General features: G+C 31.8%; 4 protein-coding genes across 32 annotated transcripts; 1 reads left to right on the forward strand and 3 right to left on the reverse strand.

Moving 5' to 3' along the window:
• Nucleotides 1–10,421: 10,421 nt before the first annotated feature.
• Nucleotides 10,422–39,896, reverse strand: LOC139482388 (troponin T, skeletal muscle-like). Of its 27 annotated transcripts, none has more exons than XM_071266254.1 (15): nucleotides 39,774–39,793; nucleotides 30,001–30,051; nucleotides 29,426–29,443; nucleotides 28,484–28,501; nucleotides 26,073–26,103; nucleotides 25,433–25,549; nucleotides 24,072–24,158; nucleotides 22,309–22,455; nucleotides 21,665–21,676; nucleotides 18,129–18,341; nucleotides 14,825–14,868; nucleotides 14,448–14,486; nucleotides 12,662–12,698; nucleotides 11,929–12,148; nucleotides 10,422–11,001 (listed from the first exon to the last, which is right to left on the reverse strand). In XM_071266254.1, exons 2-14 carry the CDS (start codon nucleotides 30,027–30,029, stop codon nucleotides 11,969–11,971), a joined length of 972 nt encoding a protein of 323 aa, XP_071122355.1. In that variant the 5' UTR covers nucleotides 30,030–30,051; nucleotides 39,774–39,793; the 3' UTR covers nucleotides 10,422–11,001; nucleotides 11,929–11,968. The 27 variants fall into 27 exon arrangements, with proteins under 27 accessions (XP_071122355.1, XP_071122353.1, XP_071122354.1 ...); XM_071266252.1 differs by lacking the exon at nucleotides 39,774–39,793 and adding an exon at nucleotides 39,458–39,581; XM_071266253.1 differs by lacking the exon at nucleotides 39,774–39,793 and adding an exon at nucleotides 39,462–39,538.
• Nucleotides 39,897–49,117: 9,221 nt separating this feature from the next.
• On the forward strand, nucleotides 49,118–96,996 carry LOC139482387 (putative leucine-rich repeat-containing protein DDB_G0290503). Of its 3 annotated transcripts, none has more exons than XM_071266249.1 (15): nucleotides 49,118–49,216; nucleotides 64,016–64,355; nucleotides 68,569–68,644; nucleotides 69,010–69,254; nucleotides 74,766–76,444; nucleotides 77,199–77,305; nucleotides 79,754–79,829; nucleotides 83,367–83,471; nucleotides 84,881–87,755; nucleotides 88,270–88,376; nucleotides 90,724–90,881; nucleotides 91,647–91,782; nucleotides 93,095–93,292; nucleotides 95,034–95,126; nucleotides 96,011–96,996. In XM_071266249.1, exons 2-15 carry the CDS (start codon nucleotides 64,058–64,060, stop codon nucleotides 96,104–96,106), a joined length of 6,249 nt encoding a protein of 2,082 aa, XP_071122350.1. In that variant the 5' UTR covers nucleotides 49,118–49,216; nucleotides 64,016–64,057; the 3' UTR covers nucleotides 96,107–96,996. The 3 variants fall into 3 exon arrangements, with proteins under 3 accessions (XP_071122350.1, XP_071122351.1, XP_071122352.1); XM_071266250.1 differs by having other exon boundaries at nucleotides 69,010–69,182; XM_071266251.1 differs by lacking the exons at nucleotides 91,647–91,782; nucleotides 93,095–93,292; nucleotides 95,034–95,126; nucleotides 96,011–96,996 and adding an exon at nucleotides 89,387–89,403 and having other exon boundaries at nucleotides 90,724–90,863.
• Nucleotides 51,741–55,597, reverse strand: LOC139482371 (uncharacterized). Its single transcript, XM_071266233.1, has 4 exons — nucleotides 53,554–55,597; nucleotides 53,178–53,238; nucleotides 52,172–52,334; nucleotides 51,741–51,815 (listed from the first exon to the last, which is right to left on the reverse strand). Exons 1-4 carry the CDS (start codon nucleotides 55,371–55,373, stop codon nucleotides 51,778–51,780), a joined length of 2,082 nt encoding a protein of 693 aa, XP_071122334.1. The 5' UTR covers nucleotides 55,374–55,597; the 3' UTR covers nucleotides 51,741–51,777.
• On the reverse strand, nucleotides 55,597–60,223 carry LOC139482370 (uncharacterized). The gene is made up of 2 exons (XM_071266232.1): nucleotides 59,549–60,223; nucleotides 55,597–58,313 (listed from the first exon to the last, which is right to left on the reverse strand). Exons 1-2 carry the CDS (start codon nucleotides 59,591–59,593, stop codon nucleotides 55,602–55,604), a joined length of 2,757 nt encoding a protein of 918 aa, XP_071122333.1. The 5' UTR covers nucleotides 59,594–60,223; the 3' UTR covers nucleotides 55,597–55,601.
• Nucleotides 96,997–106,846: the final 9,850 nt, after the last annotated feature.

Genomic DNA, 106,846 nt, shown 5'->3' on the forward strand with positions numbered 1-106,846 from the left:
AATTGCAAATATTTTTATACTATTGACAGAACGTCTAGATGCCTGTGGATGAACTAATTTCTTCTAAAACTGTACATGCATTATTTCTGTATTATTTTGTAACCGGAGAGCACAAATTTCATTACAAAATTGCTTGTTTCCACCGGGACTCGAACCCAGGAAATCTGTGTTACGAGGCAGCGCGCTAACCGACTGAGCTAAAGAAGACAAGTACTTCCTTAGCCCAACCGCTTACGGCTGACTAAGTATCTACTAAGTTTTTCTAAGGGAAACAATCCCGTCACACTTCCCCCACCTCAAGAGTCATTATACTCTATAATGATGATATTTTTTTTATATTTATATTTTAACCTGGCTAGGTAATTCTTCTTACCGTGGGTTATTATTGTTGGGCGCCAATGTAACCGGAGAGCACGAATTTCATTACAAAATTGCTTGTCTCCATCGGGACTCGAACCCGGGACCTATGTGTTACGAGGCAGAGCGCTAACCGACTGAGCTAAAGAAGTACTTCGTTAATAGCTCAACCGCTTACGGCTGACTAAGTATCTACTAAGTTTTTCTAAGGGAAGCAATCCCGTCACACCACATTCACGATGCATGTTTGCATGATAATTGGTTCTGTATGATTGATGATGGTGTAGTGAATTGCAAGATCGATGGAAATTGTGACGTCAGTGCGTGAGCACGTGACATTATTATTTGTAAACAAACCGGCTCATGTAACACATGTCTGAAGTATATATTCAAAGTGCAATCAATCTTTCAATCACTATTTTATGATATTTTTGGGTCTGTTTTTAGGTTTGCATATCAGTAGTCGAAGTAAATTAGACATAGTGTCATATTGTTCCTGTTCTGAGTTGTGATTTTTTTTTATATATAATTAGAAGGTAGGTCTAAAAAGTGATTATTTAAGAGGGTGGGTCGGAGGCGTCTTGATCCCGAAGTCCCCGGCTTAAAAACATGAAATCTTGAGGTCCCAAATTAAAAAATATCAAAACCTGACATCCCGAAATTTGAAGAAAGTGATCCCTGACCCTGAAAGTGTCAATCCCGAAATCCCAAACTTAAAAACACCCGATCCAGATGTCCCAAAAATGGTCCTGCCCCCTCTCTTTTAACTTGCGTCTAAAAAGATGACTCAACTTTAAAATTGCTCTCTTATTAGCTCCCCTTGAACTCTATTTGGCCCCACCCTGTCATTTTTTTCCTTTACATTTGTTTAAAAGTCATATACTCTTTAGTCCATTTACAGTAACAGCTGTTTTATGATTTTGATTAGGTTTCCATGTATTTGTGTCTTATATGGAGGAGGTTTTAGATCATGTTTTCCTAAACATCGTACGTATTGCTATGTGTCTGCCATGACGGGACATCACCCGAGGTTCCTGTAAAATTTTGACTTCACAATACAAATGTTATATATACATATGACATCAATAGTTAAAGTGGGACAGATTACCTGGTCAGTCGACAATAGTAAGTGATATTAGATGACTTGAATCTAAGGGTCATTTGCTTAAATCAGTTCCAATAATGCATTGGACATACACAAAATGCAAGCTTTTTCTGTTGGTCAAGTGACAATTTTTATACAACAGCAAAAACATTTGCGTCGTATATATGATTTTGTTGTCGTCTCTTCGTCTGAAGATACATTTAGTTTCAGTGAATGGATTTTTATAAATTTAAACAGAAGGTTCAATACCACTAAAGGAAGGTTGGGATTGATTTTGGGGGCGTGGTCCCAATAGTTTAGGAAATACGGGCTAAAAAAGGGCCCGAATAAGCATTTTTCTTGGTTTTCGCACAATAAGAATAAGTGAATAGAAATCAATGAAATTTAAACACAAGGTTAATGACCACAATAGGAAGGTTAGGATTAATTTTTGGAGTTTTGGTCCGAACAGTTAAGGAATTAAGGGCCTTAAAACTAAAAGGGCCCAAATAAGCATTTTTCTTGGTTTTCGCACAATGTGAATAGAAATCAATGACAATTAAACACAACATTAATAACCTCAAAAGTAAGGTTTGGATTGATTTTGGGAGTTTTGGTCCCAACACTTTAGGAAGGTTCAAAATTAAACTTTGTATGATTTCATCAAAAATTGAATTATTGGAGTTCCTTGAAATGCTGAATCTAACCGTGTAGTTAGAATCTTGACATTTATTTTTTTGTAAATTTGTCAGCGCCATATAAGTCTAAAGGGTTTAAAACTGAACTTTATTAGATTTCTTAAAAAAATGAATTCTTGGGGTTCCCCAACTGTTCCGGGTTCGATCTCGCTGCAGTCATATAAAGCTGCACCCTGCTGAGCTTCTGGTTGTAATATGTACAACAATCAAACATCAACCCACACCAAACTGAATATAATTAAAAGACATCTAGAGGTCAATATACCGTCTCGAACAGAAGACAAACAAAAAAGAGAAAAATATAGCAAATTTTGGAAAAATTATATTATTACATGTACATGCATTTGAAATATTTAATATATATTGTTTCAAATTTTTTACTTTTAGGTTCCACCTAGCTAACATTTTAGAAAACTGGGATTTCAATACTAGTATAATAGAGGGATATTTGATTTTCACTGGTTGTACATGTAGATATGGAATCTTATTTTATCGTGAAGTCAGATTTGAAAATGACTTGGGGAATAAAGTTTTCAGTAAAGACTGAATGTCAGTTTTAGTCTTATATAAGTACTTTAAAATTTTAGTCTTACATGTATATAATTATGTGTACATATATAAAAAAGAAGATGTGGTATGATTGCCAATGAGACAACTATCCACAAAAGACCAAAATGACACACACATTAACAACTATAGGTCACTGCACGGCCTTCAACAATGAGCAAAGCCCACACCGCATAGTCAGATATAAAAGGCCCAGATAAGACAATGTAAAAAAATTCAAACGAGAGAAAAAAATAACGAAAAACAAATATGTAACACATAAACAAACGACAACCACTGAATTACAGGCTCCTGACTGGGGACAGGCACATACATAAATAATGTGTGGGGGGGGGGGGTTAAATATCACTGATTCAGTGGCAATGGTAAATAGACACTGACAAGTCTTGGATAACATTTGATAGTCTTGAATGTTTGTTTATCAGTTTACTAAAATAAGGTGGAGGTGTGTTCTTATTTCCAACAGAGGGACACTCAACCTATATCAATTTGTGCATGACAGCAAATTGGTAGTTGCTAGATACTGAATGATTATACCACAAAAAGTTTTTACCTGTGCATATATACTTACTATACGATAAAAAAAAATCCTGTCTTTTTTCAGGACTTTTTATCCAACCATGTAGTATGGCATGCTATTGAGATATGGTTTGGGTCGATGGATGTTCATGAAGGACCTGTAGTACAAAGTATATCACTGGATTTAGCTCTTTGTCTAAGTGTATTATTAAGTACTTTGCTTTGAGCTCAGTTCATTGTTATGCAATTCATTCTTTGTGAAATAAAGATTTGACAGACAACTCTCATGTACATGGATTTGTCAAAGAAGTACTGTATTACCTCTATGTACAATGTAAGTAATAGGGAGATAAAAGCATTCTATTTCGATTTGAACCAAACATTATACAAATGTATGTCCATTGACCAAATTTACCGGACAATGCTACTCCCGCTACTAGCAATATGATGCTAGGTTGTTTTAATACATCTGTTCTGCCTACTGATGACTCGGTCCTGAGTGTAAATGGTCCTTCAATTTAATGTATAAAAAAAATTATAAGGACTATCACGCCTAATCGATTTCTAAAACTATATTTCATTGTACATGTTCAACATTTTTCATTCATTTGTTTATTTCTTAATTTGTGTGAATTAGCGTTGTTACAGTAAATGATAATTACTACACTTTCATACCACAACAAATACTGTATTGGTACATGTATCCCTTATATTTGTATCCATATAACCATAGAAAATGAAAGGAGAATAATTTTGTATAACCTTTTGAATACTATGACTTTTTAGATATTTAGACATATTAAGACTAATTAAGTAGCTGTTGATAATATTGGCTTGACATGCTTGAAATTCTGTCAGATTACTTTTGGAGCAGTTATGAGTCTTTGAAGCATGCTCACAAAGGTTCTTTTGGTGAAATCCTTGTCATATTGGTCCAAAATTCTCTTTGTTTCGACCGGATTTGGAGGAGACATTATCAAAGAATTGATAAAAATCAGCACAAAGGTTTACCAGAGAATGCCTGTACCAAGTCAGGAATATGACAGTTGTTATCCATTCGTTTGATGTGTTTGGACTTAAAGTCTTTTGATATTGCCTTTTGATTTTGGATTTTCCTTTTTGAATTTTCCTCGGAGTGCCAGTATTTTTGTGTTTTTACTTTTTACTTCCTAGATCATCTAGCCACAAGCATCATGTCAGACATTGTCATTACTAAAAACCAATAAATGTATTCTAATCTGAGGAACATTTTAACAAAATATTTTACTAATGATACTGATGATCCACCACAAAATAATATAAATAGAACCATACAAATAGTAAGCAAATACATATAAAAAAGATGTGGTATGATTGCCAATGAGACAATTCTCCACAAGAGACCAAAATGACACAGAAATTAACAACTACAGGTCACCATATGGCCATCAACAATGAGCAAAGCCAATACCCCATTATCAGCTGTAAAAGGCCCTGAAATGACAATGTAAAACAATTCAAACGAGAAAACTAACGGCCTTATTTATGCACAAAAAATAAACGAAAAGTTAATATGTAACACACAAACAAACGACAACCATAGAATTACAGGCTTCTTATATCATGTTATCAAATCTATATATCATCTCCCATCTAGAAAAAAACACATGAAAAAATAAACCTATAATGTGTTGCTCTCCTATCTACAAAATGTATCAAAAACGAATCAAAGATGTGGAACATATTCTATCATAATCATTTGGCAACTAATGTTATTACTGTCTCTTCCATGCCCGTCTTGAACATAAAAAATAAATATTAAATAAACGATACTCCTAATGCTCAGGTTGGTTGTCATCGTGCAACACAGTATGATTACACCATATAGGAAAACATAGAACTCCCTTTTGTCATAAGACACTGCCAAACATCCAGACATACTATCCACACTCATCTGTGTCCACGCCTGTTCTCTATTTATAAAAAAAATAAATATTTCTAGAGTTATTGATTTTTCTTTTTGTCTTAAGAAATTTATATACATGTTTTATTGACAAAAATCTATATTACAGAAAGACCAAATATGTAACTTAGAAAAGGGTGAGGGTTTATATTCGAGGACAACGAGAAATTACGACAGCTTGAAGAAGTCATTTAACGATTTCATACGTATCTTATTAGTCCTTGTAACTATGAAAATCATGCTTTTAATGTTATCAAGTATTTAATTTTCCTATAAATTTTGAATATCGAACCGACTGCTAGCCGGCAGCCGGTTGGATATTGAATATCGAATAACGAATAACGAACCGGCTGCTAACTTCACATACATACTATACACTACTCCAGTTATTTTAAGAGTGTGTCTTCAAGAAACTCAGTACGAGTCGGAGATCGCTACACTTTTTACTTGCCTTTGTATTCTTTATATAAGGTTATATAAGCTTTGATATACACTGCAAACCAATGATAAAGCAGCTATGAAAGTGAGTCGCACATTCACAAAATTTGGATAACCATCCATCGAAGATGGATTTTGGTTATTTGCCATTTAGGTTGCTGTCTCATTGGGAAATTGACGTATACCACGTGATTAATATTTGATTTATTATTCATCTCATTGGATGAAACTTTGATCTACACTTCATAACTGACACGTCTTGTCAAATAAAAGTAATACGCATTTCAAAGTGAAGCAATCTAATTAAAATTAAATCTCTCACTCGCTCATTTTTTAATGCTTGGTCGCTGCCACGATTGGTCGCTGCGTGGCAGCTACCAAGCATTAAAAAATGAGCGAGTGAGAGATTTAATTTTTATTAGATTGAAAGTGAAGAGGTTTATAAATTATCAATTTTATTTGCAAAATATCACAAAAAGGATAAGAAACAAGTTAGTTCTACGTAGATCTTCTTCTCCAAAGATACAATATTAATCGTTAGAATTTCATAGCATGCAATATGCCGAAATATCAAATGTTTATTACAGTGAAACCTGGGTAAACCGAACCCTGATAAAACCGAATTTCAGTTTAAACCGAATAATTTTCAAAGTCCCACAAAATTTCCCTATCAATTACTGTTAATCTAACCTGAGAAAACCGAACCCTGTCAACACCGAATTCCGAACGCTTTTTGAAGGCTCGTTAGTAAATTTGTATGTAAAAATTACCTGTCAAAATCGATCAATACCAATCAAAACAATAAAATATTATTAATTATTTGCATGATTTAATTAAACAAACACAAGATGACAGAGTATTCCCGAAGGTATTTGAGGTTTAATGAACTTGTGAGTTGTTATTACAAACTAATTAGCATGTGTGTGTCCATGTATAAAGTGATTTCTTTGAAAAAAAACGTTAAACTGGTCAGCTACCCCCATCGCCGATAATGACAAGAAAGGAACTTTCCCTCAGATCAATTAAATGCACCTTACTCAAATAATTACGGCCACAAAATCGAAACTACCATTCTGTAGCTAAACTGTTTAATTAAATAATTGTTTTAAAGCCTTTCACCGGATTAAAAAGTCGTGCAACACAACAAGGTCAATGGATTTCGATTGCTGGATTCCCTTTAGAGGAATGCTCCCGATGACTTCCGTTAGCTATTTAGCAACGATAAAGTCCGAGAATAAACTGGACCCCTGCTGTTGTTTCACTGTTATCGTGTGCCGAAGTATCAATCAGCGGGTGACCAGTTTAGTCGGGTAACTCGTATGTTGAATGACGTTCCCGATTCGACTACGGAATCGTCATTTGACAGTGACTGTGAATCTGAATTGGTCAGTGAATTAACGGATGAGAAAATAATCATAAAAAGCAAAATCGCTCCACGTAGGACATCTTCCAACGACGAGCGTGATTGAAGAAGTGGCGTTTGATTTATAAACAAAAATGTAGCAAAACGTCTATCTTCATCTTCTTTTATTTTTACATTTACATCTAAATCAACCCAAAAATAAACTGTCGTCTGTTGTGTCACCTATTATCCCTTGTCAGTAAATTTTATTTTGGTGTCCGTTTACCTCTACAATCCGAACACCTGTGAAAACCGAACAAAACGTAAAGTCCCGTGGGTGTTCGGTTTGGACAGGTTTCACTGTATATTGTATCGAACTTTCAATACTAAAAAAATTCTTACAAGATGACACAAGTTGAGAGAAAAAATGCTAACATTTTTGGTCGGCACTAATGGAGCAACAACTGCTTATTCTTCTCATCTCCGAGGCCCTCATGGGGGGGGGGGGGTCCTAGTAATCACATAATCACCATTTTTTTGCCAATATAATCACATAATCATTAAATATTTGCTTATCTTTAGTAATCAAATAATCACAAACTAAAAATACAGTCCTAGGTAATCAAATAATCATGAAATATTTGGCTTAATAATCAAATAATCATTAAAAAAACGGCCAAGTAATCACATAATCAAAAACCCCATGAGGGCCCTCATCTCTAGAGTGCTTAAACTTGGAGATTGGTGATGTGTCAGTATTGTTACTAAATGCGTATGTCTGTCTCAAGCCAGAGTCCATTAATTCGGAATTTCTGTCTTTTTTTTATGAATCAAAAGTTCGTTATTTTGTCATTTGAATTGTATCACATTTTTCATGTTAGGCCTTTTATTGTTAATCTCCATCAATGTTTTCAACAACGAACTTCAACAACTTTGATTATATGTTCATATTCTTATGTTTCTATGTCTACTTGAGAATAAGAATTTAATATTTTAAAGATTACAAGATCTGGAATTTTTTGACACCGACGAGACAAGCAGTTTTAAATATCCTGACAACTGTTTTAACCTTGCCTGTCCCAAATAAAGCCACTAGTAATATACCGGTGTTCAAAAGTCATTATATATCGATTGGGAGAAAACAAATCGGGGTTACAAACTAAAACTGAGGGAATTCAAACACAATTAATGTTTGTTTGTTTTTGTTGGTTCATGGGAGCATAACGTTTTCGTGGAAGCTGCTAATATATGTGACACCCTTTCAGTTTACTCAATTATCCGCTGGTGTGGACCACAGTTGGAAAAGTTGACATGCAATAGAAGACATACTATCGAAAATCACTTCTGCACGGAAAATAAAGAAAAAAATAGCTTTCTCATTTAATTGCTTATTTTCTTATGGTCTTTACCAAATATCTTTTTTCGGTAGTCACAAGGCCTTTCTGTGAAGGTCTGAAATTGGAAAACGAAATTTTCAAACGTATTTTAAGACGTGTTGTATTGATATAACATGATCTGACATAATAAATCAAAAGCTGAAATTTAGGACAATAAAACAGTTTTACCTGTTATCCTTTAATGTTAAGTTTAAAGATATTATATCCATAAATAAACTCTTATACTGTTGTATTTATAGTTATGATGAAAATTAACCTAGATATTATGTCAGGGATTTAATGCATCCACAGATAGCTTTCCCCTATTAAAATAAAGATTTTTTTGTATATTGAATATGATTCTTTGTTTTAGATAATTGACATTTGTTTAAGGCATTCCTTTGTTAATTTGTTATCATTTAATTAATTTCCTTTTAAAATCTGAAAAAGACAGATTTAAAAAAACAAAATTTTATGATTATTATTGAGGGGGGATAGGAGGGGTCCTGATTCCGAAATCCTGTGGTTCTGAATTTAAATAAAGTAAATCCCAACATCCCGAAATCCGAAAAAAAGGATTCCCGGATTCCAAAACTGAAAAGGGTCAATCCCGATATCCCGAGCGTAAAACAGCTGATCCCGGTAAAGGTCCTATCCCCCCTCATTTTAATACTTGGATATATATTATAAAGTTAATTCAATGTATTAGTCCGAGGTTAATATTGTGTTATCTTTAGCGTTTTTGTAATAATTTGCAAATAACTTGTATGTAATATTGGATGTGAAAAGAAAAACAACTAGTTAATCAAGTAACCCCGGTCAGAATAAGCAACACCAAGGAAGTGTTCCGCGCACCCCAGTACTTAATAAAGATTTAGCAATCGTCCTAAATATATGCATGAAATAATTGCCACTGAACGTTAAACACAAAACAATCAAAATCAAATCAGTTATATATAATAGTATGTCTTCAAGAAACTCGCTACTAGAAAAGATGTCTTTCTGCAGTCTTTGCTTTTGGTTATTTGTTTTGCTGTCTTTTTGTTTATTTGGGCTGCTGTCTCATCGAAATGCACTCCTCAACACCTTTTATTTATCTTAAAAATAATGAGAATGATGAACAATACCAGTAGTGGTTGGGTGAGATACATCTGTTTTGTTCTAATGGAAATGCTTTGTTTGAATTTTGTTTGTGCTTAAATGCCACTTTCACAACTGGCTATATAGTTGCTGCCAATTTCTATTGGTTGAAAATGAAAGCATTGCCAGGAAGAAGAACGGGCGAAAAGGGGGGGGATATGAGAATCAATGAAGCAAGACCAGAATGGCCCTTCTTTATGAAAATTTCAGAATCCACCACTGAAAACCACAACCTTTGGTGGAAAAAATGATTAAGATCCGTGTTTAAAGCCACTCACTAAAAGTGGGCTTAACTCTACAGGTTAGAACTCTACTTCAGAATTGACCAGCTAGTAAGACCTTTAAATGGAGGATATAATCAGTAAACAAGGAGAGCAATATCTAAACTGTGAAATCATTATTATTCATGGAATACCAATTTTTATGGATTTTGAAGGTTAACAATGATTTTAAATGTTCAACAAACACTAATTTTCAATAAGTTTGTATGACTTTGGCAAAAACATGAAAATTTGTACCCAAGGTAAAAAATCATCCACAGTAATCTCTACTTGTGCCCAGATTTCTCAACCTATTTTTTTCACTGTTGGTCATTGAAGAAAATCTGCTTGTCTTCACTGTTATTTTTTTTGCAAAAAACAAAATTCAGTCCTGGTAGTTAAATCCTTTGAACCACCGCTTGTCGAAATTTCTGTCAGCCATTCATAAAGCATGAAAAATGAGGCTCCCGCAGGGTACCCCCCTCAGGTCACAAGGTCTCTTTTAAATTCGTCGAGAGGTCGTTTTTAAGGGAAATGTACAGGTAGCAGGTCGTTTTTCCCCAACACAGAGGACGGGAGTCGGTCTGAGGTCGTTTTTAGAAGGCCCTCAGGTTGGAAGTCGCCTCTAAAGAGCCCAGAGGTCGCAGGTCGTTTTCGACCCTGCAGGAGCCTCAAAAATAAAGACTACAAAGACAAACTCAAGGATAGTCAAAGCTTTTTATTATGAATATTTCTCTAACTTAAGACTATCCCAGATGTATCACACAAAATAAGGACATTGAAATAGGTGTTGCGACAGGCCTGCCAAAACACATTTTACGATGACATAAATGATCACAATTGGTTTAATGGACTTCTTTTAATAACATTTCTCCATCGAAAAGAAAATAGATAAGAAACATTATAAATTTTCTATTGCACAAAGTTTCAATTTTAACAAATTTATTTTAAATTAGGAAATAATAAAAAAGAATATTGACAAAGCTATTTACAAGAAAGTGCCTAGGGTAAAAGTTGTTCTAATAAAATACATTAGATTAAATAAGTTAATTCCTTTAAAAGGATATCATTTTTAATAAATATTGAAAATTAACGAAACTCTAGCAATGAATTTTAGTGCTTACTTGTAACAACTACAGTGTCATATAAATAAATAAATAAAAGTTTGCAATAAATATTCAATGCTAGAAAAAGATTCTAAAGTCATAATAAATTGTCTTTTATCCCCAATTCTGTCTTTAATAGCCGTTCCAAGGAATCTATGGGAAATGAATATATCTGAAATAGAAGAAAATATCACTTTTATGTATGATTAAAAAGTTGAATAAATGATTGCGTAAAATGTTTTTAGTTTTAAATCATATTATCACATACAAAGGGGAATAACTCTGAGTATTTTGTAAATCATTGGTGAATTGCATTTGTTTGATTTTACCATTCAACCAATTAATATCTAATTTTAGAATTGTATACACAGTATACAAAATGCAATGATATCAATGAATATTATCTCATTTTTTTTAATTAATCGTTTTCCTAAAATTCTTTTCCTTGTTAAATATGTAAGGTTTTTTCATACAATGCAAGTACCTATTTAAAATAACATTTAGGATAGATCTACCACACTGCATGCTCTGTACAATTGATTGTAATTGTTAAGAATCACCTTAAAAAAAGAGAGAAAAGTCTTCAAAAATTCAAAGACCAAACAATGCAGCAAACAACCACAAGATACAATACAATAAAATACAAGCATCTTTCAAAGACATTTTTTTTTAAGGGAGTTCGCTTCTCAGTTTCAAAGTAATTAACTTTTCAAAACCCTAGTGTATGTTGATAGGGAATTAATAAAGGAATCCAGAGAGCAAAAAAAAAATATATAGGTCACCGTACTTGTTTTCGAGATATGAGCCATTGAAATTTTGGCGGGAAAATATTCTCTCTTAACTTTTCATAGCTTTATCATTGACAAGTTGAAGTTCTCAAAAACTGTTAAAAAGTAATTAAATTTTTTTAAGACTTTTACAGATGGCTTATCATTATGCAAGTAAAAGATTTTCAAAAAGAAAAATGGGGGTCACCGGTGCAAATTTTTTCAAGGCATTCAAATAAATAAAACCAGAGGATTCCGAAAATCTTACAAAAATTCCAAAACATGACAAGCCAGCTTCCTTAAATATTGAAAAATTTATAAGGACCTCTCACCTTTGACCCTAGGCTGAGGTCATGGACATAACAATTAATTCTACTCCTCCTCTTCTCCTCCTTCCTCCCCATCTTCAGCACCTGACGTGCCACCTTTCCCGTGTCGAATGATTTCTGGTGGGGGTTTGGGTTTTGAAAATTCTTCAAACAGTTGCATTCTGTCCCCATAACTTCTATTATCTGTATGTCGTTCATATTTACTACAAATCTGTATTTTTGGCTGTGAAAAAAAATTAATGAAAAATTATAAATGGGATATTTAATATTAAAAAGGTTAATCATCTAACAAATCAGAATTTACAACATGTTAATATGATATCTATAAGGACTGAAGAAATATGCTATAAACAAAGTTTTAGTGTATTCTATATAAATTATAGGTAAAAATGGTTACTTTAGATTCATTAACTATTTTGAAGTTTTTATTAATGTATCTCAGTTTTCTTCTCGCAATTGTGCTGTGTGGTGGCCTAAGTTGAAAGAGAGGCTTCGTAGTAAAGCCATAAGGTTACTGCATACTGGAAAATATATGCGACTTAGTGTATCTAAAGACAATAATTCAATTATCATCCCCTTCCAACAGACTTTCATTGGTTCTCAAGACCATACTCGCAAATGGTGTCAGATATTTTCTCCCCAGAACGGGATCAAACCAGGAACCTTTGTGCCTACCATTACACCATGACTTTTTTTTTTAAATTTAAAGTTTGATATGACTTTTGACTATACTTACTGGAGCATTAATAAATTTATCTGCAAGTCTGTCAAATCTACAAAATACAAATAATAAATTTTATGTTTGATGCAAAAATGTGCAATAAAACATCTAGAGGTCGATATTGTAAGCCAACTTATTTACGAGAGACATTTATTTTCACGATTTTTATGAAAAAGAAAAATTACGTGTATATGAATCGTTGTAAAATTTTAAAACTTAGGTAGATCTTTTCTGGTCTTATTAATATGTGAAAATCGCAAACTTAAATCTCCACAAATTGAACAAGAAAAGTCAAAATGAGAAATAAAGTTTCTACAAAAATAAGCTTGTTTACAATAAATGGTTTGATTGTTTTCAGTTACGTGAAATAAGTCAGCAAAATGCACCATTTAATTATTTTCCACACATTTAAATTTTCTAAATGAAGAAAGTAGCTTTCTGACTCACAATATTTTCTAATATGTTTTGCTATTCTGTTTTTGCAGTAAGAAATTTGTAACATGCCAGATAATAGCAGTATTCTGTATACATTTATTTGTGTACATGTATTTATATCTGTAATAAAAAATAGTAACTAAAAGGAATAAATTCATTCAGATCTAGTTTCTTTTTCAAAGCACATCCATATTTCCAGGCCTCTACAATAACTTTTTTTTCAACTTGTCCAGTAGGACAAGTACATACCAAAACTTACTTGTCCGAATGAAATTGTAACTTGTCCAAAAAAATTCTTAATAATAACCTTTTTTGCATTTGAAGTTGATTCAAGGAACAAAATGAATTAAAAAAAAATTGAACAGAATTTGATTTATATTTTTTGAAATACTTTTAAAAGATATGAGCCATGAACAACTGAATTTAGTTGTGTCACAGGACTTACTAGGTTCTAGTTTTTATCAATGCTAAAGTCTCATCATACTTTGCACATGAGACACCATCTGACTGGCCTTTAAATGTACACTCATTGGATTTTTATCCTATTTTTTTAAAAGTTGAAAAAAGTTTATTCAAATGCAATCAACAAAAAGAATATGAGGTATGATTGTCAATGAGACAAAAGACCAAAATGACATAGAAATTAACAACTATAGGTCACTGCATTGCAAGTATTGTTTTTTCTACATAAAGATCAAACATGATTTGATGATTTTTATGGTAAATAATTTCCTCATTCTTATTTAAAAAATACGGTATGGACATTGGTATTAATTATTATAAAGCAACAAAATAAGGTAGGAAAAGAGGTTCTGATTTGTCTTGGTCCAGAAACTACTGCCTTGCCAACTGTCTACTAATCATGTCTATGAAATATATCTCCTACGGTGCCCAACTGTCTATTAAACTTGGAGCCGAATCATTTCCGAGCTGGTGACGAACTATCTTTTAAAGTTACCTTAACTATAAAGCGCATGGTTGAATGGGATCGGTAAGACTGGTTTCCGAGAAAAGTGCGCTTTTTACCTGTTAAAAGTACTTGACATAGAACCAGTTTTAAATTATCGATTACAAGTCTGAGGGGTCTTGAGAAATAAAAAGCTTCAATTAGTTTCAGTTTAAAAAGGAAAGATGTCAAACAAATCTTCTTTTCTTGTTTTTTTTTGTTAATAATTATACTTTGTTCATCAAAGTTGAATTAAAATTTATTTTCTGCAGAATGATTCTACTTGTCCCATCGGACAAGCTTGGTATAGCTTTTACTTGTCCGACCTTTTTCACCTCTGGTACCGGACAATCGGACAAGCGTTATTGTCGAGGCCTGATTTCCACCACCTTTTAATTCAATATATGAGTAAAAACTTACGATTCATCTATCTTAACTCCCATTGTACTTCTGTTTCCTCTAAAAAAAGACAAAATATGACTATGAAGACAGAAACCTTTCTTACAAAGGTGTAGCATAAACAAAATATTCCCATGCCTGAAGGTACATGTATTACATTATGAATGAGGCTTCATATGAAATATTCAGAGTGCTATTATGATACAAATTTGATTAAAACTAATAATCTTAATCACAGTATTGTGTAATGGAGATGCAAATTCTAGAAATCTGTTTGAAAAATTTCACAGTCAAAAAGTTGTATATCTTGGAATCTAGTAAAAAATTTGGGGTCTTCATAAGAAAGTTGCAAAAAAACATTTTTTTTACAGCAAGAGTTATTTCCCTTTACCACTCACCTTCCTTTGTTCATTGATCTAGCTCTCTCAGTTAATTCTATCATCTGAAAAAAATTAATTGTTTTATAAAATAGCATATTCTTCAGATTTAAGGTTGCACAATAAAAAACAAATGTTTATCTAAACTTAACTTTCAACATTTTTGAAAAGTTATTCACAGAAAAATATAAAAAGATGTGGTAGGAGTGCCAATGAGACAACTCTCCATCCATATACTTGACCTATAGAAGATATTATATACATGTCAACAGCTTGATTAACTTTTAATGAATATTGAAGTTAATTAGTTTTGTAAACAAACACACAGGTTGTCGTTGACCAAAAGTAAAAAACATTGTTGTACAATGACCTATAATTGTTAATTTTTGTGTCATTTGGTCTCTTGTGAAGCGTAGTCTCATTGGCAATCATACCACATCTTTTAAAAAAAACCATGTGGATAGTCCTTATAACTGTTTCTCGAATTTTTCATTAATTTAACTCGAGTGTGTCTTCCTTTGTCCATATTCATGAAAAGAAAAGATAGATGTATATGTGATGCACTACTTTCTATTAGTGTGACTTTTGAAATTTGAAAAAATAAAATGTTTTTTCTGCAAAAGTTCCCCACCAAAAATATGTACAGTAAAAGGCATCCACCAATATTCATTCTCAGTGACTGTCTGTGGTACTGTAAATTCAGAAACCATTGTGAGGTTTTTATTATTGGGAAAAAATGCGACAAAGTTGTAAACGCAATAATTTAAACTTGCACTTTGAACTATTTGATATGAATTAAACAGGATTTTTCTCAACATCGTAAACATTTAAAATCACATTTAAGTCTAAAATAACAAAATCGCAATAATAAGTACACACAATAAGTTCTGAATTTACAGTAATCCCATTTTTTTTCAAACTGCAAGTGTGAAGATCAATATTCAGACATAAAACAAAGTTTTAAATTTTTTACTACTAACTATGGATTCATTTATTTTTTGGGGTATCATATTTTCAAGGATTGAGGAAATTTCTATTTTTGTGGATTGATACCATGGGTTTGCCAATGTACAAGGTAATTGAAAATTAGTAGTTCGTTGAACAATGAAATTCTTGCTTCACCTATACCCAAGAAACACACGAAAATTGGTATCGCAATGAATAACCAGATGCTCCGCAGGGCGTAGCTTTATACGACCGCAGAGGTTGAACCCTGAACAGTTGGGGCAAGTATGGACACAACATTCAAGCTGGATTCAGCTCTAAATTTGGATTGTGATTAAATAGTTGACACAGCATAGGTTTCTGACACAGAATGAATGTGTTCTAATGAACTTAAAATTTTTGTTTTCTCTTAGAGCAATTCACTATGTTGTTGAATATTAATCCTCTCAAAAAAATGTTTGAAGAAATTTTCTTTTTTATTTATGAAATTTCAAATGAGAAAAATTGAACCCAATTTTTTTAATCACATTCCCCTTTCCCTTATTCCAAAACTAATCTCAATTAAAATTTCTAATGGAGTTTGCAACAATAACTACTCATTTAAATACATCATAAAATATTAAGATGTAAAAAAACTGATTGTTATCACTGAATGGTAAAGATTATTTTAATTTATCAGTTGGTAGTAAAAAGTGAATATACATTGTATATTGTATATAACAAAGATTTAAGTTGATTCTGGACAAAGAAAGATAACTCCAATTAAAAAAAAATCTTGCTATTGCACAATATTTTGCAATTAGATATTTCTTGCTTAGTATTCTGGACAAAGAAAGATAACTCTAATTAAAAAAAAATTTGCTATTTCACAATATTGTGCAATTAGATATTTCTTGCCATTGTGCAATACTGTGCAATTGAAAAGACTTGCTATTGCACAATACTTAATATTATAATTTTGAATCCTGATTTGGACCAACTTGAAAACTGGGCCCATAATAAAAAATCTAAGTACATTTTTGGATTCAGCATATCAAAGAACCCCAAGATTTCAATTTTTGTTAAAATCAGACTAAGTTTAATTTTGGACCCTTTGGACTTTAGTGTAGACCAATTTGAAAACAGGACCAAAATTGAAGAATCTACATACACAGTTAGATTTGGTATATCAAAGAACCCCATTTATTCAATTTTTGATGAAATCAAACAAAGTTTAATTTTGGACCCCGATTTGGACCAACTTGAAAACTGGGCCAATAATCAAGAATCTAAGTACATTTTTAGATTCAGCATATCAAAGAACCTAACTGATTCATTTTTTGTCAAAATCAAACTAAGTTTAATTTTGGACCCTTTGGACCTTAATGTAGACCAATTTGAAAAGGGGACCAAAGGTTAAGAATCTACATACACAGTCATGACAGTTAGATTCGGCATATCAAAGAACCCCAATTATTCAATTTTGATGAAATCAAACAAAGTTTAATTTTGGACCCTTTGGGCCCCTTATTCTGTTGGGACCAAAACTCCCAAAATCAATACCAACCTTCCTTTTATGGTCATAAACTTTGTGTTTAAATTTCATAGATTTCTATTTACTTATACTAACGTTATGGTGCGAAAACCAAGAAAAATGCTTATTTGGGTCCCTTTTTGGCCCCTAATTCCTAAACTGTTGGGACCTAAACTCCCAAAATCAATACCAACCTTCCTTTTGTAGTCATTAACATTGTGTTTAAATTTCATTGATTTCTATTTACTTAAACTAAAGTTATTGTGCGAAAACCAAGAATAATGCTTATTTTGGCCCTTTTTTGGCCCCTAATTCCTAAACTGTTGAAACCAAAACTCCCAAAATCAATCCCAACCGTTCTTTTGTGGTCATAAACCTTGTGTCAAAATTTCATAGATTTCTATTAACTTTAACTAAAGTTATAGTGCGAAAACCAAGAAAATGCTTATTTGGGCCCTTTTTGGCCCCTAATTCCTAAAATGTTGGAACCAAAACTCCCAAAATCAATACCAACCTTCCTTTTGTGGTCATAAACCTTGTGTTAAAATTTCATAGATTTCCATTCACTTTTACTAAAGTTAGAGTGCGAAAACTAAAAGTATTCGGACGCAGGACGACGACGACGACGACGACGCAGACGCCAACGTGATAGCAATATACGACGAAAATTTTTTCAAATTTTGCGGTCGTATAAAAATGAAACCAATGTAGTCTAAATGAAATTTTACTAGACTGGGGCATCAGACTAACGATGCAAACTGCCCTTGTCAGGTAAATGACACAAAATAAAAGTATAACTCTGCACTGACTGATATGAATCAAAAATCAAATCATTAAGGCTCCAGAAGACTGTAACTCATAACTTACATCATATTGTTGACGTTTGAATTTATCTTCTAAGTCGTATTGTTCACCCATTAATTTGTGAAGTTTTTCATGAAGATCCTTAGCTTTTTGAATCAAGCCATCAGATTTGAGTCCATCAAGTTTTAATTCCTGAATTCTTTGAGCTAAAATGGCACGTTTTTCTTCTTCTAGTTGTTCCTTAGATTTCTGTAAGTCCTCTGCCTTCTGTTCAGCCTGCAAACAAAAAAGTGTTGATTGATAAAAACAGTAAAATATTGTGACTGGGTACCAGTATGACTGATAAAAAACAGTAAAAAATCATGACTGGCTACCACTAACTGGTAAGAACATTTTCCTCACTTCAAAATGCAAATTTAACAAAATTCAAACTGCTTAAAATTAAATAAACATAATGGAATATTTTAAAGATGTACCTGCAAAATAGGATTATTAACATATGTGTTACATATTCATGATGTAGGTAATTGACAGATTTATATGAGAAGTATATTGATGTTCAGACTTGGTAGAAGAATATAAAGTATATTTCAGAAAAACAACAAACTTTGATGGGTAAGGCCAGATAAAATTGGTTCTTGAATTTTCATTTACACCTCCCCTTGCAATAAGGCCATGTCACAGGGCATGTAGCAAAATTTTTATGAGCAATTGAACAATATAAGGGTACATCTTTGGATAATGAATTTTTACTTTGCTATAAGACCATGTTAATAGAATAAGTTTAGTTTTTCTTTTTATTGTAATTTAAACATGTAAAAGAAACACTTGATCAGAACAACAAGCATAGAACAAGAGGTTATTTCAAAAATTAATGTGTAGTCCTGCTAATTTAGAAAGCTCAAAAGATTTTTTTCAAAGGGTTCTTCAGAAAAAGTTCTGAAAGTTTCATGGACTATTTTAATTGAAAATATTAAAATTTTCTTAATTTTAAATTTCAAATTTTGATGAGTCTAAAAATATCAAATACATTTTGTACAATGCTAATGTAAATCTTAATCATAAACAAATACATTCATTGCACCAAGTTGAGTTTCACTAGAAAGGAAATATTATCCCATGGAATGACTTTGTTGCTATTTCATAATTCAGAAATTACAAATACTGTAAATTCAGAAATTATTGCGATTTTGTCATTTTAGTCTAAATTGCGATTTTAATTTTTGCGTTATATAGAAAATCCTGTTTAATTGATATACAAAATTTCAAAATGCGAGTTTGAATTATTGTGATTATAACCTTGTTGCATTTTTCGCAATAATAAAAACATCGCAATAATTTCTGAATTTACAGTACATTTGAACAATTTATTTCTCTTGTCGCCATCAGAAGTGACATAAATGTTGTCAATAAGAAAATACACGAAAAAGAGAAAGCCACTTAACCTAAAATCATCATTTGTGAAATAACCCTGACTAGCCTTTTCTAATTCTACTGTAAATTCAATATTCAAATTTTAGAAAAACTGCTTCACAAATGCAAGAAAACTTCATATAGAAAGCTCTGGTTAATAACTTATTCTTAACAATTCTGATTTAAGGGACAAGTTTTACTCTTCCTTTTAAGATCACTATTCATACTATCCTCACATTACACCTCATTTGTTTATTCTACTGACATGGTGAAAGATAATTTAAGAAATATCCACTTGCAAATACTCTTTAAAGTAGTGTGTGGATGTCATTTTTGTCTGCCACATTGGGTAGAGTATGGCAGGAAATGGTCAAATTAGATTTATAAAGAAAAAGGCCAATTTTGAAACAGAAATGCAATTAATTTCAGACTTTATCAGACGATCATACGTGAATCTTATTATTATTTTGACTATTTTTGAAAAGATTGAAAAGGTTTGATGGATTCCAAATTTTGTTGAAAATTATTTGTGTAAGGGGAGATAACTCAGATAATTTACTTTACAAAACATAAGAAAAATATGGTGACCCCATTTCTTAATTCTGATTTCTTGCATTTTAGAAATATAAAAAAGATATGGTATAGGTGCCAATGATACAACTATCCATTCAATAAGTAGACCTACTTTATTTCAAAATTCATCATAAAAAAATAAGGAGATTATTTTATCATATTCCCTAAAAAAAAATCCTTGTAAATATTTTAACAAAATGTGTTATTTTTTAACAACCTAAAGTTTGTTAACTATCAAGATAAGTAAAAGCATCAACTGAAGCTAATTTTGTATGAATTATTGAAGCTCTTCATACTACATCAGTTTTAAAACCCATGTGATTGATTTTATGATTGGTTTTTGTTTAAAACCTCCGTACAAAAAGGTCATATTGTAGCCATGTGATGGTTGTCAGCCAATCAAAATTATTGAATCTTGTCAATTAGGTGAGCATTTGTGATGTCCTTTACCAGATAGAGGGGGTCGCCTGTATCCCTGCACTATCAACTTTCATCAAGCGTCTAAGTGATCGTCATTGTGCAGGATATACTAGAATAAATTTTGTTTCGTAGGTACTTAAGCACAATTCCCTAATGACAGCATTATTATTCATTAGAGTGCAGAAAGGAAAATGACAGAAATTAAACAAGAGTCAAATATCCTTCAAAAGATGTTTGCATGTATGGAAGAATATGATTGGTAGGAAATAGCCAATGAAAACTGATAGCAAATGCTAAGGGTTCAAGAATCATAGCACACAGGAGTGCATTTTATTTAGACAGAAGTGCATATTTGACTTGGATAAAACCTAGGTGCATTTGAAGTGCATTTTTTTTACCTAAGATATTTGGATGAAATAAGTTTATATCATTTGTTCAGATATTTGTAAACTGGAATTTCAGCAATTTTTTCAGATTATAATAAAAAAAATTCAGATACAATTTTGTTTTAATTCCAATTTACAAAAAAATGGTATAAAAATTTTAAAACTGTAAACTGCAGACTGAAAAAAACTCCGACCAAAATAAATAAAATTTGTCATTTTTTTTCTTTATTTCTTTAAATACTTTTTTTCTTGAAATAATTGTGTTTTGTTAGTCACAGGTTTCTGTAAACTGATATACTAGATTTTGCTAGACTAACAAGTATTTAGAGACTAATTTATAAAGCACCTTAATATAAATACAATAGCATGAAATATGTACAATCATATGAAAAAGCCGAAAAATGACAATTTATTTATTTTAATCTTATTAAAGGCCATACAAAAATCATTTCATTTCTTACACTTTTTGTAGCAGTTGCTATATTTGAATTTTCTTTTATAACAACCATTTTTGTTTAAATAATTTAAATTCAAGATACTGTAATTTAGACTTTCTTGTGCATGTGCATTAATCAGCTAAATTAAATTACTATTTCTTTTTTTTGAAAGATGAAAATAATTCTAAAAATAAAACTTGCCGATAAATTTACAATAAAAAACAATAGGCATGAGAAATGAAATTTTTCTTGCACAGCCTGATGCAAAAAAAATTAATGAATGAACTTCTGTTTATCTGTGAGGATTAAAACTTGCAAACAATGGGAAAAGGGCAATTGGAATTCAAAATTTGCAAAGCAGAAACCATACCTTTTTTCTTCTCTGAAAATCAATAGATAATAAACATATGTTTATTTACAGAACGAGGTACATTAACACTTAACTACAATAACAATGTGCAAGTGACTTAAAATAATAATTTAAATAATTGATGGTCTAAGCTACATAAATATATACATGCATCAATTAATATTTGTCAACCTGATGTTTTGTGAAGAATAAGTACATGTATGTGTGCAGTGTTAAATATTTTGATGATTAAGCTTTTGTTACATTGACTGTCTTTCTTTCAGAGGCCATACCTCTGTTCCCCTTTATTATCCCACAATTCATCTTTATGTAATACATATAATTTCTTATCATACATCTTCACCCCTATCCAAAAATTCATCTGTTCGTAATAAGTTCCCATCATGCATTTCATTATTGTCCCACAATTTATCTGTATGTAATAATTTCTCATCATGACTCTTATTATTATCCCACAATTCAGCTGTATGTGATAATTTCCCAGCATGCCTCTCATTACTATCCCACAATTCATCTGTATGTAAAAATTTCTTATCATACAACTCATTATTACCCCACAATATATCTGTATGTTATAATTTCCCATCATGCAACTCATTACTATCCCACAATGCATCTGTATTTAATTATATATCCAATCATACCTCTTCTTCTCCACCATCAGCTTTCTTTGTGATTACAAAATTTGGCCTTCTACATAATTTCAATCTATCTTCTTGTTCTTTCCTTCTTCTTTCTCGCTCTTCTTTTCTTTTCTGTTCTTCTTCCAACTTCCTTGCTTGTCTTTCTCTCTAAAATGGAATAAATAAATAACAAAGATACTCAAACCATTATTTCAAAAATGTTTCAAAGCTTGTAGTTTCTATCAAACTAATTTAGCAGAAAAATATCAATGAAAATTGCTAATTTCAAAGACACTGCACCATGACCTAGAGGACACAGGGCCTTGCAATATTTGTGAAAATGATATACACTGATAGTAATTGAACTTTATATTTTTAATATCATTCATTTATAGATCACAACTGGTTTCTGTCAAAACTAACTTAAGCGAAAAATTAACAATTTTCAACAGCAACATCAGAAAAGCAGCAAGACAAAAACTCAAATTATTCAATTAAGTTATTCATTTTGTCAGGCGCGTAGCTCCCTATACGCCAACACGCAGTTGCGTGCACATCATATCGGCATGCAAAAAAAAATGCAAAATAAAAATTTATAAATTAAAAATTTGAAGGATCGATACACATATGAGTATATGCTGTCGCTTTTTCAAATGATGTAATGTCATTAAATAGCGGCATTTGGTTTTAAAATTAAAGTTTTATTAAACTCTTGTAGTTTCGGAGAACATTTTACAGAGTACGGTTTATCTGTTTGGAATGCGATGTACCAATCGGCCATTAGAAGTTTAAAAAAAAGTCTTTTTCACGGGATATATCAGTTTGTTTTGGGGGTATAATGGGTTTTTTTTGTATTTCTCGGGAAATCGTGGTACCGGAAAATGGTTTGTTTTTCGGATTTTGCCCATTGGACGGTTAATTGGAAATTCAGAAAAATCACTGCTTTGCGCATATCTGCTTCCTCGTGTTGTAGGAAACACAACAAACGACAAATCTCAGCATTGTTTGAAACATACGAAACTGACTTGTCATGTAATTTTGACAAATTCAATCGGGAGGTCGCTCGATGGCGAACACGCTGGATTACATCTCGCGGGTGTTACCGCAGAGAGATCTGTTGAAAACATTAACAACAAACAGCGACGGTTTAGCATCGCTAGCATTGCTGCATATTCCTCTGGAATTTTGTGTGAATATTGACAAAGTAATAAAGAAGATCGTTTCTGCTAAGACCCGAAGGGCAGATTTTTGACAATTTTTATTAAATTCCATAACACAAAAATGTGTTGTTTATGTATTCAATTAACCATGCTTTATTCTATTTAGATGTTCTATTAGAAGATTTTTAAATAGTTTTGCATTCATGAATTATGAATAAGTCCTATGTACATGTAACTTCTCAATTAACCGTCCTATGGCCAAAACCCGAAAAACAAACCATTTTCTGCATAAAAGAGTCTCATATATATGCTTGCACATCGTTTCATTCTAGCTACGCCCCTGTTTGTGGTGTTCTTATATCAACTCTGACAATCAATCTAAGAATTATTGCATCAGAAGTAAAAAAAGTTGATACAATCTATTTATATTTTGTTAAAAAGGTCCTTCTTGTCCAAGTTCAATGAGATAAAGATTGGATTTAAATTAAGACATAAAATCAGATACAAAAAAATATGAAATTTTGATTTTTAATAATTAATTTTGAAAGATTTATACAGCTCAAATGGACTTCACCTTATATTCACAAATAAGAAAAGGAAGAAAAGAAGAGAAAAAAGACTTACTTCTTCCTGTCTCCTTCTAATATCTTCTTCCACTCTAAGTTTAGTTAATCTTTCTTCTTCTTCTGCTCGCTCTACTTTTCTTTGTTCCTACAATTTAAAAACATAGTACTTAGTTTAAACATATTTATTTATAGTGGATTGGAAAACAAGTTATTGCAATTTATATTAATCTCTTTCCACTTTGCCGATGCAAGTGCTGCCTTGTACTATCTATTATGAACACACATAATAAGAACACTTCCAAAGAAAACTAAAACAAATATATTGTTACTGATATGGACTAAGAACAGCTTCCCTTTGACATATCTATAGAGTTTAACTGGTTCTTGTTTTTATGTAACGAGTTCATACAAGAAGTTACACCTAAAAACTGAGTATACCTTAACTTGTTTCATTGACAAAACTTTCCATGCAAAGTGGGTATTATAAATCAAAGTATCATCAAAGTGGGTCTCATTGGGATAGAAGCATGATGCTGGATTGACCAATTTTTTCTAAGTCTATGAATTGAAAAGTCAAATAATTTTGTGTGAAAACAGGAAGCAAAGTCAGACAGTATACATAAAATTATAAGTGCTATAAACGTGATACAGGATTCTGGCAAAACAATAAGTGGGACCGAGATCATGGCAATGAGATCCCCCATCAAACTGGAATTAAATGACGTCAAGATCAGTAAAATCAATCGTTTGGCTTTATAACTATTTTGATCTGAGTGTCACTGATGAGTCTTGTGTAGACGAAACGCTTGTCTGGCGTATTAAATTATAATCCTGGTACCTTTCATAACTATTTTTACCACTGGGTTGATGCCACTGCTGGTGGAGATTTCATTCCGGAGGGTATCACCAGCCCAGTAGTCAGCACTTCAGTATTGACATGAATATCAAGTATATGGTCATTTTTATAAATTTCCTGTTTACAAAACTTTGAATTTAAAAAAAAAAAACTAAGGATTTTCTTATCCCAGGAATAGATTACCTTAACCTATTTGGCACAACTTTTTGGAATTTTGGGTACTCAATGCTCTTAAATTTGGACTTGTTTGGCTTTATGAATATTTTGATCTGAGCGTCACTGATGAGTCTTATGTAGACGAAATGCCTGTCTGGCATATTGAATTATGATCCTGGACCCTTTGATAACTATTTTCACCACTGGGTCGTGATGAGTCTTACGTAGACGAATCGTGCATCTGGCATATTAAATTATTACAATCCTAGTACCTTTGATAACTATTACAAGGTGTAAAGTTAAAAACATAAAATTATTCCATAAAACACAAGCTGTGTAATATATGTACCAAAGCTAAATATGGACAATTATGAATCAAAGGATCTTTAAAATAAAGAGTTATCTACCCTTCTTTCACGTAATTGTTGTAATTCTTCCTCTTCCTTTGCTTTTTCTTCTTTTCTTTGTTCTTCAAATTCTGCGATTTCCTGTTGGATTCTTTCAGCTTTCCTGACCTTTGCTTCCTATAAACGAAAATATTGGTATTTCTTATGATTTCACTGCTATGATATCGCAACAGTTGGTTGAACTTTTTTTTACAATGCTCAATAATAAAACAACATGGGTAAAACTGTCTTGTTAAAAAAAACCTTCAATTTCAGGTGACATGATTTGTAACGTATTCATAAGATCATCACAATTTCGGTGGCATTGATAGCTTTAGCATCATTTTTGTTTTACTTGGACTTATACAGTTCTGATGTTCTGAACCTGATGTTCTGTGGTTGTCGTTTGTTGATGTGGTTCATAAGTACTTCTATTTTCTTATATAGATTTGTTTTCCTGTTTGATTTGTTTTAAACTAGTATTTTTTGGGGCCCTTTAGTGCTTGCTGTTCTGTGTGAGCCAAGGCTCTGTGTTGAAGGCTGAACATGACCTATAATGGTTTACTTTTATAAATTGTGACATGAATGAAGAGTTGCCTCATTGGCACTCATACCACATCTTCTTATATATATTTATAGGTATGAAGCTGTCACAACTTACCTCCATAGCTAGCTTAGCTTCATTTTCAGGTCTGTAAAATAAGTCAAGCATAAAATTATTTCAAATACAAAATTCTGAACTCTGACATAAAAGTTTTATGAATGAAGAAAGAAAAAAAATGTTGTAAAAAAATACTTAATAATAATATTATGTCATGTATGTAAGAAATGATAACAAAATGCTAGTAAAACTATAAATAAGCTAAGAGTGTTTCTAAGCAACTGTCTATTTAACTGTCAAAGCAATTATTTGCTACAGTTTTGCCTATCAATTATTGCAAATTTCTAGCAACTATTTTTTAGCTAATAATAAGCAAACAGAAAGTGATATTACATATAAGCTACCTTTTTGCTAATTTCAGTCAATAAAGAGTGAATTTTGACAACAGCATAATTTTAAAATTACAAAAAAAATGTATAGCAAAATGCGCAAAACATTATTTATGCAAATAGCATGTATAATTGAACAAATGCAAATATCACATAAAAGCCCCGAAATCATGCAGCTATAGAGAAAGATTAAGAAGAAATTTATAAGCAAGAAAGTGCTCATAATGATTCATTGAAACAGTTGTTACGAATACTGCAGATATTTTTAAATTTTTTTCTTCTTCAAATTTTCTATATGATTAGGAAATGTGTAGGCTTTAATCAGTAGTGTGTCAGTCATTGATGAAATTTTTTTTTTTCCTAAACTTAAAAAAAAATGTTGTCCTTTAAGAACCTCTATCTATGTTTTATTTTCATCTTAAGAAATATATATTAACTATTGAACAGAGCAGTTGATCTCAAACACTCACTACCTCCTTTAACACAGAGACACACATTTTTTTTCTTCATCTCATGCTTTTTTAAAAACTTTTCAACCAATACGCAGTAAACAATATATGCATTTAGGGAGCTACCATTTGATTTTTATGGGGGGGGCTAGGATGAAAAATTTTGTCCTGCATTTTTTTTTAGCTGTAATCTCTGTCCTGCCTTTTTATTTTTCACTCTGTTCGGTCCTGCCTTTTTTTTTTAGTTTATCCTGACTTTTTTTTACCTAAATTGTCGTCCTGACTTTTTTTATTTGCAAGTGTCTCATCCTGCCTTTTTTTTTTACTCAAAACTCTTGTCCTGCCTATCTTTTTCAAATTTCATCCTAGCCCCCCCATAAAAATCAAATGGTAGCTCCCTTATATTAAGCAAAAAGCGCATGTATACCTCTGAAGCCATCCAAAATTCTCAACAAATTTTTCTCTCACAAAGTCCCAAAAAAATACTATGAAAAATTATAATCCTTTCTGAACATTCAGCAGAAAAAGTAAGACAAAGTGTCCAGATTTGAAAAAGTGTCTATGATAGAAACAAATTGGATATATTTCAGTTTCAAGAACACTTATTTTGTTTCTGGAATATTCACTCAGATTTATTCAAGTCCATCTTTGTAAAGAGGTTGAGAATGAAGGTTGGCCTCAGCAATTATTCAAACTTATCCCAATACTCTTATCAATATAAACACTTCAATTTCTACCTACTTCAGACACAAGCAATTAATTCATGGTCTGACCCATTTTTTTTTTTCACAAATCAGATGCATGAATATAAAATTCAAAATCTGTCAAAACTTTGACACTGATTTAGTTAAAATTCTTGTATTTATAGAGCTCCTAAATATTTAAAGACTTCAATAATTTAATTTCAGGATCTCCATAATAAGAATTAGGGACATCCTGAATTCTTTCAGGACTTCCACAATTCAATTTCCAGATATCATGAAATCAATTTCAAAATATCCACAATTCGAATTATGGAGGTCTTGAAATATTCCAGGATATATTCAATCGAAGCATGGAGGTCCTGTATTATCAAAGGCGGTCCTCAAAGACTAAATTCAAATTATAAAGGTCTTGAAATATTTGAAGAGGTCATTAAATACAATAATCTTAACTAAATTTGTGCCTCATACAAAACTGCATAATGCATTTCAGATATTGCATTTCAAACTTTTAAATGCTAGAATAAAATACTATTGGCAAACCGCTCTAATTTCATGATTTGACTGGGGAGAGATAATAATATAAATATCAAACTTTATGAAAAAAGGCACTGATTAAAATATTGGATTATAAGCCATACTGAATATGTAAATTAGTAGATTTTTTGTTCAATTCAATATTTTAAAAGAAATTATATAGGACAGTAGATCAAAACCTTGTTTGACCTTTTGTTGGTATTGAAAAATTAAAAAAGGTAAATAATAAAACAGGTTTTTAATATATAAAGAAGGGACGGTCCACCAAAAATTGTATTTCTTTGTTTGCAGAGGAAAAATTTAAATAACCAACATTAAATTTATTGTAAGAAAGAGTTGTGGGGCAGTTTGCCAACAATATCTGATGATATATATGTCAACTTCAATAGACTTACGGGGCTCTGCGAGTCTCACTAAAAGTTAGTACATTACATTTATTAGTATATATACCTAGCAAAATATTGGACTACATTTAAAGCTAAACTATAATGACTAAGAGTTATCTCCACTTTGACCAAACAACACAATTATTCTATTACAATGTATTTCTAAAATATATCAAGTAAATATTATATATCTAGAAAATAGATAAATATTTTCAGTTGATTAAAATGAAAATGTAATAAATTAAAGTGTGAGTTACCAATTTACTCATTTGTAAAAGATTCAGCAGTATCATATATAACAATAGAAATATATATATCTGCTCTATGGTCAGGTTGTTGTCTCTTTGACACATTCCCCATTCCCATTCTCAATTTTATCGAGTTTTTTCAAAGTGCCTGCTCCAGTATAAGACGGATTTTAGACTTTGTGTCAAACTGTTTACCAAGTGAATGACCGTATAACTAGTTTTTTGTTGTAACCTAATACTTTGGCAGCAAGCATCAAAGCTCTGAATCTACAATAACCAAGCAGTATAATTTCTAGAATTGACTGGTTTATCTGGTAACCTACAACACCCAAGCAGTATTCTAGAATTGACTGGTTTATCTGGTAACCTACAACACTCAAACAGTATTCAAGAAACGACTGAAATGCAAGGTATGGATAAGATAAGGTTTGACTCAGAAGAAATATTTAGCTTTAAAATGAGTAAGGGAAGAGTAATGCATGATATGGAAATGAATAAAGGAAAGAGATCTCTTTACCATTTTAGGAATAATAGCTTCAATAGATAGAAGATAGATTCAATGAATATAATAGGGAAAGCATCGATGATAAGTTTTGGCCTAAAAATGGATAAGGGATAGATTCAATGCATGATCAGAAGATGAATAAAGGAAAAGATTTCTAAATAGGAAGATTTTGGAGCACACTGACATTTGGTCACTTACACTTCTTGAGTTTCTTCACTGTACAAGGAAAACACAAAAAGGAGGATTATATATTAAATATATTATACATACATGACAGACATAAATGCAAAAGAAAAACATCTAATATAAATATATATTAATATATGCATGTTGAATATAACGTGTAAAATGAAATTTTAAGCGAATCCAGCATTTATTGAAAATCAAACCTTGAAGATTATGTTTTCCAAATAGGAAGTTATAATTCATTGTTTGTTATCTCCCCTTAGTTCCAAGATCTGTTTACTTGCATTAATACATCTCACAAAATGCTCTGTATAAGCATATATAAATCTTTTCTTAATTTTTCATTTTAGAAAATAGTCCTTTTTAACCATGTTAATAATGATTAATTAAAGATATTTTTTTTGAAAACAGACAGTCCTTTTTAATCATGTTAATAATGATTAATTCAAGATTTCTGAAAGTAGACAAACAATGTCCGTTTCATTCCCATAAATTCCTGCAAATTACACCAAAAAATTATGAACCTTTTCCCATCCATTAATATGAGAAAGTTTTCTCAGTAAATATTTTTTTAGAACAGTACTTACTGTGTGGGGGCTTCTTCTGTGTCAGACATTTTGATGGTTTAATGTACAAGCCTAAAAATAAACAATAGATGAAGTTAATAAATAACAAACACTCTTCCCTGTAATACAGTTGCATATATTATGTAGTGACCACATAATGCATTCTTCTGATGCAGTTTCCCTGAAATTAATGCACATATATTGGTCCCCTTGATGACCTTTGCATTGTTGTGATGTGTCCCTCACTGCTGTGCACTGGTCATGAGGAGAACTACTGCAGAATGAGATACTATATTCCTGGTTCTATTTTTACTTTTTGTTTCCGTATTAATAAACTTTATATCATATTCTTTTAATATTAAATCGACCTCATTGCACTCAATGCCTCTTACCTTAATTATATCCTACATTGCTCATATTATCAATTTATTATTTGTGTATTACTTATAATATTGTGTATTTCACTAATGTTTATATAATCATTGTATGATGTTTTTGTATCTTGCCCGACAAGGGCCCATGATTGGTTTAATAAAATAATGTCTAATGTCTAATGTCTATATTTGGTTCTTTGGTTTTTGGCATACAAAGCCAGAAATTTTCTGAACTATTTCTATACCCTTTTTTCATTTCACATATTGATTATTGGGAGGAGAATGAGAGCTTTATATTTTATGCTTCAAGTCACCAATCTCGTCAGTAGTTGTCTCTTCAAACATTCATTTTCGTTTTTTTTTTATTTTTGAGGAATTTAGACGCAAATCACAGTTTATTTTATAGTCTTTGATAAAATATTCACGGCTTTAATATCATGAATATATACTAGGTTTTTTAAGGTTGACTTTTTGAGGTTGACTTTTTGAAAAATGTTGAATCACTCTGTTTAATGAAGTCTTCCATATCTCCTTGTCATCATGTGTAAGAAAAGCTTATACAACTAGAAATTTTCATAAGTGGGGGCCCGCTCCAGTCACGCTTCAGTGATTCCCTATATAAGCAACCAATTTTTTTCCCAAAAAGAGGGGCCCCCCCTCTAAATCCGCCTCTGATCTCCTACAGTCAAAAAGACATCAAGAAGTTTAAACTTAATCACTGTTTTGTGTATAAATGCATTTTATATCCTGAATGAAATGATGCAAAAAAGTTCACAAACTCTGCAAGTGATTTCTATTATATGATTATTTCCATAAAATATGATGCCCCTGTAAAAATGCATTTGTTTTATTTATAGAAGCACAATGTTATTTAAAGAAGAAAGATATATATATAATGTTGTTATAAGTGTTAATGAGTTTTTGTAAGCGCTGGTTGATTGACAGTAATATATTTTCTTAAGTAATCTGGCAAAAAATGAGGAAAAATCCTGACACATTTTTGTCAAGTCTACCTTTTTCAAAAACACTGGCATGTAATACCTTTCAATCATTGTTATTTTACAGAAAGACTTCGACAAGTATTACCATTCTCTAGAGAGTTCCAGAAGTGAAAATGTTGGAAATTACAATGTATTTTGATTGAAGCTTTAGGAAAAATCTGCTGCATTCTATTGAATAATTGCTGACTAGATGTTCGTTATAACATTTGTACTTGGTATCTACACGTATGATATAATCATGTTGATAATTGTTCACACCTGTTGTTTTTACCAATAGAGCATATTGCAATGATTTTTTACTTGAAATGAAGAATAAGCTATCTTTGACAGCTTACGCTGAAGAGCTAATTTATGTAATTGCTTATATCCAGGTCATTTGAACTCTGGACGTCTGGTGGATAGTAAGATATCACATCTCTTTATTTTTGCATTCAGGAAAATTTTAGTATGGTATTTCTTCTTCATAGTTTTACAGTTAAGATATAAGATTACTAAAATATTCATTTTAGTCAAGTTTTAAATATTTACAATGAAAAAATAACTAGGAAATTTATCTTTATATAAATATATACAATGTATGATTGTGCAATATCAAGTTAAAGGTGGTGGGGGGTCCAATATTGATCACATATATATACATTACTTCTAGACATATGATACATAACTTCCAGTTCTAATGATATCTTCATTTTGACTATCACTTTTCTGAAACATTCAACTGACTATCTCGTTTCTCAAGATTTTTTAATCGCTATCATAGGACCGAGATGTGAAATAACAAACTACACACACAATAGACAATACAACAGCAATAATATTCATATTATACACTTTATGAATCATCATCTTGGCTTGAATCACTAGTGAAATTTTAAGTGCGATCAAGGATTTGTATAGTAAACTATACAAATCCTTGGTGCAATTCTATTACTGCTATAAAGTGAAAGATGTTAAATTTGACAAACAGCAGAAATATGAAAACTTTTACATTTTCACAGCCTTAATTACTGTATAAAGGCACATCAAAGTTATGATAGATTTTTTCTTATATAGTTTTTTATTTGAATGTGGTTTCTCCCATTAGCTTTACTGCCTTCACCATCCCCTTTTGCCTAATGTAATAAATCTCAAAGTCAAGTTATATAACATTTGAACATGGAAGTATTGTAGTCAAAATAATACTACTATCATTGAACCTGAAAAGACTTCTCATCAATATTGTATAATAATAAAAAGTAAAATAATGAAAATATAAGTTTTCCAGAGTAGACAAGATTCCAATACTCTTGTCTCCATGTCTTATTAGAAAACTTTAAACCTTCCACTGAAGCAACATGAACAAACCAAGAATATGCAAATTTTTGGAAATTCTAAACCTTCGCTAATTTCTTTTCCACTTGATGAAAGAAAGCGTAATAGACCTTCCTCCCACACTAAGATATATAAATAAACAATTCAACATTCTTGTAAGTATGATGCTAATTAACCAACTGTCAAACTACTGATCTCCGCAGTGAACACATATTATGTAATATATGTATAATAAGGTATCCTTTTTCTTTGAATTATCTCTAATCACCGTAATCGGGATATGGATGGGGGTCTACAAATATGATTCATTTAGGTTAATTGTTATCCTATTGTTTTAATTTGTTCCTGTAACATTCTCTATATTAGTTATATTTCAGCATCAAAGCATTTCTTCTTAATTTTTTGGGGCAATTTTTCTCTTTTTTCAATTCTTAGAAATATATATAAGAAGATGTGGTATGAGTGCAAATGAGACAATTTTCCATTGGTCATATTTGTAAAATTGAACCATTATAGGTCAAAGTTAGCCTGTTTTTGCTCTATTCTCTTAACACCATATGCATCTAGAGCCTTATCAATAGGAAAATTTCTTGATTGATTCAAATAAAACAGAAACAACATATGTACCATATGAACTAAAAAAGTATTATAGGATAAAATCTTTACCAATTCAATCTACTGTTGAATCAGTTATATATATATGCAGGTGTCAATTTTACGGCTATTGCTTTATATAAAATATTTTTTTATCCTATTTAAGGGATTTAATAAAATTGAGAATGGAAATGGGGAATGTGTCAGAAGAGACAACTTCAAGCCGAACAAAGAGAAGACAACAGCTGAAGTCCACGAATCGGTCTTCAATGCAGCGAGAAACTACTGAGGTGTCCTTCAGCTGGCCCCTAAACAAAATGTATACTGGTTCAGTGATAATGGACATCATACTAAACTCCCATAGGCAGATCCAGGCCCCCCTTTCGTTGGAAAGATTTGGTAAGCAATCTTCCAAAATTGGTACTTCATTTAACATCAATGAACCTGCGGTATTTTAATTAAATTAATTTCTGATTTACCAAAACTTAGTACATGTATAGCAACTTCAAGTACCACAAAATCCATAAGTTAGCATGAAAAGTTATCTTAATTACACTGTAACCAGTTACCAGTAACACATTGAGCAGTGATGTAGTGGTTACGTAGTGCATCAGACTACTAGCACAAAGGTTCTTGGTTCGATGTCCGTTCAGCAAAGAAAAATTACAGGGACTGAATTTTCAGCTCTCCCTTGACATATTTGCGAGTATATATGAAGGGGATCATAAATGGCTGACCTGTGTTCAGAGAGAGAAATATTTCTTGCATGATGTATAAGACACCCTTGTAGATTTCAAAAAAAGAGCTATGAGGCCCATGAGAATACAAGGCACCACTCACAACCACAAAGTGGAAACTCCCAAAGGAATTAATATTAGTTGCAATTACTTGTTTCCCAATCCACTATGCATAAATATGTTAAAACTAACACAATGAAAGTTATCCAGACTGCACTGTAACCAGTAAAACAAGGAAAGTTATCCAGATTGCATTGTAACTAGTAAAACAAAGGAAAGTTATCCAGAATACACTGTAACCAGTAAAACAAGAAAAGTTATCCAGATTGCACTGTAACCAATTGAAAGTGGAGAATTATCCAGATTGCACTGTAACCAATAAATCTACACTGTTAGGTATTGGCATCACCTACACATGTATCAAATATATAGAGAAAGACAGCTAATTAATAACATACCATAAGACTTGATACATGTCTAGAATCTTTCAAGTACTAAGTACTGTGTAATATATTGCAGAAATTCAGCCAAGTACAATACTATTAATAATATGTAAATTATTTTAGTAAGACTGGTATTTATTAAATCAAGCCTCAAAGTACTTATTTTGCAATTAATCACCCCTGCAATTTTCACTAAAACAAAATTAATGAAAATAGTCAACACAGTTTAAAATAATAATCAACCATGTCAGATTTTAAAAGAAATTTAGTGTAACTAGTAGTTTTTATATATATATAGGGCAAGTAATTTCAACTGAAGTCAAATATTTGCCATTTAATTCCAGTATCTTATTGATGTCCCTTATTTGTGTCAAGACTGTCCTCAATTAGTGCATAATATTCAAAATATATCATCCGACATCCTCTCATTTTGATTTTTTAACATGCTTTTAAATATAACCTCTCCAGCATATGAAAAATAGTTCAAAGCCTAAAAAAGCTTCTGAAATAAATATTATAAATTTCAATCTTTCATTCTTTTTAAAACCTTTATGCATACTTTTTTCTATTTAATTATTATAAAAATTACTGTTAAAACTTTTGATTTCACAACACATTATACATATAAATATTAATAACTCACCCAAATAGCAACTGAGATGAAAATGTGTAGAAGGAAAATCGAAAAATGGACAGATAAGCAGATTAGACCCCCAAAGTGTCTAACATCTGGTTCCCGTTTACTGGTGAGATAATGGATTAGCATGGGGTAACAGATTGGTAAACAATAGCAAAACCATCACTCCATAATCTGTCTACACTGTTTGATGAGGATTTTATGTAATTTATTCATATTTTCTTAATTATTAACAAATTTTTCAAATGCATGTTTGTTTGTAATTAAATAATCAGGGGAAAATTAAGAAAAAATGTTAGATAATTAAGTATCAATGAGACATCTGATTTTAATCCAATGACAAAAATAATTCAAAGACATCTAGGATCTTTGTACATGCAATGCAGTAAAGTTTTTTTTTTAAATAAAATATTATGGCAATATTTCTGGGTCATAAACATATATCTTGGGTATTTCAAAGCACCATTCTTTTTTTAATTTGAAGTTTCTATAGACATGATAGAATTTTTAGAAACTTGAGGTTACATGGTTTCTAAAGCTTGTACACTGGATAAAAAAAAGTGCAAAAGATTAGTTAACTTCCAGTTGTGATAATTATCTGCAATGAAATGTTGTGTGAAATTTTGACTGTTGTACTGAACAGGATAAAACTTACTCATGCCAAATATTTCTTATTTGAGTTAAAATATAAATTTTTGCATAATTTTTCCAAAACTGAAATTTAACAAATACTAAAAGGGGAAAACAACCAAAAACTGTTGAGAGGGAACTGAGGTATTGAAATATGCATAAAACAAGCTATTTCACCTGATTATATTGATTTTAATTACTAACAATTTAACCCGAATAATTCAGTCGTTATATTCCGCTGATCTACGAAGGCTACATTAACGCCTGAACGTCTTCCTCGATCAAGACCGTCAACCGGAAAATTCACACCGCTTTGCAATATGGGAATTTGATTTAAATTGGCAGCTAAAGCAGGAGGAGTTCTGGATGTTAATTGATGATAAATGATGTAAACTGATGTTAATTGATGTTAATTAATTATTATCGGATTTGTGTTAATTGAACACACGTGTGTGGTAAGGCAATTTCAAGAGAGTTGCGCAGACTCATATCCTGATCGCCGCTGATTGGCTCTCTCTCACAGAGAGCAGGCGACGCGGCCAATGATCACAAAGAGTTCAAGCCCTCGTGTGGGAGAAAACCGGACACGGAAAGGGCTTGAATTATTCGAGTTACTAACAATTAGGTATTGTATATCTAGATTATGTTAAATATACAATTCCTTGAGGTTCATAAATAGCTTTAGGTTAAATTCAAATTGACCAGTTTAATGAAAATAAAACATTATATATATGTACCATGTTATAAAATTAGGATAATTTTGTTTATACTGTACTCTTTTCATCCCTTACTATGAGTATTGATTTTTTTCCTTGGTAACAATTTTCTTGGATTTAGGAAAACTTGCATTTTCATGGATATTTGATTTCCAGTGTAGGTACCAGTCTTGTATTACAACTCCAGTTTCCGGTGCATGTCAAAACACGGAGGGAAACAAAATAGTGCATTTTTTTCTGAATTTTTTTCTGAACTCAATTTTTTCTGTTTGAATATAGGTTTATGCTGAATTGAAACATATATATAGACTTTAAAAAAATCTTGCATCTTTTGGAGGATATCAATCCAGGAAAGTGGAAGGATATCATGTTTACTGGAAGTGGTGCGGCCTAGTAAAAATAGCAAACAGAAAGTAGAAAAAAAATGTTTTGACTTCAGGATTACGTAACTTTTTATTCTTCGTGGCAAGACCCTCTTTTTCTTGGATTAAATCACAATTTCACATTAGCACATACATGATATGAACATGAAAAAATTTTCTATGTAGCATTTTTTATTTTCAAAGATCAGCTGTTTTGCATGTAATCCTATGGAGCAGTCAATTACAAGACTGCAACCTGTACTATTCAACTTGGTAGCCAAGGGAAGTAATTCAAGCTGAGTTAACTCATAGTTAAAGGATACAACCTCACCCTGCATTACTAATTTTCTATCAGTATACTACAATGGTAAATTCAATTATCTCCCTTTAAAATGTTGAAATGGGACTATATTGTGTAAAGTTGCCTGAATACAGTTCTAGCTTTTGCACAAGTTTACAAGACACATGGACAGACAAACTTGCTCTTTATATATTTAATTTTAATTTTTGGAAATAAGTGTACTAAGGATTTTCTACACAAGGAATACGTTGTAATTGACAAAACTTCATTTGGCCTTTTTAACTTTTGGATTCGGAGGTCATGCACTAAGTCTTTTCTAGACGAAACATGTGTCTGCCGTAAAAAAATTTGAATCCTGGTATCAATGATAAATTTATTTTTCAATGGAAATAATAGGAACCAACACATGTCTTTATTGGAAGATTCTTGTGATTTTTCTTAAAAAGTTACCCCTACATGTGCCTAATCGACATATATTTGTTATATCAAGTTTCCGCTAGAAAGTCAAGTAACTAATGTAAGTTTTGCTTTACTTGAAAATCAGAGCATGATATACTACATTTGGGATTTCTTTATAGATTATTGTGTGTATTCTTTTAAAATTTAAGGAGGCTCGCAGGTACAATATTTTCATAAAAAAATTAAACATTTGTTTTTTCATAACAAATTTTATTTATAACACTATTAGTTATTACTTTATGATATGATAAAAAAATTAACCAAAAAAATTGATTCGGTTTGGCCCCAGACATTTTTGCCAGATGATTTTTAAAATGTTTAATTCATTGAAAAAGCTCCAAATTATCTCCCTTTGATGCAAAAATGTATGCCTCTTTCCAAGGCAGATTGTGAGCGTAAATGATTGGTGACCCCCTCTTTCTTATTTTATTTTAAAATTAGTATCAGATAAAGTTCATTTATAGAAAAAAATAGCGAAATCTTATATTAAATTAAAAAAAATGATCTGGACCTGCGAGCCCCCTTAAATATAACTTGTGTGATTTTTTTTTTTATAGAAAATATGATGTTAAATTGCAAATTTTAAAACTTGTTTTCTTGCTAACATTTCACATGTGTCAAGACTATTTATAATCTTGTTTTAAATTATATCATATCTTTGTTTGAGTGCTTAAATTAAACTGCCACCCAAGTCTGGTGAAAGCCTGAAGTAGGATTTCAAGGGTCAGGTCAGCACCGCTCATAGCAGAAATCTAATTGATCCCCCAATTAATTAAGAAGTTTGACCGGTCTGTGCCAAGAAGTGATATGTAAATTAATTGATAACACATACATGTTTTTCATGTGCGACTAACTGTTATGCAAAATAAATAGATTTTTTATGACTATCCATGCATATAGGCTGACCGTGCAAGGGCTGTATAGCCAGTCAAGGTCACTCAAAACTTTCATTTGTTGTCCATTCATAGTCATGACAGACAGGTCCAACACCACCAAACAAGAACATTTATCTCTGTATGACCTTGCTCTGATGTCTAACAACTTTATTTTAGGACCAGCATGGACTGGACCATTAGATATCGTCAAAAAGATGCCATCTATAGCATGTATAGAAAACACAGAAATTGTGCCATAGTTCGATTCAGTGCCCAAAATAGTTGTCAAACTTCAGAAAATTTTTGCATGTTGTCTTTTAGATCTGTATATAAACTGTAACTTGCTATAACTCTGTATTGTATTTGACTTTCTAAATTTCATGTAATGCTATGAGTTCAGATGCAAATCATTAAAGATTTAAAAAAAGGGAGAGACTCCTGGGAAGCCAGCATCTTTTAGAGTGATACCGGTCTGTTAAACTTGTATATATATTATCATATATGAAGCATCATAAAAAGGGGGGAGACCCAAAACTTTACATCGGCTTCTAGCGTTTAAGAATAGACAATGAGTGAACTCAACTGAACAGGTTTTTACAGAGTCTTTCGTGTCACTGAGGCAAACTTCTAGGATAATATCTCATTTGCCCAATGTCTTTTCACTTTTTAAGGCTACAGATTTCATGTTATGCCATTATAGATAAAGGGCAGACATTTTGAGGGGAAAAGTATAAAACAATAATGATAATGACCTCATCTTTAAGGATGATGACTGCTGTTTCCAAATATCCAGTAGCCGTGATAAAAAAGGGGGAATATCATCATAATTTGTTTCATAGTATAATGTTACACTCCCTCTCCCCCTTCTAAGACATCACTGTTTTACAGAAACTCATGGAAAAACCAGGAAAATCACACAGGAAATGGTATTAGTATACATATGTGGGCACAAGAATGGGATAGGATAAAAACTGTCACAAAACTTTGGAAATTTTTGAAGTTTCCATCATGTTAAATGTAAACAAAGTTTTAGCCTACCTACTAGTCTCGAAAACAAAATGGCTGCCAGGAAAATCACTTCTGTGAAAAGCTGGAATGTTCAAGAAGAGGAGTTGCCTTGTAAACACAGAACAGCAGAAGATTCATACATCACAGAAGTGTCTATTTATACTTTCCCAAATTTAAGGGGGTTTCAGATTTCCATAGAAACAAACATATTAAAAATCAATTTATAAAACTGTACAAAAATTAATAACTTGATATTTTTCTTCAAACAAAACTTACAATTATTTTCAAATACTTAGGAAATATATTAAAGAAACTACAGAGCAAAATATAAATTAGATAAGTTTACCTTGCACGTATATCCACCACCCTGCAACTGAAATGGAATGTTCCAACACATGCATAGGTATCTTCTGATGGGGCATTCCATATAAAGATCTGGATGAAACATGAGAGGGGTTATCACAGCTGGTCTTACTACAAACAGATAGAGATCAAGCTAATCATCTGCATAATCTAATAATCAAACATTATTCAGGAATTAATTAGTGTCTAATCATTTTTATAAATATTACTATATGAACATCTTAATTCATTTTTTAAAATAATTACAAGTAATGTTGGCCAACATTGTTTTAGTAGACAAAATACTCATTAAAAAAAAATGATATTCCAATTTTAACAAATTTGTTATATTGTTTATTTTAAAACTATATCAATTTTTACATAAAATATTGTTTCAATTGTAATATTATATATATCTATACCAGATGTGGATCAAGGATTTTGAACATACAACTTTAGGAGTGTGACTTGTTAAAAGTCTATGGAAGTACCAATGTTATTATGTAACCATTATAAAATGTAGCTTCTTACAGGTTTTTTTCTTCTCTTAAATTGCTCCAAATTGTGACATTCTTAAAAATTCTGAATATCAATTAAGCGAGCAATGACTAATGTCAATTCATTTATATTTTCTCAAGTATCAATTTTCAAGGATTTAGAAAAACTAATGCATCTTCGTGAATATTCCATTTCATGGTTTTAAATTGTTATTTGGATGGAGAGTTGTCTCATTGGCACTCACACCATATCTTCCTATATCTATTTTGTAAAAAGTCTGAATATATATTCCATACAGAACATTTCTAATTTGATGAACTGTACCAAATAAGTCTATGATAATTGTTATTCAACAAATAATTATGAATTAACAGTACACATGTTTTAGCCTCTGTATTAGATCCTTGATAAAGAAATGTTAATGGATTTATAGAATTTCATACCATTATGATATAACTTTACATTTGTTTATATTAAAATGACAGAATAAGCATGAAAAGTTAAAAAAAAACTAACAAAAACAGGATTTTATTTACCTAGAAGTGCAAGTGAAATAGAGACTTTACAGCAAGCATAAGTACTTTGATTTGTTCTGATCCAAAAAACTGATTCTAAATTAAATGGGAGATAACTCAAATATTTAATTCCATATATCATAGAGTAAAAGATTGTCATTAAATTTACTTTTTGGTCTGTTATGTAGCAGAAATCTCCTAATTAATCTAATATTTTAGTCCATTATTCAACATTCTTAATAATAAGATGTAATATATACAAAAAATTTCCAATTCACAGTAGGTGAGGGATTGGAAGGGGTTTATAAAATAGAGAAGAATGGGGCAAATCAACAGAAAATGTACTAAATTTACAGAAACGAAGGATCCGCTATCCAAATCCATATGGGTAATTTCTTGCTCCTGGCAGAAAAAAACCTAGTAGGTAAATAATCTCATTTTGAGAAAATTGAAATATATATTCTGGACTTCAAAAGTGCTTAATAACCAAAACTGGGACTATTACATAGTTAGTTTAATAGACCAAAGATGTAAGATCAATGTTCCAAAGTTAGCATGAGATTTTAGGTAGGGAAATGAGGCAGGAAACAGATATTCAACTTTGTTATGACTTATACATGACATCATTTTCTAAGTGAGTGCACTTGTCAGCAGGTTTTTGTACCCTAGTTTACCCCATGGATTATAAAGCGGCGTTTTACGTTTCCGCAAATTGGCATTACTTTTCCGGAAAAAAAAAGATGACGTTTCCGGAAAAAAAAGTTTACGTTTCCGCAAATAAATATCTTACTTTTCCGGAAAAAAAGTAACTATTCCAGAAAAAATAAATTATTACTTTTCCGCAAATAATTAAGGAATACCTATTGATTGAAAGCAAAGCCATTATAAAAAATAAATATTTATTGAGTTAAAGGTCATCATAACATGCAAGTAAAATTCATTATTAAAATGTATGAAAACGTATGTTCAAAAGTCAGCACTAATTTGATATATCCTGATATGAGTTCATAAGTCAGTTCTTGTAGAACATTTGTAGCCAACACGTCGGACAAAGTCCATAGTAGTACATTCACTGTTAACAAGTTTTGTATTTTGTTCAAGAAGGAAGTCTTTCTTCTCCTTTTCATATTTCCGAACGGGTGTTTTTACAGTTAGAGTTTTTGCATTTGGATGTAAGATGTTGTTTGTAGTTTCAATAACACATCGACAAAGACAAAAATGTTAGGATGGCTAGCGTTTAACTGCTCGTTCAGGTGGGCACGAAAAGACTCGGCACCATTCGTTGTTCACTTTTCCTCGGTGCCAGGAAGTGATGCCCAAATGGTTGGTGCCATCTATATATACAATTCCAACATATAATCGGCAAACTTCATGCTTTTATCGTCAGATGGAGCATCGACTATTAATTCAACAAAGCATTCTTCAACCATGTCAGTTGGCAAGTAAGCCAAACCAAAGATTTCTCAATGAAGTTTGATTTATCCTTACCAGAGTGTAGATATAAGATCAGAACCTCTTCTTTATTAAAAAGATAAAATAAATGATTTATCTAATATATATTGAAATACTTACATTGTATTATTACCAGGTAAATTTCTGGAAAAGTAATAAATACAAATTGCTGAAACGTATACTCTAAATTTGCGGAAACGTAGTATTGGGACTTTGAAAAATTAGCGGAAATGCAATATGCCCTTATAAAGACATTTATAATCTTATTTAATGATACATTTATGATTTATATGGTATAATTTAGCAGTATAAACCAATTAATTTTGAAACAAGTCACACCACTAATAAACCCACATGTGACACATTTGTGAATATAACCTAATGATATTGACATACACCCAGGTATTATTCATGCTGGGTCCTTTAATAAAAAAAAAATCTTTTTTCATGGTAATAAAGTTGATCTCATTTATAATGTTGTAAATGCTACACATATGAATCTATCTAATTTCAAAAGTCAATGAACCAGGTACGATCATAGAAGAGAAATCAATATTTCATATTTAACATATTTTTAGGTAAGTTTTTGAATTTAATATCATTATAACAATTACAATTACTAGATCTATTATAAAATAGATATTTTGTCAACTTAATTTAAAATGTAAAAATTTAATTTTTAGTAATGCAACAAAAATTGCAGCTGTTTGTCAAAAATTATCATCAAAGAGTGGTCACTCCCCTTTTTTAACGATCAATGCATTTAAATGGGGACATATACTTGGAACCCTCCATACTTTTAGAAAGGGCTGGATCCAGCCCTTTTAAAATTAGCAATTCATTATAATAAAAATGATACAAAGTGCAGTTGGGCTTCTTTTTTTTTTACTTTGTAAACTTTTTTGAAAACAGTCCTGCATGAATATTTTTCCTCAGAAGGCAAAGCTCCATGTTCTCTCTTTGTTAATTTAGAAAAAAAAAGTTTTATTCCTTCAAGTGTTCAAAATTGTTAATATATAAATAAGAATCAAACTTATTTTTTAAAAACACATTTATTCTGGATGGTGTTTCGATGGTAGAGAATATTTAAACCAACTAGAGACTCACAAGAGCCTGTGTCGCTCACCTCGCTCTATGTGCATATCAAACAAAGGAAACTCTCCAACATTATTTCTAGACGAGAATAGACCATGACAAAAATCTGTATTTTTTAAAATCTTGTATTAATTTTTTTTAAAATTTAGTTTGTTTAGTTTCTTTGAATTTTTAACAGATCTTGCCTTGCTGATCATTTTTGTGATTTAGAATGTGTATTTACCTATCATAATGAATCATAACAACAAAAAAATTCTCTCTAAAATTAAGTTTTCATGGTAAAAGGCAAAAATGAAAAAATTAAATTTGTCATTTACAGGCAACAACTCTTGTAAGAATTTGTCTAACAGTACCAACGTATGTGGACAATTGGTAGAGCTCATTATTCTGAACATGTTTTTTTCTTTTCAGATTTTCTTTATTTATAATAACATGTGACGAGTGAACCAACACCTTCTAACGGAAAAGCTATCACCTTGCGGTAACCCAGATGTTGTTGTCTCTACATATTATATTTCCATGAGGTTTTAAGACAACCGCAGCATTCTTGGTTACTCTACCAGCTTTTCCGTTAGAAGGTGTTGGTTCACTCGTCACAAATTATTTATTTTTCTGTGAACCCCTGCATCCGCACACGATCCACCTTAGCCGTCCTGCGTTGTAGTTACAACCGTCAGCCTCATGTCTACCGACCAGTTCCATTCTACCACCAACCTCACTGAAGAAACAGCCCATACCTCGAAGAAAAGAAAAACCCGCGACGAAGATATGGAAGATAATACAACTGCACCCGCAACCGCACCCGCTCCTACTACGATAACCATCCAAGAGAAAAACTTAGCCCACTTTAGAACCTTACGGAAATTGAACATTAAATTCATCCGCAGCATACCTAAGTACACAAAGTCAAAGTAATTCGGAATACCAGGCATTTTACTTAAAAAAAAAAAAAAAAAAAAGGGAAGGAACCAGAACCAGGATGAACCACATAAACCACAAACCTAATTTACAAAGAAAAGCCTGATCCACGGACATTTTATTATCAAAGTTAATTTTTATGAACATATCTACCAAGATTTACAATTCCCAAAATTGCGGCAATCATACACTTCACCCTTTACTACCTCAATGGAAGCAGTACCTCCCTCGGAGCGAAGCCATTTGAATTGGTACGGGATGGCCAATGGGGTGTTGTCCTATTTGGAAATGAACTGACCTTTTATAAACCACTATGAGGACCTCTACACAGACGTGCAAGAATAGCAGCTAACCACATCGTTAATAACTTTATTGACTAACTTTCACTTTTAACTATACTAGATTCTTATTTTAATTTCACTTTCACTTTCTATTTATATATGAACCTCAATCACAGTGACTACGGTACATACCAGTCAAGATAAACATTTGTTTTTATTTCTATTTTTAACTTTTATTCTTGCTACATTATGAACACTATTTTACATTTTCACTTTCACTTTTATTCTTTTACGTCATAATTAATACAACCGCATTATATACACTTTATGAACATGTAAACTCTGTAATATTGTCCTGATGATGCCGCATTAGCGGCGAAACATGTCGACTCAATAAAACTATCACCTTGCGGTAACCCAGATGTTGTTGTCTCTACATATTATATTTATAATAACAGTTCAAAAAAATAAGACAAAACTTGCTTTTTACCCCTATGTTCGATTTTAAGGGATGTCAACCATGTTGGTTGGTAGGCAGGGCTCTCTGACATTTCTATTTTATCTAGACACCTTAATGATGAGTGTGGCCCTAGTTTGGTTAAACATGTCTCATTTATAGTTTCAGAAGATTTTTTTTTCAAAGATTACCAAAAAATTGTCAAAAATTTACTATGCAGGGCAATAACTCCTAAAAGGGGTCAATTGACCATTGTGGTAATGTTGACATATTTTTAGATGTTAATTGCTGAACATTTTGCGGTTAACAGTTTATCTTTATCTAATATAAATATTCAAGATAATAACAAAAGACTAAATTTTCCATAAAATTACTAATTCTGAGGCAGCAACCATTCCAGGTTGTCTGATGCCTCTGAAAAATTAACAGCAAATAAGGTCTAAGGAGTCTTGACTTGATACATATTTTTGTCAAATTTGCTTTAAATGCTTTAGTTTATACAGTGATATAAGCCAAGAACTGCATTTTTAACCCTCATGCTTTATTTTTAGCCATGGCACTCATCTTGGTCGATAGGCGGGTTCATGTAATAATTTTTAACTACATATAATATAATACCCTAAGAATGATTTAGGCCAAGTTTGGCTCAGTTTGGCCCCATTAAAGTTTCAGAGGAGAAGATTTTGTAAAAACTTACAAAAATATCTACGAAAATTTACTTAAAAGGGCAAGGCTCTTTATGAGGTCAATTGACCATTTTGGTCATGTTGACTTATTTGTAGATCCAACTTTTTTGAACAATTTTGCTAGATAAACGTTTATTTCTTTATATTTCAATATTCAAGATAATAACCAAACACTGTAAAATTTCCTTAAAAATACCAATTCAAACAAGTTGTCTGATAATTTCAGGGCAGAAAGATCTTAACCTGATATTAAACCCACTTAACCCCCTCCCCCCGTCTGATTTGCTCTAATGCATTAGTTTTAGAGCTACTGGCCAAAAACTGCCATGGTGGCCATCTTGGTTGATGGACGAGTTATATAAAAGTAAAGTAAAGTAAAGTAATCTTTATTTAAAGTCAGGTTTCATATATACATAATAACAAAAAACATGAGCTCTTAAGAGCTCTTTAACCGACTGATATTAATAAACAAAACATACATGTAATAACATCAGATACACATACAACACAAACATACAGACATCACATATATATATATTAATACATAGATAGCACATGCAGAATAAAAGCTAAGCAAGATGTCTAATATCAGCACATATATAGTAGCACATAGTATTTATATAAAAGTAGCACATGCAAACTTAAACACTTTAAGCACAAACAAAAGACTGCATGCAGCTATAGCAAAGGTAATGCATAAGCAAAAGAAATAAATGGCTAAATAAAAAATAAAAATAACTGCAAAAAGATAAAACATAAAAAAAAAAAACAAAAAAAACAGCAGGCTTCGAGATCAAGTTATGGGGCAGCAAGTAAGTACATTATTTTCAAGAACTGCATGTACATTTTTCTGAAAAACACCAGGTGGAGATAAAATTTTTGAACTGGCCAAAAGTTGATAAGCTCCTTGCCTCATTTGGCAAGGAGTTCCAGAGTTTTGCTGCCTCATAACTAAAGCTTTTCTTACCATACCTTGTTGTTTTTGGCCGTGGCATATCTGCTATGCCTTTGTACCTGAAGTTATATGAATTTTCTTTAATATTTACTAAATTATGTAGGAATTCTGGACTTGATTTATTTATTATTTTATAATAATTTTATTTGCAAAAATACACCCATATGGGTCAAGCAAACACAAATACAACATTTAATACAGACAGTGAAGAATTACAAATATAAACATAAAAAAAAAAAACATAGTAATAAATGGTAATTAATGTAGCCTTTGATGAACATGGACCTCATTTTCGCAATTCTAATGATTGCTTTATAAAGTCACCAATTTCTGTCAAAAGCTCAGATTTAGGATTTAAAAGTTGTTTTAGCTTTAAAAGTGGTTGATAATTTGTAAAATCAGGATTTAAATTATTAATCTTTAAAAATAAGCAATCTCTTAAAGTTGAGTTTAGTTTGCAGTATAGTAAAAAATGGTATTCATCATCAATTTTATTACAAAGTTTACATAACCTTTGATCTCTGGGTACATTTTTATATCTTCCCATTTCAACTTCTAGGTTATGGTCACTAACCCTTAATTTAGAAATTAATTGTCTGGTTTTAAAATTTGATTCTTTTAATAAATAATTTTCAATTTTTATCTCAGTTTTTATTTGACCATATAGAAATAATTTCGAACTGTCTGTTATAGAAGAAAGTTTATTCAAGACTTTTTTTGTATAAAATTCATGTGATACCTGTTTAAACTTCATCTTTAAGGAATATTTAATTTTATTGTATGGTTTATCACAAGTTTCAAAATCTTTAGCATTTAATCCAGGCTCTTTAAAAATATTTAGAGCAAATGTATACCAACTATGAAAACCATCATTATGCAGGGACTTATTTAATTCATAGGCTTCTTTTAACAGAGGATTAATATCATTGGTATGAAATCTACAGAAATATAGCATAACTTGTGGTTTAATAAATGAAGCCATAGAAAATCTGCCCAGTTCTGTTTTGGCTGAAATATTACATGCAGTTTTTCTAAGTCCTAGGACAGATTTACAGTACATGTATTTATTATGAATCATTTCATAGCAAAATTTATCTTCTAACGACAAAGTATCACAAACAGAACCATGTTGTTCTGAACGTTTCAAAGATTTAAACATGGATAAATAATCTTCCATAAACCATACCTCACTATTATATAATAAAACAGGTCTTATTAAGACATCAAAAAGTTTGCATTCATGATAAATTAACAGGGATGGATTGAAAGTTAGAAAATCTACTTTTTAAAGCAAATAGGACCTTCAATCCCTTTTTTTGATAACTCTTGGATAGCATTTTTAAAATTACCCTTATAGTTAATAATGTTTCCTAAAAAATTGTATTCTTTAGTCTCATTTAATTGGATGTTTTTATAGCATACCACAGGGGTGGGAGAAAATTTATTCTGAAACGTCATAACTTTAGTTTTTTTAGTATTAACTGTTAATTGCCAGTCATAGCAGTACTTCTCTAGTTTATTTATTGCATTCTGCAGTCCTATATGTGAACTTGACATTATTACCAAATCGTCTGCAAAACTTTTATATGTCTCTAATGCCATGGTTCTCAATCTTCTGATTTTTAGTGCTGGTAGCTTAGATTGTTCAAGAAGTGTATTGTAAGAATTTGTGTAGTCGTCATAAATAAATCTGAGTGCTCTTTCTTGTATATAGGATACATCATTTTTAAACTAAATACCCTATTAACTAAAGCAAGGATTTGTATAGTAAGAAGGATTGGAATCTAGGAAGAAGGCTTCTTACTATACAAATCCTTGACTAAAGGATGTTTTAGGTCAAGATTGGTTTTATTTGGCCTAGAATTTTCTCAGAAGGAATTTTTTTAAAGTTAACGGACAACAACCACAAATAGTGAGAAAAGCTCACTTGGCCCTGGCTTTGGGCCAGGCTAGCTTAAAAAAAGAAGGGGGAAATGACTAAAAAATAAGAACAGAGGAACAAAAGACTTAACAAGTTTAATAGAGAAAAGAGAATGGGCAAAAACATAAATAGAAAAAAATGACCATAAATAATAATATTAAAGAATTTAATGAATGAAGGACCCGGATCCAGACCAAATACCCATTTTAGCGTTTGCTGAATTTCTGACCTTTTTTCATTTTTACTCTTCTTTTTATAAAGTATGCGGGCTTACAACAAAATTTTGTTTAATAAGTTGGTGTCTTTAGTTGCCTTATTTCACCAGTATTTAGTTAACTGTACCATGGTACAGCAGAGGGGTGGGTAAGGATTTCAGTTTTCGTAAGCAAAGGTGATCAAAAGTTGCAGCTGTTGAAAGATGGCGGGAATATCGGACTTACTTTCCATTTTCATACGCGATATTTGTTTGACTTTTAATTTCTATTTTCATATTTATCAATTATTAGTATAACTTGTTTTCAAATATATATTTAAAGTGTAAATTAGTTATTTCATCTGACCTTACCAAAACGAAAAAATGGTTAAGTTTTTATAGGAATTATTTTCGGATCGTAGCTATTTCCATGATTGTGATGCGACCAAAAGAAAAACAACATGCAACAGTTTATAGTAAGATTGGGAAATGTTCTTATCTCATGACTGTTAAACATATTAAACTTACTTTAATAGAGAACAAATCTTTAGAAAAGAATTTGAATGAACAGTGTTTGCAAAGAATTATGTGGTTACGCACAAGTGTCACATTTTGTAAAAGTAAAACTGATGTAATAAAAAAAAATATTCATGAAACATGAGGGGGACCTGTTTAGCTTAGTTCACAAATAAATATGACGTCTTGCAATGCTATTTTTTTTCTGAGACGTCCTCCTGAGGGTGTTAATGGGGCTACCATCAAGATGAACTGTGTTAAAAATTCTTATCAAATCAATGAGTCTTTTTGACGTTTATATGCACTTTCTTATATAGTCCAAATAATTATGACGTCTTGAAAGGCTATTATAATTTTTTTCTTTGACGCCTTACATCGACGTAAGGCGTCAAAGAAAAAAATTATATTAGCCTTTCAAGACGTCATAATTATTTGGACTATTTCTTTTAGACCTTAAAAAAAATAAAAGATTTAGACAGTCAAGTTATTTTTTTTTTCCAAAAAAAAAGAACGTGAATGATAATATTTTGAAACCTCTGACGATTCATGAGAAGGATATTTTGACTAATCTCGGTGAATAACTTTTAATCAATTTGACGCTAACAAAAGCAGAAAATTACATATACAGTTTGACGCCTGACAGTAGGTAGGGCAGATTTTTCAGTATTGTGTTTTGTCACCTACTTTCAAAATAAAAAAATAAAGTAGACATTTCATGGAAACAAATTATATTTTTTGAAAATTTATGATCAGTAGGGCTTAAATCTTCCAACACATAGTAAATAATGTACCAGATTATTGAATAATTTCCAATGAAACAGGGTTGCCCACATTTTCTCCTTTTCCACCCTTGTCCAAAATTGCATAAATTTTGGTTTAAACCCTTTTCCCTGAGTTAAAACTAAAACACATTCTGAAAGTAAATTGGTTTTGGAAGATAATTAGCATCTAACACATTACTATTTCCAATATATTAGTGGAAATAAATAATGTATAACTTGTTGGACATGTAACGGACATAAAATGTGACGTAAAGTTTTCATTTTGCTAGGAAATTGACCTCTTCTTCACAGTATTTTTTTTTTAATCAGTTAAGATTTTCATGTGTTACATATATTAACATTATACAAGTTGAATTTATGCCAGATTCTTTAAAAAAAACATGTTTTTAATTACTGCTGTTGCTAATGTGACAGAGACAAAAATTAGTAACGTTAGCAACATTTGGACATGTCACATTAGCAACAACATCTTTAAAAGTTAAAATGTATGCATACAGTAATGTTTATCTTTGCCTGTAGTTATACTATTATATATATTCTGGTTAATAGTTTCTTAATATACAGAATGTAATTGTCTTAATATCAAATGTCAAACTAGAAACCAATTCACAGTACCCCGGTTGTAACATTAGCAACACCTTCTTCAGTTATACTTTAAGAAAATTCCCGTTCTTGTTGATATCTTTTTCAGTTACCCAGATAATCATGTCAAAATGATTAGAGTACCAAAAAGAACCCTTCCTTGTAGTAGATGAACCAACCAACCAGATTTAATGGATGCATTAATATTAATTATTGCATAAATTCCATTAGAAGCCAAGTGCATATATGGACTAGAACAAGTTAAATATTATTAAACTGACCCAGACATACTATACTAACTGTTTTGCCTATATTTTTGAGCCGACCTTTGCTCTTATTAATAGATGCTGTATGCTTGGAGGACAAGAGGCACAGTATACACATTTTAATGTCTATTGTTTTATCCGAAATTGGAGTAAACCTGAAACCAAAAGCACTAAATACTAGTTACTAAAAGGCAGGATATTGATTCTTTTTGAAGTATTAAAGCTATGTTTCCCATGTCAAGAGGCAAATACCAATTTTAAATAAACCTGCAACCAAAAACACAAAATACTAGTAGCTAAAATGCCAGATATTGATTCTTTATGAAGTATAAACTAAGTTATCCATGTCAAGAGGCAAATACCAATTTTAATTAAACCTGCAACCAAAAGCACTAAATACTAGTAGCTAAAAGGCCAGATATTGATTCTAGATGAAGTATAAACTAAGTTATCCATGTCAAGAGGCAAATACCAATTTTAATTAAACCTGCAACCAAAAGCACTAAATACTAGTAGCTAAAAGGCCAGATATTGATTCTAGATGAAGTATAAACTGTTATCCATGTCAAGAGGCAAATACCAATTTTAATTAAACCTGCAACCAAAAGCACTAAATACTAGTAGCTAAAAGGCCAGATATTGATTCTAGATGAAGTATTACTGAGATTTGCCATGTCATGTCTGGCCAGAAAAATCAAACAAGAAATTAATAAACAATTTCAAATCAGTTTGCACATATATAGTGAGTACTGATATGCAATAGTGATCAATGCCTCAACACCTTGTTTTGTCAATTAAATCATGATCCGATGATAGATGCATCAGCATCTTGCATTCAAAATCTCAAATACTGCTGAAGCTTAAAATTAATTTAATGTTTTAATTTAACAGTCATTTTCTGTCTCCCGGTTTCTTCTGGAGGACTTCATCTGAAAGAAAATAAATTGAAAATATTACTGCTTATAATATATATGATTATGAAAAAAAAAATGTTTTACTATTATTTTAGGACTTTTCTTCAAATTTACATCACTCTTAATGGGATTTTTTCTGAATGCTTGAAGTATGGTTTTAAAAATTTTGTTGTCATTATTAGTTTTAGCTGAAACGGTAACCATGTTTTTTTACTGATTACCCTAGATAATGCTAAGGTACACTTGAAAATCAAATTGACAATTTCTTGGTAATTATTTCTGTGAACAATGACTTTTATGCCAACTAGATATATATATATGGTAGCTTAAATGTGATATAAAGCCCTTCAAAGAAACAGATTATAAATTACCTTTGAATATATATAAAAGTAAACGCCCCTCCATTATTATCTCTGGTGGTTTAAGTTTTTGTATAATATCATGTTCAGCTATGATGTACTTTAATGTTCCCTCCTTCCACCTTCTATTACATCTAGTAGATGCATAATAAAAAATCCATGGCCATTCAGACACCTGAAACAAGATTTAAAAATAATGACAAGTGACTTCTCAATACACAAATGATACATGTAGATGAAATCAATGAAATAACAGAACACTGTAAATATTATTTTTTAATTGTAGCTTGATTAATGTGTTTTTTTTTTCATGTATTCTGACATTTAACAAAGAATATCTTGTGTCATTAAGTATAAATCTAAATTTTCGTACAATGAACATATCTTTCTTAGTTTAAAGATAACACATATTTTATTAATAAATTGTTGATATAAATCAAGAAATGTATGTACATATCTTCACAAACAAAAAATTAAACATAACTTGACCTAAACTTCAAAATGATAGCTTTAAAAATAATGACCGATTTTTTTTTCTTCAAATGTACCAATCAAGCAGTCATTGAAAATTGAAAAGCATTTAAAGATTTTCCAAGTTAAGACCCTGTTTTTTCAATAAATATATCCCATTTCTATTTGTTCTTGATCTATATAGCATTTCACTGGAGAAATCTAAGTCAGGTTAGATAAAGAATGAAAAATCCAAGAAAATAAAACAAGAGGCTCTCAAGAGCCTGAATCGCTCACCTTCAATTTTTTTATGAAATGGTATATAAAACACAAACTTTATTCTAGATACCCTAGGGATCATTCAGCTTAAGTTTGGTTGGAATTAGTTCAGTAGTTTCAGAGGAGAAGATCTTTGAAATAGTTTACACCGGACAGACAGACGGACGACGACGACGACGGACGACGACGGACGACGACGGACGCCAAGTGATGGTAAAAGCTCACATTTCCTTTTAGGAAAGGTGAGCTAAAAAATAACATCAACAATTTGATGAAATTGATAACTTACAACTGCTGGGTATACATTATTTCCAAATCTGACAGCCAGATAATCCCCAGTTTTAAAAGTTCTGTTTTAAATAACATTTACCTTGTTTATAAATTATTAACCATAAACATGATAAACTATTTGATAAATTATTGTCATATTGTATTGGCTGTTTTTTAAAATTCTTCTTCATTTAAAGCAATGTAATAATTAGAAATTACAAGTTATAAATCTATATATTTTTAAATATAGATTCTGGTGATAATAATCTTTAAGTTAAAAAAAGTATCCAAAACGTTATCATAATTATTTAAGTACAAATGTAGTAATTGTGAGGGGAAAAAACGCTTTGACTAGAAAAATTAATAATTTAACATCAAATGTAATTCACTTATACCTTGATTTCTCTGCTACAGTTGTCTCTAATGCACTATTATCCATAACATCTACATCAGACTTGACTTCATCATCTGATTTGACTTCTGACTTTTCATCACCTATGTTTGCTTGGCTACATAAAACTTCAGACTTGACTGGCACCACCTTGACTTCATCATCTGATTTGACTTCTGACTTTTCATCACCTATGTTTGCTTGGCTACTTAAAACTTCAAACTTGACTGGCACCGACTTGACTACATCATCTGATTTGACTACTGACTTTTCATCACCTATGTTTGCTTGGCTACTTAAAACTTCAAACTTGACTGGCACTGACTTGACTACATCATCTGATTTGACTTCTGACTTTTCATCACCTATGTTTGCTTGGCTACTTAAAACTTCAAACTTGACTGGCACCGACTTGACTACATCATCTGATTTGACTACTGACTTTTCATCACCTATGTTTGCTTGGCTACTTAAAACTTCAAACTTGACTGGCACCGACTTGACTACATCATCTGATTTGACTACTGACTTTTCATCACCTATGTTTGCTTGGCTACTTAAAACTTCAAACTTGACTGGCACTGACTTGACTACATCATCTGATTTGACTTCTGACTTTTCATCACCTATGTTTGCTTGGCTACTTAAAACTTCAAACTTGACTGGCACCGACTTGACTACATCATCTGATTTGACTTCTGACTTTTCATTAACTATGTTTGCTTGGCTACTTAAAACTTCAAACTTGACTGGCACTGACTTGACTACATCATCTGATTTGACTGCTGACTTTTCATCACCTATGTTTGCTTGGCTACTTAAAACTTCAAACTTGACTGGCACCGACTTGACTACATCATCTGATTTGACTTTTGACTTTTCATCACCTATGTTTGCTTGGCTACTTAAAACTTCAAACTTGACTGGCACCGACTTGACTACATCATCTGATTTGACTTCTGACTTTTCATCACCTATGTTTGCTTGGCTACTTAAAACTTCAAACTTGACTGGCACCGACTTGACTACATCATCTGATTTGACTTCTGACTTTTCATCACCTATGTTTGCTTGGCTACTTAAAACTTCAAACTTGACTACATCATCTGATTTGACTTCTGACTTTTCGTCACCTATGTTTGCTTGTCTACATACAACTTCAAACTCGATCGGCATTGACTTGACTACATCATCTGATTTGACTTCTGACTTTTCATCAACTATGTTTGCTTGGCTACTTAAAACTTCAGACATGACATCAATGTCACTATTATCAATGTTCATAAAAACATCATTTTCAAGAAAAGTTTTAATAAAACTGTCATCTTCATTTAAACTAGTATCTGAATCATCAAAGCAAATCAAGGGTTCAGTATTAACTGAGTGTGATTCTTGTCTATGAAGTGGTAAGAGCGGGACAAAATGATTGATGAATCCATCATTTCTAGTTGATGACCACATTACAGCAGCAGAGATAGAATATAAACCTTCTTGTTCTTTCAAGGGAAGAATTCGCCTGTGGAGTACAGTTCTTGGAACAACATCAGTGTGTACATCTGGATAAACAGACATTATTTCACATTTTAATACTGATGAAACTGCGAGAAGTTCCCAAATACCCATCCAGGATCCATTTTTACACGAGTTTAATACCTCTTCTTCGTAAAGTCTTCTTATAACATTTCTTGTAAGTCTATCTCCAGGTGTATATTGCTCCAGGAACATTATATATGTATTTAATAGATAAGAAGCATCCTTCTTGGGGAAACTGTTTCCCTTGATAAGATTTTCATTTTTGAGGTATAATTCTGCATTTATGCACATCTCTACTGTTATTCTTGCTCTAATTTCCTTAAAATTATTTTCATTCCCAAAGACAAGAGTGCTGATGCTTCTGGGAAGACAATTCCCATCCCCGTACACCACCACTGGCAAATAGTTCACAAACTTTGTTGTCTGTAGTCTAAGTTTGGGGAATAAATTTGATGCATCACGGTCAACTACTAAATTATTTGAGACAATATTAGTATCTTCATTTATCACAATTTCAATTTATTTGAATTCTTCATCTAACTGTGTACATAATGCCAGTAAGATATCATAGTCTGCACACCTTTGCAATTCCTGAAGTTTTAAATCAAAATATTGTTTCCTGTCTATTGCTGTGTGCTCATTTGGTGGTTGTTGTTGTTCTGCTGTCCTCAATGGCACACTTTGTTTTACTACCTTTGGTTTTGAAGATACTGTTTCATTCTTTTTCCTTATTGATGTTTTCTTTTCTTGTGGAACAACAGGTACCTTTGGTTTTGATGATGCTGTTTCCTTCTTTTTCTTAATTGCTGTTTTCTTTTCTTGTGGAACAACAGGTACTTTTGGTTTTGATGATGCTGTTTCCTTCTTTTTCTTAATTGTTGTTTTCTTTTCCTTGACTTTCAATTTTGCATTTTCTTTGTTTTCACTGTTTTTATTTCCCTGTATAATTGTCTTCCTCTTTGATTCTTTAACATCTTTACCTTCATTTTGGATCTTTATTCTTTCAATATCTGTATAGTCAGAATTTATACATCTTTCATAGTCCCGTTTTAAACATTGTTCACAAAAACATGACACCTTCTTAATGTTAAGTGCACCTTGTGTTTGAGGATCATTGTTAACTTGATGTATCTGTCTTATTCCTTTAATGGGTTTAACAGTGTCTTCTTTAGAATGTTCGATAATGTTTTTATCAACTAGGAAAAAATCTCTCTTCGATCCTGGTTCATCAAAAACAATATGCTCACAGCACCAATTATACATGTCTGTAGCATTTGTTATAATTGCTCGTCTTCCTATTACAACTGAGTCCACTGCTTTATTAACAGCAGCAACCTCTCCATCAGATTCACTTTTGCCGTGTTCACTCCCAAAATAATGACGCTGTATAACAACATTTTCTTGTGCTAATTTGGCAAAAGTGTGCCTACTTTTATACTGTCCAGCACAACCATCAGAAAAAATTATCAATTCCTTGTAGGGTATAGATTTTTCATCCAAAAATTCAAGAGTTTTGTTTTGAAAATACTCGACTGCTTTTGAGTCGTGTGTAATATCATCACTCAGAAATACTAAAGAATGTCTTACAATCAGTTCTGGCACATCATTGGAGTGATAAAATAAAACTATAGGATGTATTGTAATCTGAGCTGCAGCAAAATATGCTGATTTAATTTCATCTTGATATCTCACTACTCTATTTCTTCCGAAATCCATTACCATTAAAATATTATCTTTAGGAAGATTATCTTTTATCGTGTTAAACTGGAACTGTTGCCAATCAGCAGTAAATACATGTTTAACAAGGGATGTTCCTTGTGTTGGTTTTTCAACGTCTTCCTGCAATTCCTCTAGACATTGATGAACATTTCCTTCTTTCTGTACCAAACATTTCCTTATTTTACCATCACTTCCCATTTTTCTCTCCCAATGGTTCCAGGACAGCTTACGTATTTGTTCTTGATCTGTATTTAAATCACGATAATGTTGTACAATATTACAATGTTTCTCGTGTGAACTACACATTTCACAAATGCCATAAATGCATTTACTTTGGTGAAATCTCCTTGCATCAGGTTTTCTACATAATAAAAAGTTGACTAGCTCTTTTTCATTTCTTGGACTTTTGTGATGAGAGAAAGCTCTGTTTAGGCATGTAAGTTTGTATTTAATGTTAAAACATGTAGGACAAACACACACATTCCACTGAGTTTTTGTCAATAGTCGGACACATTTTGGCTTTAATGATATAAATTTAGAAAAGCTCAATTTAATAGTAGGATTCTCATCTCTGAAGGTTTTAAATGCAGCTGTTAATGTCATTTGTAGAGAATAACCAGGCCCATATTTTGTAGTATATCTCTTCTGTGGTAGAACTCTGGCTGTTCTTAGGAAAAATGACTTCACCAAGTTTTCTTTTGTTTTCGAAAATTTATCCTTCCTTGTTTTTCTAGGTTGTATCTTCAGGTTCTTCAATGCTTTTCTGACTATGTTTTTTCTATCATAACTTTTCAGATATCTGAGAGTATTTCTATCTAAAAGATCCTTAGTAAATGCCATGTTTCTACGCATAAATATGCTTGCATACTTTTTTTCTTTCTGTATCAGTTGTTCGTATATTGCATCCTTTTTCCTTGGTGTTGTGTTTTTAATGATGTGTGTTAAAAGATCTACAAACTTTCTTGGTGTAGTTGGCAACTGTTGTCTTACTGAGGACGCCTTATTCCACAAGGACTGCTTTGTTTTGTATCCTATCATGTCATGACTTTTTTCAGTTTTCTGTTTCAATTTTGGCAATTGCATCTTTTTCTCATCATCTTTTGTTGTTTTTTTACGATTTTTATCCTTTTCCTTAACCCATCTTTTTTTATAATTTGAGGTGTTTGCTCTGTATTTTGCCTTTGCCACTCTCCATTTCTCTCTCTTTGTTTGCACATTTTTTCTTGTTGATGGTTTACTTTTTGTATTTTTGTTTGATCCAATCTTAACTTTAATTGGTGTTTCAGTTTTTTCTTTCTTTCTTTGTCTTAGTTTAGCTTGCCTCATTCTCAGATTTTCTAGGATATTTTTGCATACTTGCTCTTCTTCTGGTGTTTTGTTCTTTTTCAATCTTATTGACTTCAATTTTTGTCTATTTGTTTTGGAGTGTTCTTTTTGTTTTTCTAAATATTGTTTATACTTTTGAGGATTATTCTTTTTAAGCTGTTCTCTCCAAATGGTGCTGCGATGCTTCTAGAAAAGAAAAAAAAATATAAGTGTTTGTGACAGACAGGCTGGCTGTACAACCTCATACAAAAGTTTTTTTCAGTAAAAAAATACAGAAATCCAGTTAAAAACAAGAGTATCTGTGAGCTACTGCTCACTTATGAAACCACACTAAAAGTATACAGTAAACAGGAAATTAACCATTTAGCCACTGTGGGATGGATTGATGAATAATTCTTGAAACCAAGTTTTAGAAATGCTTATATTTTAATATAATGTAGTTGTTCTGAGAAAAAAATGTAACAATTTAAAGCGGGCATATATCATGTATATCATGTATATAATATTACTTGAAATAAAATTATCAGAATGGTTTTTTTTGTATTTTTTTATTTGTCCCTGTACCTTCAAATAAAATTGAATGCTAACCCTGGTTCTTTATTATTTATCATATGATTTTAACCTTCTTGCTGCCAGATTAAATTTTTTTACCATGTTACTCACACCACAATAGTGTATGACGGTCTCAGTATTTTGTTACGTTTTAAAATTCAAAATTCTGTGTGATGTTTTTAGAATTGCAATAGATGCAATTTAGTCTCACTTGTAGCATTAGCAACTTTAACAAATGTCTTTTCGTAACATATGCAACATAGTATATCTGTTCCATCTCATAGCATCATAGATGTAAAAATCCTTCTTTAAATTTATTCAAAATTATTTGAAAATACTAAATTTACAGAAATTAGTAGTTTTTTCACCCATATTTCAACTGTTTCTACAAATATTTTTTTTGGAAAATTTATGAATTTATTGTCGTAATTTGTGTCCAACATGAAACATTAGCAACATAATTGAACATTACTTCCTTCTTTTTTGTCCATAAGTAACGTTCCCAACACCTATTCAAGTCTTCAGGGAACATTCGCAACGACTGTACTTGTCTCACTAGACTCAGATCGACATTCGCAACATTGAATTTATGTCCGAAAGTAACAATCGCTACATAAAAATGTGTCCAACTTATACCGTTCACAACAACTTATCAAGAATAATGTATATTATATGTTCCAAGATGAACGGGATGACTCAAATGTTCGTAAAATACGATCAAATCTCGATTGACGATGAAAAAACACAACAAAAGCTTCTTAATTTGATATTATCATGAAATTACTTGATTCGACTATTTGTTGCGAACTTCCTTATGATGGACGGAATATATTCAAGTTCCTCATGCAGTGAAATTACATACAACTTACCTTTTGTTTCCTCCCATCCTGTGAATCAACCGATTCAGCTTCCATTTCTACTCAGGGCGAGATCGTAACTTCTATACAGGAGAGCTACAGATCTAAATATAATGTTCCTCACGTGACCCTGATAAGGACGGAAACGTAGATCAGTAACATTCGCAAAAATAGAACAGCCAATGATATTGATTCCTCTAGTCCGTTGACCCCCTTAAGGTCATCAAAATGTAAATAATTGGTATTTTCAATGATTCATAAATCCGAAGATAAAAATAACTACAATGGACTGTCTGAGAACCAAAATAAAAGTTGCGATCGCGACATACCACACCGGACGGAAAATATGTAACATTCGCAATTTTTTATTAAAATGCACTTTTTTAACCTTTACTAATAAAAATCTGCCTTTAAATTGTGATAAACACCCAAAAGGAGACTTTTTATTAAAATATAAGCCCATGATATAATGCCCAACATATGATTTATACTTTAAAATTCAACTCAAAATAAGTTAGATTTTGGGCAAGTAGGATACCATGTCTCTGCAATGTCTAACATTTTGAAATTAAAAACTCTCTACATCTGACAGAAAACACAAATACAAATTAATTTTTATTTTTATTTACTCAGAAATACACATTTAATAGAATAACATTCTGCATTACTACATTTCACAGTCTGTTTCACAGTTTCAGCAATTCCTTTTTTGATTGATAAAAAAAAAAAAATATCCTGGTTATTGTAAAATCTGCCGTAAGGAAGGCTTTACAGAAAAATTTAATTAGCCTTGAAAGAGATCATAATTATATGGACTAGGGGTACCTGTACCAATAAATGGGCTATAAATAGGTGGTTCTAAATAAAATTTGTACTTTGAATTTGTTTAAGATAAGATAAGAATGTAAGATAAGATAAGATAATTTTATTAACCAATCATGGTGCCCAAAATTTGAGCTATACAATCAAATATCAATAGAAGTAAAGTAAAACGTGTGACATGCACTTCTTGTTTATGATAAGATTAGCTGCAATTCTTTTCTTTTGAAAATTTAAAACTCACCTCAGGCTCAGGGGTCACCTGACATTCATCTTGTTGAAATGCAAAAGGTCTAAGACCCACCACGCAAGTACTAATTAAGTCATTCAATATGGTGCTCGTTTTAAAAAAACCTATTTACATGTGAAATTAAGATTTAGTGAATGGACACCACACTTAAGAAATGCGACTTTTCCCTGGCAGCCAAACAGGGAGAGGTGAAGAACCAGCACGGCAACAAGGAGATCATAACTGCATGGAAAATTTTAAGAATCACATAAATATATTTAAATTTTACCTAGATACATGTACATTAGTAACATTTTTGTTTGCAATGGATGTCTACATGTATATTGTCAAATTATCAGATTTCCAATGGGGACTAACTGTGCACCTCTAACTGCAGACCTGTTTCTGTATTGTTTTGAGAACTAATTTACGTTTTCTGACTAAAATCTACAAAGAACCATATGCATCGATATACAATGTACATATGTATATTATCTAAATACATTTGATACAAAACTTTGAAAACACTTTTAGATATTTGATTCTGATTTCACAGATTTGGATGATATATATTGGCTCTCAATAATGACTACTTCAGGGTTTTTGGGGAAAGCTGGCTTCAAGCCGTCAATTCCCTAATGGGGTTGGCCAGAGTATCATTCCCTCACGTCAATCATTTTGTTTTGATAGTTTGGAAACCCCCTCAAAATGTCATACTGAAATTGATGACAAGGAGAACAGATTGACTTTAAATACATTTTTTACACAATTCCCTTCTGTTTCTCATGAAATTATCGTATATTGAGCTTTCCCTTACACTATATACGTTTCTTTTACAGTCCGGAAAAATCAGTATTACGAAATATTCTAAATATATCTAACCTAGTGACGTCATTGATGGAATGCCACACTACACAGTCACAGGGATATCCTTTATTCAGAATCATTATAAAAATCATTCACAGTATACTTGTATACTAATTTAAAATCCGTATTTGTTAAATATAAACCTAATGATGTTTGCTGTAGTGTAGATGATTCACACACCAACATGAAATGCTTGAATCTGAGGCTATAATCAGATAATATGTAGGTCAACTTTCGCGGTAAACAATGTCAATGGGGATACATGAGATTGGGGAGAGAAACGGCAGTTTTCATTGTTTCTGTAAAGCTCTGTTTTTAGAATCTTCCTCCAATTCAGGAGCACCTCAATTGATGAGTAATTTTACACTAAAATCAAAGTAAATGTTTCTGAACATTTAAAATGTGACATTTAGTATATGATAAGTAGTCTTCTATTGCTTTTTGTAGTTTAAAGCTTTTTATTCATGAATTTTACAGATATATCAAAATGTGGGATCTGGAAACAAACTTCACACAGCTTTTATATCAATCATATTTGATTTTATAAGTACATGTATCCCTGTGACGAGAGTTGTAACTGGGAACTTTATCAATGGAAAATTAAAACTGAATAGATTTTTCAGTCCTCACTTTCTTGAGAATATTGTCACAAAAAATTGAGAATATTCTTAGCCTGCTGTTCAGTTGTACATAATTAAAATTTTAAAATATAATGTAGTATAGTTGTTAAATTCAATTGAATTTTAGATAATTAACTCCCAACTTAAATCAAATGTTTTGATTTAGAAGGTACAGATCTCATTGGTCCAAATTGTCTCTATGATGAATTATTGACTAAGGAAATGAAATAACAATAAACAACAATTAGTTTCATTATTGTCCAGCCTTTCTATATGTTCTAGCTGTTCTTTTGCTCATTCTTTGTATGTAGACTATCAAAAGATACCCCCTAAAAATTGGAACAATGGCCGTCTTTTCCCTTCAGAACTCTTCAGCTCTTTGATTGATACATTGTATAACAAACTTGTCAAAATTATTTTCTAAATTTTATCATTGGTACACAGACATCATTTAATAGTAAATATATATCAATGTGCAAACATCTTACGCATTCAGTTTTTTCACAACAAATCTTTTATGGCATGTATGGCAATATTCTATTTAAAGTACAAAAATGTTGTCATTCACCTCAAGAATTAATTATATAACCATGATATAAACCAAACCTTATTCGCAGACTTCAGTGGCGGATCCAGAACTTTTCCTAAGGGGGGCCCGCTGACTGACCTAAGGGGGGCCCACTCCAGCCATGCTTCAATGATTCCCTATATAATCAACCAAATTTTTCGCACGAAAGGGGGGCCCGGGCCCCCCAGGCCCCCCCTTGATCCGCCTATGGACTTATTCAATAGGGATATAGTTCCGATACTGTTGTTAAGTCACTAAAGATGGCATTTTTGGAATCAATTTTTATTTCACCCGTAGGGTCTCTGCATCAGAAATAGACATTTATTCCCAAACCAGTTGTTTGCATGATTCAAGTTATGTTCTTCTCATATTTCTTATGATGGTGTGTTACTAAATTCCTAACGGGAAGGATAATGTCACTGTGCTTGATTTTCATATGATGAAGACAATCTTTCTGAATTCAATCAGTATTATTGCTTTCTAACGCTGGCATGTCAGTACATGTACCTACTTGTAGTCCTTAGTTAAAAAGTTAATTAGTCCCCTACTGACAAAATCGAAGCGGAATTTAGATTTACACTTTGTCAGTCTGTCTGTCGGTCAGGTTGGCAAATCAATTTTCCACACTTTTTTCCTCATGATCATGATGATTAGATAAAAAAATGATATTTAGAATTGTGTGCAGAGTAAGGGTACTTAGACTTTGAAAACACACTCAAAAAATCAGTTTTTCATGCTTGAAAATATTGATTTGATAATTGGTATATGTATTATTTACATTGTAGTTTTATCATGACAAGTTGCAGATCAATTTCAAATTTTGTTTCCTTCTCATGATTTTGTGTTATAAAACTTACAAACAATGCTTATAACCACCAAAACACAGACCAAGAATGAATTTGGGTGGGGTCATCTTAATTGTTCACAAGTTATGCCCCTTTAGAAACTTTAAAATGGCGGATTTTTTCATTTCCTGTTTGCTTACTTAAGTTTGCCTCAACCAAATACTATGAAACTTATACTTGATGCTTATAATTACAAAATGGTATTAATGAACCATGCATATATATGTAAAAAATGTATGTGGAAGTTACAAATGTAACACATGCATATTTACTTTTGTATTGGGGGGATCTGTGGCCCATTTACGCATTCTACATTTATTTTTCAAATTTACTGAAGAAAGTCTTAAAGATTTCTTACAGTATTACACGTATTAGGGAAAATAATATTTGTTGTATATTTACTGAATAAACTTTTATGATATTATTAAAACACCAAATTATTTATAGTCTTGTTATATCTTTATCTTTAAACATGTTAAAGGAACTGCAAGAGTAATCTTTTATTTTCACATTTATATTGTTAATTTTCAGATCACAACATTGGTGAAACATTAAATTGTACCAATAACCTAAATGAATCCCAACATTTACTCGGTGAGGCCAGGATATGGACAAGGTGTTTTTATGCCTGGATTTAATCCATCATCACAAATGCAGCAACCGCCACCTAGTGGACGATTTGTCTACCAGACACCTCAAGCCATGCCATTTCAGTTTCAGGGACAAAGCATGCAATATCAGCAACAATTGAATACACAGTATCAGCAACCAACAAGTACGCAGTTTCAACAACCAATGAATACGCAGTTCCAGCAACCATTGAATACACAGTTTCAGCAACCAATGAATACGCAGTTTCAGACCCCAATTAGTGAGTTCAATGCACAAGAGTTCCTAATCAACATTAAAAAAATCATTATTCATGAGATACCAATGTTATAAGCGTTTATGGCACGTAATAATACATCTATGGTATACTGTTGTTGAAGTCGTAAACATTAACTCAAAAAACACTTTAAAGGGAAACTTCGCAAAAAAATCAAAAATTGATATTATGTTCAGTCTGTATAAAAATGCTCAAATTCATAGATATTAAAGTTTTATTCCCCTAGATAAGAGATCACCATCGATTTTAAATTTAGAGTATCAATTCTCTGCGTTTGGCCATTTTGTCTGCTTTCCCGATTAATAACAACGATATGTCTATAAACCACAAAGGAACAAAACTACAGTAACCGATGTAGTCGTAATTGCGTGTCGATATCTTGTCAATCGTACGGTTGTTTTATAACTAACTTGATACGGAAAATATTCTTATTTTTTTTTAAATTACCATGCATGGTGTGTTATTTTTAAACTGTTAATATTGGAATTAGTGAAAAAGTCAAAGTTCAAATCATAAATATATGTTCCGTGAAAATTGTTTTCGAACATCTAATTTGTTCATAATTCTTTAAAGTAATAAACTTTATTCAAATAAATTCTGATCTTCCCTCATCTGATAACCAGCATGGCTAAAGGTATTACTCCCAAAGGTATTGTGAGGTGTGTGAGGTGACACGTCCAGGTATTCAACCGATTTCCTGTCGGGCTTGCAAGTTCATGCAAAGTTTCACTTCTGTAGGTATTGATCAGTGTACACGGCCGATAACTTATAACTTTCCATTTTGAACTATCAGGTGTATAATATACATCTCTGTCTTGCGTGTCCGAAAGTGATATAATATACTAGTCATAACTTAACTCATACGCTTGTTTATAAATAACATTTCTGGTGTAAAATATAAATAATACCAAAAAAAAAAGATTTGAAGAAATAAAAATCTATTTACATATTTTTTCCAAGGGTTAATTTGGGAAAATGTAATATATACTCGTTGTCAATAGTAAAGGACAGATTGGAACATACCAGAAATATTGATTTAAATAATTGTATGCACTTGTCGACGATTCGTTTATACGCCTGGATAGAAAGTTACGGAACTATAGCTCAATTTAAGATATATACATGCAGAGACATATATAATACAATTGTATTATATGTCTCTGATACATGTATACGTTGAACATAAGAAAGAAACATACATTTTGTGTAAATTGGGGTAAAAGTTTTGTAAATAGACTAGTCCACGTATGCCAACAGTATGTAATCAACGAATTCGATAGACTATTGTATACCAAAAGAAGAAGAAGAAGAAGAGAACCAATTTGATTTTAATACAGGTCGATATATAACTTGCTTTGGTTCATCGAAGTTATGAACATAGTAAAATCACAGATTTATATATCAATTAGATTGTTCTCGAATAAAGGAAGAAATTCGTCATCATCACAATTGTTCCGACATTCATGTAATATTATATGCAACTGGACGTACACTATTAATCCCCAAGGGATGTGAATATTTTCTAGGAAAACTATTGAGTATTAAAGTTTTAAATCAATTTCGGGATTTATTTTCTTTCTTGATATTCAATGACAGCAATTTAAAGAATAAACTCTTGTCCGCTTTAGGGGTATTCTTGCCAGTTGAACAGACTTATAATTACATTCAAAAATAGGGAAAGATGACATTAAATTCGTTTTCTTTTGTTTTTAAACATCGTTGGTCAAATAGCTAAAGAATAATACGTTGTGAGACGAAGACTATTTTATTAAGGACGTTCCCGATTATGAATAAATTTTGTTGACGTTTTTCAAATTTGAAAAGAATATCTATTCGTAATTTTTCGATTCCATTCCAAGAAGATCCTTAAATTTCCTGTCAATTTTTTAAAACATCTTTTTTTTTCAAATAGTGAAGTATTCATGCGTTGTGAGATTTAAAATATTTTGATGAGAACATTAATTCCTAAATAGGTAAATAAAGATCGCTTTGGATGGACTAAATTATATAATTGCAATTGTTAATGATCTGTTTGAAATATTAAAGGTTGCCGATTCTAATTTAAAAAGTACAATTTTTAGTTCATACAGACATACACTCGTGTTTAGAAGGCTATTTTTATTTATAAATTTATTGAATTAAAATAATTCAGTATTTTATCGTTACAAAAGTAATCAGAAGTCATAATTCATTTAAAAGTGAACTTATGCAAAATATATAAAAATATTTCATATGATGAAATCATAATCTTTCAGTCAGTTTAATTGAAGTCTGGAGCTGGCATGTCAGTTAACTGCTAGTAGTCTGTTGTTATTTATGTATTATTGTCATTTTCTTTATTTTCTTTGGTTACATCTTCTGACATCAGACTCGGACTTCTCTTGAACTTAATTTTAATGTGCGTATTGTTATGCGTTTACTTTTCTACATTGGCTAGAGGTATAGGGGGAGGGTTGAGATCTCACAAACATGTTTAACCCCGCCGCATTTTTGCGCCTGTCCCAATTTAAGTCAGGAGCCTCTGGCCTTTGTTAGTCTTGTATTATTTTAATTTTAGTTTCTTGTGTACAATTTGGAAATTAGTATTGCGTTCATTATCACTGAACTAGTATATATTTGTTTCGGGGCCAGCTGAAGGACGCCTCCGGGTGCGGGAATTTCTCGCTACATTGAAGACCTGTTGGTGACCTTCTGCTGTTGTTTTTTTCTATAGTCGGGTTGTTGTCTCTTTGGCACATTCCCCATTTCCATTCTCAATTTTATAACATCTATCCAGTTATTGTGCGACCTTATTACTCCCGTAAATTAATTTTAATTCTTTTTCTTACATTTCTGTGTCTAAAACTATAACTGACTCCCGTATATCATTCATACGAAATGTTGTTCACACCTGAAATGGTGAACCATGACGACTAGATGTCACTGAATGAAGATCAAAAGATTAGAATTACATAATGCTAATCTTTTAATTACCTTGAGTTTAACTACGCATTCAACATTCACTAAGTGTCACAAATTAATACACATTTTATTTCCACAGTACAAGCAAGTAAAAATGTTTGCTGGAATGAAGCAAAAAGTTCAGAATACAAACATGAATTTTTTAATACACTATCGATCATGTCAGTTTCATATGTTTGTTTAAAGTATTTGTAGAAAAAAATCATAAAAATGTTCTATTGTATTATTTACTTTAATTACTAAAATTTGTATAAAAAAATCCACATATAAATCCTACACTCTAATTTTAAAAGTTGTATGGCTATCCTTACTTTTCGTTGGTTAATAGCTACACCAAAAGTCGTCGATGCGCTTTAAATAGCGTTATTAGATGGTTAACGAACAAGACTTAAATGAGATTAATTTCACTCCCGGCATGCAAAAAGACTTAAACTACGTCACATAAGTCAGTAAGTTTGAAGAAATAAAATTATTAATTCCCAATTTTCTTCTTTATTACTTTTCGTATCAAAATAAAACTTGGGGAATATGTTTTTTATGGTATTATGAACATAATAAGATGAAAAGTAAAAAATCGCGAATTATCTCTTTAACTAATTTGAATAAAACTTGGGGGAAATATTCATATCTATTGATGTGTGGCCCCTTTCGTTTTTTATAAATTTTAGATTTTACGTTTCTAAGTTATTGGGTTTTTACTTTTATTCATTAAAAAAAGGGGATGTTTCAGTTTTCAGACATTAACTCAAAAAGGCTTCCTTCAATTTGCAAAAAAAAATAGTGAATTGTTTATATCTATTGACATGAGCTCCCTTTCAATTATTATAAATTTTAGATTGTATGGAAACTTCCAAGTTGAGGAGTTTTATTAATAAAAAAAAAAGGAGGGGATTTTCCAGTTTTCTGATAAGAACTCAAAAATGCTTTCTGCAGTTCTCATAAAATGTTGGTGAATAGATTATATCTATTGAGGTAAGCTCCTTTTCGATTTTTATAAATTTGACATTTAACATTTTCTAGTAATGGGGTTTTATTCATTAAAAAAAGGGGGTATTTTCCAGTTTTCGGACAATAACTTGGGAAATGATAAAAACCATGTGTATTGTTTGAAGTAACTTGGTCCAAATATTTTGTATAATAATGAAAATGTTGAAGAAATATCTAAACTTCAATTGTACATGTTGTATTACTGCAAATTGAAATCGTAAATTTATTCTATGAATATGTCTATTTTCAGTGTCTGGAGCAGGTTATCAGAGGTCATCTTCACTACAACCTGGTCAGATAATTAAACCAAGCTGTCCACCTGTCAGGTAAGTTGATAAATGGTCATCTAGAGAAACAACAGTGTTCCTTCTCTATTTTGATTGGTCAAATCTAGAGAAATAACAGTGTTTCTCCTCTATTTTGATTGGTCATCTAGAGAAACAACAGTGTTTCTTCTCTATTTTGATTGGTCATCTAGAGAAACAAGTGTTTCTTCTCTATTTTGATACATTATGTTCCGATTAAAAGTAATCCAAAAAAAATTATCAATTCATTTAAAAAGAATCAATAAGTCAGTTATATTTTTTTAAAACCAATATAGGTAAAAATATTTATGAAATATTCGTTAATTGTATCCCAGTGAATGTAAGGCATGTCTTAAAACAATCATTGAATTTATTTATAATTTCAGTCAGCAACTAAGATCACCAGTCATGGTTGTCAGCAGCCAAGCACGCACGTTGCCAGAGTTCCGGCCAGTGTCACCGATGTCCCAACTTGTTGGTCTCCAGCCGAGAATGACCTCACCGCTGAACCGATCTCTGACCTCTCCTCTGGACACATCTTTATCATCACCTGACACAGGCAAGCTGTCTCCTTCCATTCCTAACGGTTTTGTTGCAGCTTACAAAGACGATCAGATTTTCTTTAAACTTGGTAATGGGTGTCAGTTGTCTAAGTGTTAGCACTAGAATCTACTGTAATTCTATTTTTGGTCACAAATTCCGAAAAATACTATAAAAAAATTGCTTATTTGTTGTTCAAGCTACAAAGCCACTAAAATTCAGTTAATTTTATACTCCTGTTAGAAATGGATTTATCTTGCTATACTATTTTGTGTGTAGAGTTCTGAAACAGCTAATTTATGGGTGGAAATAGTAATTTCTTGCTGTTTGTGCAGTAACTCAATTTGAGTGGACAATTTACAGCTAATACATTAATGCTAGCAAGACAAATCTTTGTTTGGCTTGCTTGCTTTGCTTGTATCAATGTTTGCTCAAGCATGGCAATTAAGATAGGCGGGGCTTCAGCTTGTATACATCATACTTAAATGTTATTGGACGTTATGTTTGAAGATAAGGACAGTCACACTAAATTTTAAAACATCACAAGGTGACAAATATAAAGCGCAATCGTAGAAATGGAAGCCAAAAAATTGTATTTGTTTTTTTCTCGAAGATATGCATTTTTTATCATCCAACTGAAAAGACTGTCGTCAAGTACTTTTATTAAAACAAAAAAGCTATTCGAACACACCTACTCTGATTTCGAGTGATTCATACATAGGTATTTCATTTGACCCATTCATTTCATCTTTTAGTACTGTGATTGTTTTTATACGACCGCAAATTTTGAAAAAATTTTCGTCGTATATTGCTATCACGTTGGCGTCGGCGTCGTCGTCGTCGTCGTCGTCGTCCGGCGTCCGAATACTTTTAGTTTTCGCACTCTAACTTTAGTAAAAGTGAATGGAAATCTATGAAATTTTAACACAAGGTTTATGACCACAAAAGGAAGGTTGGTATTGATTTTGGGAGTTTTGGTCCCAACATTTTAGGAATTAGGGGCCAAAAAGGGCCCAAATAAGCATTTTCTTGGTTTTCGCACTATAACTTTAGTTTAAGTTAATAGAAATCTATGAAATTTTGACACAAGGTTTATGACCACAAAAGAACGGTTGGGATTGATTTTGGGAGTTTTGGTCTCAACAGTTTAGGAATTAGGGGCCAAAAAAGGGCCCAAATAAGCATTATTCTTGGTTTTCGCACAATAACATTAGTTTAAGTAAATAGAAATCAATGAAATTTAAACACAATGTTAATGACTACAAAAGGAAGGTTGATATTGATTTTGGGAGTTTAGGTCCCAACAGTTTAGGAATTAGGGGCCAAAAAGGGACCCAAATAAGCATTTTTTTGGTTTTCGCACCATAACGTTAGTATAAGTAAATAGAAATCTATGAAATTTAAACACAAGGTTTATGACCATAAAAGAAAGGTTGGGTTTGATTTTGGGAGTTTTGGTCCCAACATAATAAGGGGCCCAAAGGGTCCAAAATTAAACTTTTGTTTGATTTCATCAAAATTGAATAATTGGGGTTCTTTGATATGCTGAATCTAACTGTCATGACTGTGTATGTAGATTTTTAACTTTTGGTCCCGTTTTCAAATTGGTCTACATTAAGGTCCAAAGGGTCCAAACTTAAACTTAGTTTGATTTTGACAAAAAATGAATCAGTTAGGTTCTTTGATATGCTGAATCTAAAAATGTACTTAGATTCTTGATTATTGGCCCAGTTTTCAAGTTGGTCCAAATCGGGGTCCAAAATTAAACTTTGTTTGATTTCATCAAAATTGAATAAATGGGGTTCTTTGATATACCAAATCTAACTGTGTATGTAGATTCTTCATTTTTGGTCCTGTTTTCAAATTGGTCTACACTAAAGTCCAAAGGGTCCAAAATTAAACTTAGTCTGATTTTAACAAAAATTGAAATCTTGAAGTTCTTTGATATGCTGAATTCAAAAATGTACTTAGATTTTTTATTATGGGCCCAGTTTTCAAGTTGGTCCAAATCAGGATCTAAAATTATTATATTAAGTATTGTGCAATAGCAAGTCTTTTCAATTGCACAGTATTGCGCAATGGCAAGAAATATCTAATTGCACAATATTGTGAAATATCAAAAAAAAATTTAATTAGAGTTATCTTTCTTTTTTCAGAATAGTAAGCAAGAAATATCTAATTGCAAAATATTGTGCAATAGCAAGATTTTTTTTTAATTGGAGTTATCTTTCTTTGTCCAGAATCAACTTAAATCTTTGTTATATACAATATACAATGTATATTCACTTTTTACTACCAACTGATAAATTAAAATAATCTTTACCATTCAGTGATAACAAGCAGTTTTTTTACATCTTAATATTTTATGATGTATTTAAATGAGTAGTTATTGTTGCAAACTCCATTAGAAATTTTAATTGAGATTAGTTTTGGAATAAGGGAAAGGGGGATGTGATTAAAAAAATTGGGTTCAATTTTTCTCATTTGAAATTTCATAAATAAAAAAGAAAATTTCTTCAAACATATTTTTGAGAGGATTAATATTCAACAGCATAGTGAATTGCTCTAAGAGAAACAAAAAATTTAAGTTCATTAGAACACATTCATTCTGTGTCAGAAACCTATGCTGTGTCAACTATTTAATCACAATCCAAATTTAGAGCTGAATCCAGCTTGAATGTTGTGTCCATACTTGCCCTAACCGTTCAGGGTTCAACCTCTGCGGTCGTATAAAGCTACGCCCTGCGGAGCATCTGGTTATGTTATAACGTCAACCTGTAGCTTTGCTATATAAAAATGATAGAATCTGAAGCAAGATGATGTATCAAATATTCTTTCTTTGTACGTTTTCAACACAAAATATTCATCTCAAACACACCCTAACATAAGAAGGTGCACTTGATTTTCTAATAAAAGGGATAAATTAATTAGGGGGGATGACTTAATTATTTTATTTATTATGTCTGTTGTTATTGAATATTGCGCACTTTGGATTAATTTTTGCTTGTAAACCTTCAAACTGATAATTCTTTGTTTATAGAGAAGGCGATAAGTGCTTTCTGTTATGTTTACTTTAGTAAGAAATTTTTTAAAAGTGAATAGAAACAAATAAAATAACAATTTTCTTCTCAAATACGAGTGTTTTATTGTAAAAAACAACCATTTGCATAAGTTTTTAATTTATCTATTACATAGTTAAGTAGAACAGTTAGATATCAAGTCGACGACATGGTTATCTATCAAGTTGGATGAAGAAAATTCTTCCCTTTTTTTTTTGATTAATACAGACGGAGAACATATCAATCTATAAGTTTACTTATTTCCGTGTCTGTCCTTCCATTACGTGACTCAAGAAAAAAAATCAAAAAATTGGAAACAATTGTATCAAAAAGAGAAAATCGAGCGAACCTCCTTATGTCAATGTTTGCTCAAGCATGGCAATTAAGATAGGTGGGGCTTCAGCTTGTATACATCATACTTAAATTTTATTGGACGGTTATGTTTGAAGTTAAGGACACTAAATTTTAAACATCACAGGATGTGTTTGAGATGAATATTTTGTGTTGAAAACGTACAAAGAAAGAATATTTGATACATCATCTCGCTTCAGATTCTATCATTTTTATATAGCAAAGCTACAGGTTGACGTTATAACATAAAAACAATCACAGTACTAAAAGATGAAATGAATGGGTCAAATGAAATACCTATGTATGAATCACTCGAAATCAGAGTAGGTGTGTTCGAATAGCTTTTTTGTTTTAATAAAAGTACTTGACGACAGTCTTTTCAGTTGGATGATAAAAAATGCATATCTTCGAGAAAAAAACAAATACAATTTTTTGGCTTCCATTTCTACGATTGCGCTTTATATTTGTCACCTTGTGATGTTTTAAAATTTAGTGTGACTGTCCTTATCTTCAAACATAACGTCCAATAAAATTTAAGTATGATGTATACAAGCTGAAGCCCCGCCTATCTTAATTGCCATGCTTGAGCAAACATTGATACAAGCAAAGCAAGCAAGCCAAACAAAGATTTGTCTTGCTAGCATTAATGTATTAGCTGTAAGGAAATACAATATGTTCACTTATTAGAAATATTTTAAACTCACTATCAATTTTGCAGATTATTATTAAGTATTCCAATCTTAAACATGTTAAATTGATAAGAAGTAAAAATGTTTGTTTTCAATATTGGGTCCCTCAATACTCTTTAACTTCATACTTAAATTTAGTTGATCAAATATAAAAAAAAACAATATTCTCAATTATAGATTGCAAGGCTTTTGCCAGGAGAGAAAAAAATTATTGTAGATTAGGACATCTTTACTGAAATTTCTTTATTTCATATGCCACTTAAAAGTTTACAAAGTTTACATTAAGGTTCAGTTTAATTTTGTGAACCCCTGAATCATCTAGTGCTAACATCCTAACACATTGATACCACTGAACTTTCTAGTGCTAACACATTGATATTCATGCATGTTTTACTGTTTTAGAAAATTGTCTTTGTTGATGTTATGTGGTGTCGGTCTGTGTTTTAGTTTATTGTTTGTTTCTGTAAGTTCATTTAATTTCATAGTTACAAGTATATGTACACATGTCCATTTTAGGAAAGAAAAAAAATTTTCATGGATTTTTTATTTTACAATTTCTCCAAAGTCTGCATACAAGTCTACAGAAAATTTGTACTTTTGTTGAACATTCTACCGCTTTACGAAAAATAAATCCATGAAAATTGATATCCCATAAATAAAATAAAAGAGGGACGAAAGATACCAAAGGGACAGTCAAACTCATAAATCTAAAACAAACTGACAACGCCATGGCTAAAAATGAAAAAGACAAACAGAAAAACAATAGTACACATGTCACAACATAGAAAACTAAAGAATAAACAACACGAACCCCACCAAAAACTAAAAAATGTCAGTCAATAACTATGTTTACAGCTTGCAGTAATATTGATAATAATTGTTCTTGGTTATTGTATGAACTGCTACATTTAAACATACATGGCACTTTAAAAATGTGGTAAAATTTCTGTTTCTTTGTACAAAAACACTCTGCACTTGGTGAATTTCAAAATGCCTTCACTGGGTACTATGAATGGTTTTACAGTCAGAATATCAATACAGCCCTGAGTGATTCAGTCAAATTAGTTGATTTTGGAGAGATTACATTCATTTTAATTCTGTTCGACTTAAACTATAATCTAGAGTGAATCACCGGGTCACCCCCAAAATTTCCTCACATTCACTGAAAAATCACCATCTAGACTGAAATAAATAGGTAGACATAAAGGTTAAGGGACCTAACTCCTTAAATTTGAATCAGTGACCTTTTTTTTTTGTCAACCATTATTGTTACTTTATTCTAAGGTTCTTTTAGTTATTCAGCTTATTGTGATACTGTATCCTATGAATGCTTAAAAAGAGCATTTATGGAACTGACTTATACAAACAAACAGTCAGAGCCCAGAGATAAGTATGTCTGCTTTTGACTAAAGAGGTCTGAAAATGTAGTAACTTCTTCATGTCTAACATATAGGTTTCCCCCACTATTGATAGAGATGTTAATTTTTCTTATTCATTTTGTAGGCCAAATAGATCAGTCTACAAAAGCTCAGACACCAGAAGAAATATTTAAAGCTAAAGCATCTCATTATGGTATCAACATCGTAACAAAATCTGACAAAATCAATCAAACTACTGCAAAAATATTTAGGAAAGTTGAAGAAGAAAAGAACAGGAAAGAAATGGCTGAGGACCCTAATACTCAAAATTTTATGCAGAAAGCTTCAAAATATGGCATTAAAATCGAGAATCCTAAGAAGCGAATGCACTCAGAATCTGAAAGTTCTGAATCATCATCCGTAGTAGATATAAAAACCTCGAACAGATCTTCAAAGGTTGGCCTAGGCGATTCATTGGGCAAGGGAGACTACAATCAAAACTTTCCTGTTTTATCAGCCGATAGATGGAAAAAGACATGGTGCAGTAAAGAAAAGATGAATTTAGAATTAGGATCTTCTAATGAAAAAATTGCTGTAGATAGTGAAGTTAATGGTATAGAAAACAGTCATATTTTATACGCATTAGAATCCAAAAAGAAAAGCAATTACGAACAAATGTTAACTGCACTTAGGAGAACAAATTATGCTCCAGATGTTGGTGATTATGATGATTTATCTACGCCAGAGTTGCAGTCACCAAGAGATGCAGCCGCGCCAGAAGATTGGGAGCATTTCAAAGATGGCGTTATTAAAACTCCTATCGTTGAGACAACACGAAGACTGAGTCAAGATACTGATTCACTGTATATGTCTGATACTCTTCAAGACGAAGACGGGAACGACAGGACTGTTACAGAAGATGAAAAACTGGTTGAGATTGCTAATAAACTTGTTCAAAAGGCAATCTCGTCTGCCTTACAAGAGTTAAGAGCAGAAGATACCATCGACAGAGTTAGAGAAAGGAGACGCAAGAAAGCAATGGATTCCTTGACATTATCTGGTAGTGATCAACTTGAAAGTTTAGGTGTGAACTATGCTTCAGAGAGTAGTGGAAGTAGAAGTCAGACACCTCAGAGTGACTTGGAGAGTTATCTGGCTGCCTCCATACCAGTTTCTGAACAGGAACAAAATAAACAATGTGCTAGCAGCCATTTTGAAATCAATGCGACAGACAGTTGGAGTTGGATTGATGACATCGAAAATTCAGATGATAAACGTCCATTACATATAGATTTGAAAAATGTAGAAAATGAAACAATAGAACTGAATCCACAATCACCAGAGTTTAAACCCAGTGGTTTTAAATATGCTAATAACTTGCAGCAACCAGGTTATTCAACATCTTTGAAAGCAGACGTGCCTGAATTTATTCCCTCCGTGATTCCAATGTATGTTCCAAAGACGGGACATAGCAAAAGCAATGCAAATATTGAACGAAATCTTTACCAAGAGTCTATTGATTTTAAAGATTATTACAAACTTGAGTATTCAACTGGTCAGTCTACAGAAACTCAGACAGACTCTGCTGAGGTCAATGATGCCATGACAAATACAAAACATGCAAAAGTTTGTGATAAATCTGTAGAGACAAAAACATGTGATGTAAGAGAAATTGTTGTAAACACTGTTGAATCCATGTTTGATCAGCAAAGTGTTTTTTTCATCGATGAAAATACAGATGAAGTTGATCATGGTCATTTGGATGTTTGTGTTCAGACTGATGAAAATGAAAATTCACTGAAACAAAAATTGATAGAAGCACAGGTAGGAAAGGCATTAATTATGTTGAATAACCAATTTTTAAGAATTAGGATTAGAAAAAATCGCTTAAGATCATCAAAAATTCCAATTCTTCTTTTTTGAGGACTGTTTTCTGCTGTAATTAGTTATCAAAGGTATTCTGCAAGCTGAAGGTTTGAAATGTCAAATATGTAGTGTCCATGGATTAGAAAAAAATCATTGAGGAGTTTTAGATTTTTAAAAAGTTGATTTTTGATAAAAATAGCTCAAATAGCCAACAACTGAGTTTATAAACTATCCAGATAAATATTCAATGCAAAATTATGTACTCTAATCAAACTATATGTTTTATTCTTTTACACCCAACAGACTACATGTTAGTTGAGAGTATTAAAATCAAAGTTTTTTCATTTATAAGCAAAATAGCATCACAACAGTTTTGAGTATAAAAAAAAGTAAAATGACAAAAATATCAAACTCCAATGAAAGTTCTTATTCAAATGGCATATCAAAAGCTCAAATATCATGAACATATCAAACATATGGATAACATTGTTATATCATATTCCTGACTTGATACTGGCATTTTCGTATATATAGTGAACATGGTGAATAGTTTGTTTAACTTTGTGTAAAATTGACAAGTATGATTTTGTATTATTTCTTCCTTTATTTCAGAGGGAGCTATTGAGGACGAGGTACTTTGTCTGTTATCAACAGCTAGAACACAACTGTGTACTATACTTAGCTAAATATGATATTTCTTCCTTTATTTCAGAGGGAGCTATTAAAGACAAGGTACTATGTCTGCTATCAACAGCTAGAACAAGAGATACAGCATATCAGGAGTTCTAAGTACCAGATTTACTCAGTTTTCTCCCATCTGTAAGTAGGGTCAGGTATTTTAAAATTATAAATAAGAAGATTTGGTATGTCTATGATTGCCAATGAGTAAACTTTCCATTAGGGACCAAATGACTCATAAATTAACAACTGTATCACTGTTCACTGTATGGCCATCAACAATGAGCAAAGCCCATACCGCATAGTCAGCTTTAAAAGGCCCAGAAATGACAAAGTAAATCAATCCAAAAGAGAAAACTAAAAAGTGCACTTTTTATGAAACAAAAAATGAAAAAAAAACAAATATGTAACACATAAAAAGAAAGTTTGAGAACCAAATTAGGTAAAAACATTTTGCACATTTTATTTTTAAGGAGAATTTGATAAGAGTTTTTGCCATTTTGTACTTTTTTCTGTGTCCGTATGTTTTAATATTTGTTCAGTGTAGAGTGGGGTGCTCATTTTCGCCGGGGACACACTTTCGCCGTTTTAGGATTTTGAGGTGTAAAAACTTCAAAGGATGGCTGAAATGGAAGAAATGTACCAATAAATTATATTTTTATATCAAATATGATATTTTTTTAAACTGATACAAAATTGCGGCTCCTACCGAAAATGACCGAAAAACGGACAACGATTTTCGGACAATTTCCTGAATAAAAACATGATTTCAAAGAAGTATTTCTAATTAAATATTTGACTGAATGCCCTAATTTTGAATTCTTTACACCTTTGAAATGTCTGCTATTCATCTATAATGCAATTGATTTGATAAAAATTGTTAAAAGCTGCGGTTATTTGGTTTTAAATAGATGTGTAAAAACGGCGAATATGTGTCCCCCATTGACAAAACATCCAGAAATTTCATACACCCTTTAATCTAACTTTTCCAATGATTTTTTTCAAACAAACCCGTTTTCAAGCTTAAGAATATTTTGCATTTGAAATTATCTCCATATAGAAATATCAGTATACTTCAAAAATATTTAGACCTGCCCATAAACTGTAGAAAACATGGAAATATGTGGCGAAAATGAGCACCCCACTCTAGACCATTCTTCATTGTTTAAGAATTATTAAGCACAACCAGACATATTGAGCCTTTGCTAATTTACAGAATGAATGGATCAGTTGATAAATACTGATGTTATAGTACAGTTATGAATTTTCATGGGGTTTAAATTTCTTCATTTGGACTATCTTTGAATCATTGGAATTATTTTTTCATAGTTTTGAGTACATGATTGTATTATTCCTTACCTGTAGGTTAAAATTTTTTTGGCGGGAATTTGCCCCAAAGTGGGTCAACAGGTGCAAAAAGCGTCAATTTTGCCGATCTTTCACCCCTTCTCTTGACCCAGAAGACCCAGGGTTGCTGGTTAAGGTATCCAGCTGTAGCCTGCGTGTAGAGTGGACCCTAGTGAACAAATTGACCCCAACAGTTGTTAGGTCGGAGTGAATCTGATCTTGATTCATCAGTCTACAGAAGGTCATTTGGACCCAAAATACCGAATTTCACGATTTTTGCCGATTTTTGACTTCGAATGGACCCAAAACCGGAAGTAGTTGTTTCCTATGCGTATTTCAATAATAATAATGATCAGTAGTTATATGGCTGTGGGTTTGCACTATCTTTGCCAGTTTTATGCCTCTGAACTTCTTGTGTAAGATACAGATGTGAAGCCTACCCCTCCAGAAAACCGAGTTTTAGCCAATTTCAATTTTTCAAGTCCGTATTTGTGCTCAAAATGCTACTTATACATGAGAAACGTGAATATGGATAGCCTCAGGTTGACGGAACATGCATAACTTTTAAAATAAGTATCATAAGGTGGACTTCTAAAAGTATGGAACGCCATTGGAGCCAAATAACGGTTATTAGGGTCCGCCCGTCAAAAGACGGGTACCGCATGGTAAGGGTTAAAATGTCTATGAAAATTTCTCGATTTATATAGATAGAGGAAGATGTGGTATGATTGCCAATGAGATAATTCTCCATCCAAATACAATTTATAAAAGTAAACCATTATAGGTCAATGTACGGCCTTCAACACGGAGCCTTGGCTCACAGCGAACAACAAGATATAAAGGGCCCCAAAATTACTAGTGTAAAACCATTCAAATGGGAAAACCAATGGTCTTATATATAAAAAATGAGAAACGAGAAACATGTATTAATTACATAAACAACAACAACAACTGTACATCAGATTCCTGACTTAGGACAGAAGCAAACATTTGCAGCGAGATTAAACATTTAAATGGTACCAAACCTTCTCCCTTTTTCTGAAACAATAGTATAACATCACAACATAGAAAAAAAACACAATAAATTATCAATTGGAAGGCTTAACTCAATCAAAAAACGTAAATTAACACACTTTGAACCATATATTTGATCTGTGATACAGTATGTTTGTCATGCTTTGTTAAACAGCAACACATCAATCAAGTGTTTTCAATTGTAGTGGTGAGTCTTTTCAATTGTAGTGGTGACCGGTCCAAAGTAGCTGATGTTGTGGAGACTAGAATATTGTACATAAAAGGAGAGATACAAAGGTTAAAGGTAATATAGAAATAAGAAGATGATGTATGATTGCCAATGAGACAACTCTCCACCTGAGACCAAATGACATAGAAGTATGCAACTATGGCCTTCAACGATGAAAAAAACAAAAACTGCAAAGCAAGCTACGAAAAGCTAAATGACAACAATCCAAGCAAGAAAACTAACAGCCTGATTCATGTTCAAAACAATAAACAGAAAACATTGTGATAGATAGCAACAAACAACAGCTCATGTAGATTTTAGTCCTATATACATGTACCTGTCCGCTGTCAAATCATAGATACTGTAAATTAAGAAATTATTGCGTGGATTTATTATTGTGATTTTGTCATTTTGGACCACACAATGCGATTTAAATTTTTGCGATATTGAAAACAATCTTGTTTCATTCATATAAACTTTTTCAAAATGTGAGTTTAAATTATTGCGATTATTACCCTGTCGCATTTTTCGCAATAATAAAGAGCTTGTAATAATTTCTGAATTTACAGTATATTCTTCAATAGAGAATTCTAAAGCTAAATAATATTTTTTATGTAAAGACTAAAGTAGTTTGAATTCTGATTATTATGCATGAAGAGAAATTGCTAGTCCTGGTTTGAAGCATTTTCACTGGAGACTTGCACAAATTTTACACACTCTGTGTTGGGGAAAGGGGGGATGGGTGTTGGTAGAAGGGGTCCTGATCCCGCAACCGGGGCTTAACCCTTTCACCGATTGCTGCCCAGACAGAAGCTACTCTGAGACGATGGCTTCCCTGGCTACTTTTACTCAAGTGGGAGATCTTCATAATAAATGTCAATAAAAACTTGTTTGTAGTTATTTGTGTATTTATTTCATTCACTAACACCATGTTCACAGTTTTGTTAACCGGATTTTTGTGACAAAAATGTCGGTTATTGATTTGGGGATGTACGGCGGGCGGTCGGGCGGCCGGGCGGCCGGGCGGGCGGGCGGGCGGGCGGCAATCAAATGTTGTCCGTGCATTAACTCATGAACCGTTCAACCAAAGCTTTTAAAATTTTAATATGTTATTACTGACAACTATACGAAGGTCAAGTTCAATAATGGCGATTTTGACTTTTACCGTTCAGGAGTTATGGTTCTTGAAAGGCGGCAATCAAATGTTGTCCGTGCATTAACTCATGAACCGTTCAACCAAAGCATTTAAAATTTTAATATGTTATTACTGACAACTATACGGAGGTCAAGTTCAATAATGGAGATTTTGACTTTTACCGTTCAGGAGTTATGGTTCTTGAAAGATTGAAAAATGGAGTTTTCAGTCGTGTCCGTGCATTTACTCATGAACTGTTTTACCAAAGCTTCCCAAATTTTAATATGTTGTTACTGAGGACAGAATGGAGGTCAAATTCAATAATGACGATTTTGACCTTTACCGTTCAGGAGTTATGGTTCTTGAAAGATTGAAAAATGGAGTTTCCAGTCGTGTCCGTGCATTTATGCATGAACTGTTCTACCAAAGCTTCTGAAATTTTAATATGCTGTTACTGATGACAAAATGGAGGTCAAGTTCAATAATGACGATTTTGACTTTTACCGTTCATGAGTTATGGCTCTTGAAAGATTGAAAAATGGTGTTTCCCGTCGTGTCCGTGCATTTTCTCATGAACCATTCATCCAAAGCTTTTGAAATTTTAATATGTTGTTACTGATGACAAAATAGAGGTCAAGTTCCATAATGACGATTTTGACTTTTACTGTTCAGGAGTTATGTTTCTTGAAAGATCGTAAAATGGCGTTTCCATTCACGTTGTTGCATTTACTCATGAACCATTCAATCTAAGCTTTTCAAATATTATTATTTCAAAATGTTGATACTGATGACAAAATGGAGGTCAAATTTGATACTGATGATTTTCACTTTCACCATTCATCAGTAATGGTTCTTGTGATATTGCCAGGACACAAATAAATGTAAATAAATCCGGTTTGCTGTCGTTGTGACAGCCTCTTGTTTATGTTTTGATAATTTTTTCTTCATAAAATATTCAAATTTTCAAATTTTCAGCATTATAGAGGTGAAATTCTCAAAATTCTGCTCTTTGACCCCAAATCGTAATTTTTTCACCCAAAACGGCAAAATTTTGAAAAATTTTATGAGGCTGTACAAATTCCTCACACTGAACGATGTCCATTCCAAGTGTTTTGTACATAAAACGACATATTATGTCAAAAAAGTATACTAGTTTGGCTTCAATTCTTCCATTTTCTTTCAAAAAAAATGTTCCCTCATTTCAAATTCTCGTAAATTCCGTAAATTTCCTCTGATTTTGACACGGTTTTCAACAAACGGAAGCGCCATGTTTACACTTTCATCTGGGTATTCATCAAAGAAAGATAACTCATGTTTGCACTGTTTTGAGCGGAAAATATAAAAGATGTATTCTGATCCCGGTAAAACGGGACTCGTCATCAGCTGTCTGAAGCGTGAATTCCGGTAAACCGGGACTCATCGGCGAAAGGGTTAAAAACACAAAATCCTGTGGTCCAGATTTTGAATAAATTGAAACCCGACATCCAGAAAAACACCCAATCCCACAGTCCCAATAAAGGTCCTATCCCCCTTCTGTGTTGATTTTCACTATGGATGGCTTGAAGTGAGAAAATCCACTTTAGTCTTAGTGTGTGTGGTATTAAACTGCTTAGATACCATAACCATATAAAATATGGAGTCATTAGGCAATTTTCAGGAAGTTCGCTTGTCATGTTTTGACAATTTTGTCAGATTTTCAGAATCCTCTGGTTTTATCCATTTGAATGCCTTAAAAAAATGCCCATTAACCTCCATTTTTCTTTTTATAAATCTTTTACATGTATAATTATAAGCCATCTGTAACATCTTATAAAATGGTTGTTATTTTTTAATAGTTTTTGAAAACTTTAACTTATCAGTCATAAACATATATGATTAAGCTATAAAAAATCAAGAGAACATTTTCCTACAAAATTTCAATGGCTTATATCTGGAAAACAAGTACATTGATCTATATTTTATTTTTGCTCTTTTGGTTCCTTTATAAATCCCCTATCAATATATACTAGTGTTGTGAAAAGCTTGGTATTTTGAAACTGAGAAGCGAACTTCCTTAATTGTACATCTGTACAACTTTCAAACAAAGACAGAGGTTGAAGAGAATGTAAGGCCTCTAACCATGAACAAAAACAAAATTTTTAAATTAAGTTTATCTACATTCCTTATATACCTAGCAGTGCTCACTGAGGTTGTGAGTTCTTATGAGTAATTAATTGCACTGAACTACCTACGTTTAATGAAGTATTTAGAGTGGAAATCGCAAATAGGTTTAAACCTTTAAGCAACTAACTGCTTGCACCTGAATGGTGGCGTCAGTTATGTTTGTATTGATCTTGCAAACAATAAAGCTACTCAAAATTTGTATGACTGAGACAAAAAGAATTTCAATGTTTTTACTCTTGTCAATTGTTAGTTTAGAATTTTTAACAAATTCAGACATCTGAGAATACATAGTAACTTTTGGAATTGTGTTGTAGAATAAACTTGCTCAGTTTGAGAAGGTATTAGATGAGAAGATCCTGTTTGAACAAGTACCTGACTTTGGTGTTACATTGGATATGGACTCTATGATATCATCTGTGGTATGTATTATATATACGTATAGCGGGTTATTCGCTGGTGTAAAATTTCTCTATTTTCATTTAATATATTTTTGCTGTTATTATTTTTGGCAGATTCAAAAAAATTATCAATACCTTTGCATGTACACGAAAATTTACACCTTGCGAAAAAAATAAGCTATACAGTTGTTTGTTTGATCCATGGCTGGGTTAACCAAGAACTTTCAAAAAAATAGTATTTACCGGTATTGCTTTATTGCAAATTGCACAGCAATTAGGAGTTTGATCAAAGACGGTTTGACTTGGAATGAAAATGATATTACGGGAAGGATAACTATGTCCACTGTTACCTGATAGTAACTGTTAGATGACATTCAGCAACAACATATCATGATAACAATTCTTTGCATCAAAGTGATTAACACAAAAGTTTTGAGTTTGAACACAACACAAGACAATTGGGTTCAATTTTGATGTTAATTGACTAGGATAGCAAGTTTTGGTTGGTTGTTCTTTCTTGGCACTCTGTCTTTCTCAACCAATTAAAATATGCAAAACCAAAAGGACAATCCATTCATCTATTTTCGTTTCTGGCCTTGTTGGCTTAGTGGTCTAAAAGTTACTTCTGTAATCACTAGCCAGTCAATACTGAAGTTGTGACTTCAAACCCTGCTTGTGCGGTTGCATTTGATCCCAATCATAATTGACTAGGATTGTCAGTTTTCCCATCGATGGTCTATGGTTTTCTCCAGGCACTCTGGCTTCCTCCACCAATAAAACCTGGCCACCACGAAATAGCTTAAATGTGGTGCTTAAAAGTGGCGTTAAAATACCAAAAATAAAATCAAATCCATCTTAATTTCACCATTTTTAAAAAATGTGAAAAAATCAACAATTTTTAATAAGATCTGCTAATATCATAATTTTATAACAAAACAACAGAAAAAACATTCTTAGAAAAAGTTCCAGACTGGGGACAGTTATTTAAGCAACTTGAACCACAGGGCATAACAAATGTTGAGAGCTTGAGTAATTGTCAATGATCATGATTGCACATCTTCAATTTTTGCATAACTAAAAGACAGAAGTCAAGGACAACTTGTTGAAATGTTTGTAAACTATGATAAGAATTTTGCCTTTGCTAAGTGTGCAATTGCATGTACTGTAAACCAACTAATATTCACGATTATGCAATTTATTTTTGGGATTATCGTGACACGAATGAAAATCATCAAAAACTAGTAAAAATTGAATACATTAAGAAAATTTGAAAATCCTGCAATTAATCAGCTCTGACTTGGTCTAAAAAGGACTCAATGGGAAACAAAATATCTGCAGAAATAAGTTGGTTCACAGTACTTCATTTAGTAATATAATGAAGTGGCAATAACAAAAAAATTTTGTGAATGTCTCTATCATATGTATTGCAGGTCAAAACAGATTCAAAAGAAGTGCAGACTGAGAAAATGTTGTCAAAAGAGAGCCCATCCATTAATGAACATCAAACACGATTTCTCTCGGAGGCAATAAAAAAGCTTTTACACAAGTTAGATGGTAGTGATGAAGCCACTAAATATCTGATGACTGTGTTCAAGGATATGCTCAGTACAATGAAACTATTTTCTGACTGTGTACAAGAACATACTGCTATTGGTAAAGACAGCATGTTAGAAACTTTGAATGTCATGAAGGAAGTCGTCAGGGAAGTTTCATCTACCGTTAGAAAAGCCGAATCTGAAATTAAAAATTTGAATAGTTCTAGTCATACCACATTAGTAACAGAGGCTTTGAAAGATAGCAATGCAGTCAACACGTTACCTGAAAATTCTGTTGAGATTTTAGAGGATAAAGGTGTTTCTAGAGATAATTCCGAAGAAAGGAAAGAAAATATAGATGTCAAGGACAAAGCAAAGAGTAAGAAAGGAAAGAAAAGTAAGAAAAAGAAGTTGGAGAAAGAAAGCACAGAATCAAATATAGTTATAGAGGGAAAGACAGATCAAAGTATTGAGAAATTTAACAATGGAGAAATAAGTTCTGAAAGAACACCAGCATCTGTCAAATTGTCAGGGACATTAGTGAAAGCATCGGCTTCTTTAGAGAAACTTGAGGCTAACTTGAAACTTGATGAAAAGGTGGAATTTGATGAAGAAAATACCTTGTTGAAAGAACAGAATGAAAGTGAAATGTCTGTAAAACCAAGCTCAGGTGAGGTAAAAACAGTGAAACATGAAATCAAGTTGTCTACAGTAAAAACAGATAATGAGATTTCTACTGTGAAAAACAATGGCATTGCATCTACAGTGGAAAACAGTGACAATACAGTAAAAAATGAAAATCTAGACAAGGCCATTGCACAGAGTACAGACATTAAAGGTTCTTTAGAAGATATTGACGATGATGAATTGGATTTCGATGTAGAGATGAGTAAGTCCTATCACTCAGCGAGTAGTGAGTACGTGTCTGCAGCCTCACAGCAGACGTCACAGTGCCATACTCCCGTTTTACTCTCAGCTTCCGAGGAAAATCAGTTCTTCATCTCAAATAAAAGTTCTAGTCAAGAATCTGTGGAGAAACAATCTGAACAATTAACTGATAATGATTCTACATCTACAATGAATTCTAGCAGTGCTCAGCAGCAAACCAGTGCAAATATTGATTCTAGTCATAAAAACAATGAACAGTTTACTGAAGGAGAAAGTCAAGTGCCGTATTTGAACACAAATGTAATTGGAGTTTCTACAAGTGATAATGCTACAATTATACCTCAGGAAGAAAGTGCAATGTCATCACTGTGTCAAAGTCATCTTGAGTCAAATGTTCAGCCAGATCTGTCTTGTCAAAATCAAAGTGGACTTTTGTCTCAAGTGACAAATAATTCATTGTACGAGGCTGTTGTTCAGCAGTTAAAGCAAGTGTACCCACATTTAGCCAGTAATCCAGTCATGTTGAATATGATAGCTCTTCAGCAGACGTCAGTTTTACATAATTATCTTGGAAAGTCAGATGGGGCTGCATTGGCCAATCAGATGCAGGCTTTTGGAACGGAAACTGCTGGAACAGCAAATGCAACAAGTGCTTTGGAAATGGCGGGTGAAACAATGCCCAGTCAGATTCATAGAACAGACATGCCAAATACTATCACAAATCAGACAAATATTCTGCCAACAAATCTGAATTTTTCTAGTCAAGCTGAACACAGCAAAAGTGATGCTGCTCTTGACAACCAGAACAAACCATTGAAATCCTCTGTTACAAGTTCTGATCATAATCTGCCTATCAAAACATCTGTAGCAAGTTCTAATTATGATCTATCAATGAAATCTATTGTTAACATGTCAGGAGACCAATCTCTTCCAATGAAAACAATAACACCCACTGAAAATAATATGAAAACAATGTTACAAGGGGATGGCTCTGAAATTTTGAAAAAGCCGGCAGACATTATTAAATATGGCAACAAATCAACAACTAATGTTAACAACTCTAATTCATTGGAACTGAAGATGGACAAATACTTGTGTTCACCAGAGAAAGTAAACATGGTTACCAAATCAAGTAAATCATTGAGCTCCTCGATAATTGATGATTCCACTCTTTCACCAAAATCTACGGTCAGACCACCTGGTTTTGGTGGCAAGAATGATTTTTCTGTCGAAATTTCTTCAGACACTGTTCCTGCTAGTGTGCCACCAACGGTAATACCAACTTATAGCTCTAACTTCAATGGATGTACAGAAAGTGTAAGAGACTTTAGGAAAACAGAAATCAGCCCTAATCGTGCTAATATTTTAAGCGGTTTCAATAAAGAATCAACTGTCCAAAAACCCCTGGAAGTTACTGGTTCAGGTTTCACCTTCAGTAAGACTTTATCCTACAATCTACCTCAATCAAGAACTGCTGATTCAGCAACTTCAAATGTAGCTGTGGAACAGTGTAAGAAAGTGCCACTTCTGCCGGCACCAGAAAAGAAGCCACCACTTTTGTCATTGCCCGTCATGGAGAAGACTAGACATATATCTCAGCCAAACTCAGGAAGGAAAGATATATTGCATGGAAAATTATCAGGATTTGATAGCAACTCACCAAGTCCAACAGAGGCAGAGAAGAAATGGCAGTTCTCATCTGGTCTACCAAATTTACCGCCAAGACTGCAGAAGAAAAGACGTAGTTTTGAGAACACCAAAGTGAATCATCCACCAGTTTTATCTGAACCAAGCTGGGATGATGAAGTTGATGACTATGCTGAACCATTTGTTCCCAATTTTGACCCTAGGAGGCCTTTAGCATCTCATATTGGTAAAGAATGTAAGTATTGCAAACAATTTCAGAAAGAGGCTTTTTGGACTTGAGAAGATAAAGATCTAAAAGGTGTTTTAGAATTAATTATATGGGGGTTGGAATGCACTAATAAAATTGAGAATGGAAATGGGGAATGTGTCAAAAAGACGAACAAACAGCAGAAAACAGCTCAAGGCTACTAATGCATATGGGATGAATTCTCCACAAGAGACCAAATGACACCAAAAAAAATATTTATAGGTTACTCTATGGCCTTCAACAATGAGAAAATCCCATATGGCATATAGTCAGTTTTCAAAATTTTGTTATTTTATTATACAAAAGAAAAATATTAAGCACTTGAATATAATAAAAAAAAAATAGTATACATTGATATATATATATATATATATATATGGCTTAATTTGAGTTTGGAAAGTGGAAGGTGGGAATGCACAAAAACTTAAATAATCATAGTATTAGTTTGATATGCTAATAATTTAAACCGTCATATGGAAATATCTTTGTCTTATCTCAATAGCTGTTGACACTTTAGAAGAAATAACATTACCAGAGAAAAGAAAAACAGAAGATGTGAAAGTAGATGGAGAGAAAGAAAAACAGGAAGAGGATGAAGACTGGTGTCAGGTGAGAACTGCTTCCCTGTTTAAACAAAACACTATTTATTGATTTTTGTGTTTCAATGTTTTTTGTGTTTATAGATAATGTCCAGTGGCAAATATTTCATAAATGTTTGGGAATTGAGCAAATTAATCAATAAATGTAGGTTCTACATCCTTTTTGTGGAATAAGTGGGATATATAAGACGGACTAGAAAGGGTAATGAATATTAACTGGAAGAAAACTTCATTTATCATGTGTATAAGTAAAATACGGGAAAAATGGATTATTTTTTTACAAAATTTACTTCTGGATATTATCTTATGATAAGAAACATGCTTCTGTCCAAGTTTGGTACAAATCCAGGATAGTTAAGAAAGTTATAAAAAATTTAAAAACTTTAACCACAAAGTGAATAATGTTTTATGGCAGACAAACTAAGTCCATTTATAAGTAAAATACAGAAAAATTGGAATTTTATTTTTCAAAATTTACTTCTAGATACTATCTTATGATCATAAACTAGCTTCTGTCCAAGTTTGGTAGAAATCCAAAAAAGTTCAAGTACATTATTAAAATTTCAAAAAAATTTAACCACAGAGTGAATATTTGTGGACGACGCCGACAAAGCTGACGGAATGTAGGATTGCTATGTCTCCCTTTTTCGACTAAAGTCGAAGGCTCGACAAGGCTATTGTTATTGTGATTTCATTACCAGAAAAAAAAAAACAGAAAATTTAATTTCATTGTTGTTTCACACACTCAGGACTATTCCATTAAAATGTATGTGGGAGGCTAGGACAGGACTTTAAAAAATATCCTCACAACCAAAAACAATTTATTATATAATTTTGCATAATGGTAATAGACACATACTGAAAAAAGACCCATGACCCACATTCAATATTTAAACTTCCCTTCCTACCCTACCACAAACATTTTAATGGAATAACCCTCATGTGCAGGTGCTGTTATATTCACACAGCTGTAAAGTAATGGAATTTGTTTTCTTATTTATATTTTATTTGACTTTATAGCAAGACTTGAGATATAGGTGAGTTTTGAGTGTCACTTGCTTTGCAGTTTAGATTTGTAGCTAGTTCATAAACATGGATCATCTTTCAATCATTGAAATGTAAACATATTTCGTTGTCTTTTTCGTCATGCTTTTTATAGGTACCACAAGAATATTAAAAAATAATTCCATGTTATATAGAATTATTTCTACAAAGTTCCAGCTTTTACATTTCAATTGTAAAAATTGTACTGAGTGGAATAATTGTCTATGCTTATTTTGTATTCCTGGACAAAAAAGTATAAAACTGCAATTTAAACTTGTAGGATTGTCATGTTTCTCTTATTTTATTATTTTACAAAATTGAAATGAGAAATGAAGATATTATATATAAGGGAGATAACACCATCACATTTCTACATTTATAAGGGAGATAACACCATCACATTTCTACATGTTTGCACCCTTTATGCATTCCATCCTATCTGCTTGCTGTTGTAGAGAATATTGTGTACCCAAGTAAACTTGCTTTCTTATAATTATCTTGTATGAACTATACTTTAAACAATCTAAACACTGTAATATTGTTCTGATAACCTGGATGTTGTCTTTGTTCATTTTATGTATCTAATATAAAATTTAAGTTTAATTATTCATACTATTATTTTATTTTATTAATACATCTATAATACTGTGTCAATTCCAAGATTAGAATTGAATTTTTTTTATGACGCCATTCATACATCACACTTTGTTTTATGTCTCTTTTTGTAGTATTGTTTGCTGTAATAACACTTTGTTTAATCCTCATTTTCTCATTGGCAAACATTGACAGGATGAAGGATATTAATAACTGTTCCTAGAAGGCAACAGAAATCAATGCTGGTACAGACAAGAACAATATTTCTGATTTTACTACTATATAAAAAAGAAGATGTGGTATGATTGCCAATGAGACAACTATTCACAAAAGACCAAAATGACACACACATTAACAACTATAGGTCACAGTACGGCCTTCAACAATGAGCAAAGCCCATACTGCATAGTCATTAACCTTTAAAAATAAGCTGGTTCAGAGGATCAGTAAGTTAACAAGGAATGATCTAGAATAAATGAAACAAAGAAGACTTTACTAAAAATTTGAAGATGCATCTATTTAAATTAGTAAACATAAAAAACTGTATATAAATATAGAAACAAGGAGTAGTGAAATGATTGCCAATGAGGCAACTATCCACCGGTGTATACTGTTTAGATGCAAATAGATATAAGAAGATGTGGTATGAGTGTCAATGACTAGAAAAAGTCTTAAATCTCTTCATAATACATTTACATTAATCAAATTTGAATGTTTAGGTGACCAAAAAGAAAAGGAAAGAAACCAAACCATCAGATGTTAAGAAACCAGCAGCCAGTAGGATACGACACAAATCTGCAGCAGACAAGACAACCAAGAGTAATAACTTTGACAGACTAGTTCAGATGTTAATGGAAGTCTATACAGGACTTACAAGGTAATGTAAAATGGAAGCTTTGGCAGAACAGAAATTGTGCATATCCTATTTCTAACTGTGTCTTGCATTTCATGCAAATTTGAATGGACAGTTTGTTTGAGATCTAAAAATAATATGGGAATTCTAGCCAAAACAAAAAGACAAGATAGCTAAATACTGGAGGACAAACAGTACATTTTAGTTTTTCTTGGCAATGCTTACAATTTTAATTGATTATTTACTATAATTGTTCAGGCAATCTTTCTTATAAATTTTTTGTAAAAGAAAATATAAAAAAAGTAGATGTGCCATGAAAACTCTCCACACGATACCACAATGACACATAAATTTAACAATTATAGGTTGCTGTATGGCCTTCAAGAGTCTTTTTTCTCTTGTGTAACAACTTTTATACAATAGGTATTTACATTAAGTCAAAATATCACCAAATAATGTTTAACATTTGTGAATAAATTAAAGATAAGACTGTCACCACCATGGATGGATGAAAAAAACCAAATCCAAATTTATTTATACAGAAATAAATATGAAAATTTTATCATGCCACGTGCAGACCAAAACAAACTTATTCAGTGCTAAATATATTAAAAAAGCCAACCATTTACAACAGAAGTATATTAGATCTCTTGTCTCCTTTGTATAATATGTATATCTTGATTACAGTTCACAGGTAATGGATGTTATTCAAGAGGTACGAGTGGTCAGGGGTGGACTCAGTGGTCTGACTAATTTGTATAATATGTATATCTTGATTACAATTTACAGGACCCAAGTGATGGATGTTATTCAAGAGGTACGAGTGGTCAGGGGTGGACTCAGTGGTCTGACCGTTAAAGAAATCATGGAGATAGCCAGGACGGTTATAATAAAAAAATATGAACACAAAATGACAAATAATCAGGTTTGTGGAAGTAAAAATGAACAAATGATATAAATTAAAGGAAATATGGTATATTTAAATAAGACAACAACCAAATGGCACAAATAAAGAAAAAATACCATAAACCTACCCCCTTCACTAATGATTAGTAGAGTATGACAATCACTTAACCTTTTGCCCTTCACAATAGATTAGTAGAGTATGACAATTACTTAACCTTTTGCCCTTCACCAATGATTAGTAGAGTATGACAATCACTTAACCTTTTGCCCTTCACCAATGATTAGTAGAGTATGACAATCACTTAACCTTTTGCCCTTCACCAATGATTAGTAGAGTGTGACAATCACTTAACCTTTTGCCCTTCACAATAGATTAGTAGAATATGACAATCACTTAACCTTTTGCCCTTCACAATTGATTAGTAGAATATGACAATCACTTAACCTTTTGCCCTTCACCAATGATTAGTAGAGTATGACAATCATTTAACCTTTTGCCCTTCACAATAGATTAGTAGAATATGACAATCACTTAATTCTAAGGCATGGACCCTGAAAAGTTAGAAATTGTGGTGACCATAATTGTATTTCTTTTGATTTTAAATCCTGCATACAAATAGGAAAATACACTTTGATTTGGGTTCACAGAACTTAATAACAGTAACACATAGTAGGATCTTGAGAGCTTTTTACCTATAAATTTACATATGCATAACACTAAAACAGATAGTGTGCAAATAAAATATATAAGCAGTATATCTATATGACAACACACAGGTATCTTGAAATACAAATGTACATGCAAAGCTCTACTTACCTACACATCTTAAGATTCTAAAAAATATATTGCAGCATTGAATGAATAAAATTGGTTGTTATTACATAATAGGACATATATAAAACATTTTGGTTCTCCGATACTGTACACAATTTGGAACACATTGACAATGTTTTCTTCTGTCATACAAGTGAGAGGTTTAGCTAGCTATAAAACCAGGTTCAATCCACCATTTTCTACATTTGAAAATGCCTGTACCAAGTCAGGAATATGACAGTTCTTGTCCATTCGTTTTTGATGCGTTTTGTTATTTGATTTTGCCATGTGATTATAGACTTTCCGAATTGATTTTCCTCTGAGTTCAGTATTTTTGTGATTTTACTTTTTCCACAGTCAGAAGTTGGCTCTATCCAAGCATATTTGTGAAGGGAAAAAAATTGATTCAATATCAATGTCATTATTGGTCTTAATTGAAAGTTTTTATTTTTATTTATAATATATGTTGTCATGTTATAATGAGTTTAATGATCGTTCTTACTGTATTTATAAACAGAGACCTATGCAGTCATCAGATGTCAAAGGCAAGTCTTCAACAATGACTGGCAGGAGGAAGGCGGAGCTTCAAAATATTGCCACTGGTCATCCATCCAATCAGGTCACCATGGAAACAGTGGAAGAGAGAGCCCATCGGATAAAAGTATACAATGCAATGAAGGCCAAGCAAGCTTTACACACATCAGAAAAATTAATTGTAAGTGCTCTCTGACTTATTGCATTCAGTTGATGTGAAGAGAGTTATTGACTTCCAATCAATTACTAGCTGACTTCAAGTTAGCAACTATCAGGCCATAAAAAGGAATATGTTTGTTTGTCCTAACCCTTCTTATTCTGAAAATAGCTGACTTCTCAAATTTTTTTATATACCTGTAGATGTGAACCTTTTTTTAATCAGTGAAGCATAAAGACTAAATCTAAATAGGAATCTGATGTACAGTAGTTGTCGTTTGTTTATGTAATTTATATGTTTTTCTCGTTTCTCGGCTTTTATAAAGATTAGACCGTTGGTTTTCCCGTTTGAATGGTTTTACACTAGTAATTTTGTGGCCCTTTATAGCTTGTTGTTCGGTGTGAGCCGAGCCCGTACATTGACCTGTAATGGTTTACTTTTATAAATTGATATTTGGATGGAGAGTTGTCTCATTGGCACTCACACCACATCTTCCTATATCTATAAACTCATCTGACACTTCAATTTCTCTTTGCTGAAGAAAACAAAATTGTCAACTTACCAACCTACCTACCCACTATATCTACCTCTTGTGTAGGGTTTGGGCAACCCAAAATATTTTTTAAGTGTGGCATTAAACTTTATTGATAGTAGTATTTATAAAGTTGTTTTTGATAACAACATGCATCCATCCATTCAATTAAATCAATTCCTGATGAAAGTTTAAATCATGAATGAGATATTTCAAAAATTTTGGTACTTTAAGGATGTAATTAGGTGATCTAAGGTGAAATTAAATAAATTAAGAATTCAAAATTGATATTTTAACCTGGAAGACTCTTAGTTAAGGATAAAAAAAACCTAAAAATATTGATAGGTCATGGAGCTCCTTTTCGAGATGTTTGATTTATAAAATATGGCGAGAAAAGGCTGACTTGGACTTTTACCTTATATTTACATTGGTAATATTTTGGTCTCAAAACAAAAGAAAGAAAATCAAGAATCTGCTTAAATTTTGTCAAATGACCTTTTATGAGCTATTAAGTCGTATGTTAAAAGATAAATAGGTGTTATGGGGTAAAATATTTTACCTTGTATTGTATGAAAAAAACACCAAGGAGTACGAACATTTGTCACTTATTCCATAACCTCACCTAAGTACATCCTTAAGTAATTTTTAAATACAACATTGTTGCTTCAAATGCTGTAAATTTTTGTGTTCATGTTGACCAAACATGAAACTACAGACTCTTGATGGGCCTACTTCATATAATTACAAAAATCATTTGAACTGCTTTGATTGAATTATAGTACAGAATGTAATGGGGTTGATACTTGGTCAGGACAAAACCACATGAGACTTGACAAGTATGTAATCTATTTGGTGCTATGGTGCAATATGAATTGATTTAGAATAATTTACATAAAATATCATAATCTGGATTTCTACCATCTGGTAAAAAGTGTTGATATATTTATTGTGCTTCACTTTTGGCTGGGGTAAGAAGCTTTTAATATAAATCATATCTTCCAGATTCATGGATATGAAAAAAATGCATGGTGATGTTAGATACATACCAATATGACAACATCTCAAAGACATCTAAAGATCAATATGTGCTCTTTATAAAACATATTGTCTATAAAATGTATCAAGCTCCAAGCAGTCATAGTCTGGAAATTTTTTACATCGATTTAAAAAAATTGTATTTTATTCTTATTTTTATTAATATTATTTAGTTATTATATTTTTGTGTAATTGTAGGATGATGAAGATGATATATGTGTGATTTGCCATGATGAGTTGTCGTACGGAGAGACTAAGATGTTAGACTGTAAACATGAGTTTCATACTGAGGTCAGTCATAGTGTAAAATACATGTAATCACTTCAAGTGGTAATATGAGGTGCCTGCATGGTAAATTCTTTGATTCTTGTATCTAAAAAAAAGAATTGCACAGACCTGTCTAGTTTTCCATTATTTTGATGTATTGTACATATGTTATTGAAAAAATTACTTTTTTTTTTTACATGAACAGGTTCTCATTTTGATTTGCATTTTAATTGCTAAAAAGATAATTTGGATGTGACAAAATACTGTATTTCCTGTTAAATAATATTTTAACAATTTAGGCGTATTTAAAAATATTTATTATTTACGCTTTATTTTCAATAAAATCGACAATATTTTAAAGGGAACCAGAAAATAAACTGCAATGTGAACAATGATATTATTGGATCCATTCACTTCCAATAGAAATAGGACACAGGAAACCCATGCATATATAATTTTGTATCTCTATAGTAAAATGCAAGGTCAACTGCAGCACTAATGTCCTTCTTTCAGCATTAAAAAAAAACACATTTGTTTTGGCCGACAAATCATAGTTAGATTTGAAATAATGTCACAGACATTTGGTTTAAAAAAAATATTGATCAAATATTCTTAATCTATCTTACAGCATGACCATTTTTGGTCTGTATAAACTGTTGACGTCATAATCCAACTGCGTTTCGTACGTTTATACTTTTGGGGATCATCAGACTTTAGCATATGGAAGCTTCGCACTTTAGTGCAAACCATCTTACTTTAGCCTGACCATGGTACCAAAACATCCCATCGCACTTTAGAGTCCTACATATAAATGACGTTTTTTTTTTGTAGTGCATCAATGAATTAAAGTTCTCTTGGCAAGTAAAGACTTTTCAATAGTATTTTACAACTCATTGTATATTTTGTAGTGCATCAGTAAGTGGGTATATGAAAGAGAAAGAACCTGCCCAACATGTCGGGGGCATGCCTTGTTTGAAGATGACTTTCCCAAGCTGGGAACCTAAAAATAGCGTATGTTCTGCAGAAAAAGACCAGAGGTGAAAGGTCAAGCTATGAATCCAGACCTGTGGAGAAAGTTCGTGCAATATGTTGTTTCTGAAGACAGTGGCCAAGACAGGTTGTCATATTAATGTTTCAAAAAGTTAACCATGGTCGGTCAGTTTATAGAATTATGTAGAATGTTATTGGTATTGAAAGAATTAAACAGTTTTCAAACTGATGAAGAATCGTGCATGATGTTGAGAGTAAAAGTTTGAAAGATCTCTCATCCACTGATATATAATTATGCAGAAATAATGTCAAAACAATTTAAGATTTAAAAGATTCTCTCTCTGTCTGTCTCTTCTAAATATAATTACTGCATGCAGAAATAATGTGAATACATTTAAAAGATTCTGCCTCTCTCCAATGATATATAATTATGCAGAAATAGTGTCAATGCAATGTTAAAGATTCTCTCTTTCTCTTTTTTCCACTGGTTACAAATTATGCGAATGGTAATTTTCAATAAACCATAAAGGTTCTCTTCACAACTGTTAAAAAATTATTGGGGATGTTAAGAAATATGAAAGTTGATTTTGTTTAAGATTATTTGATCTGTGGATGATGGTACCAGGAAAAAGATAAAGTGAGATGTATATTTTGTCTACAATTTGTATGGAAGTTGTTTTATTGATTCCCTTCTTACTTGTTTTTGGTGCTTTTTGTTAAAATACCAACCATTTTGTGTTCACAACTATATCATCTTTTTGTTTACATATCTGAGATTATTTGTAAGAAGTGTGTTACCTCTACCTCTTTGTAAACTTGTTGACTGTGTGACAATCAAGGAGGAGGATTGTATTAAGGCCATGGTTTTTTAATTTGTTGGTTAAAGGATCTTCCCCATGAAAAAGTCGGGTCGGTTGGTTGGAAAAAAAAGGAAAAAAAGTATCACTCAAGACAGAAAAAGATGCAAAATAAATATATATTTCACCTTTCTAACAATATATTTGTTATGCTATTTTGTCATAATTTCTTAAATTTTAGTTCAATGAAATAATATTGCTCAACTGTCATAAACATTGTTTATAATTTCCCGTAAAAAAAGGGGGGGGGGGTGCACAGACAAAGAAGAAAAATAATAGTCATTTCACAAACAAGAAAAACAGATTCGATTAGCTCTTAATCAATTACAGAAAACATGGTGAATAATGATCTTCAAGCACGAAAACTGATAAAGAAAAAAAATGTAAAAACGTCGTACGAAAATAAAATTCAACACACGTGTCAAGAACGTAATAGACTCGTCCACTGGAAAAACGAGAATATCGGGTTAATCTGTTGTCATGCATTCACGTTTTTTATCCAAATAGACAATATTTTTTTCATTTTCTATGAAACACGCGAGTTCCAAATGATTTGTTAATATTCAGTACTCTAACTTGATGTCTTTTACCTGTCCATATTTGGACAAGTCTATTTCTATGAGATGATGCATCTTACGGATTGATGACAAATAAGGGAAACAAACTTATTTTTAAATGGTTTTAAACACAGGTTTCGTTCCGCAAATTTATTTGCGCAAACAACATTTCAAGGTCAGCTATGTCTATTTTTAAAAACGTAAACTTGAACTGTAACAGAAAGTGTTTTGTTAGTGATTAATGAATTTCATTTCATAAAAAAAGAATATTTTAATTATTTTTCAGGGATAATGTATTTGTTAGGGTCGGCGGGAATAAATAAAGCATGAAAAGTGAATTTTATTTTTATTCTGGAAATCGACAAAATCGTGTCGGGGGATCCGTAAATCAACAAATTAAAAAATCCTGGCCTAAGTTATAACATATCTGTGGACACATATTTTGTTACAAATCAAGTTCATTATGATGTTAACAAATATTTCATGGCCCATCACATTGTATTATAATATATAGATCTAATAAGTCTGATACTGAAGATGAATATATATATATGATTTGTGTTGCTTCTATGGAGAAAATGATATCCACTGTTTTGTATATTTAAACATATTGCACACTTTATCTGGTTTGATACAAAAAATGTGCTATATGTTTTCTATTGAAGTTGTATTTGTTTATTGTCTGACTTTTTAGCATTATGTTAAGTTGGAATTCAGATATTTTATTTTGTACACAATATTTTTGTTTTGTCTTCAGTGATGTTAATAGACACAAACACTTTGCTTTCTAGTGCTAGTCAAAACCTCTCTTAGTTTTAATACCCCTTTTGAAGGATATTATAACTACCTTATTGCTTTAAAACATATAATTAAAAAAAACTTTGACCAATAGACATATAATGTAAAAGATCTGGAGCTATAATTAATGGCAAAAAAAAGTTTTTTCATAACAGTTTCTTGTGTATAATTCGGAGTTTAGTATGACGTCCATTATCACTGTACCTGTAAACATATTTTTTAAGGGGCCAACTGAAGGACGCCTATGGGTACGGGAGTTTCTCACTTCATTGAAGACCCATTGGCGGCCTTCAACCGTTGTCTGCTCTATGGTCGGGTTGTTGTCCCTTTGACACATACCCCATTTCCTTTCTCAAATTGATGTTCTTCTTTTTTTGGTTAAGACTTTTATCTAACATAAATAGTCCTTGCATATATTAAATTATTGTATTGAGATAAGATGGTTGTGTTATCCGTTTCATTTTGTGAATCATTAAATAAAGTAATCATCTAAAAATGATAATGAGAAAATGTTTGAGCCAGCCTTTATTGAAAGACATCAGAAAAAAACTTTCATGAAAAGAAAATCTCTCATTAAATTATTCCATTAAACATATTACCATTATTAATCATGTTAACTTGATATCCTTTTTCAGAATTTGTTTGTTTTTCATATTTATTTTGTCTCTGGGCTCTGTCCAGACTTTTCTGTAAATATCAATCTATTTAAAATCAGGAAAGAATGAATTAAGAAGCTATACAGATTAGAAAACAATGAAATTTAACAATTGTAAAATTGCACAGAAGTGAGACATATGTCAACTGTTTATGAATACACAGCTCAATCTTAGACATAAGAGAAATTGATTTATTATTTTATACTGTATTTTCAGAATTTTTTGCGAGATTTTTATTATTACAAAAAAATGTGACACAGTACTAATAATAAAGCACTTTTTACAGTCCAGATTATAATAATGAATAATGTCACATTGATAATTTACCATGCCATATTGTAGAAAATTTACATGTATTACAATTTATTTATGTCACAATAATGAACCATCTGAAATGTGCGAGGGAAAACATTTGTATAAAAAATTTTGTTTTAAAAAGTGGCATTGTTTTTTTTTTATGTTTCTACATCAAGGAGATGATTTTATTATGTGGAATTAGAACCAGTGACTTGTTTGGCAAGTTTGTGTCTTGTGTCAGTGTTCTTAAATTGATTTCATTCTTTTATATTATTTTTTGTGTGGCTTAATTACAATGTTAACTATATTTCAAAGTAAGCTTAAATTTATGGATAAAAATATGTTGGGTCTAACAGCTATCTGTCTGTCTGTACAAGATATGGGACAAATCACTTCACTGCCATTAATTGGTTCTTTTATTGATTGAAATTAACTTAAACCTATATCTCTTCAAGAACCTTAGATTTCTTATTTCTGATTTTTATTCAATAATTATTTTACAATGTCATTTTTAAGATTTAATAACAAGCAGGAGGACTTAGAATTCTTGAATTGGTAGATCTTAAACATTTTAACCAGCCTTAATCTAAATATTCAATGACAACAAAAGTGGGAACTGATTAGATTCAGATTCAGATTCATAATAAAATATTGAATCTGAATCTGAATCTAAATATTCAATGACAACAAAAGTGGGAACTGATTAGATTCAGATTCAGATTCATAATAAAATATTGAATCTGAATCTGAATCTAAATATTCAATGACAACAAAAGTGGGAACTGATTAGATTCAGATTCAGATTCATAATAAAATATTGAATCTGAATCTGAATTTAAATATTCAATGACAACAAAAGTGGGAACTGATTAGATTCAGATTCAGATTCATAATAAAATATTGAATCTGAATCTGAATCTAAATATTCAATGACAACAAAAGTGGGAACTGATTAGATTCAGATTCAGATTCATAATAAAATATTGAATCTGAATCTGAATCTAAATATTCAATGACAACAAAAGTGGGAACTGATTAGATAACCAAGGCACTTTGAGATTTGATACTTTTAAGGTGGTACCTAACACTACAGGGAGATAACTCTGTAAAATCAGCTAAACGTTTTAATTACGTTGTGTTGTTAAGGGAATATTAAGTTTCTCAATGATCAAAATAAGTGTTTGTCAAAATGCTATATAACCAGTGTAATTTTTCTGATAAAACGGTTGGTTCAAATTTTTTTAAATTTTTATATTTTTGTAAAAGGGTCAAAGTAAATATTTTGTCAAAATTTTAAGAAAATTAAACGAGCCAAATTTATTTTAGTGAAAGTGTTGGGTACCACCTTAATTGGACTAGACAAAAATTATAGTTTGCACAAGCTAAATAAGTAAATTAAGTTTAGCATTCCTATCATGTTAATGATTAACAAAATTAGATGATTAGTTCTTATTTAACAGGGTGATTTGTAAAGACAGGTTTAAGTGTTAAAATAGCTAGAGAGGTTATTTTTTCTTTGCGTATCAAAATTATATGAAGGGGTATTATATAAAAATATCTAAATAAAAGCTGACAAGGTATTTCTGCCTCTTATTAATAATATTAAATGACAGGTGATCTTAAGTGTAAAAACATGATGTTAATGTGGCCAAAATTATGTATATTTGTTAATATTGTTACACATGTTAATAAACTTTATATAGAAAACTATGATTTATTTCTTCATTTGGCTGACAAATCCATTAGAACTATTACCTTAAAGATGACAGCTAATTATAGTCGTTTAAATTGTCGACAAAGGAGTAAGTTCAGTAAGTGCTATATTTGGCCCCAGATAATGAAATTGAATGGTACAAGACAAAATATGTTTTAAATTGTCCTGAAAACGCGTCAGAAAGTGAATTAGAACTACCTGTGTCAAAGTTTTATTCTAAGGCGTTGATTTCGACAAAATTGGCATGATTTCAACCAAATTTAGGACCATGAAACATAGATTGCATCAAATGGTTGCTGCCTAAACCCCATATTGACAGAAACAAGTGCCTGTGGTTTTTATACATTTGTACTGATATTTTCATTATATTTTTTTTAATGCGAGGTGCATATTGATAGTAAAAAAAATATATCAGAACAGTAAATTTTATTAATTTACTCAACAAAATGCGTTGATTTCGACAAAATTGGCATGATTTCAACCAAATTTAGGACCATGAAACATAGAACGCAGACGTTGACAAACTAAGTAGTCAAGTCAAACAGGCAAAATGTCATAACAGACCTTGTGTTTAAAGAATTTTTGTTGTTGACGTATGCACTCTATGTTTCCTGTCCAATAATCAATGCAAAATTTACAAGTTTTCTTTGATTTTTCGTGGAATATATAAATGAGTACTGTTTGTGACGTCATCAGCAAAATGCAGGAACGTATTTTTTCAACAAAAAGGCTCATTTCCGATCTAGTCAATGTATAATCTATGATTCATTGTGATATTGGTCCATAAATCCTTATTTAAAATTTACTGTAAAAAATAAGGCCAATTTAGGGCGTTATCAAACCTTCTCCTTTGAGAATAGTTCTTTAAATCTTTCTTAGGCTTGAAAGACTTATAAATAATTAGACTGTATTTCAGTTATTGACTGATTATAGAAAAGAAGATGTGGTATGATTGCCAATGAGACAACTTACCACAAGAGACAAAATGACACAGAAATTAACAACCATATGGACTTCAACAATGAGCAAAGCCCTCACAGCATAGTCAGTTATAAAAGGCCATGAAATGATGTGTGAAACAATTCAAACAAGAAAACTAACAGCCCAATTTATGTACAATAAAAAGAAACGAAAAACAAATATGTAATACATCAACAAAAGACAACCACTGAATTACAGGCTCTTGACTTGAGACAGGCACTTACATGCAGAATTAAGGTATTTTTGTATCAAACTGCTCATATCAACATTTTTTATTGTACATGATCATGTCCACATACTCTGTTTATGGTGATGTATGAAATAGTTATCAAAGGTACCAGGAATATAATTTAATACACCAGACACGTGTTTCGTCTACATAAGACTCATCAGTGACGCTCATATCAAAACAGTTGAAAAGCCAAATTAGTACAAAGTTGAAGAGCATTGAAGATCAAAAATTCCAAAAAGTTTAAATCACCTGCAGTACAATAGCAGCAATGTTTTTATTATATTTGAGTGTATCTGGCTTGAGAGTCAATGCAGCAACCACACAAGCAATTTGTATGCAGATGCATATAGTATTGTGCATGACATTGAAACATTTTCACATTTGAGTTCAATCCAATCTACTGAAGAGGAAGCACTTAAGAATAGGCAATAAACAATTTTTAAAAGTAGAATACTAATTAGATCCTTACAAAGAAATATGTAACAAATTAAAACACTCCAAGAAGCTCAGAACTGCAGCTATGAAACCATTTTTTGATGGTTCGTTAGTTTGTTGGTGTTTAATATAAAAAAGAAGATGTGGTATGATTGCCAATGAGACAACTATCCACAAAAGACCAAAATGACACAAACATTAACAATTATTGGTCACCGTACGGCCTTCAGCAATGGGCAAAGCCCATACTGCATATAGTCAGCTATAAAAGGCCCCAATAAGACAACTTAAACAATTCAAGCAAGAAAACTAACGGCCTTATTTATTTAATTAAAAAAATGAACGAAAAACAAATGTGTAACACACCATTTTCTGATACCTTGTCTATATTGTGGCGGACAGTTTTCGTCGGCAGAGGACACCGGAGTGCCCGAAAAAAACCACCGACCTCAACAGAACAACTGACAATCCTGGTCAATAAAGAGTGGTTCCAACCATTATCTTACATGATACATGTATATATGCTGTATTGTTCTTCATTGAAGTGATATTACTAGTCATGTATTGAACAAAATATGTTTGTCATCTTGATGTCAATAACTCCAAAATGTGCCAGTAACGAAAAAACATTCTCTTAATTAAAGCATATTGCTATGCAAAATTAAGTATTTATGGTTAATTTCTGTGGTATTACAAAAATGCTTAGATACTATTACCTTTATCATAACCATGTACTATGCCATTAATAAAAAGTAATGTCACAAGAAATTTAAATATTATTCCTTGGACAGCCATATTTTCCATAGATAAGGCCAATCTTTTTTATTCTGATAAGATAAACCTTTGCCATGTCCGTGTGTTTGTGCTTGTCACCGTCTTAAGTACAGAGTAATTATTTTTGACCGATATACCACATAAGCCTTGTAAACAATTCCGTGTGACATTCGAGCACTCTCACTGTGAAATCCACTTTTTGTCTTCTTTACGACTAAGTAACTGAATGCGGTATGGGTTTTGCTCATTATTGAAGGCCGTACAATGACCGGTAGTTGCTAATCTTTTTCGTTATTTGATCTCTAGTGGAGAGTTGTCTCATTAACAATCATACACATCTTCTTATCTTATATTACCATTGATATATATACATGTGTATCAGTATGACGTAAAATGAATGTTTATAGCTGACTATGAATTTTATAGCTGACTATGCGGCATGGGCTTTGCTCATTGTTGAAGGCCGTACGGTGACCTATATATATATAGTTGTTAATGTCTGTGTCATTTTGGTCTCTTGTGGATAGTTGTCTCATTGGCAATCATACCATATCTTCTTTTTTTCTTTTTTTTATATGTTATCAATTTATTCTGATATTACAAAAAAATAATTCTTGAACGTAATACAAATTTAAAACCGAATCACACTTGTATAATTAAAAAAAATCAAAAATTTCCAAGTTCACGCAAATTTAGTATTTACAAAAGAGGATGCTTCTTTATGTGTATCCCAATATCCCAAATAAAAAAAATTGTAGCTGCGATGGTAATAACTGCGCGATTTGAATTCACCTTTTCAATCCCATTTGGTGCCAGCATTTTTTTTTCAGTGATCCAAAACAGAAGAGGTTTATATCGATCAATAGAAAATAATTTACCTTACACAATCGGCGCAAATGAAAGATCGAAACTTTTTGAAATCGGCGCAATTGTCATACGCCCATTTAAAGTCATAAGAAACCTCAAATTAAAAAAAATATGTATATGTTTGGTTTTTTTTTTTATAGTTAAATGGATAGTTTTCATTATACAACTTATGTACATATACTTTTTTCCGTGGAAAATTCTTTAATTTGTCCACATTTAGAAGAAGTTTACTTTTTTTTTAATTGCTTGCTTCCAGCAAGCAATTCGCCGACATATTTTCCGTATGCATAGTGACCCGAGCGTAACCCTCCTCGTAAAAATACGGTGACCACAATACGCATGGATCTGTCATTGAAATAAACAAATATTTAGAGAATAATACATGGCAAAATCCGTATCATATGTCGTATCATCCCGAGACATCAATATCAGCCCAAGGGCCTTTAGGCCCGAGGGATGATATTGGTCGAGGGTGATACGGCATGTGATACGGATTTTGCCATGTATTATACGCTTTATCATATGTTTCAACAGAAGAGTATTATATGAACTGTTTTCTGGTTCATAGCACTGGGTTACCTTCAGTTCTACTTTTGTCTTGTTTTAAAGGCCTTAAAAAAGAACTGCTCAATTACTAATACGGAGCACCTTGGTTACCTTACAATTTACGTGCTGTTGTTTAAAAATATTTTGTTTATTTTTGTATTTTTTATAGTTGCATTTAGTGTGCCAAAAATTAAGAAAAAAATTGACGTTCTTGACGTCACATACAATATGAAAACGACGTTCGTGACGTCACATACCAAACAATGACGTCATAAAAAAATTGAGGAAAATTTTTCATAAGCAAAAAAAACAAAAACTGACTTTATGTAAAAAAAAAAAAAAAAGTAGGGGTGTGATAAAGGGTAGGGGTGCGATAAAGGGTAGGGGTGTGATAAAGGGTATGCGATAAAGGGTGCGCATCAAAGTTGCGCGATATGGATTAAACAGCAGGCTATTTATCACATATGCAAAACTACTGTATTTACTACTAAACATATGATAAATGATTTTATCATATATTTAGTACAAAATACAGATATTTTGTATATCTAATAAAGGTTCGTTTTTCTAGTCTGTATCACCTACCCTGTATCGCATACCCCATATCGCATAGCTAAACCCGTATCGCATACCCCGTATCGCATGGTAAAACCCGTATCGCATTTTTTTTTTTTTTTTTTTTACATAAAGTCAGTTTTTTGGGGTTTTTTTTGCTTAAGAAAAATTTTCCTCAAAATAGGTCATTTTTTTTAATGACGTCATTATTTGGTATGTAACGTCACGAACGTCAAGTTTTCATATTGTAAGTGACGTCACGACGTCATCAAGTTTTCACAACATATTTTTTGGCACACTAAATGCAACTATAAAAAATACAAAACACTCAAATAAATACAATAATAAACAAAATATTTTTAAAATATCAGATAGATAATTCAGCAGTTATTTTAAGGCTTTGAAACAAGACAAAAGCAGAAATAAAGGTTACCCAGTGCTATGGATAAGAAAACAGGTCATATAATATACTACTCTTCTGTTGAAATATATGATAAAGCGTATAATACATGGCAAAATCCGTATCACATGCCGTATCACCCTCGACCAATATCATCCCTCGGGCCTAAAGGCCCTTGGGCTGATATTGATGTCTCGGGATGATACGACATATGATACGGATTTTGCCATGTATTATTCTCTATATACATGTTAAACACGTGCTAAATACCCATGCTTTTTGTGATTTGTTTACTATAGGGTGACAATCGGTAAAGCTCGGCTTCAAAACACGGCATTTAATGAGCAGCCATATTTGTTAAATCATAACAAACAGAGAGAGAAAAAATGACGATTATATGATATATTTGCGAAAATAATGATAAAATCGTACACAGAGGACTAAGTCATGATGTATACATGCATTGGTTCAAGAATTGGACAAATATTATTTTTCACCATTCACTCGTTTCATATGACTTTAAACTAGTTAAAATATATTCATGTTTTTTTTTCAATAAATATATTCATTTTGGGGGCGTATGACATTTGCGCCGAATTGATTCTTTCATTTGCCAAAAAAACATGAATATATTTTAACTAGTTTAAATTCCAGTACATGTATTTGAATAATTGGTTTATTTTTATCAGTATACTCATAATACATACTAATACAAACGAATGGTATGCTATTAACAAGTACTAATCCACAAAATATATAAAACATTTACATACTTTCAACAAGTATCAATTTACTTATAAAAATATTGATATACTTTTAACCAGCATCAGTAGAATATAAAATGGAAACGAGCAATGAGTCAAGGAGACAACAACCCGACAAAAGTGCATTATGCCACCAATTGGTTTCGCAGCAGCAGCGAGAAATTCCCTCACCCCGCAGGCGGGCTTCGTCTTGTCCGTAAACAATTATGAATATTAGTTACGCGAACTTGACGCCACACTAAACTCCGAAACACACTAACTAACAAATGATAGAAGTTCCTGACTTCGAACAAGCGGAAAAATAACCCCACATAGCCAATG

Source organism: Mytilus edulis, chromosome 7 (genome assembly GCF_963676685.1).
Source record: "Mytilus edulis chromosome 7, xbMytEdul2.2, whole genome shotgun sequence".
Lineage (NCBI taxonomy): Eukaryota > Metazoa > Mollusca > Bivalvia > Mytilida > Mytilidae > Mytilus > Mytilus edulis.

Excerpts from the sequence above, each read along its gene's own strand:
- LOC139482387 (XM_071266249.1), top strand. The coding sequence starts at position 64,058 with ATGAATCCCAACATTTACTCGGTGAGGCCAGGATATGGACAAGGTGTT. Across the intron at positions 64,356-68,568 it reads GCAGTTTCAGACCCCAATTA|TGTCTGGAGCAGGTTATCAG; the intron begins GTGAGTTCAATG and ends GTCTATTTTCAG. Across the intron at positions 87,756-88,269 it reads ATCTCATATTGGTAAAGAAT|CTGTTGACACTTTAGAAGAA; the intron begins GTAAGTATTGCA and ends TTATCTCAATAG.
- LOC139482370 (XM_071266232.1), bottom strand. The coding sequence starts at position 59,593 with ATGGAAGCTGAATCGGTTGATTCACAGGATGGGAGGAAACAAAAG. Across the intron at positions 58,314-59,548 it reads AGGATGGGAGGAAACAAAAG|AAGCATCGCAGCACCATTTG; the intron begins GTAAGTTGTATG and ends TTTCTTTTCTAG.
- LOC139482371 (XM_071266233.1), bottom strand. The coding sequence starts at position 55,373 with ATGTGCATAAATGCAGAATTATACCTCAAAAATGAAAATCTTATCAAG. Across the intron at positions 53,239-53,553 it reads ACTGTAGCAGAGAAATCAAG|AACTTTTAAAACTGGGGATT; the intron begins GTATAAGTGAAT and ends TATTTAAAACAG. Across the intron at positions 51,816-52,171 it reads ACTTTTATATATATTCAAAG|ATGAAGTCCTCCAGAAGAAA; the intron begins GTAATTTATAAT and ends ATTTTCTTTCAG.
- LOC139482388 (XM_071266254.1), bottom strand. The coding sequence starts at position 30,029 with ATGTCTGACACAGAAGAAGCCCCCACACA. Across the intron at positions 25,550-26,072 it reads AAGCTAAGCTAGCTATGGAG|GAAGCAAAGGTCAGGAAAGC; the intron begins GTAAGTTGTGAC and ends TTTCGTTTATAG. Across the intron at positions 12,699-14,447 it reads GGAGTTAAGATAGATGAATC|ATTTGACAGACTTGCAGATA; the intron begins GTAAGTTTTTAC and ends TGTATTTTGTAG.